The sequence below is a fragment of the Chionomys nivalis genome, chromosome 20 (genome assembly GCF_950005125.1).
Source record: "Chionomys nivalis chromosome 20, mChiNiv1.1, whole genome shotgun sequence".
In the NCBI taxonomy this organism is placed as follows: Eukaryota; Metazoa; Chordata; class Mammalia; order Rodentia; family Cricetidae; genus Chionomys; species Chionomys nivalis.
In genome coordinates this window covers 58,034,761-58,178,939 of record NC_080105.1, presented here as the reverse complement: position 1 = coordinate 58,178,939, position 144,179 = coordinate 58,034,761, and the positions used below count along the sequence as shown (strand labels likewise).

Genomic DNA, 144,179 nt, shown 5'->3' with positions numbered 1-144,179 from the left:
AAATGTCTCTCACAGGACCACAGCTGTTCTTTGTTGAAGGTGTGGGAATTTCAATGGGGCAGATCTACTTAAGGATGTTGCTGGGTTTAAAAGCTGTTCTTCCCTGGTCCTCTCCTTGCTCTACTTTGTCTTCCATGAGATGACAAGCCTCATCTGCAGGCTCCCTTCCACAAGCTCAGAATTAATGCAACCAAGGACTACTAATAGAAATCTCTCAGTTAAATAAATGTTTTGCTCCTCTTAAGCTAGAATGCCAGCTATTTATGTCACAGAGTTAATACTCAGCCATTTCCAAGTCCACTGAGTGCTGGTTTGGGTCAGACTCTGGGTAGAGGGGAAAAACTGGTGCATCTCTACAATGTAATGCAATTTATTCCAATGAGGACAAACTGCTGCCTCCGATGAGAAGAAATTGACTTTCCCTCTGGCCAAGGTATAAGAGTGGAAGCCGAGGATTAGTCTCTGCTATTGGCATATGAAGCACTGTCTTCAGAACAGCTCTGTCACACATGGGATCCATGGGCAGTTCTTTCTGCTACCGTAGATTTTAATTTGGCCAGTTGAGCAAATGCTGGGAAGCTGGAGGTCGAAGCTGGCCAGAGCTCCCAACACTGGCTTAACTGTCTTGAGGTGAAATGCCTCTCTGTGTGCTGTGACTATGTCTTATCACCATTGGTTAATAAAGAAGCTGACTTAGCCAATGGCCAGGCAGAATATGGCTGGGTAGGAAATCCAAACAGATACAGGGAGAAAGAAGGCAGAGTCATGGAGACTCCAGCAGATGTTAAAGAAGCAAATGTGAGGTAACAAGCCACGAGCCTCATGGTGAGATACAGAATAATAAAAATGGGTTAATTTAAGTTCTAAGAGCTAGTTGGGCCTGAGCTAATAGGCCAAACAGTTTAAAATTAATATTAAGCTGCAGAGTGGTTATTTGGGAAGTAACAGGTGGGAGAGAAGCCTCCAGTTACACTGCTCCCTGGGGAACTATTCACCCCACTAATGAAAGCTAGGAAGGGGGTGTCACTGTTTTCAGTTTGGTAGCCATTAATGAGCCCACCAAGCTCCAATCAATTCCACGCCCATGGTCATGTAGATGACCCTGGATAGCCACAGCAGGTCACAAAATAAAATAAAAATAAAAAACAGAAAGTGGGAAATGAAAGTCAGAAGGCAACAGGGGCTGGGGTGGGATAAGGGAGCTGTGGGAGCAAGTGTAATGAGAGGAACATGGACATAACTGTCGGATAATAAATTCCATCAATAAACATCATAACAGACAATGCAGAACAAACAAATGTAGCTAAGTATGTGATGGATTATTTCTAATTTCTTTGAGAGGATGAAGTAGTAGATGCTACCAAAGTCAGATTTTATAGTCAAATGCATGCATTTCTACTCAGCTTAACAGAAAGATTAAATTAACAAAATAAAAAATTTAACTGACCATCTAGAAGACTCATAGACTTTTTTTTTTTTTTTTTGGTTTTTCAAGACAGGGTTTCTCTGTGGTTTTGGAGCCTGTCCTGGAACTAGCTCTGTAGACCAGGCTGGTCTCGAATTCACAGAGATCTGCCTGCCTCTGCCTCCCAAGTGCTGGGATTAAAGGCGTGCGCCACCACCGCCCAGCAAGACTCATAGACTAAATCCCTTAATCTGACAAAATGTTTTAATCTCAGTAAATTTATTTCTGTAATATTCTCTTTAAAAAGTATTTTTAAATGGATACAATGATAGTAAGATATTGAAAAGGCCTTGTGTAGCATGAGTGTTCTTGTAGACAATTTTGTAAGTGCAGTATTGTGAGCACAGAGAGAATTCCCAGTCTAAGTACATTGACTTCTTATTAAGACTTGGTTGAACTTAAATAAACATGCTCACGCATTGCCCTCACACAGGTGCCCTCCCATAAAGCTGGTTTGCGCAGGTTATTAAGCTCATTTGCATGCGTGTGAGGAACTGATATGTTTGCCTATACATTGTTCATGGGAAACGAGCGGACTTAGTTATGAACACTAGACTGAGCCCAAGATACTAGAGAGGGAGACCATGTTAACGAGTGAAGGAAGAAAGACCAGCATTGAATACTTTTTATCCATGCTTGGGGGACTGCCACACAGCAACCAGAAACTCAGCCCTATGCAAGGTGAGCAAGTTACTAAATATAGAATCCAAATATGTCTCTTTGCTTTCATTACATTTCTGGTGTTTGGCCAAATAAGCCTTTCTTGTCCTTTTCCATGAAGAATTTGCAACCAAGCCATCGCTGAGTTTAGAGGTTTTTCACTTATTGGCTTTCACACCCTAGAGTCATTGCAAATTAAAATTCCAGGGGTAAAGCTCATTTGTGAGCCGATGGGTTTTCTGCACCATGAATGGATGGTGCTCACTGGCTTGTGTGCCTGTCACACACACAATATCTGTGGCTTTATCATTTGAGTGCAAAGATCAGCTTTCCAGATGATCCTGCAACGCTGGATGTAAACAGGACGCAAATGACCTTTAAGGGACATCACAGTCTTCAGGTTGTGTTCATACCTCATGGTGGGCAGAGACACATTGAACACTGGGTGCAGGCGTCACTAGTGTAAAGGACAAAGCATAACCAAGTCACCTGCCGTGTGCTTTCCAAAGAACACAGAGCTCTGAGAAAGACAAATATTTACCTCATGGCACACCAGATGGGAGATACAATAGACGCTGAAAAGAACAATGCTGTGGTAGAAATTATGGGCAATGGTGTTTTATCATAAAATAATATCAGCCCGGTATCTGACACCTTAGAAAGTCTTGGGTGTTTAACTCGCTTGAATATGCTAACCTACAGACAAAGAGCTTGAAGGGCTGGTAAGATGACTCAGGGGTCAAGGTGCAACTGCAACCTAGAACACCTGGATTTGAACCCTGGGACTCACAGGCGGAAGGGGAGAACCAACACCCAAAGGTTGTCCTGTGAACTCCACATGTTTACTGCAGCGTGGGCACCAACATATATTCGCAATAAATCAGGGCAGTTTGAAAGCTTTAAATTCTGGAAGTTGGCAGAAGGTAACTGTTTGGTTTGGCAAAAAACACTGAATTTCCTTTTACTTAAAGAATAACCTGGATGTAGAGCAGAAGTGTTAAGACCTAAAAATACTTCTACTAACATTCTTAATGTGAAGGCCAGAGTAAAGAAAATTGCCCCAAAGAGTAAATTTTCAACCAAATTAAATTCTTTTTGCAACAGCAGCAGCAGCGCATCTTAATTGCTGCCAGGAGAACAAGCGTTGATGGCAGCCTTGCGGGAAGTGTTCCAAAGAGCATCAAGTGAGGACCTGACGCTTGGCGCCACCCCTGCCTCAGCTGTGTGTGGAGGGCAGAGGGGAAGGTCACCCATAAGGACTACCAGGCCTCCTCCAGCACGGTTTCCATGGTAAAAACTGAGGAAAATGGCAAGGTTAGAAAGGAATATCTAATTGACTATTAATTACCCATGGACTCACCCCAGGAATTACCGGCGGAGTGAGAGTGCAGAAAGTCTCGCCGTCTGTCACAAATACAGATTTCATTATCTAGTTTTTGTTGGCAAACAAGTAGCAGATTTTCCTACTGCATTTTCATACACGTGTGTAACTGTGCTTTGTTCTTGTTTGTCTCCCTCCCTCTGGCTGCTTTGTTTCCCCTTTATTTTGAGATCATGTGTATTCCAATGACCTCTCTTGTTCCCCCATCTCACCCCCTTTATGTTGTCTCTGTGTGTTGATGTCTTATAAACACGGGCATGTAGATCCCACATACATCACACCTGTCTTCACAGTACGTCTCCTGACCCAATGGTAGTCCATGGTACCTAGTTCTTCAACTTTGTTGTTTCAGAGGTGCCTAGTGAGATTTCTACAAACCAAATGCATGAACATGTTCTTTATGCCCCTCCTTCCCATATTCACCCCTCCTTCCTGTGAGCCTCTTTTCATTCCCAAAGTCCCCTTCTACTTTCAACCTTCCTGTCGTTTTGCCCTGTTTGGGGGAATACCACACGCAACACGAAACATGAAATGCTTGATTTTTTTTTTAGGTTAGTTCAGTTCTATCCCCTTTTTTGCAAGAGACTCAGCCAAATGACCCAGCGGTACTACTTCTGGTGTGCCCTGTGATGGAGCATCAATCATGCTTCGTGTCTCCCTTGATTTGCCATGCTCTTCACGACAGCTCCGGCTTTACTTATTGGACCATTTCTTCTTCTGTGCAATATGTTTTCCTTAATAACTTCAATGAGGTCTTTTGATGATTAAGGTTTTCTTTTTTCTGATTATGCCCTTGTTTGTTATAAATTCTGAAAACTGTTTTATAAGGTATGGAATTCTAAGGTGTCACTGTTTTGTTTTGAACATAAAATTTTACTCTCTGAATATGCTTCCCTTTTTGTTTGGAAGACTCCATGTATCCCTGTGATTCATTCAGATCTCTGCATAGCATGACTCTTATCTTACATTAGGTAGGCCAATTCATAAGCACACCTGTTTCTCAATTCCTGAAAACTGTGAATGTGTCAGGTGACATGAAAAAAGCAAACTCAAGTGTTAGATGAAGATGAGGCTGCTGCCCTGCTGACCCTGCAGTATGGAGGCCATCTGTCTGAATTGTCTGGGCCACAGGTAACCTCAGGTTCTGTATAAGGAAGGGGGATTTCAAGACAATCTTCAGTCAGTATGAAATGTGGCCCACAGAAGTGTGTCCATTTCACCTTGACTGAAGGTCAGAGACGTTAAGCCTTCTCTTGCTCTTCTGAGGTTATTGGCAAGAGATCTGAGTTCAGATGTGACTAAAAACAAGATGTTTTGACTTTGGGTGTGGTTACTTGGTGTTTGGGGTATTGAGACGGCCCACAAAAGTGGATCCGTTCCACCTTGACCAAAGGTCAGAGAACTCAAGCCTATTCCTGCTCCTTCAAGGATATGACAGGAGGTTTGACCCAGAGAATGGCTGTCTACAGGATGCTTGGTCTAAGGTATTGTCACTGAATGTCCCACATAAACAACAGAATACTTAACTCAGGATATAATTGCTTGATGTTTCAGGTAACGAAGCAGTCAATTGCTGTCTTTGTTCTTTGCATCATGGTAAAGCAGTTTTTTGCCTTCATTCCTCCCTTTTGTATTGGGGCCTAAAAACATATGGAAAATAAATGCAGGCAAATTCAGTATTCACTGAGTTGCCCTCCCAGTTCTAATCTGCATCTCTGTTCCTTTTCTTTTGTATCTCTGTTCCTCCTATCTAATATTTCTAATCCACATGCCCTACCCTGGAACCTGTGAATCCTGTTGAGGCTGGAGCCCGACAGTGGAAGATGGGTAGAAGTCCTGGTCATAGGACTATGGGCGGTCCCTAGAAGACAAGAAAGAGAACAGAGTCTTCTCCAGGCCTCCAGGGACCATGCTGTAAGTGCAGTAAACAAGCTGCTCACAGTCCAGGGAAGTCCACTGTGAACTACTGCTGGCAGAGGTCTGACTTCTTCAGCCATGTTGCTCATTGAGTTAATTTAGAATTTGGTTCATTCTGAAGGCATATAACTTTTCTATCATTATATGTTATAGCTCATGTGATTTAATTAACTTTCCGTTATCTATTGTACTCTTTAAAGTTATCACTCAGATTTAAGTTCAATTTTGCATGATAACATTTCAAAGCTTTTAATCATTTGTTTCTTTTCCAAATACATCTGGCTGTTTTCATTTCCTTCCCTTGGTCTCATTGTTGGCAATATATTCTTTAGTCTTCAAGCATGAGAAAAATTTATTCTCAGTCTGTTCAAAAAATCAATTCTTATTCTGTTGTCTCGAAGACTCTTTCTATGGCTTTTTGTTTCACTTGATTTTCCTATGGTTTCCTATTTGACGTTTCTTCTCATCTCCCCTTATACTTTGATTCTTTTAAGCCTCTGATCCTTGAAACTTTGCCCATGTCAGTGCTGTGAAACCCGGGCTTGAATTCAAGAATGACCCACAGGAGCTGTGCTTGCTTCTTTTTCAATATTTATGAGCACAAAATCATCCAGGAAGGTTTCATGGACTTGTCTGCTGGAGAGCCACACAGAATTCTATATTGAACACTTAAATTCCCACATAAGAGGACTTGACTCGTAGAAGGAATTTTTAAGTCTCTGTCTTCTAGGGCAATAATTGAGAACCCAATCTTTCTCCACTGCCTACAAGGGCAGTGTGACACCACTGTCACGATTGGTGATACTGCTGCCTGCCACTCCTGTCAAGGGTCTCCACTCTAGGTGAGATTATCTAGCCAAACTGTCTACTCTGGACTTGGTGAAGATTTTCTCAATAAATGGAGGTTGGGATCATGAGTTTGGAAGATACCAGCTCCTACACTCTTCTGGGGTGAACCCTCAAGTCAGTACCTCCTGGAATCTGCTGGAATTGCCTCCAGGTCAGCATGTGGCAACCTCAGACAAAGCTGTCAATGAGAATTCTTAAAGGAAGCTCACAGTGTTGTCTATGGCCAAGCACATGGCAATGTCTGTGCACCTGGAACATGAAATGCCTGGCTACCTCCTCCTTCTCCAACCCCTTTTGACTCCCACTTGGCTATTTTCTGCTTCCATCCACCCATATCATGGCACTGCCCCCTGCTGTCTTGGGAGGAGCTTTTCTGCTACAGTAGGGGAGATACTTGGGGTGTGCATGACGAGAATGGGGTTTTGACGCCCAAAGATGGAAAGAGGGGCAAAGTGGAGTGGCAGTGGTTCATGGAATGGCTGGGTCTGCACAGCTAATACCCTATGTTGCTGAATGTTCTGTGCGTGAAGAACACGTGTTTGGTATCTGTTCTTCCTATAATATGGTTTTCTCTGTAGGCAAATGAACTGCCTGAGACAACTGATCTCAAAGAGAGGCATGAAGAAGGATTCCAAGGTTGCCATTAGGAGATTGATTTATCATGCTTGCACACATGACTAGACACATTGATTACAGACTGTTGTTTTGCCTTCAAAATTGTCGGAGGAATCCTAGTTCCACAGTCGGAGTGAGGATAGGTTAATATCAGAGAAAGTTCTAGTCTTTTCAAGGATTCCCCAGGAGGTAATAACACAGAATCCTCCTGTGATCACGATCAGCCTCCCAAACTGCCAGGGAATGTGAGTGGCATTTGTGTTTATCTTTACATTTTATTCTTATTTATTAGGCTTAATCTTGTGAAAGACGTTAGAAGATTCTGTAAGGTTTAATCATGGGTGTGATTTGATCTGTAACTTTTCTTGGTAGATCTTTTAGTCTCTTGGCCAATGGGATGAGAGAGAAGAACAGCCATGGTACCTCGCTGATTTCAGTAGATGCATGTTTCCAAGCTTCGTTTTGTATTTTGATGTTTCCTACTTGCCCCTACTTTAGTCTTAAGGGTCTTCTGACTAAAAAAGCTTTTTTTCAGACTGCCTCTGGCACTGTCTACTAAAGATATGAACGTTAGTAACGCATCATGCTCTTAACTGAAGAAATAACCACCGCTCAGAGAGAACTGGTCTAGAAAGTCTTCTTAGCAATAATTCACTCACTAGAATACCCAGTGCTCCCCTTCCTTGGCAAATGGTGCCAAGTCCAATTAAGGGAACGTATATATTTCAAGTAATATAATGAAGGAACATGAAAAATAAGGCAGTCGTATGTTTTGTAAACCAAAATACAAAATGTGTTTAGGCACATGTCCAGAATATCACTTGTGCAAAAATATAATATTAAAAAATTTTAAAGATGCTAACATCTTTGCTAATCCATTGCTGATTCAATCCTACATTCTATTTCTATCGTTGTGCTAAAATAATTTGCATTTTTTAATTTTGAGTTAATGGATTTGGGCATTTATCTCACCTTCCACCATAATAAGCTTCCATTTATAAAATTAACACCTGCTTATTGAAAGATATTTAGAGGCTATGAAAAAGCAATGAAGTTAGAACCTAGAAATTAAGAATGAAGGGAAAAAACACATGAACAGTGAAGTAACCTTGAACTATTATTTTAAACTACAGAGACACAGTATTTATTGAATAATAATATAAAGTCATTCCAAACTGTGCCAACAAAGCAGGAAGGATCTGGGTCATTGAGAAGCACAGTTTTTTCTTATCCTGTGGTGTTTCATACAACAACGTACCAGAAAAATCAAACCACTGCCCTGCGGTCAGTCAATATCATCAATATCATTAATAGGAGATAGCAAGATGAGACTGTGGGTCCCTGAACCGGACTGCACTAGAGCAGTAGGGGTTGTGGGCAACATTAAGTAGCATTGTGCTTACTCAATCCTATGATGTCTGGTGTCTTGACGACCAAAGCTGTTGTTTCAGAAAGTTTCCATTGTTAGAAAACTGAGTGTACACACCTGACTCAAAGGTGAGCATGTCTGAGCTTCAGAGACATCCACATCCAATGTGATTTTCTCTCAAACTTTGATGTTTTTTTTTTTTTATTCCCTTTCAAGTCAAATGCTTATACTGTGGTCATTCTGTGTCCTGTGTGAATGTGTATGTGCATGGGGATGCTGGGAGCAGGCTAACAGTGTCAAGCACCTTCATGTCGCAGCTGCTCCTGTAAGTGGCATATGCCATAAGACTAACCCTCGTGTGGTCTGAGGAGTCAGTGAAGCACAGAACAAAATGTGGGGCCCACTGCACAGCTGTCGCTTGAGTAGCAAGAAGCCACCGAGGATTGAACAGCTTGGCAGTTTTAAGCATTAACAGTTATGTGAGTATCTCATGCCTTGGAACACTGCAGAAGATATGTTGCTGATGAAACGAAAAGTCATAGGGTGTGAAGTTTATGTCATCAGTTTTCTATACAGCTGGACTAAATGAGAGCCCTCAGGTTCATGCCTTCAGAAACAAACACTGGCCACTCAGGTGGGAAGTGGTCACCTCCTCGGGCTCCACAGGGACATGTGGTATCCCCGTCCCTCTATCCTCAGACCCTCTCGTTCCTTGCTGGACCTCAGCCTCACTTCCTCGTTTGTACGTGCTTCCCGCTGACCAGGCTCTTGTCAATCAGAGCACAAAATTATTTAATGGGTTTGGGGGTGATTCAGAAAAGAAAATTCACATGTTTTATCTACATTCAGGACAGATAATTTTCTTTCTTTCCCTAAACGTAAAATTTCCCTTAGGATACTGTAGCGAACTTGACTAAGGGAGATGCCAACAACAATGGCTGACAGATGTGTGGCGTTAAGTACTCATTGACGAACATGGCCAGTTGTCTGTGGAATCTTTAATGTTGCCAAGCATTTCTGTTTTGTTCTTTTGCTTGGTTTTGTTTTTTGAGACAGGGTTTCTCTATGAAACAGCCCTGGCTGTCCTGGAACTCACTATGAAGACCAGGCTGGTCTCGAACTCACAGAGATCTGCCTGCCTCTGCCTTTTGAGTGCTGGGATTAAAGGCGTGCGCCACCACCGCCCGGCTCTAAGCATTTCTTAAACTCTTGTTTTCAAGAGGAACAGTAAATTGTGTTTAACTAAGAATCATTCATTTCCAGTTCAAAGCTTATGTGTTGTGTGCCAGGCAGTACCCACCCACCATTTTTTATAAAACCATTAGAAATAAGGAATCTGGCTCATCAGACAGAGTCATGCCATCCAGGCACATGTCTGGAGTTCAAACTACAACTACAAGCTGATGGCATGGCCAAAAGGGATCCCTCCCAAACTCTGTAGATACTGTACTTTATTCTTCTGATACTGATAAAAAGCTCAGTCCCACCCCCACATTTTGTTTATGCTACAGTTTTTTTCTGTTTTTTAAATACATAAAAATATATTAAAACACTGAGGCTGTAAAATATTGATAGCAGATGAAATAACCTTGCCCCCGTGGAAAAACCGAGCCTTCCAAATTACGTATCAAGCATCAAATGCCGTCAGTCCCGGACTAGGGAGATTTCCTTGGCCTCTTCCTGCCTTGCTGTTTGACCTTCTCAGGAAGCAGCGGCTTATTTCCCTTCAGTCAGAATGGGTGTCTGCATTTGTGAATTAAACATAAGAAGGGCTTTCTGCTCAGGGGAGATAAAAGCCACGCAAAAGGACGTTGCCAGGTTTCAGCGGTAGGACATTCACGGACTCCAGTGAGGAGGGAGATGAATTAGGAAGTTGGCAAAAGGACAGTTTTTCTCCTTTGAAACTTTTTTTTATGATTTTATTTTCTACTCTCTTCCTAATTAAATGAACCAGTAAACCAAAACAAGAACAAAAAGTGTATGCTCGCAGTTTTACATTTATGGAAGACTGAAAACAAAACAGCTGCCAATGGGTGTTTTCACTGAGGAAAATTAATCCATTTCCTGGGTTCTTTTATTTGGTTTGTTTGTTTTTCTTTCTGAAAAGCATTGTTGGGTCATTATTTTCTTCATTAATAAGATACGTGATAACTTTGAGTTTGCTATTATTCTAAAGAATTAGCCAGAAGCTTCACAACCGACTTCCCTGCACGCTGGTGCAGCAAACAGCACGCGCCACGGTGGGATTCCTGTCAGGATGGCAGCTTTCACATTTCACAGTTGTTTTCCACAGCGATTTGGGGGCAGCAGACACTGAGGTCTTTAGAGGCGCTTGGCCTGTCAGGCACTGGCTTCTGTTAACTAAAGAGAGGAAGACTGAGGGCAGAGGGTGGGGATGGGGGATAAATACATAAATGCCCCTTTTGAACCATGGCAGAAGACAGGGAGGTTCACGTGACATACACTGAAGAGCCATCACAGATGTCCACTTTTGCCCTCCACGCCTAGGACAGCAGAGGCCTCTGAAGACAGGAAACGCACAAAAGGAGAACAGTTATCTCCTTGTGTGTTTGTGAGACCTTTCCACAGTGATAAGGCAGGAAGGAGAGAGCAGCAGACACAATAGGTGGAGGAGACGGAATTGAAGCTATGGATGCCAAGGTATAAGGCCTTTATAAAACAAGGAGGGGGAGAGGGGAAGGGAGGGAGGGAGGGAGGGAGGGAGGGAGGGAGGGAGGGAGGGAGGGAGGGAGGGAGGGAGGGAGGGAGGGAGGGAGGGAAAGGACCTGAGAGATCTGTGGTGTTGCTCTAATCCTCAGGTGCGTGTGAGAAACGGACAGGTGAGTGGGGAAACCCTAAGGAATCGGGATGGAGGTGCAACAGCCCTGCAGTTGCACAGGCTGCGGACAGAGCAGTTCAGAAAAGCCATCCTGGACAGCTCATGATGTGTGGAACTGTGGGTTTTGTCTCTGCAGTGAAGAAAGTAGAGGTCATTAGTCAGCCCCTCATGGCTTTGCAGGCCACACTTGGGGCCACCTCTGGAGCTTTCCATCCTACCACATGGAAACTGCATCCTTTGAACGTCCTTCAACCTTCTCCCACATCCATGACCCCACCCTGCAGACCCCACAACTATCCAGGCCCCACCCTGAGGACCCCGGCAACCATCCATGTTCCCACCCTGCAGACCCTGGCTCGCGTGCTCTCTCTCTCTCTCTCTCTCTCTCTCTCTCTCTCTCTCTCTCTCTGTGTGTGTGTGTGTGTGTGTGTGTGTGTCTGTCTGTCTCTCTCTCTCTCTCCTCTCTCACTAATATAACTATCCTAGGTACTTTATATACATGCAGCAATGTATTTATCATTTTAAATATACCTTAGTACTTTAACAAAATGTACATAGTCTTTGAGGGCCATTAGGATTGTGATATTCAAAGGGCTTAACACAAGACTGAAGAGCCTTGCTCAAGTAGGTTGCTGCTGTATGACAGATAAAATCTTTTGATTTTCACAAGTTGCCTTTCTTTAGAATATTTTGTTAACTTTTCCCACAGCACATATGAATGGCAGAGTCAATATTTTTAATTCTTGCTTCCTGGTTTGGGAAATAAAGACCACCGATTGGCATGTCCTGGTTACAAGCCCATTTATTCCATTGGTAAATGTTGGATTTTGTAGTCAAACTCATTTGACTACAGATATTTGCAGGTAGGGAGAGCTTTTTCCATGTCAAGACCAAAGCTGGCAGGGATCTATGTCACTGAAAAGCACACCTTTGTTCTGCCGTGTGGTGTTTCACACAATGACACCCCAGAAATATCAAGCCAGGGGAGATAAACTGGAGACCCTCCTCATCGAACACTTTGGGGAAATCTACTTAGAGAGGCTCTGGCTTGATGAAGACAGAAAATTTCAGTCTTCTGTTCCTTGAAGAACTCTGAGAACCTTTAGACTCAGCCTAGAGCATGTTTCTTGTGTTCTCCATCGACAGCTCCCAACCCTGGTGAGTTCCGGGACCCCTCTAATTAGAGACTCATTGGTATTTGCTAACTTTTTATTGTTGAAAAATCTGGAGAGCATAAAGCAGTATAGCTGTTATGGAAATCAATGCAGAGGTTTCTCTGAAGCTAAAACTGCCATATGACCCAGCTCTCCCATGCCCAGGCCTCTGACCAGAGAACTCTGTATTCTCCCCCAGAGACACTTGCACATCCACGGTCCATTTCCAAGAGCGAGAAAAACCAGCCTTGGTGTCCATCAAGAGATGAGTGAGTAACAAAGATGTGGGACATTCACACAACAAAGTTCCATTCAGACCTGATGAAAAATGAAATCGTGACATTTTCAGGAAAATGGATGGATCTTCAAAGTCTGGGAAACCCAGAAAGACAAATAGCATGTTCTCTCTCCTATGTGGATCCTAGCCTTTAATGTGCACATGTGTGTATTTTGTATGTTTACTATATACAAAATTTTACAGTTTAAAGATCCCACAGCACTCTAATGCAGTAGGCAATGTTGGACTTCTAAAGTTGCAATGATAGTCTTTAGTGTCTTGCAATATACTATATATATATATATGTATGTATGTATGTATACACACACACATATATATATATTCAACTATATAGGGTAGATAGCATCTTTTGATAGAGATGCAGGAGCTCTTTAGCTGTTTTAGAGAATGTCTACTGTATCTAGTTGAAAAACAGTATAAGATCCGAAGCATCTCTCAGACTACGTGATTAATTTTGCTCTGCTCAAAGGCAATTTGTTAGCACTCACTGTTTACCATGACAACGTAAGCACAGCATCCCTGTGAGTTAGCTCGTTCTTTGATGGTAACTGTTTATTTCACACTGTTCACAAATGCCATCCACGTCCTAGGTGCTGTGTGCTCCTTGACATGTGCCCCCGCCCCCGGTTAGCCAGGAGGTGGTTGCTGACACCTGGGTTTGAGCAGATGACAGCACTGGGGTGGCCCCACGCTGTTCCTCTGCTCACCGGAGCACGCTGCTGGAAGTGATTTCCATCCTTTCTTGTAAGGCCCTTTCACCTGCTGCAAGTACACAACACGCTTCATTCTGTACCACTTGTCAAAACTCCAGCAAAGCTTAGAGAAAATAGAGAATTTTAATGTGAAGCCTCAGGCAACCCGCTGTCACGGCTCCCGGACCCCTGGCTGCCTTGCCAGCTAGCTACTCATCAGACTGGCCTCGGCAGAGTGCACATCAAGGCAGCGGGGCCATTGCTCTGGGGAAAGGGGCGGGTGTGTTCTCAGAGACAGTTCAGTGGTGTGCACCACTCAAAAGACAAACAGCATGCCTGATCCCACTGATGCACTAACACTGCCTGTCTGCACGCCCCCACGGCCCTCCTGCAGCATGTGCGGATCCCAGCGATGCACTAACACTGCCTGTTTGCACGCCCACCATAGCCCTTCACTATAGTGACTGCCAGGGCAGCTTACTGTCAGAGTTAGGACCATGTTTTTGTCACTGTGAGATACAAATTTGTGTGCTGGATAGAGAAAAACAAAATCTTACTTTAGACTCACAGCTTGGGTTTGTTACATTTCAACAAAGTAACGAAAACAGAATGAGCTTTTACCACTGACCAGCTTGTGAACTGACGAGCAACAACAGCCCATCCTAGATGTCGTATAAACACAGTATGTTCTGATCATCCTTCTCATGCTGAGCCTGCTGGTTCATTAGGGCTCTTCAAGGTATAGTGCTAAACCAATCACAGCAAAGCCTAGGGTGGGAGACAAACGCTGAGCGAGTGCCTTAGGATACAAAGTAGAAGAAAATGGTAACTTTAACTAGAGGCTATGCACCAAGAAACACTTCATGCTCGCATAATCCCGGGTACGTCTTACATAAGCATTGTGACTAATCTTGAATCTTTGACTTTATGTCAGATAAGCTCCTCTGTGTCCTAGTTAATAGAAATAAAGTCTAGAGCCCCACCAACCACTTTCATGTCAGGATATCTAAAATAACCATTTTTTTTTTCTGGAAAGGTCAAACCCATTTCAAACTCATTTTCATAGGTTTCAAGAACTTAATAATAATTATGCTGCCTACAAGATATATTATTCAGCTTATTAGAGCATGAACAGGTGGGATTTTTCTTATGGTTTGTGTGTGTGTGCATGTGTGTGTGCGTGTGTGTGTGTGTATGTGTGGACAGCCAATAAAACTGGAAATATAAAAACCACATGGTTCTGCTATGAGGTTTTCTGGACTTGAAAATTTGTCTTGAAAAGCATAAATGACCAGGATAGAAACAACAGGAATATTCTCAAGAACCTTGAGGAACCATGACATCCATGTAATCTAGCAACATGGAACCATCCATCTAGCTTTTACAGGAAGGAAGAAAAGTCTGCTGCATGCATCAGACCACACATTGCTAAAGCAAAGGGTCTTGTCTGTTACTAATAGCATGGTGGCCTAGATGCTTACTCAGCTGCATCCTAAGAAGAAAAATGAATTGTCTAAGTTAAAACAATACGCTAGACTTTTTTAATAGCCGTTCTTCCTTCAATGCTCGAGAACTGGTAGAATCAGTAATGTGAAAGGGGCCACCCTGCACATCACCAAAAGTAATTTCCAGATTCAGTGCCATTCCAATAAAAGTCCCCATGATATTCTTCATAAAATAGGTGAAAAAAATCTTACAATTCCTATGAAAACTCAGAAGGCCCCAGATAGGCAAAGCAACCCCGAGAAGAATAATGCTGAAGGAATCACCACACTTGACCTCAAGTTAAACTTCTGAAACATAATAACAAATTAAGAAGAAATCATGGTATTTGCCTGATCCAGATGTGCAGATCAATGGAATAGAATAGAGAACTCAGATCAAGTTGATGTAATTATATCTACCTGGTTTTCTAAATATAGACCGAGAATTAAAAAAAAAAATGGCATCTTCAACAAATGATGCTGAAAAACTGGATGTCTCTGAGTAAAAGAATGACATTTAGACCATTGTCTCTCACCCTGAAAAAAATCAACTCCAAATGGAACAAGACCTCAATATAAAGTCTGGAATTCTGAAACTGTTAGAGGCAAAGGGCAGAGCATGCTACCTCACAGGCACAGGAACAAAAGCTTCTGATAAGTCTTCATTCATTCAGGAGTTAATGCCAACAATTGGCGAATGGCGCTAAAAGGCGGCTTTGATATACAACAAAAGAAATGAGTTCATTCAAAAGAGAAAAATCTTCCACAGCTATATGTCTGATAAAAAATTAGTGTCCAGAGTATACAGAGATGAGATAAAACAAAAACAAAGAATCAAGAAAGCAAATGATGGGGACTCAGCAATTAATAACACTTGCTCTTCCAGAGGACCTAAGCTCATTCCCAGCACCCACATGAAGTGACTTCCAGCTGCCTGTAATGTTAATACCATGGTATCTAATGCTCTCTGGCCTCCTCTGGAAACAGGCAAAACAGGCAAGCACATGATACAAAAAAACTTATACAAACACACACACACACACAGAGAGAGAGAGAGAGAGAGAGAGAGAAACAGTGAAACGGAAAGAGACAGAAGAGACGGGGAAGAGAGAAAACACAGATATTAAAGAAAACAAATGAAGCAATTAAAGTGGGCTACAGGGCGATCACTAAGTATTGGATAACAGAGTGGGTGACTTGCCCCTGAAGATCATTTCTCTTGTTCTCAGCTGCAGTGCATGATGCCTGTCTGTGCTCGATGCGCTACCATACAGTTCGCGAGCTTCAGGCAAGGGGCTGGAGGTTGAAACACACAGACAGAGACACAGAGACACAGACCTCTAGACACTGGTAAGAAGCCCTCTATTCAATAGCCCCATGGAGGCTTATATACCTAACAGTCAGGTGGGCCAGCAGGTGAAAACCTTATCCTCTGATCCTCGAGGCTAAGGCAACACGTGCTCGTGAAGCAGAGCTGGTAAACAACTTTGACACAGCTTTCAGTAACTCAAATCAGAAGGAAAGTAAAGATCTCTAGCAGGGAAGAGCAGCTGGAGGCCAGGACTCCAAATGGTCCCAACACTCAGCATTACCCAGTTGCTGAGAACTCTGTATCTAGGGTTGAGATCTCACACACATTCTCTTCTCCGCACTATACAAACATGAACAAAAAATAAAGTTTTTTTTTTAAAAAAAAGCTAAGTTAACCAATATAGGAAACAGGTTGGTGAACTGAGAGTAGAAATGGATTTGCCCTGAAGACAACTGTCATATTAGAAATCGGTGTGATAAGATACACGGATACTCAGTGTTGTGTGTTCATTCAGGTTAACTCCAGGATCCATAGGGTAGACAGTCTAGTAGAGATTCTTCTCCCATAAGTAGTGTCTACTTCTTCAGATTAACTATCAATAGAAAAGTGGTATTCATAACCTTCCCCAGGAGAACAAGGAGCGTCATTTTAAGGCTATGCAAAAGGATGGCATAGAAACCAAGATGACAGAGCCGCAGTTCTGTGCCTTGGGTTCAGTTCGGATCCAATTTGTGTTCTTCAGGAACTGCCTCTGGCCATCTCATCAAAGAAACTTCATTAAATGCAAATTCAGTACTCTATGCAGTGATATCCTTGTCCCTAGCCTCTACTGCCTGCATCAATAAGATGTCAGAGCAAATATTTGGCTGACACTCAAATATACCTAAATGTAACTAATTTCTTTTCTACAAGAAAAGCCATGTCAATTCATATAGAGAAAATCAAAGAACTCTAATAAGATGTTAGGTTTCTTAGAGATAGATATGCTTGAGGAACAGATGAACAAGTTTGAGAATGAATGGGGAAAGGGACTATTTTAAAAATGATAAGTGGAACCTTTGGACATGTTGAAAATAGACACACTAAATTAAAATATCAATGGACATGCTTAAGGACAATCTGGACACACAGAGGGGACTGACCTAACTGCCTGCCCTGTCACATGCCACTCCAAGCCCTTGCTGAATCTGAGTGCATCCTAACCATCCCAGTGGGTAACAACTGCCACTAAAGAAGGGGGATGGTGGGGAGTAGACAGGAGACTGCAGAGGAGGAAAGAGTGAGGACGAAAAGAACAGATGATGAGAAGGGAAGTGAGCATGGGAGCAGTGGAAACAGGGATGGGAAGGAATCACCCTGCCACAGAGAAGCAGAAGACACCACCAAGCAAAGGATACGCTACAGAAAAAGTTAAAAGAACACACTGATATCTTGTTCTCTGTCTCAGATTCTAAATGTGAGTGAGTGTGTGCGTATGAGACAACACAGAGAGTTGCCCACCAAGAAGTTGTGAGATACAGCGTTTCCAGATTGTGGTGCCAAGGGGAAGAGGGAGTCTACAAACTCATTGGTTCTCCGGTCTGGTATAACAAAGGAGCTCAAAACAATGGCTGTCGTCTGCAGGCCCAGTTGAGGCAGGCAAGCATAAGGAATAGTTCAGCCAACTGGGCCTCCCTTTGGCATGGGCTATGCATGGGGCCACACAGATGGCAGTCTAAGACTCTTAACTGCATGACTTCCCAAACACACCCCCTCTCTACACAAAGCAACCAACCTGTTAGCAACCTATGATCTCCGTTTGCAGAAGGCTGCAGACACACCCATCTCTGAAGAAGTCTCCTGTCGTTAATAACCACCAAACTTAGTCTCTATTCAGTCTTATCCCACCTATGTCCAGGTACAAAGGGACAAGGGTAAGAAGGCTCTTGGAGTACATGTGCAATAAAGGTAACTGTGTCTCAGTGTTTAAGGAGAACCCCCTGTTTACCATCTTGGTAGAAAAGAAGATACCTTGATCTGTCAATCAAGGTAAAGGACCACCTGCAAACAAACTATCACTTGAATACCATAAAATAAAGGCCCAAATAGCACAGCACCCAAGCCCAGGAGTACCTACAGTCATGTGACCCAGTGTCAATCTGACCTTCACTCATGTGCCTGTGGTCTGATAGGGCTCGCCTTTCTATGCTATACTATCAATTTCCTTAGAATAAAATTCCCACGACACTTCACAGATCTGTGTGGATTTTTTTTAGTCTTGAACAAGAAGCCAACAACCTGTCAACACCTGGCTCAAACCTTGACCACTGGGTACCATGGGACCTGAACATCAAGGAGAGAACCCTGCATCTTTTCTGACTCTGATTGTTCATAGAAGTCCTTCGGGGCATCATGATGTGTTTTACCATGGTGTTTGTTTCCCCCTGTCATAAAAGATGCCTGTTACAATGAATTATGACCTAATTTAACAAGACACCCCAGTTCCAAGTAAATTCACATATTGGGTTCCTAAAAATATGAATTTCAAAACATGATTTTGGAGACTCAAAATCTCAGTTTGCTATTTAACCATACTAGAAACTTTGACCAGATTTTAATTAGAGAAATATATAGAAACCTAAAAATAGAAATATAAGCATAATATCGGATTATGATGGTGTGTTGCTCAGACTTTCCCTTGCTGTGACAAAGCTGTCTGGAAACAACTGTAAAGGCAGATAAGCCAGGATAGACTTCAGCTTCAGGGTTCAGTCCTTGGTGAAGTGTGCAGCCGAGTGCAATGGCTCACATCACGATGGTCAGGAGCAAAGCAGGGAGAAGTCTGTGCAATTAAATGTAAATGTAAAATATATATTTAAATGTAAAAAACTATATTTTTAGTTGTTTTACCTATTACTGGGTTAATAATGCTTTTTAACTCAAGTCAAAAGTCAAATGGTTTAAAACATTTTCTGTTTGTATAGAGATGGAGGCTGGCCTTTTCTAGCAAAAATAAAACATTAAAAAAAAAACAAGGTCCCACTGCTGGGATGACAGGTCACTTCATAGACAGCTATGTCTGGGAAAATGGACAGCTGGTCACTGGAAAACAGTGTGTCTCTATGTGTCTGCAAAGGTTCCTCTGGAAAAGCTCCATACTTGAGGGAAATAGCTCTACCTTCCCCAACATGAGTGAACATCACGCATCCACTGAGGCCAGCATAGTTCAAAAGAAGAGTAAATTCACACCCTCTGTCCCCCACCACCAACCCCATCATCTCTCTGTGCCTTGGAGCATCATCGCCTCTCCTTGTCCTCAGTATTTGGAAGCATCTCTCAGGCTCAGTCTCACTCTGAGATTCCTGGAGGCAGGATCGCCATTTCAGACTGAGGTCAAGGGAAGAGCCAGTGCTGGCTGCTTTGCTTTTCGAATCTTCAGGTTGAACCCCAATTTCCCTCTCTGAGTTTTTATTAATCGTGCTTCACCAGCTGAATTATTCTAGCTGATTTCTTGGGTCTCCAGCTTGAATTCAGCCCACCAGTGGCTCATCCTTGCAGTTGTGTGAGCCAATTCCTGCAGTGTCCGCCCATGGACATTCTGAACTGGCCACATTTCTACCATGACACTGATGGGGTCTAAGGGTTTTTTTGTTTTTGTTTTTTTTACATAAGACATATGCAGTAGTAGAAGAAGGTGGTGAGTTTAAGGACGTTTAAACTAGTAAAGGCAAAGGAAGATTTTATCTTAGTGCTGGGGCCCATTGGAAGGTGTGCAACAGTGTTGTTCGACAGTCAACCGGAATTTAAAACAACACAATAAAAAGGTAGAGTTGCCATGCCAGAGAATGCATCTGAGTCTACTGTTGAGAATATAGGAAAAGACTGATGGCATTGGTCAGTGGTGAAGAGCACCTGCTGCTCTTTCAGAGGAAGCCAGGTCCGGTCCCAGCAGCCATACTGAGCAGCTCACACACGCCTGCAGCAGGTCTGGGAGATCTGCTGCCCTCTTCTGGCCTCTGCTGGCACCTGTACTCACGTGCACATATTCCAATACAGACACACACAAGTTCATATTATTAGAAATGAGCAAATAGGATACAAATGAGAAGTCGAATGAGGCACTAAAAATGATTGAAGAGTGGATCAGACAATGAAAAGCAGTCCAATCCATGGAACCGAAGAGGTCACGGGGAAAAGTTGAGATTTTGCACCATGAAGGGAAGAACCCAGAAGAGGTTATTGATGAAAGTGCAGCCCAGTTGAGGCAGAGACCCCAGCGTTTCAGAGATGCCAATGTCATAGGATGAGCACCAAGACCAGCAGCAGCTGTGGAGTGGAGTCAGCTGGAGCCTGGAGGACAAGCTGTGTGTGCTGCAGAGGGCAGAGCCGGAGAAGGAAACCAAGCCTGCTGGAGGAGTCCAGAAGATGATGAATGAATCCCAGATAATTGGACATTGACTATTTTACACTGTTGGAGTTTGGTTTTGCTTTGTTCAGGTTGTCACTGTGCCCTGGCTCTTCCCTCTTGGAGTAAGAAAATGGTTAGCTTAATTTTGACTTTTATAAGAACTCATAGTTGAGAGATATTGAACTTTTAAAAGAGATTTCAGATTTTTAAAGAGACTGGATTTTTTTTAACAGAAACTGGTTTCCTTCAATGATGAATGTCAATGTCAAAGTGTAAGGCAAATAAACCCTCCCCCCCACCCCGCAAGTGACTCGTGGTCACGTTGCTCATTATAGCTATAGTCACCCTGACTAGAACAGACAAGGTCATTATTTTCAGGAATTCAGCTATCACACATAAGGGAGAAACTTTAAGAGTCTCGCATGTCTCTGGCGGGTACTGAGTTAATGCTGATCATGTGTCCTACTCAGTCATGTGGATGCGATGCTCATTATGAAAAGTTAAGCAACTCAAGAAGTGGACACCACTTTGTAACTATCCTGCTGATTTTAATGCTTAAGATGGCATCAGCACCATGGCCCAGTTGCTATGGGATAGAATCGTTTCTATATCCAATCTCCAGTCTTTGCAAATTTTATTATTCCTTAAAAAACAGGAGATGATAGTAATACTTTTTCTCATTGTAAAACTCATTTGCAGGGCTAGGGTAATGGCGCAGTGGGCAAAACACTTGCTAGGTAAGATTACTGGACCTGAGTTCATATTTCTTACACCCACATAAAACACCAGACAGGAAACCAAGTGACTGTAATCTCAATGCTAGGAAGCAAATACAGGAGGATCCGGGGGCTCTCTGGCCCACCAATCTTGTCAATCAATGAGCTCTAGGCCAAAGAAAAGAAGGTCTTTCATTATGTTTGGTCATAATTCATTGCAACGAATGCCTTTAAGTAGAGGGGATGCCATGACACCCAGATAGATGAACACCGGAGAGAAAGCAGCAACATGGGGAAACCATGCCATGTTACCTTCAGGGACCTCAGGCAACATCGGAATCAGAAAGATGCAAGGTTCTCCCGAGTTCAGGTGTGCAGTTCCTGTGGTACCCAACAGTCAGAATCTAGGCCAGGTGCTGCCAGGTTCTTGGCAAATAGTAAGGTGAAGAGTCATAAAGACGTTGTGTTGGTTTGAATAAGAATGACCCCTGTAGACTCCTATGTTTGGGTGCTGGGCCCCAGGGAGCTGTACTGTTTGAGCATTAAGAGGTGTGGCCTTGTTGAAGTAGGTGTGTCTTGTTGGAGGAAGTGTGTCACTGGGGTGGCCTGCAGTCTGCTTTTCTTCTTCTCTCTCTCTTCCTCCCCGTCCCCATTGATAAGAACATAGCTTCTGACTGCTTCTCATCACCATTCCTGCCTGCATGTTGAGGTGATGGCAATGGACTAACTCTGGAACTGGAAGCAAGGCCCCATTAAATGCACTCTCCTGTAAGAGTTGCCTTGGTCATAGGGCTCTTCACAGCAAAAGAGCAGCAACTAAGACATTGCACATTAATCCTTCACACACACTCAGGCCTGCATGTCTGCACGTGGACACACACATGGACGGACACACACACTTTCCTTCATATATTTTATCTCTTTTCCTTCAGTACAACCCTATCCTATCATATACCAATTATTTTTCCAGCTTTAAAACTTTGTCTTCTTATCCTTTTTTCCTGCCCTCCCTTCACAGCTAGCCCACAGATACATCCCTTAAAGAACCAATTCAGAGTCTAATACCCAAGGCTTCTCTTTACAGGGTCCTGCTTGTCTTTGGCTGCCTGTTCCCAGCTCTGCTAACATTTCCCACACAGAATCTCAGTTCTGCATTTGTTCCCATTTAGTGATGAGCATTTCCCTTGCTGAGGACATCAAGAAGCTACGTTGTCTGCAGAAACTCCACTTCAAACACACACATTTTCTGTCTTCTCTTGGCATATGCTCTCACTGCTTTTTGTGGCAATATTTCCCCATATATCCCAGTTGGATTTTCTCTGTTTACTCAACAACACAAAAAGACATCTATTTTGATGGCTCAGTCCCCTCCCCTCTCCCCAGAGCTTCTTTTCGGGCAACACCAGCAAGCTATGGAGAGAAAAGCAGAGCCAAAATGATGCACAAATATTTTGACTTGTTCACAGTGGCCTGCTGGGACCATTCAGCAAGACTGGTGCTCAAAACGATCTTGAAAATTCCCCAAGTTCAACAAAGTCTATGCCTGCTTATCTGCTTCCACACAGACACTTTGTTTCTCCACTAAGGCCGGCATTTCCCTCTGCCCGAACCCTCCATAACCGCACCCCAGTTGTTCCCTTTTTGTGGTTGCAGAACTGTACAAACACTATGGTGTGTTCTCGTCCATCTCATTGTATCATTTTCATGTCTCACAGTGTCTCACTAGGGGAATCTTTTCATACATATCTAATGACTCTGTATTTCTATTTTTACAAAACACAGTACATATTGTAATTGCAAACATATAAGACCAAATGGTGTGTCTCTCACAGACGTTTGTCTTGTTTTGTATTTCAACAAAGTGTATAATATCATGAATACCCCTCAAGGGAGGCTTTGCATGTGGAAGGACTGGAAGCGTGCATATTCGTGGGCCTTTGCAAGTGGATAAAACCTTATGAGATATGAAGGAATCTCTTTGATATAAACTAAATTATTAGTTGAAGAAACTTGAAGGAAAAATTAAATTTGAGAAATATGTTGAAAGAAGTATTAAAATAAAAATTATAATTTTCAATGGAATATGTATTACATGACTGGGCCATCAGAAATATAGGGTTTGCCCTCCTCCACCTGTCTCGGCTTCTCTAGCCAGCCAGCAGGTGAGTTTCCTGCAGGTAGGCTGCTCCAAAAGCCCTGAGACACAGACAGTGACAGTACAGAGCAGACCAGGAACCGTTCCCCAAACACAGACAGCCACTGCAAGGATTGGACCAAGATGCAAAAACACTGCAGCGGCAGAAAGCATTGTATATGTGGCCCATGAGTTTGAACCGAGACAGTCCTCTGGGAGACAGACTTCGGTGAATTAGCTTAACTTTATTCCAGAGTGTAAGGAAAATATAGGATCGGAGAGCCTGGGGACAAACCCGAGTTAGCTTCAAGAGGCATGCTCCTACCACGAGGCTCTGTATACGGCAGTGGAGCCCTATCAAAATGGCGAGAGCACTGCCCAATGACCACGTGGGTCATGAGGAAAAGAGTGTTTGCGGGGAACTGTATCAAGGGTCACCCTTGAGTGAGGTCAGGCATCCTGAGCCTGGTGACATCCTCCAGACAAGGCTGGGTGGAGAGCAGGAAACTCTGCTGGGGAGGGAGGGCGTTTCCATATTGCCGAGCCCAGAGAAAGCCTCCAGGCCATGGTAGTCTGTGACATCTGCCACTGCATCCCCACACCTTCAGTCAATATTCTGGTAGCATCATATCACATGTACATTCTATAAAATGAAGTGATAGTCACATGGTTTAGGCTATTTAGTAAACTATCCCAGTGCCAATAAAATTCATTAACTCCCAGTGTGTGTGTGTGTGTAGAGCTCATTAACTCCAATAATTTTATATACATAATTAATTCACAACGTATATGTTTATGACACACACATATCAATGCATATATATATATAATTCATTAACTCTCAACATTTTATAAACATAAAATTCAATAGCTCCCAATGTTCATGTATATCTTCCATCTTAGATGGAACCCTTTAGATAATTGCAGACCTGCTTGCATTGATAGACAAACTTCTATGCACCAAAACCTACGTGCTTATCTGCACATGCTGGAAACGCTTACACAAAAAGCCTCCACAGGTCCATAGAGGAGGACTAGCTGCAGATGCCGAGCAAAGACACAGAGTTCCCAGAGCGTCTCCTTCCTGTGTGTGAGTCCAGGCCTGAACACAGAAACAGAGAGGGGGAAGCAAAACCCACCAGCACAAATTTAATTTTATATCCCGAGCATGGAACTCTGCACATTTATGAGGGGATTTGGCACAGACGCAGAGAGTTCTGCCCTTGTAATAGTTGCTGTCTGTAAAGCCAAGTATACGACGACTGTTGCACGTCAGAAGACCAAAAGAAAGCAGCATACCAGCACGATACTTTATCTTCCCCATAAGAACTCAGAGGAAGTTTACCATGTCATTCTGCCTGTTTTCTTCGTGGCTGCAAGCAAGTTCTGCAAGACTCTCTGTATGCACTCTGTTTAGATGGAGTGACACCCGGCATTGCGTGTGAGCCTGGTTGTATATCCATCTCCCTTTGGCTTGCACAATTAAAAGACATCTTGCTGTTTTCACAGTAATCAGAACACAAAATGCTACCTGGTGTTCCAAATGCAACCCATGGGGTTGCCTAGCACGTCTCTACCAGACTCTAGGGGGTTCAGCACAAGTGTTGGAGAAACACATGCTGGCAATGTCATTAACAGGGAAAGAAAACAGATGGTTCTCAGGCCTGAATTTATGCAGGCAATTTTATGTGTTCAGGACAAGTTCAATTAAATAACTTTCATTATGGTTGTAGCTAACCAGGAGGTGTTCACCCCTACTCTGTTTCAGAGAAGGTGATTCTGGCTCTCTCCCACTCTCCCTAGGACCCTCTCCAAAGCGAGTCTATTTGACATTTTTATTCTTAGGACAGTAAAACATGAGAGGAGTTGACTGAGTCCTAATGCCCCTCTAGCATGGCACAGAGACAGCCTGACAATTGGAAGTTGATACTCTGGATTCTCCATCACGAGGGAGGACAGAGGTGTACATTCTATAAGCATCCTATGAGGAGCAAGCATTTGGGAAGTCACTGGCATGCTGGTCAGAGAGGAATCAAATGCCCGTTCTCCTCCAGATGAGATGCATGTGTTTGAAGACACAGACATGGGGCATACATGTTGTCGCCGGGCTTAAATAAAGAGACGAGCTTCATGTCAGTATCTCAGTGTCTGCCTGAGTGGTTTTCCACTGTTGCTTGTCTTTAGTCAGAAGCAAACGGCTGCCACGCAGAAGACGACATGGAAGCGGATTACATTTCCTTGTTGATCATGAACCACTTACGGCTTCTCGGCATTCCCTTTGCACACTGGCGCTTAGACACATATGGTGCCCAGTCATAGCATTATATCTAAGAGGGGGAGGAATAGGAAAATTAATAATCAATTTGTTGTGGGCAGGGTGATGTGTCTCTGGGGCTCTGCTTCATCCTCTCTGCTCTGTACTGTCAATGACGATCTCAGAGTGCTTGTTAACTGGTAGAGTTCCTATGACTTGCTTTGAGAAACAGGAACAGCAGCACACATGAGCTGCTGAGCTGCTTCCCTTTTTCATCTGCCAAGGGGATGATGAACTGGAGACTTCCTCCCCAGCTGCCTGTCCTTGCTATGTCCCTAATGACTTCAATTATAAGGATCAAGCATAAGATCTGTATAGTTGTCAAAGGGTGGCTCTCTGTGGGTCTCTCCTGGGTTGGTTTTTCAAAAAAAAAAAAAATCTACATTTTCTGCTGACAAAACAGGACAAGTTCAATACCTTCATATTTTCAATGTCTAACAGCCCGAGAAGGGTTTCAGATGCTGACTGACGTAGAACACATTGGCTGTCCATCAACAGCCGAATCTGTGCAGCACAAGGCCCATGCCCAGAGTCTGATTTAATTCTCTCTGTGCACTTCCTCCTTTCTTGACAGATAATGGCATATATATTCATCATTCGCAGCATGACATTTCCAGGGAGCAACTGCCTAACAAACCACCATCTCACAGGGCCATTTTTCTGTTCTGCATGCACGCTACCCTGCTCGCAGGAACAGCACCATTGTCCCTGGAGCCTCCTGTGCACCTTACTTCTTAGAAGTAGAAATTTATGACCACAGAATCTGGCTTTACTGCATCAAAGTGGGAGTTACATTGGAAGACTTTGCCGAGATTCTTAAGCGTACCTCCGAAACACTCCTGTGCCGATCAGACTCTTGGTTTCACAGACAAGACTCTCTTGTGAGTGTGCTTCCTGGCCTCCTCAGACACTTCCCTGTGTGAGCAGCAGGGCAGAAGAGCATCGTGATGCACTGAAACAAGGCTTAAAAAACTATGTTTGTCTCTTCTTCCCAAACTGGGGGAAGGTGCATATTTCTTATAATTATAATGTCTCTCCGTTTTAAAGTCTGGCAATAAATGAATTTTCAGATGCTGGTCAGTGCTGCAGGATGCAGACAACAGTCACTGCACAAATCATTGCATCCAACTTGTTGGGTTTCCAAGATCCCAATGCTCTCACTCACAATGCAATAGGAAGGCTTTTCTCCTAGGCTTGGGGTGTTGCCTCAATGGTAAAGTACATACCCATGGGTGCATGAGGTCCTGAGTTTGACTCTGACACCTCAAGAAAATTATGTTGTTCAATACATCAATGATCTGTTCTACTTCTGTCTGGACATACAACATTCCGTGAGAGATCTTAAAACTCTCTTATGCTAAAGTATAAGACAGTGTGTCAACAATTTTATTAAATCTTTTACAAAGAAAAAAATAACTAAAAATGTAGTAAACACACACACACCAAGCACACATCATTATATGTCTCCCAATTTCCAGGTACAGAGACATCTGAACAGCTGGTCTTTTCAGGTAAAAATTTCCTAAAATTATTTTTACATTTTTTTACCAGTTTAACATTCTGTGGTCTGCAATGACAATTCTCAAATAAAGAATAATCTTTATGTGAAGGTACACCATTGAGGAATGATGTCCCTTCCAGGTTACCATCTATGGAACTGACAAAGACAGAGCCAACCTCATAAGTCACTTATACTCACAGTCAATTCGCAGCTCTTATTAAATTATTAATGCTTCCATGGAGATTTGGGGATTTCTGATATTCATTTTCATTTGCTCATATTCAAGACAGAAGTACAGAATTAATATAAATATGTTGAAATGTTTACAGAACTTAAACATTACTGATGTCTGCACAGTTAATGAAAATATGTACCATCATTTTAAACTGTTAGAAACAAGGAACTGACAAAAAGATATCCATATCATAATTCTATCTGTTCCATTGAGAGCATTTCAATAGTGCAGATGCTACAGAAGAAAGTAGGATGGGAAAAGGAGACAAAATGGATCCATTTTTAAATATTTCTGCATCCATCTATGGTGTACTGTCTACTCCATTTCCAACTCATAGCCCACACACTTTCCTTCTTCTTTCCATCCCTCCTCCCCTCCATCCCTCCTCCCCTCCATCCCTCCTCCCCCTCCATCCCACTTCCCCCTCATCCCTCCTCCCCCTCCATCCCTTCTCCCCTCCATCCCACTTCCCCCTCCATCCCTCCTCCATCCCTCCTCCCCTCCATCCCTCCTCCCCTCCATCCCTCCTCCCCTCCATCCCTCCTCCCCTCCATCCCTCCTCCCCTCCATCCCTCCTTCTCCTCCATCCCACTTCCCCCTCCATCCCTCCTCCATCCCTCCTCCCCTCCATCCCTCCTCCCCTCCATCCCTCCTCCCCCTCCATGCCACTTCCCCCTCCATCCCTCCTCCATCCCTCCTCCCCCTCCATCCCATCTCCCCCTCCATCCCTCCTCCATCTCCCCCTCCATCCTTCCTCCTCCTCCATCCCTCCTCCCCATTCATCCCTCCTCCACTTCATCCCTCCTCCCCCTCCATCCCTCCTCCATCCTTCCTCCCCCTCCATCTCCTTTTTACATCTTAACTATGACTTTCCACAGTATCCCAACATTCCCCCTCCAGCTACTTCGCTGATGATTTGATGCTAATCCCTGTCCTTAGACTACCTCACTTCCACTCCTAAACTTTGTAGCTAGTGTCTAAGTACACACCATATAATCCTTACTTCTTTTTCCATCAATAGTTATCCATATTAAGGGGTAAAGTGATTTTAATGGCCAGGACTGCACAGGCAGAACAATGAGAGATTCCTGCCTCTACTACCATCCCAAACTATTGTCTGAGTCACACAACCATCATCTCCCGGAAGTCATCTGTGCCTGCTCCTACAGTATCACTCCAGCTGGGCTTCTCAACTGTTGACATTCCCTCTTAGGAGACATGGATCACTATAGGACCCTCACTTGAGTATTAGTCGATCCCTTTTCCCACTCAGATAATCACTAACCATCCCCCATCTCAGACCCTTAGTCACACATATCTACCCCTGCCCTCGAATGATGGAGAAAGGTCATTGGTTAAGTACGCAATCCCGCCGCTCATATTACAACAGAGTGGCACCCAACGTGCTAATGAACTCCACGTAAAACCTGAGAGGGCTTAAAAGGGACACAGAGAGAGAATTTAAGACAGCTTTTTGCTGTTTTTGGGTTGCGTGCCGCAAAGAAATTGTCCTGACTCAGCAACAGGAAAAAACTGGCTGTTTTAAAATGCCGGCTTTCTGGGCTGTGCCGCCATTGCGATCTCTGTCTGGCTCCTGCGGGAGACAGAGCTTTTAAACGGAGCATTTGGAGTAAAGTGCTACGGCTTGCTTGATGGCAATGTGGACTGCTGTGTGCCTGGAACTGTGTGTGGCCAGGGGCACCAAATGGCTCTGAGGCAGGAGGCTCATCTCCACCATGTTGAACTCTGCTGGTCTCAGGCAGGAACTACCGTAATTACCATAATAACAGCGCAGTTAAGGTTTAGACTGGGCAGGACACAGGCAGTACCGTAATACCTCTAAATGGTGCAAGTTAGGTTTTTAAGAAGTGCTTAACATTTTTAAAAATGCTCCTGGATAGTAAAAAAAATTACAGATTCACAATAGAACAGATTTCAGACATAGAAGATCTATAAATGAGTCACACTGTTGGATAATGTACGTAGGCTTGAGAGAGATAAAAAAATATATATAAAGAATAAAGTTAATGTCTTAAAAAAAGGGTAAAGTCTTTAAAGAGACAGAGTACAGATAGTTATAGATTAAAAGAAATAAAGAAAAATAAGCCACGTAAAAATGGAAAATTCACAGAGAGTCTGGATTCTTTGTATTATTGTGTTTTAAAATTTTTGACTGTAAAGGAGCTAAGTGCAGAGAGACATTTCATTATATGGGCTGCCAAGCTAAACCAGAATGGATATAAGGGTATTATGATTTCAGAATATGGGTCTAAGGATATGATGCTTTGGAGAGGGTCTTCTTTTGTTTTCACAGAGGATGAGACTCTGTGGATTGCGTCTATCCCGATATGGTATGATAGACCACGCCCTCCTGAAAGGTTGCTGTGAACACCTTCAAAAAATTACTTCACTCAACTGCCAACTGAGATGACCCTGGCACACAGGTTATACCATGAAAGACCTAATTAACGACGCCCCCATTCAGCAGGAAGCAGTTTGGAGAGAAAAAACTGCGCCCATGTTCCCGAATATTGTTTATAACTGTTCTTTTACATTTAAAGGGGGATATGATATAGATATGAATAATTTGCATTGGTGTGGATTTGAAGGTCAATTTTGTTATATGTATATGCATATTTCTAATCTTGATTAAGGTATTGTGATTGTGTAGTTCATTTAAAAATGTAATGTATAATTAAGAAATATAGATTAATGGATAATCATCAATAGTCAAGCTTGTAGTCATGTTAGTTAGATTTTCTAGATATATAGAGATATATTTCAGCTATATAGGCATTCTTCATATCTTTCAAAGACTGCAGAATATGGCATTTAAATGTTTTAATAACTTAGGGCTTTTCATGACAATGAGACACGTCTGCTTCTGGCAGCACCAGCTACTTCAAGAGGAAGATGGGCATTGAAGAGGCTCCTTATGGAGTTTGATAGCCATTTGAGCAAGAAACTGCTCTTGCCTGGACTGTTGCATAAACTGGACACAGAGAACCCGCAGAAAGAGGACTGCTGAACTTGCCTAAAGGTGAGATGGTTTTTCGGGGTTCCTGACTCATAAAAGAGTCTGCAAGACATTCTGCAGGACACAGCAAAAAGTGACTGAACTGTCTTTGGAATTTCCTGCTTGATGAAAATGTCTGCTGGATACTATGGGCCTGTAGGCTGAAGACAGATGCCCCAACGGTACAGAGAAACTTTGGGTGACTGTACAGGCAGCAAGATGTCTCTGTCATTTCTAGAGTTTTCTTATTTCTTGTTTACTTAGGTAATATTATATCCTTCTGGAGTCTTTGATGGAGTTGAAGAATAAATAGATAGTTATAGTTTTCCTTAGTTATGATAAAAGATAAAGTAGATATAAATATTGTAATTGTAATTCTTGCTTAATAACTGTTTTGTTATATGTAATTTTACTATGTTAAAGTTAAAGCCTTTCTTTTTTGTTTAAACAAAAAAAGGGGAAATGATGGAGAAAGGTCATTGGTTAAGTAATAAAGAAACTGCCTTGGCCCCTTTAATAGGACAGAAAATTAGGTAGGCGGAGTAGACAGAACAGAATGCTGGGAGAAAGAAGCTGAGTGAAGAGTCGCCATGATTCTCCCACTCCAGACAGACGCAGGTTAAGATTCTCCCTGGTAAGCCAGCTCGTGGTACTACACAGAATATTAGAAATGGGTTAGATCAATATGTAAGAGCTAGCCAATAAGAGGCCGGAACTAATGGGCCAGGCAGTGTTTAAAAGAATACAGTTTCCGTGTAATTATTTCGGGGCATAAGCTAGCCATGCGGGCGGCTGGGTGCCGGAGACGGAGCCCCGCCGCTCATATTACAACACTCGAAGGAAACATTCTAGAGGGCAGAAAGAGCCCTTTCTTCACCCATCAAAAAGACATGGCTGATACCCTACAGCAAAGATAGAGTGATAGAAGACAGTCATAACTAATAATTTGTGTGCTACTGGGGTAACCTTCTGAGATGAATCCCTAAACACCCTTGTCAGAGTGCATATCATAAAGAAAACATCAAGAAATGCTGATGAGGTCAATGGGGCAACATTGGTGACAAGGGGGCAGCATTGGTGACCAGGGGGCAGACACTGGTGACCAGGGGGCAGACACTGGTGACCAGGGGGCAGACACTGGTGACCAGGGGGCAGGCATTGGTGACAAGGGGGCAGACACTGGTGACCAGGGGGCAGACACTGGTGACCAGGGGGCAGACATTGGTGACAAGGGGGCAGACACTGGTGACAAGGGGGCAGACACTGGTGACAAGGAGGCAGACACTGGTGACAAGGGGGCAGCATTGGTGACAAGGGGGCAGATATTGGTGACAAGGGGGCAGACATTGGTGACAAGGGGGCAGCACTGGTGACAAGGAGGCAACACTGGTGACAACGGGGCAAACAGCAAGTGCAGGCAAGTGTGCTGGATTCCAGAGCTCACATCAGAGGACCACAGTGGCAAAATTGATAGTTTTGGATATTTCTTCTGATTCAACAAAGCAAGTGGTAATTTCCTTTAACAGTCCTGGTCTCCTGTGTCAGAGATAATAACAAACACAGGTCCATGAAGAGCATATATGACGGGCAGAGTGCTGCCTGCCCCGCACTATACACTGCACTCTACACGTAATGAACTGGCATCCACAGACACAGTACTCTTTCCTAGCCTCTGGCATTCAGCAGAACCCGAGTTCTCAGCTTGCCCTGGCGGACTGCCCCGTGGATTCTCATGACACGTGTTAGAAGCATCTCTCTATGAAACAAATGCTAAAGGTCTAACACTTGTTTCCTTTTGTAAAATGCAGGTGATGGCCTCTAAAAACAGTCATATAAATAATTTGATGAACAGAATATACAATTACAATTTTAAAAAATCAGTTCCAGGTGAGCTTTAAATTGTAGGAAAGTCCTGAAAGAAAACCTATTTCCATTGTTAAATATTTACAAAGTATAAATTTAATTTTCATGTGTCAGAGACATACAGTAGTCCCAAGTCACCAACAGGCCCATGAAGGAGATGCAGACAGCTAGCCACAGGAAACTCTCCCTGCCTTGTGGCAGATACAATGTGACATTGCAGGAGAGTTGAGTCTAACTTCTCCTTTGGCTTCCAAGGACAGGACTGAGATGTCCATCACTACCTACCTAAGGCCTCTCATGATGATGACCGTCTCGGGTCCAGGCCCTGGAGCTGGAACTCTAAGGAAGAACCCAGCACTGTCTCCGTGCCTCCTCCCTGTCCAGTAGACTCCCAAAGAAATACTTGTTAAATGATTTTAATTTTCATCTTAAATGTCCCACCAGCTACTCAGATTCAATTTAGTCTGAACTGAACTGTTTTTCCTTCTCAGGGTTTGTTTTGACACCCACTTTTCCTGTCTTAATCTCATTTTCATCCTCCCAGACACAGAACCAGGGATTTCTACATCAAATCTACTTTTCCTTGCTTTTATTCACTCATAAATAATTCATTAATTCTACAAATATTGCTGCTAAGAACTAAAATTAATGCAGAAGACACGCAGTCAAAGAAAACACCGCCTTTGCATCTAACGTTAATTGTATCTGGGGCTAACGGGGGCGATCGCGATCAACAGGGGCCTTGCAGGACAGCCTGAGGAGCACGGTGGAGGAACAAGGAAGAACTCTGGGACCTTCTGTTGGGAGCAGTGAGACCCCAGATCCTGAATTTCTTGTAAACAACTTGTTTTCCCCTGATCTGAGTGCCTACAGCTGCTCTGAGCACGAGACCTTAAGGGGTTCCTGATGGCAGGAGAGTGGTTTCTGGTGGGCTTGGCTGGGGCATGGCTATCTATATAATCTGCCCCTGAACACAATAAAGGGGGCATTCTTGGGGAATTCAAGGATGACCCATGTCGCTGTCTCTCTGTCTGTGTGTGTCTGTGTATTTTAACCTCCAGCCCCTTGCCCAAAGATCGCCAACTGGGTGCCAGCGCACCGAGAGCAGACACGGGGGCGCGGTGCGGGGCATTAGTCGTTCATTTTCAAGGGATCTCAAGACAGCCTGGGTCCAGACAGATATACAGAAAGTGTGGGACCTCTGCTAGAGTCCTGTCTAGCTATCAGATATCCAGACCAAGAGAGCAGAAAACGCTCGCACCCAGGCTTGCCTGTAAAGCCGTGCATCTGACACGCTTTGAATAAACAGGATGTAAAACGCAGGGATGACCCCGCAGGCAGTGTTTGTTGATAAAAGAAGAAAGGTAAACAGTAGAGGGGACGATAAGAGCCAGGTGCCCAGTGATGCTGGCACCTCCCCTCTGGTTACTCGCCAGCTGAGAAAAGGCGGGGAGGGGCTTGGGAGCAGCTCTCTGTGTCCCACGCACACACCTGCCATTCTGAGCTCATGGCCCAGTTTGCAAAGTTATAAAAATAACTGTCTCACTTTCACTACTCTTGAGTGTCCAGAGTTGTGTTTCCCATGGACTCCCAAGACCTTCCCCTACCAGGACTCCATGACTCCAACGGCTATATCCAGGTGACAAGGACCAAGAAAAGCAGGCTGAAAAGAGACCCTGGGTATGTGATATCTGAAGAGACAGTACACACACACACACACACAGAGAGAGAGAGAGAGAGAGAGAGAGAGAGAGAGAGAGAGAGAGAGAGAGAGAGAGAGAGAGAGCAAACAGAGCTATCATGCCTAGAAGAGGATCTGCTGGCTTATGTTATGCTTATAAAAGCAAACTGGGTCTCAAAATAGGCATAGTCAACAGGAAGGTGGGCTCAGGGATGCACAGCCCTGCCTGCACCTCCATTCCCTTCGGAACAGTAAGGGCAGGTAGTGGGCTTCTCTCCTTTGCCTCCTGAAATTTCCTGAAATTCAAGCACATTGTTCTTAGCACAGATCGAGATGTGCGTTTCTCTGCAGTAGCTGTTATTCTCCCAGGGAAGCCATTGCCTGGGGAGCCAGGGCAGGCCCAGCTCCTGTGCACCGACTGCCCCTCAGTTTTGTCGGAGGCGACTGTATTATTTCATCACCAGCTTAGTTCATACGCCTCTTTCACGCAATAGCTTTGCAACTGCAAGCATTCTCGAATGTCTTCCTGGGTTGCTTTGCTGACTAGTATAGCTTTATCAATGAGCCGGTTCATTATGGGATGAGACAGCGCAGAATCATTGTTCTGCACAGTCCGACCTTTTGGTCTAATGCCACCTGGGGAAATGGGGATTCTTCACTGAGTCTTCTTCCCAGTGCTGCCAGGTCTCCCCGCAGAGGGCCTCTGCAGGGAGCATTGACAACCAGATGCAGCTGGTTTCTGCGGAGCCTATGGCTCCTCTGAGTGCTGTCAACCAGGGAAGGACCCAGTGTGGGGGTGAGATGATGCCCAGAGAGTCCACACAGCTATGTCTTTCCCAGAGCTCGGGGGAGAAGGGGTCAGAGGAGAAGGGGGTCTGACTTGCCCCTTATGACCTTGTCATCACCCACTTGACGTTGCTCCCTGGCTGTGTCGTGTCCTGCTTTGCATCCTCCTCCTCCTCCTCCTCCTTCTACTCTCTCTGCGCATCTGATATCGCAGCGACACCTCCTCTGCAGAGGGCTCGACGGGACACACTACCCTGAGTGAAGCACTTAGTATTCACTAAAGTGCGCTTGCACAAGCACTGCTCTACTTTCTGCAGTGATTAAAGATTACTCGGGTTTGAAGAGCCTGAATCCTCACCTTGAGGCATAGCTCGGCTGTTAGGAGTCCTAGCTAGGGTTTCCTAGGGCCACAGTTAGATTTCCAGCCCCCGTGTCAGGCAACTCACAGCTGCCTGTAAAACTAGTTCCATGGGATCCAGCACCCTTTCCTGGCCTCTGTGAGTACCTGCATGCAACACACACACATACACACACACATACATACACACACACACACACGTAATAAATCTTTATTTAAAAAAGAACCTGAATCTGGGACTTGGTTCTGCTTGGTTCCAAATTCCATACTCTTTCAAAGTTGCTTCCACAGATGAGGTCAGCCCCAACCAAATAAATCAAATGAATCAAGATAACATGTAAAAATTAATCCATTTGGCCGGGCGGTGGTGGCGCACGCCTTTAATCCCAGCACTCGGGAGGCAGAGGCAGGCGGATCTCTGTGAGTTCGAGACCAGCCTGGTCTGCAAGAGCTAGTTCCAGGACAGGCTCCAAAACCACAGAGAAACCCTGTCTCGAAAAAAACCAAAAAAAAAAAAAAAATTAATCCATTTGTATTGTATTTCTAGATCCCAAATGATGCCACATGTCAAGTCTCCTTTGATCAGCTGTGTCGTTTGTCTCAATATCATCTCTGCGCTTAACCTCACTGGACAAACAGAGCAGGGGGAAATCCTGAGCAATTCCACAAAGTAAAAATCCCTGCTATCTAGTCTTTAGAAAGGACATTTAATCCCTTTTTACCAAGACTTGATTTGAAATTCTGTGTAATAATCCCCACATCAAGAACACTAAGATATCTAAATATAGGAGTGAGAAAGAATGACTTTTAATAACAACCCGAAGGCTTGGACTTAAATCCTGAAGCCAAAGTGCTCTGTGATGGAAACGTGCGAGGTGCTACACTGGGGAGCCAGAAACTGGGAGACTCTCAGTGGTGACTTGGGGCGGCATCCATGGTGTCAGCGTGGAGAAAACATTCCATCCTCTAAAATCGGTCAGACTTTCTGAGAGACAGCAGGCTCTGGTACGTGTTTCATGAGTTACTTTATAGGAGAGAGACTGTTCTCTATTTCACATAACACAGTAGATTGCTTATGGTTCATATGTAGCCTGTTTACAGCTAATAACTCAGGGGTTGACAATATTCATTTTGGTAACAAATCATAGGGAGCGAGGAGAGGAGACGGTTCGAATCCTGGTTCTCTTCCGAGGATACGTGTGTACATTTCTGGATCTAACAAGCATTGGGTTCCTTTAAGCACTGCCAGGAGTCTATTAACTCAGTCTCTTAGAGATATTTAGAAAGTGAAACTGTGTGGACCATTAAAAAGGATGCTAATCTCAGCACTAGAAAGAATAATCACCCCAAGAGAGGTAAGTAGATCTCTGTGAGTTTACACCATTGTTTTAGTGGCAGTCACCCATTTTCTGATTGGATTTGAGACACATAAGAAGAAATGGGACCTGGTATTGCAAGCCCAGGAAAGCACCTCTGATCAGGGATTGCCACAAGCCCAAGGGCAGCACCTATCACTGATACTAAGTTAAATAAATAAGCAGTCAACATGTCTGCTAAATATTTATATTTAATATAAACATTTATATTATAAATATGAGTACTTATACCCTTAGACCAGCCTGTTATCTGCCCTGGTCAACATAGCTTCATTTTTCAGATGGTGGCTGATACAGAGGCTAATAAGCAGGTCAAACGCTGAGAATAAATGGAATATTTGTGCCACCCACTCCAAGATGCAGGGCACAGTGCAGAAAAGGGGGAAGGAAGAACATAAGAGCTGGAGGGTGGGAAGGAGTGCTGTGCAGTTCTGCCCTCCAGATGTGACAGGGTTAATGCAGCTGTGTCTACACACAAAATACACACATGCTCATGTGTGCACAGACACATAAACACATGCATGTGCACACACATATGCATGCACACATACTCAAATGAGAACATGCATACACATGAACACACACAAACACACGCGTGTGCACATACAAACATGCACACTTGTGCACGCACACACACACAAACACACATGCATGCACAAGTAACAAACTGGCACAGACGCATACATACATGCATACACATATGCATGTGCACATACACTCACGTGAGAAGACACACGGGCACCCACACACATGAATGCACACATGTGGACACACACATGCACACGCACACAGAGACATGAAAGGAGATGGACGAATTGGGAAGATGATGAAGATCTGTAGAAGGCAGAGAGGATAAGAGGGGGCAACAGGATAAGCATGTTCATAATAACTGTACACTTACAAAACTTTCAGAAAGGTCTCCAGCCAGCGGTCCCCAGTCTAATTCTGCACGTACAGCACCCTGCATGCTGCAGACCCTTCTGCAGGAGGCTGATTATTCAGCGCAAAGAGAGGATGATACACAGGGTATTTGAGTTGTTTCGCTAATTTCCTTATTTTGAGATGAAAGTTAGAAATTCCCTTTCAAAATAGTTACCTGCTAGCAAATACTTTAGTCTATAATGGCTAATCACCAAAATGAGAAAGAGAGCAAGGACTGGCCCTCAGATGTCCCAAGGAACTGGCATTCTGAGGGAAAGATGCTCAACACCGAGGTAAGCCAAAGGAGCTTGGCAAAGTGAGTTTAGCAACACAACTTGCTTTTCCCATGGAGAGAGGTGAGAGGGACTGACAGCTAGAGAATATGATGGCTCAGTAAGTCCAGGGACTCTTATTCCAGTGAGTATGCGCGTGAAGTTGCAAGTACAGACTGAGGATGAGAGGGAGAGCATGCTCATTCTGCAAGGCCAGCACCTCAGACATGCATGTGCACATGCCTATGAGTCCACAAAATACATACCACACATGCGCACGCACTCACAGTATGCATGCACACACTCACACACACATGTATCTTTGTGCACACAAACACTCATACACGTGCATGCACACACACACACACATTGCAATAACTCAGAGATGAATGTGCCCCTCTTCTAATTCTGTGGTTACATATTATAGTTGTAACAATCTATTTTAAGCATGAAAGAAAATTTTATTTTCAGTCTTTCCCACCATTGCCCTTTACATTTCTGAGGTCATTATTCATGTAGACATTGAATCTTTCAATTCAGCCACCCACAGTGTGGGGGTGGGAGAGATGGGTTTGTGTGTAAAAAACATGTAACAGCATAACATGCTGTTACTTAAAAATACATTTTAAAAATATGCTAGCTAGTTATAAGTAGTTAAATAAATGATTCAAACTTATATTTTTATTTGCACTGGTGGAAAAGCCATCTGCATTGGGTGGAATCCACACTTTTTGAATGCAGACCTTTACCTGAGGTTGTGATAAGCGGTATGAGAGCCTCTTGTGCTGCCGGGCAGGAGCTCCCAGTCATCCTCATGATCACCATGGAAACCAGATGGTCTCCAGTGCACTCTGCTGCCAAGCTGGGATGTGCTTTCAATAAGGTGTAATAAACACTTTTTCTGCTTACTCGTTTGCACCTTTCTGATGGGTTTCTCAGGATATAATCCATCATAGCCCAAAGGACATTAGCAAACAGTTATCCTGTTTATCCTATGTCAGCTGTGCCCAGGTGAGGTGTGTATATGTGTGTGCTGTGTGTGTCTGTGTATATGTGCATATATGTGTATACCCATGTATATGTTTCTGTGTGTGTCTATATGTGTGAACATGTGTTTGTGTGTGTCTATGTGTGTATATATTCATGTGTTAATTGTGCTAAAAAAGAAATGGCACAAGCTTTTCCGCCTAATGATTAAATTCTATGCTGATTTTTCACACTTGCACATTTTTCCATTTTTTTTCTGTTAAAAGAAGTTGTAGGTTCCACATGTTTCAAATGAGGTGGAGACACTCACACTGATCCTCACAAGTATCAGAAATAACAAGAATGGACATGGACCCTAAGAACAATGAGACCCCAAGAGCCAGGCACTCTGGCCAAACTTCAACAGTCCTCCTGTTGATACCATGCATCCCAGACAAGGGGACTTGGAAGAAGTTACAAAGACAAAGTTAGATGGGAACTCCTTGGATGGAGATGATAGTCCAGGGTACCCCTCAATGTGTGGGCACATATAACAGTCATGACATTAGCATGCAGAGTAGCCTCTCAGCTAAATTCAGGGTTTCTTATGTATAGAATTTTCATGTGTATAGTTCACACTTACATGGCACACCTGAAGCGATGCCTTGCGAATAGTGACCAGTCACATGTGTAGATCTGAGTGCGGCATACCAAGACAAAAGGGAAAATCAGGAAGGAAGCACCATTGTGCCATTCGCTTGCCAAACTTCCTAAAATCCCTAGTCATCACGGTGTCTAAATAAAGTCCTGAAGGCCTTGCAGCTTCCCCATAAACACCTCATGAAATTAAGTTACAGATTCCACCAACAATGGCCCTGATTAGCAATGGTGACTAGCAATGATTAAGGCCAAGGGCATCGTGATTGATGCACATCTTGTCCCAGCTCATCAGGTGGACTTCCTCAGGCTAAACTGGTTCTGTTTTGTGAATCATTTCATTCAAGGTGTGATTTTGACACTGGCAGGGTCTGGCTTCATGGTCCCACATCTCATAGGGGGCTGGATTATCATCTGTGTGCTGTTGTTTCTAAGATGAGTCAAAGTGAGAAACTGACCAGCACTGCCTTCTGTGGGTATCTGTCTTCCCCTCTACCTTTAAATATATCAAAAATAAAAGAGTCTATTCTCCCTAGTGGCCCTTTCTGCTAAAACCCTGCTGCATTCATTTGCAGGAGGTAAAACTTATCTCTTCCTGCCTTTGTAGCATCCCTGCATGATGTGGGATGTCTCTCTGTAGGCTGTGAACTGTGAATATGTTTTATTACCATTGGTTAATAAAGAAACTTATTTGATCTACAGCCAGGCAGAATAGAGCCAGGTGGGAAATCCAAACAGAGATACAAGGAGAAAAGGGGTAGAGTCAGGGAGGTGCCAGCAGCCACAGGGGAAGCAAGATGTGAGGTAACGAGCCACAAGCCTCATGGTAAAATTTAGACTAACAGAAATGGGTTAATTTAAGTTGCAAGAGCTAATTAATAATAAGCCTGAGCTAATAGGCCAAAGAGTTTGTAATTAATATTAAGCCCCAGGGTGGTTATTTGGGAACTGGCAAGTGGGAGAGAAACATCCAGTCACACCTGTGACTTTGCTAGGGTCTCATGGGATGGTACTTAGATGCCCTCATCATTTTTCCTGCTGATGCTATCAGTGGTGCACTATGCCTTCCTATGCAAAGGGAACAAACACGAATGAAGACAGCAGCATGCCGTGTGTACATGCAAGACACCCGCAAGCACTTTGGTCACCGTATCAGAGTCTCCCTCTGGTATGTGAATTCATTCATTCCTCGATGGCTTAAGCATCCTTAGGAAACATAACACTTCTCATACAGGCTTAGTGATAAAACATGAGGCAGAGCTGGTAGAAATAGCTTATCCAGAAAACAGGAAGCAAAAACTCGTCTTCAAAACTAAAACGAACTACTCAGAGGGTAGGAAGGGCAGGAAGTGTGTGCGTCAATATGAACATCAAGCTGCCGCTATGATTAAGACCGCTGATTTTTTTTATGCCAGAGTTTTCTTAAAGTGACACAAATCTAATACCAAGCAACCAACACGGTGATTCAGACTTACCAGGACATGGCTGAGCAGTCCCCTCTTGGTAGGCTGCCTTCCTGGGGTGGCCATGGTGCAGAGCCTGGCCAGGCCCTGGTGGCACTCACTCCGGTGGAGTGTTCCGTGCCTGTTCTGAAGAGGCGTGGTTTCTCGGGGCTTGCCAGGCTGTCAGAAGAGCTCGCGAGATCTTCCCCAGTGCTCACAAATACCAGAGAACTTCACTAGAGAAGGTCTGGCGTGGTTCTGCCGTCCTTGGGAACAAGGCATCACCTGCAGCTACTTCAAGTTTCTGATTTTTCTGAGTCCCACAGGCACCACAAGGCACTACTGATGCCCGCCCCAGGGACTGCTGGGAAGTTGCTCCCAGGCAGATGGTGACTTAGAAAGTGTGTTCCCCTTCAGAGCCAGGACCCCAGGACTCTGCCGTGAGCAAAACAGTCAAGAGTGTTTCTGAGGACACAGAGGGCATCTGAACTGAGCTCCGCTATCTTTACATCATTACCTACATTCGAGTCAGAAAATTCTGGGATAAAACACAACTCATAAGGCAAGGACTTGTTTTCTGTCCAAATTAGCAGTACAGGTTTAAGTTCAATATTTTGTATACGATCATGATTCAAACAAGGCCTCTATTAGTTTAGTTAATAAACTAATTTAAAACTCCAGACATTTGAAGCCCCCTTAATAGAGAGCAACAACCAAACAGGCTGAGATGCCATGAGGCTCTCAGGAGACAACCGTAGGCAGGATGAATGTACTCAGCTTGATTGACAGACAGCCATCCAGCCTTGACTCAGAGGCCACTGATAGCCCACAATCACTGAAGGTACGGTGTAGGTGTATATCTGCAGGCTGCATCTCAGCTTTGTCACTAGAATTTTCTAAGTGGTTCAGTAGGCATAAAGATGGAAACCTTTTCTGAATCTCCTGGTGCCCATTCCCTGGCAGGCAAGCTGTTGGGAGCTCAACCCTGGGCTTTCTGTACTGAAGCGCAGATAAAGAAAGACACAAGTCTTTCCTATAACCGGCAACATTCTGAAGAGGTCACCCTCTAAAGACTGGTCTCTAATCAGGAAACGCCTGGGGCTGAGCTGACCACCCAGCAGCTTTCGATGCCGTATGACTTCCTGTGATGGTGTCTGGTTGAGGTCATGCTTCTGAGAACCGCCAGAAGGGGAGCTGCCACACTGACGTCCCAACATTCCTGGGAGGAGAGGGAGGTCTGTAACAAGACAGCACTTGACTCTAGCTTCTTCCAAAACCCCATTCTGTTTCCTTCCCCACCTAGTTCTTTGTACTAAACCGGATGCTGGGATCGTATTTAACTTTGGCGAGTGAAGCAAGTTGACCTTACACCCTTGGGATGTGATTGACAGGTGTCAGGATCTGGGCCTGGTAAATCCAGCAGTAGCTGCCTTATTATCACAGAAAACAATTACAGCTCTGTCCTTGTCACCCTCATTCTGACTCCCGGAACCCTGGACAATGGAGGAACAGTGAAGCTTCAACAGAGAGAATGAGTTGGTACAAGATACTACAAATTTCAATTTTCTGTGCCAAAGGGAAGGGAGCCATTAAGAAGGAAATAAAATCCATGTAACAGCTGAAATGACATGTTTAGAATGACTGTCTTATTCTCAAAGCACAACTGTTCTGTAAAGTTTGCCGGAGTATTTAAGAACGTTAAGGGCAGGGTGTACATAACACCCGTCCAGAACCTTGGAACAAGACTTTATCCTAAATAAAGGACTCTAGAGGCATACTTGAAGGAAAGTTCTAGCAATGACTTCAGCCTTACTATCTCTAATAAAGATAGTAAACGAGAGATCCCAGGTGAAGGCTCTAAGAGTAAGGTGTCCCTGAAGCCACCAGCAGGAACAAGAGACTCTGCCCTGGAGCAAGGCGTCCCTGCAACACACAGAGCTCGTGTGACAGAAGTCACTGCTGCCTGGGGACCTTTATCAGAGCAGATTGGAAAGGGAAGGGGTGTCCTTAGGCGGAAGATCCATCTTCAGTGGGACAACCCAGGGGACCTGTAAAGTCATCCCCGCCAACAGCAGATGTTTGTAGGAAACCTGACTAAGATTTACCAGATGCATAATCGTGCAATTCCTTTCTATGGATGGAAAATCTAAGGCACAAAAACAGATAGAATGCACAGATATTTAAACGTGGCTGACTAAAAAAAAAATCATCACTAACAGGGTCACCATGGCTTCTCGTTTATGACTGAAGTGAGCAATGTAGACTCAAGCTGCTGCATAAATTTGGCAAGGAGGGGAAATAGAATGTATGAAATGTGTCGTGTGCTCATTATATGATGGTTAATGATATTAATTTTAAATTAACTATGCATGTTAAAATACCCACGATAAAAAAATACCCATGATAAACATCTAAAATATAACTTCCCTGAAAATATAAACTGTAAAAAAAAAGCAAATAATAAAAGTTCAGATAATTGAAAAGATAAAATGAGGTTAGGGGGTGGGGACAAAAAGCACAAGATGTGAAATGAAGTAAATGAAGGCTTTACACAAACCATTTTTTTGCAGTAGTGTGATGCACGCTTTTAATCCCAGCACTCGGGAGGCAGAGGCAGGAGGATCTCTGTGAGTGCGAGGCCAGCTTGGTCTACAAGAGCTAGTTCCAGGACAGTCAGAGCCGAGAGAAACCCTGTCTCAGGAAAACAAACAAACAAAAAACATCTACTGTGTCATTTCAGCAGACACAACAGGAAACGGAAGCTGCCCATTCTGAGTTCAGTGTTTTAGTTGTCCTGGAGCCAGAAGGACACTCAGAGGTCGGCTGCCTGGGGAGTGCCAGATGGTTCCTGCCCAGATCGGGTGCCCACCTCACCTTGCGGGAGATCTCCTACTGCACTAGTTTAATTACCACCCCCAACTAGCCCCAGATGCTAATTACAGTGTAAGTGCTTCTAAGTCGTGTTCGTCTGAGAAATAAAAGACTCATCTAAGCTATGTAAAGAATATGTTTCCAGGGGACATAATCAAACTTTAGGTTCTGTGTGCATGAAAACAAAGCATAAACTTAAAAAAAAAAATCCTTAGACTTCAGTTTACAGTAAACAAGAGTTTCTCATTCAGCACTTGCCTTTCTTGCATAAAAAGGACTGAGCATCTGAATGCATTGACAGCTTCAGAGAAGAGAGTTCCCTTTCTAAAGATTGGAGACGGTTACCTGAGGGATCCATTTGCAAATTGTCTCCACTTTCCAAATTTCTCTGTGGATTCTCTTGGCTATTCCTGCACAGCCACGGGGACTGAGGCCCACCTATGACCTTGAGTAGGGGCATAGCAAAGCTCCAGTAGAAGAATCCATGGCCCTAGGCTGCACTGCTCAAGCACAAACAAAGGAAGCAAATGTTACCCTGTCAACTGCAGCCACATGAGAGGTAAGTGTGATTGGGGGAAAATGAAATTTTAAATTAAAATGTCAACAGTAGAGAAACTTTTACGTGGTTTACAGTAAATGAGAAGATTCTGTTGGCAAGTAACTCTGGGGAAGAGGAAGAATACAGACGGGACTGAGAGATGGAAAGAGAACAAAATGGAAACGGAGAGATGGATAGATAGATGATAGGTATAGATAGATAGATAGATAGATAGATAGATAGATAGATAGATAATAGGTAGATTAGATAGATAGATAAATAGATGATAGGTAGATAATAGATAGATAGATGATAGGTAGATGATAGATAGATAGATAGATAGATAGATAGATAGATAGATAGATGATAGGTAGATGATAGATAGATAGATAGATAGATAGATAGATAGATAGATAGATGATAGATAGATAGATAGATAGATAGATAGATAGATAGATAGATAGATAATAGGTAGATTAGATAGATAGATAGATAGATAGATAGATAGATAGATGATGGATAGATAATAGGTAGAAGATAGATAGATAGATAGATAGATAGATAGATAGATGATAGAAGATGGATAAACAGATAATAGGGAGGTAGAGAGGTAGAGAGATAATGATAGTGATAGATAGATATTTAGATAGATGACATAGATATATAGCTGATAGATGATAGATGGATGGATGGATGAGTAGATGGATAGGTAGGTAGATGATAGATAGATAGATAGATAGATAGATAGATAGATAGATAGATAGATAGATCATATATGTTTCCAAGTATGTTTGGAATGACCGTAATTACCTACATATCCTTCTTTCTACTACTGAGTACTCTTTAAATGTATCTTTAGATGTCAGGTTATCTTAACAGGGAAATTAGCTTACAATGGTGATACATTGTACATATTCAAGAAAATATTTCTTAAGCCTGAGTTACCTTAAAGCAAGCACCACTAAGGTGAGCTTTGCTGTAACGTAATTCTAGGGTCAAGAGAGACTGAAATCTGATTCTGTTTGGAGACCCAAGGTGAGGCAAAGAGGAAGGCGATTTAGATGCCTGCTCCTCATGGAGGAGTCATGAGCAGCATCTCATGGAGAATCTTCCTTCAATGCTGCGTTCCATGACCTGAAGTAAGGATGAGAAGCCCTTGAGGGGGCAGGACAGTTGGCAGCTTTCATGACAAATGCAAATGCATAATATTGCAGATGATAGGTAACACTCGCTACCCATCTTCATATCTAATATAGAGAATCTAATAAAGCATGTAACTGGTAATTCAGGGTCCTAGGTACTTGGACTTTATATAAAAATATCACTTACAAGTATGTATGGGCTCACAAGAAAAAGATAGGCCATAAAGTCCAACAAACATGACCAACAACACAAGGGAAAATCCAAGAGGCAACAGTCCTATACAAAGACCTACAGTGAACCGAGCAAAGCTAGGAGCAGGGGATGCGGTCCTCCCCAGGGAGCAGGAGAGGCTGTCCTCCCCAGGGAGCAGAGGAGGCTGTCCTCCCCAGGGAGCAGGGGAGGCGGTCCTCCCCAGGGAGTAGCACACCCATTAGTTGTTCAGTGATTTGCTGACTTTTTTTTTTTTATTAAGTATACAATATTCTATCTGAATGTATGCCTGCAGGCCAGAAGAGGGCACCAGACCCCATTACAGATGGTTGTGAGCCACCATGTGGTTGCTGGGAATTGAACTCAGGATCTTTGGAAGAGCAGGCAATGCTCTTAACCTCTGAGCCATCTCTCCAGTCCCAGATTTGCTGACTTTTACAAACGAAATTTAGTTGAGAGTCAATTGTCTCTCAGACATAGCATGAACTTTTTCAAGTCTGGATTTCCTCTTGACTTAATTATAGCAAACTTTCAACAGCTACTAACTTGCTCCCTGCACAGTTTAACATCCGTGGTGGCTGGATGTGTCCCACCACAGGCTCACCCCAGGTTAATTGACAGTGCATCTTTACATAAGGGGCTAAAACATCACAGTATAAATTTTAAATAAAGTCATCTTAGTTTCCACGACAGGGATGCTGTCAAGGTCCTTTGCTTCCGTTACTTCACATAGTTTATAAAGAAATAATAAAAACATAAGTAAGTTTTCAGATTTTATTTCTTCTACTTAGAACTATAAAATTGGGAATATCGGCAGAAGAAACTAAGTATGTAACTGAAATTCAAAACTCTTCCCAGTGTGTTATGATCTTCTAAGAAACCATAACCTATAAAAATAAATAATAAAGCTAATATTCAGCTATTAAGTCTACAACGGATGCGGGCGAAGAGCAGAAAAGCTAAAAATGCTGTCTGCTTCTCCAGACCCTTGTTTCAGCTGTTCGTTTGTCCAGTCTGCTGCCTGGATGCTGGCAGAAGAAAACGCCCTTGCCCTGTTGCCCTCCTGCCTGGGCAGCCCCCGTGCTAATGAGCAGATTCAAAGGGAAAGCAAGACCGAGCCACAGAAACAGAAAGGCAGACGTGAACTACCTTGTTAGCCTGCCTCCTGGCAGAGCAATCCAGCTGTCCTTCTGAAATAACAAGGTAGAATATATTAATCATCGTACATTTGTGCTATTTCCCAAAAGATTAATGTTTGTCAGCATGATGCTCATTCTGTGTAAGAAGAAAATGGTAGGGACAGCATCCTTTCAATTAAAAGCAAGTAAGAATGCTAATGGCCCATGCCTAGAGCCCCACTGGTGGGCCAGGGCCAGAACAGCATGCCTGTGTTCCTTCTGACCGTGGAAAATCTCTTTTAGACCCTAGGAAGAAATTTTAATTGCATGCAAAGATTGTAGACCAGTCACTGTATCATGCAGGGAGGGAAAAAAAAAGAGTCTATCTTTTTAAGAACACCGGGTTACCTGTGTTAAAATGTGAGGTTAGCACTGGCTTACAAAGGCGTGAGTTGGGATCCAACCACAGACTGCTGAGTTTTGAAGGAAACTGACTCATGGACTAGTACCATCTACCCATCCTAACACTGAGCCTGACTGTGAGAACACAGCTCCGTCCATAAGGGTGGGATTTCCTAACAGATTCAGCGCAGGCTAGGATGTCTGTGATGAGATGTAGGATGGGATGAATGTATGGTTGGATGTAGTCATGCACAACCGATGGGTGAAGTTTCTATCAAGAGATATGCTGCTGTGAATCCTATCATTTTCTCAAGATGAAGATGTAAGGGAGTCCCATGCATCCTTGGAGAACCTTCCAGTGCATACAGTCACCAGCATGGCTCGTCTAACATCATGCCCAGCATCCTTCACCATATGTATAGAAGGTGAAGAGGCTCCACCTCCGCCATGTTTATATGAGGGGAAGAGAGGCTTCACCTCCGCCATGTTTATATGAGGGGAAGAGAGGCTTCACCTCCGCCATGTTTATATGAGGGGAAGAGAGGCTTCACCTCCACCATGTTTATATGAGGGGAAGAGAGGCTTCACCTCCACCATGTTTATATGAGGGGAAGAGAGGCTTCACCTCCACCATGTTTATACAAGTTGCAGTGAGGCTCCACTTCAGTGAACAGCAGGTGGGATCCAGTAAGGGACAGAGCCAAGAATGTGGCTCTGCTATTCTGTAACAAAAAATTACCAGGGGCTGGAGAGATAGCTCAGTGGTTAAGAGCATTGCCTGCTCTTCCAAAGGTCCTGAGTTCAATTCCCAGCAACCACATGGTGGCTCACAACCATCTGTAAAGAGGTCTGGCGCCCTCTTCTGGCCTTCAGGCATACACACAGACAGAATATTGTATACATAATAAATAAATAAATAAATATTTAAGCAAAAAAAAATACCATAAATGATTCTATAAGTCAAGGGGACAGGTACTGGGTGAGAGCCGGATTTTGAGACGTGAGCCATAGGTAAAGAATGCATCCAATTCTGTCCAAACCTGGGCACAGCCTGGAGCCTGAATTCTTGTAAAATATCTGAACGTCTAGAACCTTCATTTTAAAAGTGGGGAAGATGTGGTGTGATAAAATCTATGATAAAATCCCGCAGCACACGCAGGAAGAGGTTTATGACAGCCAATAGCTCAAGGGAACAGTGTATTAGGACAGAGAAGTCATGGCAGACACTGCATTTTGAGTCAGGAGGCAGAGAGCTATGAATGCTGATTCCCCGCCCAGGGAAAGGCAATATCTATAGTTAATGTAGGGCTTCGCTTCTCAATTAACCCAACCTGTACCATCCTTCACAGATCACCAGCGTGGCAGAAGGCTGCTCTCCTGGGTGGGTCTCCATCCTGTCGAGCTGACGAGTATCAAGCTTGGCGCTGGAGAAGGAAGGAGACAAGAGTACTTCCTCCTGCTCCATGCTGCACTCACTGCAGACCCATTGTTCTTTGACTAAACCCTCAGCCGCTGGATCTGTCTGCACATCCCACCGCTCAGTGAGATCTAGAGAATGTACGTTTCTGTGCCAGAGAGTACAGAGTATGTTTCTGAAAGAGTTACAGCCTGGAAGAAATCATCCCATCCTCAGTGAGGTTTGACTCCTCCTCGATCCTTAAATTAGACAGAAAATCCATACCAGTTCTGCTCCTGGGGTTCTGACTCTTCTTGTCTTCTTCTTTTTTTTTTTTTTTTTTGGTTTTTCGAGACAGGGTTTCTCTGTGGTTTTGGAGCCTGTCCTGGAACTAGCTCTTGTAGACCAGGCTGGTCTCGAACTCACAGAGATCCACCTGCCTCTGCCTCCCGAGTGCTGGGATTAAAGGCGTGCACCACCACCGCCCGGCTTCTTCTTGTCTTCTGTGAGAAGAGGTTTGGGGTCACCACTCATGATCAGATTTGGGGAAAACTGAGGTTCTCCCACACAGATTGACTCCAGCCTCTCAACCATTTAAGTGATGTTTACTATTCCATTAGCAAATTCTCAGGACTCTAGCTACAGACAGAGAGAAATTCAGTAAAATTGAGTCTGTCTGTGTGGGGGGATATTCTTCCTCGTTTCATGGACGTGAGGAAGGTCTTTGTATACTAGAGTGAACGAGAGTTCTGTGTTCAAATCCTACTGACACGCCATTACATAGTAAATACGAAACACAGAAAACATACTCTGATGTTGTCTAGAAAGGTCTTCTGAGACTAAAAAAAGGTCCAACCCAATTTCTCCTCCCATGGTCCCACAGTGAGTTTTTAAGCAAATTTCCAGTTGCTGCCGTTACTCTTTAGAATGTGCTGACTGCAGAGATGTCTAACGTATACGCATGTTACTCAATGACAAGCAAATTTAGGCTTTTATTTTAAAATCCTTTAAATAGGCCAGGCATGGTCATTTTCACCTCTAATCTCAGCCCTGGGGAGGCAGAAAAACCAAAAATACAATAAAAATCCCTTCAATCTGTCTATCCTATAAAAGTGAAATATTTAAAATTCCCCAAATTAATCTTAACATTTACTATTTACTTTTTCAAATGTAAATTTTGCAATGTCTTTATTTGTTTATATGGACTCTCTTCCCAGCTGAAATCTCTCTCTCTCTCTCTCTCTCTCTCTCTCTCTCTCTCTGTGTGTGTGTGTCTGTCTCTGTTTCTCTCTGTGTGTGTGTCTCTCTCTCTGTATGTCTGTCCTCTGTCTCTCTCTTTGTGTCTGTCTGTCTCTATTTCTCTCTCTCTCTCTCTCTCTCTCTCTCTCTCTCTCTCTCTCTGTGTGTGTGTGTGTCTGTCTGTCCTCTGTCTCTGTGTGTGTGTGTCTGTCTGTCTCTATTTCTGTGTGTGTGTGTCTCTCTCTGTCTGTCTCTCTGTCTGTGTGTCTGTCTGTCTGTCTGCCCATCTGTCTCTGTCTCTCTCACTCTCACTTGCTCGCTCACCTGCTCTCTCCCTTCCACACCCCACCATTCAGCCACGGCTCTTCCTTCTCTGGGCACAGGCTCTCTGCAGCAGTGTCTTTGCATGCACCGCTGGCATCTGTCACAAATGCGCCTTCATTTTCTGTGATACTGGGACAGTCCCTATTCACTGTTTAAAACCTTCCCCACCTCTCTGTTCTGTCCCCAAATGGCTGCAACAGCTGTCTACTAAAGCCCTGACCCATGCACAGTGATAGACATTGTCCCCCATTGTCTGTCTAACCTAACTGGGCCATGAGGCTTCAAAGCCAAGGTGAATTCTTCGTTTTTGTATTCACAGTGATTTAGGTTGAGCCAAGTGGATGGAAAAACGTCAGGGATTTTCTGAACTTCAGAGAACCATTGTAGGTATCTCCTAGCACCAGGAGACATTAAAACGGGAAGTGACTCAAAATCCATCAGAAGTTTTCGTAATAAAATTGTACAGTCATTCTAACCTGACCTTGAAAAAATACCTAGTAGGAGAAGTTTATGCAATAGTACAAACTGTTCTCTCATGAGTTTAGACGACAATGTGCAGGGAAGATGGAAGAATAACAAAAACATAGACAAGAGGGGACCCCAGAGTAAGGTGACTCATTCCGGGACACCGACTGTTCATATCATCTCTCTGTGAGGAAGCAGGACAGGAAGTGACACCATCTTGTCCACCATGGCATCTGTCACTATCCAAGGAAGAGCACTGAAGGGAGCATCAGTCAGGTAACAAGAGCCTCCGCTTTTCATGGCTGTTGGCGGTCTTCAGTAGGTTGAGTTCCAGCTGGCACGGAGAAAGAGGTCAATAAAAGATAGGAACACTGTTGATAGCCGAGTGGCTGGTCATTTCTAGAGTACACTCACCACCATCTGGGATCACCAAGGAAGGGAGTCTGAGGAGTACTTTGCCCCAGTCAGGTGACCCTGTGGGCATGTCTATGAGGGGTCATCATGATTGCCTTGATTTGTCAGAAGGGCTCATTCTAAGTATGAGCGGCAGCATTTCATAGGCTGGGTCCTGAGCTTTGTGAGTGGAGTAATCTAGTTGAGCAGCAGGCCAACGAGCAAGGACACACTCATCCTCTCTGCCTTCTCCAGAACGATAGTGTAACCTGAAATTGGCATCCAAACAAACCCTTTCATCCCCTGATCTGATCTGATCAGGATGTTTGACCACAACATCCATGAAACTGGCACATAAAGCCCCAACAAAACGGAAGTGGGAGCCCTTCTCCAGCCTGGCATGAGAGTGTAGCCAGAGTCCGGGGAACTCAGTTAATAACCTGGAAACTTGCTGAGGGAGGCAGTGAGGACAGGCAGTCATGAGCCAGATGTAGATACATAGAAGTGGAAGACAAGAGAAGAAGTCACCACTGAAACTAGAAGACAGTAAATTCAAACAGGATTGAGGAAGATAGGACATGATCAGAATAGGTCATCATCGTGTCAGCATGGCTACTATGTTGTCGTTTACCCTAACCATCATCAGCGAGAGAAATGAGGGTCAGTGTTTCATCTGAAACAAAATATGGATGGGGAACTTTCACAAGGTCCACCCCCAGGTGAAGAGCTGCAAACAGTCAACAGCCATGAGGGAAGGAGAATCGGTTTTCTCTGGGGACGACACCCCTCCCCCTATACGTTAGCCCATCCCAGTGGTCAGCCCTAAACATATGCACATATGAGCAACACTAAATGGACTCAGCAGGGTGTGTGTGTGTATGTGTGTGTGCATGTGTGTGTATGCATGCATGTGTGCATGTGTGTGTGTGCATGTGTGTGTGTGCGTGCGTGTGTGTGTGCATGTGTGTGTGTGCGTGTGTGTAAAGCAATATTAAAGAAGAGGTCATGAATCTGAGAAGGGGGTCAGGGAAGGAGACACAGGGATAATTAGAAGAAAGGGTAGAAATGAAACTCAAAAAACTAAAACTTTTAATTAAAAAACATACATTTTTTAAAATGTTTAAATCATTTGGTCTTTGCCCTTAGGGGGGAAAGTCTCAACCCGCTTAATAACATCAATTCTTTAGTTATCTGCAGCTCAGTCTGGCTCAATTTGCATTGGCTTCTTGAAACTCAGCCCATGGCAAGGGAATCAGAGAACTGGGAGGTAGCTGGAATCCGGAAGCCGCCTTGTCTGCTGGCTTACCCTGCTGAGAGACTTCTGTGCCCTCTACCCCAGGCTCTTCCAGCTTTTCTTTCATGGGCTTTCTCATCTTGCATCCCAGGGTCCACAGTGACATCATTTCCTCTCTCACTTGTTCTCTAACGAGGTCGAGGGCTGTTACACTTTTCTGTTCCTTCCATCTGGTATTAGCGGGCCGATGACTAAGGACCAACAATCACTGGGCTAAAAATGACTCTCTTCCTCCAAACCACCTTTATTATAGAATTCCACAAGAATACAACTGAACTCTGCCACCCTCTCGTCGAGCTCACAGATATCACCAGATATTCTTAACAGCTGAAACAACTTGTACTTGCAAACAATCCCAAATCATTCAGAGATGAGCGTGAAAACATTACAGCCCCGGAAACAAGAAATCAGTCAAAACTTGCTCCTGTACCTGTCTTTGCCCACAGAGTTCTATCTACATCTCTTCACCGAGGCAGAGACACAGACACAAGGACGCCTGGACTTGAGAAAACTCCAACCAAGGTTGGAAACAGATGCTAAAATGAAAGCCTTAATTGATAATTACGGAATCGGCTACTGTTAATAGTGTGACATGCGCTGCTTGGTAAATTTTAAGAATAAAATGCATAGCACTCTGGAAAAGGAGGGAAAATCATGCTTCAAGTTCATATACCCCTCCCCAAATCCTCTATTGTGAGACAACGCTCCTGTACCCTGTAAAGATTTGTCATGTGTATTGGTTTAACAAAATGCTGATTGGCCATAGCCAGGCAGGAAATTTAGGTGGAGCGACCAGAACAGGAGAATTCTGGGAAGAGGAAAGGCTCAGTCTGCAGTTGTCACCCAGATGCAGAGGATGCAAGATGAAAATGCCTCACTGATAGAAGGTGCCCAGCCATGTGGTGTAGGAGGGAGGCTGCTTGTTGATTCCCGGTTGCCCAGCCCCGAAATAATCACACAGAAACTGTATTAATTAAATCACTGCTTGGCCCATTAGTTCTACTTCTTATTGGTTAACTCTTTAGTATTAATTTAACTCATCTCTAGTCATCTGTGCATCGCCATGAGGCTGTGTGTCAGAAGATCCACCTGTAGCTTCCACTTGCTCTAACCCAGGCCATAAGGCAGTGGTCCTCAACCTTCCTAGTGTTGTGATCATTTAATACAGTTACTCATGTTGTGGTGACCCCCATTCACAAAATTACCTTTGTAGCTACTTCATAACCGTAATTTTGCTACTATTATGATCTGTATTGTATAGATTTTTGGAGATAAAGGTGTGCCAAAGGGGTTGTACTCTATTCCTAAAACCCATGCCAGTGTTATCTGAAGAATAGTATTTACCACTTGGTATCCTTCTCTCTCACTCTGGGTTAGCCTGCCAAATAACTTATCTAGACTACATTGGATTTTCTGTGAAATTCAGAGAAAATCTTTATGAATATTGATTTGTCTAAGTGGGATCAATGTTCTTTATTAAATGCATTCCATTTTCAGACTATAGGAACAGCTTAGTTTTCATCAGTATAGGTTTGGAAGATTTTTAGGTCAGTACCACACACAAAAAAGTTTAAATCCAAAACTCCCAATACCTCAGATGGACTTATTTGTAGACAAGGCTGTAGAGGTAATCAAGGTAACTTGGGCTCTATGAGATGAATCAATTAACCAACATTGTTGATGTCCTTGTAAAAAGGAGGAATGTGGAAAATTATCTAAGGAGTTCCAGAGGGACAACAGTGGTGAGCCCAAGGCCAGGTGAGAGGCCTGGGGCACACCCTCCATCACAGTCTACCCTGGGACAGCTGGCAAGCACATGGTTCAGCTTCGGCAGCTTAAGTAACCCCCACATTCTCTTGTCATATTGTCCGTCCCCTCTATATACAGTCCACCAGCACCCTGGGTACTTCCTGCTTACCCTCCAGAGCATCAAGGAACAAACAGACTCACACACTCCTCTGCGTCCAGTCTGTTCACATGGCTCTGTCCCAGACAGGGGATTAACAGAGAATTCACTATCTGCACCAAAAAGCACAAGGCTCAAATTGTAAGCATGTATGATGAAAGAGAAGAACTTGGATTTCCTGTCTAGAATGGGCACCATGAGACTGCTCACCTGGTACACATCATATACTCCCTAGTGAACGGCTCTCAGGCTCTGGGGCTTCGATAACACAATCCACTTCTGGTTATCCCACTCACAATAAACCTGAAAAGATGGGTGGTGTCAAATTTATACTAGCTGACTAGGGGTTCCATTACCCTTGGTTACTTCTTGCCCTAAACTTCTGTTGAGTTACTTTTCATATCACTGTGATGTCATGCTGTCCAAAACAAAAAACAAAAAAACAAAAAACAAAACCTTAGAAAATGAGGAAGGATTCACCCTGGCTCACGGTTTAGCAGGAATAGTCTGCCATGGTGGAGAGGCACAGTGGCAGGATTGGTGGCTTCTGCTGCAACTGGAGTGTGAGGCAGTCACCTGTTACGCGGCTCTGATGGAGAAGCCAAGAGCTTGAGGAGCAGCGTGAGTCCAGGATAACCCACTTAATCCACCTAGTCCCTAGCTACTAAAGCTTCCACACCTTCTATAACAGCACTACCGGCTGAGAACCAAGTGCTTAAACATCTGAGCCTGTAGACAGAAGTTTCTGTCCCTCCCGGTCCTGCAGCCATTCAGTCCCAAAGAAACACATGGAGGCTTATATTAATCATAAACTGTTTGACCTCTTAGCTCAGGCTTATTATGAATAGCTCTTACAACTTAACCCATAATTCTTATCTATGCTTAGTCATGTGGCCTGGTAACTTTTCTAAGTGCTGCATTCTCATTTTGTTTCCTCTGTATCTGTTTTGCAGCTATGTCTTTGCCTTTCCTCTTCCCAGGATTCTCCTAGTCTGGTCACCCTGCCTATACTTCTTGCCTGGATACTAGCTAATCAATGTTTTATTAAGCCAATATGTACATCTTTACATGTACCCAATCATTATCCCACAGCATGAGTGTGGGGGTTGTGGACCCCCAGACCCTGAATTTCCTGTAAACACTTGTTATGCTTGCAGCTGCTCTGAGCAAAACAACTTGTTTTCCTGTGTTTGCAGCTGCTCTGAGCACGAGACCTTCAGGAGTTCCTGATGGCATGGGAGTGGTTTCTGGTGGGTTTGGCTGGGGCATGGCTATCAGTTAAGGATCCATATATAAGTTGTCCTGGAACACAATAAAGGAGGCATTCTTGGGGAATTCAAGGATGACCCGTGTCCCTGTGTCTGTGTGTGTGTGTGTGTGTGTGTGTGTGTGTGTGTCAATCTCCAGGCCCTTGCCTGAGACTTGTGACTTGTAGTAAAGGTGTGTACCATACAGTAGCACGAAGCAAATAGCATGAAGAGCAGACGTGGTGTTGTGATTTACACATGAGCGTATGGAAGACACTTCATACTCAAATCATAACATTTACTAAATATGAAAATAACAAAAGTACTAGATAACATGGTAATCAGAAAAATCTGTCACAGTGCCAATTAGGGTCGCAACAAACATGGTGGCCTTTTACTGACATCTGTGCATAGAGCCATGATCATCACCACCTCTGCTCATCGTGACCTGTGACAGAGTCAGGTTGTGAGAAATCAGAATTTATGAACCATGGGTAGGCTGTGCATTTTGTCCTTTGATTTTAATTTTGTGTCGGACAGCATCTTGCCTGGTTCCAGTGGACAGTGGACACTTAATATATTAACAGACCTGACATGAGCAATGAGCTGTGTTATAATAGGGTGAAATTATATGAATAATTAAAGCTTCAGTCAAAGTCTATAATAGAGAACAAGGCTTAATTCAACTTAGAAAGGGCACAGAGTCCTTGCTAACGACAAGCTTGAAGGCTTGCTAATACTCTAGGAAAAAGTGTGGTCCTGAACTTGTCTACTTTGCCTCCCAGTGTAGGGCTGTGTCCCCTGGACCTTAACATGTTGGCTCATGAAATTCAAGTCTCTTATTTTGTGTTTGTTTATGAGATATTCATTAGTACTTGTAGCCACAAACTCCTAGTTTAGGATATGCAACAGTAGGGGGCAGCATTCTGTCTCTAAGACCATAGAATCCTAGGGAGAATGAGCATGTCTGAAACAGATGATGTCCGCGCAGGAAGGATGACGGCTGAGGTGAGGACTGACACTTCAGCTCCATTAGAGAGCAGTTATCTAATGGGTGGGGAGAATGTCTCCTAAAAACAAATGTCTAATATAATGATCTTTACGAGAGAGGTCCTAAGACCATAAAACATAATCGATGTGGGAAATGGGTTTGAGTAAGGTCACTGAAGCAGAGCCCTGCGTGTCAACACATTATCCTTGTGCTATCTGCAACTTGACACAAAAGGATGATCTCCGCTCCTATGAGTGAATAAAATATGATTTATAAACCTCAAAATCCACTTATAGAAAATCTATGAGAATGGAGTTCAATCCAGATCACAGAGACAGATTCTTGACAGCCCAGGGGATGTCTTCCCCTCTGACCTCTCACTGCACAATTTCTTCCCATCGTCTTCTCCAAGGAGATGCGTCCCTTAGAGCTGACAGGAGGAAGCCCTGAATCAAACCCACCCGTCAGTCAGATCTCAGAGCACACTGCTCATGTCCAAGGAAAACCAGAGACTTAAGAGTGTAATATCCCCACCCACCCTGGGACATGGATCCCGGGGTAGGTGGAGGAGCTGGCCCTGGGGTCATCAGCTGCAGTGCTAGGAGAATGGCTGCTACACCTCACCTGGGAAACACAGTAGAGTTGGCCCTGATGGTTGGAACTAGAGACTGTTTTTTTTTGTTTTATGGCTGCCCTGACCCAAATAATCACACAGACACTATATTAATCCCAACACTGTTTATCCGATGGCTTAGACGTATTTCTAGCTAGCTCTTACATCTTGAATTATTAACCCGTTTTTATTAATCTATGTATCACCATGAGACCATGGCCTACCGGTAAGGTTCCAGCATCTGTCTCTTTTGGCAGCTACATGGTGTCTCCCTGATTCCACCTACTTTCTCTATATATCTCTACTTGGATTCCCCACTTGGCTGCACTCTGCTAAGCCATTGGCCAAAACAGCTTTATTCATCAACCAATAAAAGCGTCACATATACAGAAGGACCTCCCACATCAGATGGTGTGGGTGGGGGAGGGTCGACGCTGAGGGCATCAAAGCAGGAGAATTGCCCTGCCCCCTCACTCATCGCTGCAAGGGATGAATCAGCTGGTGCGGTGCTGAGAGCGCTCACTTTGGCGATGCGCTGGCAGGCTGGTCAACCCTGCAGGTGCCCAGGCCCAGAACCATGATTATGACACAGCCCTCCCCAATATCTGTGATCTGCTGAAGCACGTGAAGGGACCTGACCGGCAGACCCAAAGCCACAGGATCTCCACAACGCAGGGCAACAACAGGATTTCCAGAATGAATCCTGATGAGGACCCAGCATCCATAGTGTAATAGAAACCAGAGGCCTCGAACCAGACCAGTGACTCTTTGCAATGAACATTTGCAAGTAAAGACACATGGACAAGTAAAGTGTGTGACTCACTGTGTCACACTGCAGCTTCCATGGTGAGACTTTTAATTATTTCCCTTTCTTTCATTCCCTTAAATTTTGTTTTATTTTGAGTGCATTGCAAGGGTCAGAGGGTGGATACGAAGGGACAGGGAGATGAATGGGTCGAGATTCATGATGTGAAAGACACACAATAAATAAAAAGTAAAAAAGAAAGGAATTTAGTGATGGAGGTGGGTCTTGTATTAATCTGTTGTTTTCATTGGTTAATTAATAAAGAAACTGCCTAGGCCCATTTGATAGTCCAACCCTTAGGTGGGTGGAGTAAACAGAACAGAATGCTGGGAGAAAGAAGCTGAGTCAGGCAGTCGCCATGATTCTCCCACTCCAGACTGACGCAGGTTAAGATCTTTTCTGGTAAGCCAGCTCATGGTGTTACACAGAATATTAGAAATGGGTTAGATCAATATGTAAGAGCTAGCCAATAAGAGGCTGGAACTAATGGGCTAGGCAATGTTCAAAAGAATACAGTTTCCGTGTAATTATTTTGGGGCATAAGCCATGCGGGCGGCCGGGTGCTGGGGATGCAGCCCCCCCCCCGCTTTTATTACAACAGAGTGGCGCCCTCTGTAGTAATAAGAGCGGCGGGCTACGTTCCTGGCACCCGGCCGCCCGCACGGCTAGCTTTATACCTGAAATAATTACACAGAAACTGTATTCTTTTGAACACTGCCTAGCCCATTAGTTCCAGCCTCTTATTGGCTAGCTCTTACATATTGATCTAACCCATTTCTAATATTCTGTATAGCACCACGAGCTGGCTTACCAGGAAAGATCTTAACCTGCGTCTGTGTCCGGTGGGTGAATCATGGCGACTGTCTGACTCAGCTTCTTTCTCCCAGCATTCTGTTCTGTTTACTCCACCCACCTAAGGGTTGGCCTATCAAATGGGCCTAGGCAGTTTCTTTATTAATTAACCAATGAAAGCAACAGATAAATACAAGACCCACCTCCATCAATTTAGTCTTAAACTGTAATCACTTTGATTTCCCATCCACAGGGAGGTCTTTCCTGCATGTCCTGTCCTCAGGCATCATCTTACTAGAAACTCTGTGCTTTCAGGAGAATCTTTTATGGGACAATAGCCTTGTAGACGTTCATAACGCAATTAGTGCCTAATTTCTACTTTGAGATAGCAGACATTCTCAAATATCTGGAGTTTCGGGATACTTGCTTAGGATAGTGCGTTGTTTTGAAGTATTATGACAATTCATCATGATTATCTCTGACTTGTCTGTGTGTGGCCTTGAGCTCTGTATCTGAGCCCTTTACCTGAGTTCACTAACAGCTGACAGTCAGGACCCTGGTTAAAAAGTATCAGCATACAAGAATCTGAATGTATCTAGTTGAGACAGAACTCATTGAGAACACACAGAACCAACACACACATAAATAAACTGAACTAGCAAACCATTAGAATTTAAACTAACAGTTCATGTAATCCTCTGGGATAAATAATGGAACTAAATGTTTCTGAGGAATAAACAACTTGGGGGTAACAGAAAAGACAGACATTTCAAGAATACTCCTCCTCTCTTACTTCAGCGTTTGAGAAAGCCAACCCCATAAACACATATTCCCAACAGAATGCTGGCGGCGAAGTCCACATGACAGATCTTCACTCTCGTTTTAGGTAGCCTACAATTGAATTATTCTGATTCAAATGAAACTTTGCTAGATGTGATTATAGTTTCTGAAGGTTTAACTTTCAAATAGAAGGGTTACCTTAGGGAGGGAGAAGCAATGAAGAGAATCCTGTGGGATCCTACAGTGCTGCTGTGTGGGTCTGGAGTGCAGGGGAGAGGAAGAGGGGGGAAGAGAGGGGAGGTGTGTGTGTGTGTGTGTGTGTGAGAGAGAGAGAGAGAGAGAGAGAGAGAGAGAGAGAGAGAGAGAGAGAGAGAGAGAGAGAGAGAGAGTTTAATTCTATGGGAATGGATGTTTTGCCTGTGTGTATGTCTGTGCACCACGTACTTGCCTGATATTCATAGAGGCTAGAAGGGGATACAGAGGATACAGGATTATCTGGAACTGGAGTCACAGGTGGTCGTGAGTTGCCCCATGGATGCTAGAAATTGATCCCTGCTCCTCTGCCAGAGCAACAAGTGCCCCAACCACTGAGCAGTCTCTCCAGCCCCCGACACATATTTTTTAAATCTAAAATTGGAAGGAGAAAGCCCATAGAAGAAAAACAAGTAACATGTGAGCCACATAAAAAGATGTTGTTAATAAACAGATACAAATGGTACAAGATAAGACGGCATTTCCTCTCCACCTGGCAAGCCCTGGGCTTGTGCTCCGGGAAGATGGACAGGGCAGTGAGTGAGCGTCCCCTTGTTGTGGAGTGCAGCTCTGCAGCTTCCTGGTGGATGTGTCAGCATGCTGAGCTCACCACACCTGCTCTCTCACCTCCTCCCACCTGGAGGACTCCATCCTGACAGCCCGCTCACAGATGATTTTAAAATGCCACAGTAGTCAATGCTCATGGCCACACTATACACAAGCAGGGAATATTTTTAATGACCGTGAAAGGAGCAATGACTCTCTGGCATAAAAGCGGTGTGCTCTGTGGCTGTTAGGAGGAACGGAGGTTACAGTTGCTAATATGGAAGTCATTGTGGATAGTCCTCACTGTTGATATTGTTAAAATGTAAGCAATCCCTAACAACAAATTCTCTTTTGTGTGTTTTGTACGGACATGTGAATGAATAGATGCTAGCCACCTCATCACACTCATGCCCTCACCTACCTTCCTGAGCTCGGGTATTACTAGACAGAAATACTGTGAATTTCTTTGAGAAATGTGACATGTTTCAGATACAGAGAGAGCTCTTTCCACATAGAAACTTGATTTTTAAATTTACCATGTAGATACCTGGAGTCTTATTATGAAAATCAAATTGATTTCTTTAATCATTAATAGTAAAAATGAGCATGGCAGGAAAATAGTTGACAAAGGAATAAAACAAGACAAATATCCCCAAGTGCAAATATGTGTTCTATGGGGTTTAGCACAACATAAGGGGAGATAATGAGAATCTTATCACTGTGTTAGACTAAATGGGGCAAGCCCTGAATCCTCAGTCTCCTGTTCACCAAAATAGCTGAGGCCTGGTGAGGTGCTCTCGGGTAAAGAGATGTTGCCAAGCCCAACGACCTGAGCTCAGTCCTCAAAACACAGGCTTTCCTCTTACCTCTAAAAGTGTACCATGGTGTGAGTAAGTATGCACATACACACTACAGAAATACAAAAAAAACTTATTCCAGATGTTACTAAACAAAGGACTGAGCTATTTACTAAGCCATAAGACAATTGGGGAAAAGAGTAAATAAACCTTAAATAAACTAATACATCTTCAAGGAATCCAAAATGAAACGGCAAGGAAAAGTGTCCGTGGTGATGATATTGGCTGAATTAATGTCTGATGTTTGTAGTATCACCCACCTCATCAATGGCAAGGGATCTCGAAGTGCAATTTGTAGGGAATACACACAGTCAGCCTCCTACGTAGACACCCATCTCTTAGGAAACCACTCCACCATGCAATTGAGATAAAGACAGCCAAGCAGCTTTTGCGAAGGAAACAGAGGGTCTGGGAGTCTACAGCCCTGCATGGATTCATTCTGAGGAATGTCCAGTAACCAAGAGCAGGCAAAGAGATGGAAGACGTTTGCTGAAGTCTCCTAGGAAAGAGAAGATACCGAGGCAGATAAAATGGGAGATCTGAAACTTAGGGACACCGAGGAAACGCTACAGCTACACGGGGAGGGGCTGCGGGAGTAGGGCAATGTGGGGAGTAATCATGGGGTGGAGTGAACCAAGCATAGGGTGTGGCGGGAATAAATTAGGCCTTAGATGCATTAGAATCGGTACCTAAAGCTCCCTGAGGCCACATTTTTACTCATAAAACCCAGTAGATTGCCTTGATGTGAGTCTTCTGTAACTTAAAATACAAAATATTCTAAGGAATGCATATGAAAGTGAATATTTTTCTTATTTTTATTTTCCACTTTTTTTTAATATTTTGAAGACTGCTTTAGAGTCATGCACAGATAGTTCAAAATTATGGAAATCCATAATTCTAAAACAGGAAGAAACTCCTCTACTTATAAATAATTCATGACGGGACTCCACAGGATGATAATCTACGCTGGTATGTCTAAAGCGGAAACTGAGTTATGAACCATTTGTATTTTCTTAATGTAAAAGTAACAGCCTTTGACTCTGAGCATCCCAGGGAGCAAAGCTAGTTTACGTGAAATGTGTCCCTCAATCGAGAAGAGAAGATGAGGCTCTGTTGGCTCAGCTCCCGGGACAGTGCTTTCCAGAGGCGCTGCCGTCCATTCTCAGCCAGATGACACTGGTACGGGCCGGTTTTGCTGTCTTCCAGGTTTGAGCCTGTGGCTGCATCCAGGGTACCAGTGCCTACTGCTCACTTGGTACCCCATCTCGTACAATGCAAATCCCACACACTCTGTCTGGCGGCCACAGGTTCTGCAGCCTTGCTTGCCAAGTGAGTTTTTGTCTTCTCGGGAGACAGATTGAGGTTGGAAGTGCCCACACTTACCAAAGCTACAACATTTGGGAGGGAGTTGAAACACTCGGATTCTTTGGTTTAACAGGAGAAAGTGGGAATAAGAAACACCCACACCGCAGATTTCTAAGTGGCAAACGAGGACGTTCTCTGTATTCCTCTAGCCTTCCTCTGACCCCTCGGACCTTGCTTCCCTTCTAGACAAAGTCCTCCGTTCTGCTGGTTTATATGGCAAACCACCTACTTCCCAAGTGGATGCTCTCCCGAGGGCTCCTTAAAGAGCATTATAGCCTGGCCCTCTGATCAGGGTTCTCAGGCCTTCATTTGACCCGGCTTAGACCCTGTCTTACTTCTGGTCTCTTGGTCACTTTTCAATGTCAAATGTACCCATGGGCTACAAGGCACAGATTCTGCCAGAAACAGCCCTATATTTCCTGAGTAGAAGTGAACTTCAGTATCCAGGCCCTATTCTCAGAGTGCTTACTTACATGAGCTACTTCTCTGTCCCCTCTGATTGATGTAAAAGCTATGGATAGGTTTTACAGTTCAGGACTGTCGTTCACAAGGAACCTGGAGTCATTCCTGTGAAACGTAGACACCAGTAGAGCAGTCCTACAGCCTGTCAACACGCCACCGACACTTTCATACAGGTTTACTATAGATCTCCTAAGTGTACTTCAGAAGTAAGACAGAGAAAATTTTAATATAACAGGTGCAGAAACATAAAGAGCAAAAGACAGGAAGTGAAGACCTCATGCATATCAAGTCCGGTATTAGTAACTTCTGTGTTGCCGTGATCGAAACAGCAAAAGAGAACACTTTAGAAAGAGGTAATTCCCACTGTGCTTCACAGAGTTCAGTATGGCAGTTGGACCCATGCATTTGAGCAGAGCATGACGGTGTCAGAAGTGCAAGGAGGAAAAGGTTCTCCACATTGTGGAGGATGGGAGAGTGGAGAAGAAACGATATGCATCATGACGAGCTCTCAAGTCATTTCTCTAAGTCACCTACTTCCTCCAGCTAGGGACCGTACTAGCCAGGGTCCTCTAAGGAAAGAGAATTTATAGAATGAATAAATGATGGACAGATAAATGACAAAGAGAGAGAGAGAGAGAGAGAGAGAGAGAGAGAGAGAATGATAGATTGGTAGATATGAGGTAGATACATAGATGATTGACAGAGAGATAGGTAGATAGATAGATAGATAGATAGATAGATAGATAGATAGATAGATCGGTGTTGTGGGATATTTGTACACTATATGAAGATGTATTTGCTATGGCTGCTGTAATAAAAAGCTGAACTACCAAACGCTAGGCAGGAAGTATATGCAAAATTTTCTAGGAGAGAAAGAAAGAAGAGGAGAATCTAGGCACACAGGAGAAGCCAGGAGACTTGGAGAGGAAACAGGAGGTACAAGATGGAAAAGAAGTAACTCCAGATGATAGAATGTAGAGTAGTAAAAATGGGTTGATTTAACTTATTAGTGCTAGTTAGGAACAAGCCTAAGTTACAAGTCAAGTTTTCATAATTAATAAAAAATCTCTATGTCCTTATTTGGGATCTGGCTGGTAGAACGAATAAAGACTCATTGCAGATAGTTAGATAGGTGATTTATAGCTAGGTAGACAGACAGACAGGCAGGCAGGCAGGCAGATAGATAGATAAATAGATGATAGGATGATGATAGGTGGAAGATAGATAGATAGTGATAGACAGACAGACAGACAGACAGACAGATAGATAGATAGATAGATGATAGACAGGTAGACAGATGGATAAATAGATGACATAAATTAGAGATAGATAGAAAGGGTATTTATTAAATGGCTTATAGGCTGTGGTCTGGCTAGTCCAACATTGGCTGTCTGCCAATGAAAGGTCCAAAAATCCAGGAGTTGTTCAGTCCATGAGGTTGAATGTATCATTAGGTCTTCAGTATATGTTGGCTCTAACATCAGTGAAGGAATGGACTTGCCAGTCAGAGTGAGGGCAAGCAGGCAAAGAAAGAGAACGCTTCCTTCTTCCATGTCCTTTATATAGGTGTCCAGTAGATGGCGTGGTCCAGATTCAAGGTGGATCTTCCTGCCTCAAAAGATCTGGATTAGAGCTATGTTTTCCCACCTCAAAGACTCAGATTAGAAGTGCGTTGTAGAATATCAGTTAAAAATATGTTACATTTGTTTATGTTATGGAATATTTAATGATATAAAGATGTGTTGCATTCTTTTATGCCGTATGTGTTTAACTCTGTAAAGCTGTGATACTTTGCCTGTGTAAAACACCTAATTTGTCTAATAAAGAGCTGAACAGCCAATAACAAGGCAAGAGAAAGGATAGGTAGAGCTGGAAGGCAGAGAGAATAAATAGGGAGAGAAGTCTGGGAAGAAGGGCAATCAAGGAACAAAATAAAACAGGAGGTGGAGAGAAGAGAGAAGGACACAAGAGGCCAGCCACCCAGATACACAGTAGGCCAAGGAGAAAGACGTAAAGAAAGATATATAGAAAAGAGAAAAATAAAAGCCCAGAAGCAAAAGATGAGATGATTTAAATTTAAAAGCTGGCTAGAAACAAGCCAAGCCAAGGCCGGGCATTCACAAGAAAGAATATGCCTCTGTGTGACTTATTTGGGAGCTGGGGACGGACCCCAAAAGAGTAAAGAGTAAAACACACACACACAAAACAACAACAACAGCACTACAGAAATGCATCATCTCCCCATTTCAAATGACTTACTTAATTAAGAAAATTCCCTCGCAGGTATACCCAGCCATTTGGTTTCAGTTAATTCCAGATGTAGTCTAGATGACAACCAAGAAGAGCCATCACAGGGGCCCACCTCCTAGAATTTCCACCACCTCCCAAAACAGTGCCAACGGCAAAAGGCCAGCTGCTCCCATCCATGAGCTGGTATAGGAATTGCTGCCAAGCCATAACCAAAGATCTGTGGGTATGTCACAGTAAAAAATGAATTTATTCAAACCTCACAGGGCTTGCATCTTGGTGGAAACCTCCAGAACTCTGCTAGTACATCACCCAGAAGTCCAACTGCTCACTGTTAGCAAGGTAATGGCTTGTCGGAGTTTATCTTCAGGAGAAAAAAAAGAAAAGAAAGAAAGACACTGGGTTAAACTTCAAGTTTTAAAAAATTCAGAAATGTTTAACAGGAAAATACTTAATTCCAATTTCACCCTTTTTTTTGTAAAAATAGGTAGCATTTTAGATGGTTTGCAAATAAACTCTATCCAACTTCAGAGACATCACGTGTCTATTAGCTGTAACATTAGAAGGCACTGGTTATATGTATTTCAGAATGGGAATAGTTTAAGATTTTCGAAGCCAGCAATAAAAGCGGACAAAGATAAACTGAATTATACCAGATCTCTTTGCATTCTCCTTTTCTCTCTCACTTATACCTTCCTGTCTTCACGGAGTAGGTTTGCTTTTCACTAAATAACACTTTCATGATAAATACAATTTAATTTCTTCCACCAAGGTGGGAAATTGTGTTTTATAACAATGTCAACATGGGTGAGAAACTTAAAGCAGCCATGACTGACTGTACACAGCCATGACTGACTGTACACAGCTCTCATCCCAGCCATGCAAAGGCAGAGAGAAGCAAGATGACTAAAGAGTGCAGGCCACCTGAGTTTCATAGCAAGTCCCAGGACAGCCAGGGCTAAACGCACAGGCTATCACACGTGTGTTAAAATGCTCTTACAAGCCGGGCGGTGATGGCGCACGCCTTTAATCCCAGCACTCGGGAGGCAGAGGCAGGCGGATCTCTGTGAGTTCGAGACCAGCCTGGTCTACAAGAGCTAGTTCCAGGACAGGCTCCAAAACCACAGAGAAACCCTGTCTCGAAAAACAAAAAAACAAAAAACAAAAAACAAAACAAAACAAAAAAACCAAACAAACAAAAAAATGCTCTTACAAACGGTGCCCTCGGGTTCCTCTGAGGCTGCTGCTCTTTCCTGGATTTTCCTCACTTTGTGGGATGCTGACAGGCAATTTAGATAGTCCTCTGCTGGGGTCTGCTGGATGTTTGTTTCCTCTGAGGGTAGCCGTACGTTCAGGAGAGGAATCTCTCAGAGGTGCGTTGTTGTTCTTACTGTCCCTATCACAGGACTCTCTTATCAACACAGGTTATGACTCTATTATGCGGCAATATTTTCTGAAACCCATCGCGGCCAAATGGTATATCAACAGAGAGGTGGGCTCTCAGTAATGAAAGGCTCACAGAAGAACCATCAGAAGGGCTCACAGTAATGAAAAAGCAAGAAGCATAGGCCTGGGCCTCCGTGATGCGCTGTCTCCCCAGTAGAAAGCTATTTCACCCCTTTAATAGACATGCCTGCTGTCCTCACGCTAAAGATGGAGGGCAGCTCACTCACATCGGAAAGTAACCGGCTGTCTGTTGGTGTCGGGTTTTTTTTTTTCTGTTTTGTTTTTTTTTTTTTTCTGAAATTCTTGCCTTTGTGGGATTTCATGCTGCCACCTGGTGGAGAGACAGCGATGTGTGTCTGCTGCCTGAGGTGATCGGCATTAAAACCTCACAAAATAAAGTAAGCCGATACATCGGTCACGGCACTGGGCTCACAGAATGGGCGCCGCTGGGTGTCTTTATTAATAACTACATAAAACGTGAAATCCTTGCTGTGGCTGCAACCTAGTGGACTATAAGTACCAGAACGGCTCTAGTTCCCACTCCCCAGTCTGTGGTTCTTCCCACGGTTTTGGCGACCCGCAGTGAACCACAATCTAAGAATTTGTTAAATGAAAATCTTCAGGTATATAAGGACATTCTGAGTACCATGATGAAATGCTGTACTCCTGTACTGGGCTCCTGACTCAGCACGCGGGCAATCGCACACTCGGGCACTGTACCCAGGCTATACGTGCCGTCTTCCCATTGGTCGTCTGCTCAGCAGCCATCTTGAGAATCAGAGCGACCGTCACAGGCTGCACCGTGTTTGCGTCCCAAGCATCTTTATTCTACTCAGCAACGGTCTTAAAGTACAGGGAGCAGAACCCCAGCGATTTCCCAGTGCATAACGACAGCGTCCAATTTTGCTATATTATTTTGTGTAGGATTTATTGATCTTAACATGGCTGTGCTTTTTCACAAATATATATGCAGAAGAGCGAGCACCAAGTTCCACACCTATACGCTGTGCCTGCCGTCAGGAAACGGAGGGGGGCAAGCGCTGGTGTCGCTACAGTCCATTCCCGTGCCTATAATCCGCAGGAAACGTAATATAGATGCACGTGATATTGGGAAACAGGGTTTTCCTTTAAATTAGAAAAAAAGTTAAATAGTTGATATCATGAAATAGCTTAAAACTTTAAACGTATGAAATAGCAAAACAAAGATTGAAAAGCCAGTAATCTCCCAGAACACTAAGGGAAAATACTAACTATATTTTTAGATTTTTATCAGCTTTTTTGTCAGAATATTGGATTCTATAGTGAGAACCATATTTTTTTTGATATATTCTATTCCTGAGTTTAGATCCCAAGCCAAGGAAAAATTTATATGAAATCCCAGAATATGATATGGCATAATGTCATAAATAAAGCTTAGAAAAAAATAACACTTCAGAATTCCAAAGTACTCACCCCAAATAGAATCTGAGCACACATGGGATCCCTGAAGACAGGAGATCTAAGGACACGAGATCGAGATGTCCGTTGTCAGGGGTGGCCGAAGCCCCACAGTGGGAGCTGCTGAGAGATGCATAGCGGTGACAAGCGCATGTCCTAGAATAACCCCTGGATCCATGACCACTGTCTAGACGGAACATCAATGAGGGCCAAGATGCCCAGGGAAGAAAATGGTTTCCCTTCCTAGTTTACTATGGAAGAGCACATTTCTGCCTCCCAACATCCTTCAAACCCTACACTGTGGTCACTGGACACCACGCTGTCCTTCAAACCCTACACTGTGGTCACTGGACACCACGCTGTCCTTCACACCCTACACTGTGGTCACTGGACACCACGCTGTCCTTCAAACCCTACACTGTGGTCACTGGACACCACGCTGTCCTTCAAACCCTACACTGTGGTCACTGGACACCACGCTGTCCTTCAAACCCTACACTGTGGTCACTGGACACCACGCTGTCCTTCAAACCCTACACTGTGGTCACTGGACACCACGCTGTCCTTCAAACCCTACACTGTGGTCACTGGACACCACGCTGTCCTTCAAACCCTACACTGTGATCAATGGACACCACGCTGTCCTTCAAACCCTACACTGTGATCAATGGACACCACGCTGTCCTTCACAACCCTACACTGTGATCAATGGACACCACGCTGTCCTTCAAACCCTACACTGTGATCAATGGACACCACGCTGTCCTTCAAACCCTACACTGTGGTCACTGGACACCACGCTGTCCTTCAAACCCTACACTGTGGTCACTGGACACCACGCTGTCCTTCAAACCCTACACTGTGGTCACTGGACACCACGCTGTCCTTCACAACCCTACACTGTGATCAATGGACACCACACTGTCCTTCAAACCCTACACTGTGATCACTGGACACCACGCTGTCCTTCAAACCCTACACTGTGGTCACTGGACACCACGCTGTCCTTCACAACCCTACACTGTGATCAATGGACACCACGCTGTCCTTCACAACCCTACACTGTGGTCACTGGACACCACGCTGTCCTTCACAACCCTACACTGTGATCACTGGACACCACGCTGTCCTTCACAACCCTACACTGTGATCAATGGACACCACGCTGTCCTTCAAACCCTACACTGTGATCACTGGACACCACGCTGTCCTTCAAACCCTACACTGTGATCAATGGACACCACGCTGTCCTTCAAACCCTACACTGTGATCAATGGACACCACGCTGTCCTTCAAACCCTACACTGTGGTCACTGGACACCACGCTGTCCTTCAAACCCTACACTGTGGTCACTGGACACCACGCTGTCCTTCAAACCCTACACTGTGGTCACTGGACACCACGCTGTCCTTCACAACCCTACACTGTGGTCACTGGACACCACGCTGTCCGTGAGCTGAATGCGGAGGGACAAACTGACAGTGAGATGCCGTGACTCTCCTAGACCCAGTCTTCACGAATATCTTCCCCAAATTCTGACGAACACACACACTCTCACACAGAAACATGGAGGGACACACACAGAGAAACACACACACAGACACACACCCATATACACAGACAAATACACACACAGAGACATACACACAGAGAGAGGCAGGCGTGCACACACATGCCAAGCCCTTCTGGATCCCTTTATTGGGCCTCTAAGGATAAATTATCTGTACCCTTTTCACAACCAGGAAATCTCTAATACTAAACTCCAGGTGGTAAATATTAAAATGAATTATTGAAAATCTTTAGTCTGTTCAAAGAGACCCATGTCACCACTGACATGCACTGCCTGGTAGTCATAAAATCTATCCATTTGGTGGAAGGGTTGAGGATGAAATATTCAAGAATAACTTTCAGATTTATGTTTTATATACTGCTGGACAGTCTAGTCAGTCCAGGTCTAATCAAGAAGTGGCCTCATTCATGAGTTTCTTTGTAGACTATAATCACTGCAGAATACTACTACTTTAGCAACACCTGGTTTGTGAAGTAACCCTTCAGATTTACAGTTCTCGAGGCCTCCCTGTTTTAATTGTCCGAACACGAACGGCACATTTCTGATCGTCTTTTGTTGGAATGCCTGACTGTGGCTTGTGTGGCCCTGAGATAGGGGTAGAGGGTGCTGCTGACCTGTCTCTCAGGGAGCCCGGAGCTTGTGATCTTTATAAGGCCCCTGGCAACGGCAGCAGCACCGCGATGTCTTAGCTCCTAAGGGCTGCGGAACCCAGCCTTTTGCAAGCAGACTGTAGACAAGAAATGCTTTTTGTGTGACCCCATCAAGTTTGTGTCTTCATAAAGGAATAGAGAATAAGCCTAATAAATAACAACATAGAAATAGGTCAATATACAGAATACATTCTACTATAATAGTACAATATTAGAGTGAAGTGCATTGTCCTGTCAACTTCTATATGAAAATTGGAGACATGAATAAAAGAAAAATAGCATTACCTGTGGTCAACTTCTAGCCATGATGTTAACTGTCATAAAGCTGGGAAAAATTACTTTCTGAAATTCAATTTATATATAAACATGTTGTTTTCTTTGCTGCACTTTCCTCCTCTTTTTAACCCCTAAAATGTCTAAATGTTTCCATTTCAAACTCTCTCTAGGATCACACCCAGAGTTGACATTACAAACACTGCCTTACACGCCGCTGATTCCAAAATTCTTTCTGACCTCTTTTTAGGATCTGGCTAAGCATCTGTAACAGGAATGTGGCCTTCTCCAAAACACCTCAGCTTCCCGAAAGCGCCGTCTCCTCTGCCATTCTCCTGCCAGGTGAAACCGGCTTCCCCTGAGCCCATCAGTACACTTAGTGTACTGACAGTACATAAGGCTGAGGAGCCAAGTGAGAGTTCATGGAGAGGTGCCATTTAAGTACTTCTTAGGAGAAGGTTTGAAATCCTAGGTCTCTGTGGTCTGAGCCATCTCATCTAGACCAGGGTTACTCGTTACTGTCAGCCTCGTCTGTACTCTTGATTTTACTGAGATCCCAGGTGATGTCAGTGAGCATGACTGGCCCAGCACACAGGGAGGAACAGTGTGGAGCTTGCTCAGGAGAGCAGACCCTGTTTCTCTTTGGTTGTAAAATAATGGCTTCTGGGTAAGTAAGGCCTTGCAGTGCTTTGGGGAAGAGGTCACCTGCTGAGATTCCTACTCTCTACAAAGAGAAAGGAAGAGAGTCATGTTAGCAAAAGTTCCACCCATACAGCGGGTTCTTATTTCTTCACAGCCAATCTTTAAGGTAAACTCAAGATGGAGCAGAGGCCAAGCACAAGCTGTCTGTTCTGCCTCTAGCACTGACTTCTCATTCCCAGCACCCCTCCCAGGCCTCTACTCTCCCCCTACTGCAAGCTCACTGAGTTGGCTGAGACCAGGGACCAACAGAACTGGGGAGATCAGTGTGTGCATCTCAGCATCCCCAGGCTTTTCTAGACATGACTTCCCCAGGCCTCAGATTTCCTGAGACACAGTGGTGGCACCTATTTCAAAATTCTGTCAATAACAGCACAGCAGAGCTTGGTGTCTCCACATGGCAGTGCTCGGCAGATGTGCGATGTGTTTCCACTGAAGACCAGAGAAGAGCTACATTCCACTTTCAACTATAAGCAAGTCTGTAAGGGAACGTGATGCCAGAAGGAAAGAGGCATGTGGATTAAAGGCAGCTTAGATGGTATGCCTAGGCTTCGGTCCCCCAAATGAATCACAAGAAGACAGCAAACCTGGAGGTAGCAGAGAGAACACTGTTCTCATCAAGACAGCCAGAGTGGGGAGGTTTGCCCCCCATCGGGGTTCACATCTGTTACATGGCATCCTGAGATGGTCTGTGCATCCCCTTCTCACGGGGAGTGATTTGATGCAGGCTCCCTTCTCATAGTTTTGGCAGAGACCCGCCTGCCCACGGGAATTAGCCCCCACCAGAGTCCGTGCAAGAGACTGCACCATTTCCAGAACTATCCAAGAGGATTGCCGCTGCTGAAGTGTTGGGAAAGAAAAGTAAAACCAGCACAAACACAAGGAGACAGCTAATTCTTCACCGCAAGGGGGAAGCAAACACAAGGAGACAGCTAATGCTTCACCACAAGGGGGAAGCAGCGGCACACTGTGAGGAGAGCCGCCCCCCGGAGGCTGGGCGCTTGGGGAAGCAACTCACTGCCTTGCCCGAGGAGTGAGGAGTTTCTCTTTGGTGCTGATAAATCCCATTTCACTGGTCTCCACGTCGTCATTCAGCACCGAAACAAAACTGGTTTAATAATTGTCATAACCAATATTTGCATTGAATATGTATTCTATTTACCCCAATATTAAAAGGTATGTTTCCAAAGAACTGGTGAAATTGATTTATAGATTTTACTTGTCTAATTAGCCTGTGATTTCAACGCATGCATGGCACATGTCCAAGCTGGAACGCACACTTTCCTCTTGTGGCATATTTGTGGTTCAAAACAGTCTGTCTATGCAACAACTAAAGTTATTCCAACAAAGTTTATTAATCCTGAACAAGGAAGAGGGGGCTGAGTGCTGACAACGCTCTCTCGAGATTTAACCACAGACCATATAGTGCAGAAGAAAAAAAAAATAAACAGCAATAATGTGAAGACTTCCTGCCCACATTTATCGTGAAAAACCCACACCTACTCTGTCCCTCAAATGTGTCCTGCTCTGGTGAACCACCAGGGCCTAATTACACCGTGGCAGCTGTATGCATCCTCCTTTCTACCCAGCTCCTAGGGTGCTGAGACTAGGCCACAGGTCACGATGCCCACTCTAGAACATTAAAGACGAAGGTAACCTGTGCCTTTGAGTTACTAGGGTCGGGTGGTCACTGATTTAATCTTAAAGGTACAGTAACTTACTATTTGTTAAAAAAAAAAAAGCATCATTTCCAGAAACCCAATCTACATCTCTTCCTAAGGATAGTTTTTCAACAGCCTACAGAATGGGAAAAGACCTTCACCAACCTCACATCAGACAAAGGTCTAATCTCCAAAATATACAAAGAACTCAAGAAATTGGTCATCAAAAGAACAAATAACCCAATTTTAAAAATGGAGTACAGACCTAAACAGAGAACTCTCAACAGAGGAATCTAAAATGGCTGAAAGACACTTAAGGAAATGCTCAACATCCTTAGTCATCAGAGAAATGCAAATCAAAACTCTGAGGTCCTATCTTACACCTTTTATGTTTTATTTTATGGTTATTTTATATTTTTATATTTCCTCTTAAGGTTTAGCTAGAATGTCAAAGTATTACAGCATCAGCAAATGACACCTCTCCTATCTCTGGCCTACTCCAGAATCAGATGCCGATAAATCCGTGATGGCCCAAAGACCAGGGATAAAGGGAAACATGGAAAGTTTACATTATCATCAAGAACCATCAACAAGGAAGGCGTGGGTTGCAAATGAGGATCAAACAAGCTAAGAGGCGAGGGAAGACAGATCGCTTGTATGTAGAAGGAAATGGGAGAGGATGAGAGGTGTGGAACTGGAAGCCACCAAAGGGCAGAGGTGCCAGCACCTCGGAGGATGTGCAGAGGCCAGTGAGGCCTACAGCAGCAGGTGTAAGACCTACAGCCTTGCTGGGTTTCTGCAGAGTGAAGCCACGATCCGTGCTTTGTAAAGTGTGTGACTGGTTCACAACCAAGAGGAGTCCCGAATGAATGTGATTTCCTGTGCAGTGTGCCAAGTGGTTGATTGAGCTACTTTTCTAATTACTGAAACAAAATACCAGCCGGAAGCCACTTAATGGCAGGTTTGCTTGGCTAAGGTTTCAGAGGATGGAGTCCATCCTGATAAGGAGGTATGGAAGCTGGGATGGCTGCGTCATGGTAGCAGGGTCTGAGGCCACAGCTCCTTCCATCTTGGGGGATCGGGAAGCCATGTCCAGATCACCTTTGACCCTCCTTTGCCTGTGAGGGTCCATCTCTAGTTTCACATACTCTCGACACAGACGGCTTCTTTATGTTCCGTCCATTACTGCCAGCTAGGACCACCCATCCCAAAGTTTCTACAACCTCCCCCAAACAGCAGCACCAACTAGGACTCGGTATTCAAACACACAAGTTGTGGGGACGTTTCTTGTGTCACAACATCTGCTAAGGACTGAACTAAGGTGCTTCAGCAGCCCCAACCCCAGAGCTAGGCAAAGGTGCTTAAAAGATAGGATGAGGTCTCGGACTCCCACACACTGAAGTCTTGATTGCACTTCATATCAGTTATGGTCATTGAGTAGACTTTGGAAAGAAAATCATTACAGTCTTTATATTTGTTTTAGATTTACAGAAAATAGGCAGTTTTATGTTTTTCAGCAATGGCACCTAGTCTCCCATAGTGTTGGTATCTTATAGTCACGTGGTAGCTGTCTTAGTCACTTTCCTCTTGCTGGATTAAACACCTTGACCAAGGCCACTTCCGAAAGGAAGAGCTAACCAGGCTTGTGGTTCCAGAATGCTACAATCCACAATGGTGGGGTCAAGGCAGGGTGAAGACATAGTAACAAGGATGGTTGAGAGAGCTCACGTTTTGAGCCACAAGCAAGAGGCAAAGAGCACAATGGGAAATGGCCCTAGACTTCTCAACCCTCAGATCGAGCACCCAGAGATACAGATTTTCCTTCCTAAACACCCCAACAGTTCAACAGCAAGAATTTATTAAAAAAAAAAAAGTATAAATCATAGCTGAGGAAGAGGGGTCATACACAGGTAAGCAGGAGGCTAACATTCCCTGACAGAACCATTGAGATTGTTTAGTTAAAACAGAGGAACATTAAATATCAAATCACGACTCAGGCCCCGGACACAGGAAGAGCTCAGGGAAGGGAACAATTAGATTGGGGTGTGTGGAGAAAGGGGAACCAGGAATGGACACCCCCTGGTGTCGGTAATCCTGGTCCCACTCTGTCAACACAGGCAGGGGATTAAGTATTAACGCACATGTGTCTGCTGTTTTTTCCTGTATAAATGAGAGCATAAGCAAGCTAGAAGCTCGTGAATGGAAAAGAGACCTCACACTGAGAGACTGGAGCACACCCTGAGCCTTGAAGGGAGGCGGTGGTCCATTCGGATCGTCCTGAACTTACACTCCTCACGGGCATCAGGGTGGGTATCCTGCACCTCAAGACGTGATCTACTTTATGACATCGGGGAGCCTCCTGGTTTTTTCACTATGACAGAAATCACTGGTAAATATCATAGCATATGCTTCTTTTTATAGGGAATTTCCTTTCCAAGAGCGGCGCTGCCTGGGGAGACCATGAACACCGGAACATCCCATTCTCGCAGCATTTGGGAAGGTGAATTTGATTAAAATCTACATGTCGTCTCCACCTCTCTCGTCAGGCATTTGATGGTAAGCGAAACTAGCAATTGCCTATGCTGTGATCTCATTTGTACTGATTGACAGAGACAGGTAAGACTGAAACACACTGTCCTGTCCAGGGAATCTTGAGTCTGGCAGCTGTTAGGACCAAGGCCGGCATTCGTGCATGGCTCTGAATGCATTGTCTGGATAGGTGTTTGGCTGATTCCCTCTGACGAGTGATATAATAAAGGCCATGCCGCTAAATTTCTCTGGTGACAAGAACTTAAACTGACTTCAAATCAGGGTTTCCCACACTGAAGAAACTTTTTGAATGAATAAATTCATGTAAGTGGAGACAAGGACACCATAGGTAACATCTGTCTTAGGCCCTGTGGAGTAGAGGTATCCTATGTACCTTATGTGTTCTGGCGACACGGGGCAGAGAACAGGGATACTGAGGATACAACAGTGCTCTGTTGTGCCCCATCTCACCGTTCATGCAGACCAGCGCCTGCGTTAGACACAGCAGAACTCACCTTTTAATTTATATTGAGAGCAGGAGGCGGATAGTGGGGTATTCAGTCCTGTTTGGTGTCCCTACAACAATACAAAGGAGAAAGCTTGTGCAGGCGGCGTCTTGGGAGCTAGGGCTGTCTTCGTATCATCTGGAGTCGTACCATATGCAAGGTTGCCTTTGGCGGCTGCTCAAACAAGGCAGTAGAGGTTTGTTAACTTTTAGATATTTATCTTTTCTTTTAAAAGGAACAGTAAGTTTGAAGAGTCTATCAGCCAGTGACCTCTAGAGCAGCAGAACTGAAGGACGAATACGGTGAAGAGGATTTATGGGGTTGACTTATCTGGTATGGTCTGGGGAGCCCACCAATGGTTCTTTATTCTCCAAGACTGAAGACCAGGTAACTGCTATCGAGACGTGGGGTCTCCGAGGCCTCAGGATGGCACAGGAGGCCAGGAGTGCTCACAGAGCCACTGGTCCTCATGCTGCCTTGGAAGGATGAGAAAGCAGGTTCTGGTGTCGGGAAAGATGGAGGAGGAGGTGGTGGTGGCGGTGGTGGAGGAGGTGGTGGTGGCGGTGGTGGAGGAGGAGGTGGTGGTGGTGGTGGCAGTGGGTAGCAGCCATCAAGTATTTTACCAAGAAGCGAAGGAAAGAAAGCACAGAGCAAGCACTTTTCCCTCAGAGCCCCTCATAGCAGGGGCTGCCATATCTAGGGTGGATCTTCTGACTTCTAATTAACGAATCAAGGAAATCTCTCACAGGCATGCCCAGAAGCTAGGCTAATCTACACAGCCCCCAACAGTGTTTCCTAGAAGTGTGCCTCAAGATGATTCTAGATCCTGTCAAGTTGGCTATCTATGAGCATCACAGGAGGCCTGTCAGACTTCACACTGAGGGGTTGTATGACAAACTGGAGCTGTTGTGATACTTAAAAGTCAGGGTACAGAGTACCCTGAGTCAATAAAATCAGAGTAGGCCTGGCTGGGAGCAACCAAGCAGCAAACACTGAGACTTGGTCAAGAGGAACCAAAGAAAGCATTTCACTAAGGGTTTTTCAACACTCTGCAAGTCACTGACAAAAAAGTGTGACTGGAGCCAGTTCTAGGACTCAGGGGACCAGTTAGTGTGACAGGGAGCTAGCTCTAGGACTCAGGGCACAGTTAGAGTGACTCAGAGCCAGCTCTAGGACTCAGGGCACCAGTTAGGGTTCTCCAAGGAACAAAACAGATGAGAAAAACCCCACGTATTGAAAAGAGATTTACTGGATTGAAGTACAGGACATTTTTCAGGTCGACAAACGATAGCCACCTCGTACAGGAGGCTGCAAATCTGGAAGCCATTTGGTCCCTAAAGCTGGATGTCACAGCAGTTCCTGTTTGGCCCTGGGAACCTGGAGGATTACTGGAATGCTGGTCTTCAGCCTCCTTGAGGATCCTGAAGAAGCAGGTTCCAACACAGGCAAGGGCTAGATGAAGCCAGTGAGGGAAGAGCTGTCTCCACCTTCCATGTCCTTTCATCTGACTGCCACTAGGTGTCACCCACACTCAGGGGGAGTCTGTTTTGAAAACCCTTCACACCCCTCACAGGAGTGCCCAGCAGCCTGTGTTTTAGTTGCTTCCAGAGGCAGTCAAACTGACAACCAAGCTTAGAGCTATCACACAAGCACGCCAACCTCGTAACAGATCCACCGCATGGCTTGATGGGATAAGGAAAGGCGGACGGAATGTGAGGAGCTAACTCAACGCTGGCCCAGGTTAAGAAGGTCCATGTGGTGTGTCCAGGGCAGTGTGTCCTGCAGTGAAGCGGTGAGGCAACTTTTATGGCCTGCAAATATTCTCACAACTTACTAAGGAAATAAATAAGTGTAGTAAGTTTCAGCATTGCTACCTGAACAGTGGCTTCATGGCTCCCTTACCATGGACACCATAAACAAACGTTACCTTTGGTAGGAAATTATAAACCTTCAACTATACTTGCCCTTTGGAATATGCCTCTATAAACACGAAGAAGTACACTATTAAATTGTCAAAGTTCATTTGGTATGTGAAACCCAATGATTCCAGAAGGAACAGGACGAAGCTAGTCTGAAAGTATACAGACAGAGCCATGGCTCGCGTCTATAATTTCAATACTTGGCAGCTTACAGTCACATAACTGTAAGTGCAAGATCACCTGACACCCACCTCACAAAGACACAAAGTATAAAACTATAAAGTCTGAATAAAAGAACTATGACGAATTACTTTAAAATAAATGAACATTAAGTATTTTGGTATTAAATATTTAATAATTTTATTTAAATTACAAAAACCACAAACATTTATTCGATTGCTTCAAAAAGAAGTCTAATTGCTTCAGATAACTAATACCCATTGCCTCAGGTCGCACACTTCTCCATTTCAGGGCTGCCATGGAAGTACATTTCTGGGTACAGATATAATACACAAGATTGTGACTTCAATTAACTATAAAAGTCATCTCTAAAAGTCAAAGCTTTCTCTATTGACATCACAGCTTGCTCTCTGTATGGGCAGCTCCTCAGAGGGTCACCAACAGGAGATAAGCTCTGTGAACTCTGTTAATGCTGGAGTGTACATTCATAAAAAGCATTTCTCTATGAAACATGTCCCACTTCAGAAAGATTAAATCTAAGATAACTTAAAACTGAAAAGGTTTTTATTTTGTAATCAAGTCAATTAACTTTCATGTCCGGTGTTTAGGTGATTCTTTTAACTTCCCTCACATTATCAAAAAAATCTTGTTAATTCATTTGACCATAACTATAAAAAACTGTTTATTAAAATAGTTCATGCTTCCAGGAGGCATTTGAGCTCTTGAATAAAAACATTTACTTTTATAAGTCTAACTGTAGTAACTCTGATTTTTTTAATAATTCTTTTACTAGCTAAAAACAATTACAATTTTTAACTCTGGAAAATTCTGTTTAGAAAGCTAAAGCTGTGATGGTTCTAAAAGCTCCCAAATATACTTTACTAATATCGAATCAAATTCTAGCCTCTGCATGGATGCCGCACAAGCGCCTCTTGAAACTGCCATTGTGCATCATGGTTACCAGCCAAGTTAGAAACTTTGTTTTTAGCAGTGGCCCTTTTCTTTCATCTTTTCTACCTAAAAATTACTGTCGTCGGGTAACGAATGCTTTTGAAGTATTTAAGAGATAAAATGAACATCGCTAGCTGTTTCACCGTGAGTGCCGCTGTTGCCTGACACAGCCAATGCTCTCCCTGGAGAGCTAGCTCTAGAGCAAATTCTGATGCAGCCCACGGGGAGAGCTAGCTCTAGAGCAAATGCTGACGCAGCCAATGCTCTCCCTAGAGAGCTAGCTCTAGAGCAAATACTGACACAGCCCACGCTCTTCCTGGAGAGCTAGCTCTAGAGCAAATACAGATGCAACCCACGCTCTCCCTGGAGAGTTATCTCTAGAGCAAATATAGATGCAGCCCACGCTCTCCCTGGAGAGCTAGCTCTAGAGCAAATACTGACTTTCATCCTGAAGCTCGCACTTGTCTACTGAATCGGTCACCCAACGTTCTTGCAGGATTTTAAACTTTTTCTTAAGAGTCCTTCTGAAAGCTTTGAAGTCTGCAAGTCGGCTCGGATCTTCCCCAACGATCACATGAGACACTCCTTTAGATAAGCAGGACACTACCCTGGCTCCATGAAACCGCAGCTCGAGCGCTGTCATACCTAATCTCGTTGCTTCGATTTTGGAGCTCAAGTCGTTGACAACAGCATACAAGTCCAGATACACGGTACAGTGCCGAAACATACTGAGAGGAGAGCGATCCCAGGAATAGCGGTATTCTAGGTCGGCGATCACGGGGGCCATTTCTTCAGGAGTCTGCTGCTCCCTGGGTTTAATTCCTGAAAACACTTCTTTCAGTTGATCCAAATCTGTATCAACAAAATAGCTGTCTCCATAGCAATCATATTCGCGGGCAAAGTGCTGCTTTGTTGACGGGCACATGTGAACCATGAAGCGAGGCTGCCATGGCACACACATTTTTGTTTTAAAACACTCCAGCAGCCACTCGGGCTTGACGACATCGTGTTCATCGGAGGAGATAATGTTCCTCACTCTGATGTTTCTGCACCCTGCGATCACACAGTACGTTTCTGGGCCTGGATTCTGCACGACGCAGCCACCAAGTTCCGCAATTCTGTTCTCCAGGTCAGGCTTGGGATAACCCTCCATCCCAGTCATGACACAAAACTCAACGTCCTCAAATACGTTAGAAACCTTGCTTACGTTAGAGAGGTTAGGTGCTTTCAAGTGTTCGATAATTCCGATGGTTTTCTTCATTTTGGAGACGGGTTTCCGCCTCTTTTCTCTAGGTTCGTCATCGTCGCCCACGTGAAGGTGCTTTGTAGCAAGCTTCCCGGATGCTCTCCCCCTCAGCTCTTCCAGGGCACCCAGGGTCATACACTCATGCCACTCCTTGTCATCTCTGATCTTCTCGATGCGTGGGAAGCGCAGCGTGGTCCCAGTCTTGTACATGTCACTGGGGACGATCTCTGCCGCCTTGATCTGGACAATCACGGAGTGATGAGGCTCGATGTACACTTCCGGCTTCTCTGTGCCGCATAAAATGCTACTCGGTGGAGATTTCTTATGGTAAGGCTTCCAATGTTTGGCCAATTTCAGGCCAAGATCATAGAGCTCCTTCATGGTGTATCCTGACCCAACACGGCACAGAGTATGGAACACAGAGGGCTTTTCACCATGAGGCGGTGCCTCTGCCACCGCACACAAAAAGTGAGACATCATGCCGCCTCGAGAACCTTTACCCCAGTAGCCCCCCACAATTAAGAGGTCTAATTCATCCATTAACCCAGTGACATATTCTGGTTTAATTTTCAACCACCCTTCACCTCTCTTGTCCGGTTTGTAAATTGACAGAGGGTGTTTAACCATGATGCCCTCCTCTCTGTTATCAATGGCTTCATTTAAGGCGTCCACCACCTCATTCTTCGTGTGAGCTAGCTTTTTCTGAACGATCTCTATTCGACCCTGGATGGGTGTCAAAGTATTACTAAGGATCTCATATCTCTTCCTCAGGGTCTCACGCCCTAGCTTCTTATTATTAACCATCAACACGTCGAAGACACAGTAACACGTCTGCAGTTCGGAATCCTCCACCATCCTTTTGATGTCAAACTTGACCCCCTTCTGCATGAACGTCTGCGTGGTCGGGTTGTAGGCCATCATCTCGCCGTCAAGGATGCAGTCCTGCACATCTGTCCGGAAGGCGTCGTGGATGAAGGGGGTGAGGGAGCCTTCCTGGGGGGATGCGCCAAACTGATCGGTATAGTTATAGCCGTTCCTGGAGAAGTACTGATACACCTCCCCGTCTTTGTGCATCTGCATGCGCTCGCCGTCCAGCTTGGTCTCGATGTAGAAACTCTGCTGTTTCATGTCCTTTTCCACGCGCTCCACATCGGCTACCGCGGCTAGCATTGGCTTAAAGGCAGAAAAGAGGCTGATAGAGATATCACTGAGCCCTACGGAGGGGTCATGGAGTTGCTGGCAGACCTTCTGCAGATCCGTGGTGACGTTGTGCAACTCAACTGCGTCGTTATGAAAAACGTTCAGTATCGTTTGCTGACTGACGCCCAGCTTTAAGTCTTTAATGATCATGCGGATCAGCCACTTTTGCTCCAGGGCTGAACTCTGCGATATCAACTGGAGAAGGCTCTTCTTTACTAGGTCTTTTCTTTTGCCAGAATTGTTGCTGGCGACTAAGTCCAAGAGTTCATTCACCTGCTGTATGGTTAAGCTTCCTTTCTGTAAGCACCGCGGCTTCAACACGAAGTACGCAATCATCGCAAAGTCCCCAGCATCCATGCGAGTGCCACTCGGTGTTCGATAATTCAGGAGCTTCAGGGCATCCTTGCCTTCCCTTGGTAAGTTCAGTAATTCGATGTAAAGCTTGGCAAGCATGGTTTCTTTGATACCATATGCCATCCTCTCTCTCTCTAACTGAGGGAGAATAAGTCTCATGGCTGGGTAAAAGGAGTCCGGAACGTCCTTCTTGTTCTTATGAAGGGCATCGTGAAATTTCCTCCAAGAATCTAAAAATTCCTTGAAGTGCCTGATCTTCTCTGCACGGTCTTTACTTTTATGTATCCGCTCCAATGTGGAACATAAATCTGCAAAGGGGACATGAGCTGCAACAGTTTGTGAAGACTGTGAGGTAGCCATAGAAGGGGCAGCAAGTCCTCTGATTTGAACTGATAAAGCAAAGAGAGAGTAACTTTAAGTGGCAGTTGCAGTCTATAACTATCTAAAACAATGAGCTTAGAGGGGCCATTTGGATCCCAATAACTATTCATAGTTGACTCAAGGAAAGTAGGTCAATGAAGTAAATGAGGAACCCACATGCAGTGGCGTTTCTTGCTTCCCTGACCGGCATTCCCCATCCGGTCTCAACAGCTTCAAGTCCTGTAACTGAGCCCCATTTATCTTACATGTTAACATCACTGGCATTCTATCGCCTAAGTATTTAGCACAGAACACAAAAATACTCTTTCTAATAATGAAAAGTCGAGCGAGATGAGGTAAACTTAAAATCCCAGTCTCTGAGGAAAGTGTGTTATGCTTCGTCTTTCTTGGACAATCATACAGCACTCAAAACAAACGACTTGCTGCCAATGTTTTTAAGGAATCACTTGACATTGAACCGGAACCTGATTTCTCAGGCATTCTGAAATCCACATCATTGCTGACAAAGCAAACCAATGTCTGCATCCATCTTCATTCCTTCACTGACGGCTAAGACAGATCCTCTGCCACTCAAAACCAGCTGAAGTCCTGTCCCCATAACAGCCTCATTTTTACCTGTTTCTATCACAGTTACACAAATATCAATTCATTAATATAGATCTTTTTGATTCTATCTTTGTGCTTGCTATTTCTCAAATGTTTGGTGATGACATACAAGCCAGACAGTATGCTATGGCCAATACAATTCTGCTTTGTGATAGCATATGTTCTATAAGGAATAAAGGGTACAACGAGAGAAAGATGCTAACACACTGAATGCTTAACCAAAAAGAAAATTAAAACCCTAACAATCACCGCCCTTTCACCAAAGACATCTAAAATCAAGGAAGTAACTGAGTAGGGTCTAGAATGATTCCTAACATGGTTACACACGTATGGAATTTGTCTGACATTTTAAATATCCCCGAAAGTTCTCTAGGGATCTATGTAAGTCACTTTAACATACTTTTTTAGTTTTACCTTGGGGCCTGTCCTGGAACTAGCTTTGTAGACCAGGCTGGCCTCAAACTTACAGAGATCCGCCTGCCTCTACCTCCCAAGTGCTGGATTAAAGGCGTGTGCCAGCACCGCCTGGCTCTAACACGATTTATATTGCATAACAGTCTAGCAAGTTTTCTAAAAGTGATTTCAAGCAAAAGGTATGTTCCAGGAATCACAATCATGCCTCATCACGTGACTTCAGACAAGAGCATCTGGGTGAGCAGTGGTGATTATGAAAGTTCCCACCCCCCACAAAGAAAAGCCTTGCACCAAGTGCTAATTTGTGCTACTCATGAGTATAATGCAGATTTGCTTGCAAAACTAATTACTAAATGCTTACAAGCGATTTGTGGGAAAGCACACGGGGCGGGGACTGGGCTGGTTAAACACCGACACCAGCACAACCGGCTGCCAGTTTGGTTCTGCCCACACCGGCAATAATTCACAGCTAGTACTTGTGGCCCATGGGGGAAAACAACAACCCTCCCTTCTCAGTCTTATGTTTCACAGAGAAAACCCAGTTATCCAGTAGGTGAGATCAAGAGAAGCCCACCTGGGGCTGTAGCTCCTGACGTTTCTAACTGCATTTTTGTTGACTGCATCCCCTGCTGCAGCTGGCTCGCATAACTGACTGCACCACCTGCTTCTATCAAAGGGGAACACGATGGTGCACAATCCCAGACGCCATTCTAAGTCTAACTTCTGCACAACGCACGTAAAACGAAGCATATTAAGAAATACGGTCCGAATGCTCAAGTATAGGCACATTGTCTATAGGTCTATCTGTAGAATGCATGTCGTCTCAAACGTTTCCTCAACAAACCGGAGCAAGCGATTCAGGTGAATTTATACTCACGGTGTGCTGCAGGAAACGGTGAATACATGCGCATCTTAAAATAACTATACTCGCAGATAACAGGTTGCAAATTGCTCTAAGAACACAAAACTTTTGCTCAATACAACTGCAAGGGAAGTTATATATCTGAATCTCTGCTTTTATCCGATCTCCAATTTTATTTTACTTTTTTTTTTTTTTGCATCCTGAGGTTTGAGATAATGCTTTCCATTTGCAATAAAAAAAATTATGATCGTTGTAGATAGGCTTCAGGCGCTGAAGTTCAAACGCACTCTTACGCTTTCCAACACTCGATAAAGTCGACTACCACAAGCTCTTAAATGTGCAGTCAAGCCGCTGCCGGGCTTCAGAAAGACTGACACTTGTTACTTCAACGTCTGCTACCCTAAGCAACCTGGGCGGCTGGGGCGGGGCGGGACGGGGGAGTTGTGTGCAGAGGAGAGGATCACCGCCACTGTCAGAAGGGATGTAAGCAATTAGAACGAACAGGATGCCATCCCAAGGTGGCTGCCAAGTGCAGGAAGGATGCCAGCCTCACCAGGACCTCGCACGCCCACTCTCTCCCAGCCAGCCATACCTCCAGCCTCGCAGCGTCCCCTCAGTACGCCGAGCTTCGCTCCGACCGGAAGCGGCTCTCCCCGCAAGCCGGTTCTGCGTTTCCGCCAGCTGCTTGACGCGCAGGCGCAGTTGGGGCAGAGCGCATGTCACTGCTTTAGGCCGCGGGCGAGTGGGGTGCGCAGACGCAGTAATGAACAGGCCGGCGGGCGCGGCAACTCAGAGAGCCTGCGCAGCAGACCCTCCCCGGCCTCGGGCTGTAGCCGAACAAGTTCCTTTCCACGCCGCTGGGTGTCGACGTTGAGCCGAACTTGAGCAAGGGGGTTGCTGCCGGGACATGCTCAGTTTGCAGCCTTCTAGGGGACGAGAGCATCCTCCCTCCCAAAGCGTCCAGGGCTGCGGAAAAAGACTTGCAAAATTATCTCAGGTTCTCTTTGTAGCGTTTTCACTTTGCAGAAATGACACACAACTGATATTCATAGTTTATAGCACAGAAACATATCTTCACGGACCACAGGCTTCCTAAATGTGGTCGGTGACTGGAAATAAAGTTAGCCGATAGTTTTGTTGAACTCCCACTTTACTCAATAACTACTAGATTCTCAAAATAGACGGGAATATAGACTCAGTGCCCTACATCCAAGGAACTCTTGCCTTCCACTGGAAATGTGGCTGTGACCTAATCTGTTCCTCCAATCAGAATTTAGAAATTACGGGCAAAAGGTGAGAACGCCTGGGATCATTGCCTTTGAAAGTGAAGCTTTGCTGCACGGGTGAAACGCTAGAGGGTTACGGGTGGTCTAAGTGCAGAAACCGAATTAGACACAACAACAGTTCAGGGCTAGTCCAAAGTGGGATAGGTCCTAAGGTTCCTTGTGGTCAGTTATTTTCTGTTTAGTTCGCCCTGATCTCCAGCCTGTTCCCGGGGATGTAAAGCCACAGGTAGGAGGCCCCACTTGCTGGTCCGGGGAGACAGCTCTTTTGCCTGATTCAACTTCCTGAGCTCCGACGTCAGACACATGCAGAACTCGGCACGACGAGGAAAACTGGAAATCGACTCAAAGCCCTGGCGGTGATGTACTGTTTTAGCCACACGGTTCATGGAGAAAACCAAATTTGTTTTCTTTTGTTTTCACTCATAGAATAAAAAAAAAAAGAAAAAGAAATTTAAAAAAAGGACAGGAGCGCTCCTGGGTATGGTGGAAAAGTAAGTGTATTGTAGATAAAAGGGAGGGCAAAACCAGAGGCAGAGATGTCTGGGAAAGTTCGGAGAGACTGTAAGAGTAAGACGTCATCTGTCTTGACAGGTCCGCTTTAGTGACGGTAAAAAATAAAATAAAATAAAATAATAAAATAAAATAAACAGGGCAGCGTTTGGCCTCGGGAATTCGAGTCCTGGCTTCCTGCAGCGGGTGCAGACGGCGCGAACTGCAAACGCCTAGCAGTTACCTTTGCCCCTGGCCGGCCACCGTAGCGCGAGGGCGGAGCCTGGCGCCCTGCGCATGCCCAGAAGAGAAGCCCGGCTTCCGACTCCGGGGAGGAAGCCGGAGAGCAGGTTATGTGGGGGCCGGCGGGGGCATTTGCCAGCGACACCGCGCGCGAGCCGGAAGTGCGGGAGCCCCGGGCTAGACGGTGGCGACGGCGGCCCCTCGGCGGGAGGAGGACGATGAGGAGCGGCGGGGGCGGCGCGGGGCCTCGCTGCTGCGCGGAGCCGGGTTCCGAGCCCGCGGCCGACTGCGCAGTCCGCCCGCGAGCCTGAGTGAGTGCGGCGGGGACGGGCGGGCGGGCGGGATGTCGGGCGGCCTCCCCGACCTTCGCACCCCGGCGCCTCGGAGCCCGAGTCCGTGTCGCCCTCGGTCCCCTCCCCTCCTCCCGGAGCAGTCGGTCCCCAAAGCCCCGGCTTGGGATTCTCTGTAACAGGTGCAGACCTGCGAACCCCGCGGCTGCAAGCCACGGGGCCTTCAGATCAAGAGTTCCGTACGCTTGAAGTCACTTGGCCAGGGCTAGACTTGTGCCACCATCGATGTGAAGCCAGAAGGCGTCAGGGAGTGTGCTTGGCTGAGCTGTCAACCTTAAATTGACCCCCCTTCATCTGTTTTGCACTTTTTACTAGACAGAGTGGCCCACTGGCTTCAAGTTTGACGTTTGGTTTTGTGGGGGTTTTGTTTGTTTGTTTGTCGATCCACCTTATCTTCTGGCTTGAGTTAGTACGTACGTACGTGTGTGTTTGTGTTTAGACGTGTTCTTTTCTAAAGCACTGTTCTATCTCCCTGAGAATTAGTGACGGTCCATGTAGAGTTAATGCTGTAAGTGTACTGCCTGAGACGTCACCCAGCTGAGCTGTGATTGAGTTGGACTTACTCGCTGCACACCTTGGGTCTTGCTTGCTGTGCATTGAAAGTGTACAGTGGAGTAGCATAAGGTCACTGCCATCCAGGAACTCCCAGCCTGGGTCAGCAGGCCTGTCACCACATAGGTAAATAAATACCGGCACCGAAGTTGGCATAGACTACAGCATGGAACTGGTGGCAGGAGAGGACGGTCCAAGGGAAGCGTTCCGGAGGCTCTGTAGTCTGAGCTGGGTTCCCACAGAAAAATGAAGCCTTACCCCAGTAACTTTACCACATGCAAATGTCGTAACTACCAGTGAGTCATTGCTGGGATTTAGCTGGGATTCAACCTGCTTGCTGAGACTTCCTTGGCTGTGGCGTGTAATAAAACGCTGGAGGGGCAGCGCTTATCCCCACATCTTAGCCACGTTTCGAGTAAATGCTTCACCCGGCCGTTGTATATTAAGAAATAGTCAAAAAGACCAAGCAAGTTGATGACAGGCTACGCCTACAGGTAGTGCTTGGCTTGCTGCCTTTCCCCAGAACCCTGGTGGCAGCTTATCTTCTGAATGATTTCCTGGTCAGACTCTGCTGGACCGACTGCGGTACATAGTGCAGAACCCAGGTGCTACTGGGCTCTGCTACCTCAGGAGAATTGTTTATGTTCTCTGGGTGGTTCATCCTGTGAGCTCCTGATACCTTTCTAATGGCTTTTGCTCTGCCTCAGGAAAACCTCAGGCTCTTGAACACCCACTTTCGAATATAATAGAACTAGGCCAAGCCCGGTTCTTGTAATTACTATGTTTGGCAAGTGGCAAAGCTTCCGAACACCTTATTACATTTTATGCCACTGAATCTCATAAGTCTTAGATCCCAAAGCAGTGCATCCTGCTAAGTTTACTTGCCAGGGGTGCAGATTTTCCACAGTTTGGAGTGACCCTGGGAGCCTAGAGCCTAGGTACTTCTATGAAGTCTGCTTCATATAAGAAAATAAATGTCAGCTTAATATCTAAAATTTGGCCTGTTTACAATAGCTTACCATTCAACAGTGTAGCGTCAGTATTTACATTTTAGACTTGAGAGTTTCTTTTTGTCGTTTACCATTTTCTTACTTGCAGATAAATCTCAGAACAAGTTGTTACTGGCTTTCATCATGACAATAATGTATCATCCAAGTTTTTTCTATGATTGCTTTTGCTCATCCTTGGGGTTTTCGGGGGGAAAAGCACAGAGATGATCCTAAATTCCTACCTGGTGTGATTTGGAGGCATCTGCTTCTTCAAGTTTGAATGCTCCCAGTACCCGACAGTCCCTCCAGCGTCTCTGTAGGCAGATCTGCTCATCTGTCCCTAGGACTGTTAGAACACACGTTCTCATTATTGATGGCATGTGGGCAACCGTCAGGGACACAGCTAGCTCGTGCCATGGCATCTTCAGCACACCGAGAGTAGCGATTTGTGTTTGCGCGTCAGCTGTGAGGCTGGCACAGTGTCAGAACTTCCCGGCGCTCACTAGCAGACAAGAAACCTTGATGCGAGAATGGAGTTCTGTGTTCCTTGAAAGGTGACTGGGATCTGTGAATTCCCCCGGAGTACTAATGAATATCTTGAGGTTTTTCCCAGGTGATGCAGTTATCAGCAGGGACCTGTGCTCATCGCTCTTGACGGTTTATAGCCAGCTAAACATTGTAATTCACAGAGGTGTTTTTCAAAGATCTCTTGATGTCGGTAGCATCAGTTAACAAATATAAACTACGCTCTTTTCCACTTAAAAATAATTAAAGTAGAGAAAGATTGTATCTGTGAGGTAGTTTTGACCTTTATTAAGAAAATATACTTGTCTCTGATAAAGAAATAGATTTGACCAGTTTACTGTCTAATTTATTACCATACCGACAACTAAAACACTTCTCTTCCTATAGCTGCGTTTCAATTATTCTTACACTTGTTAGTCTTTCAGGTGTGATGTTACTGGGTAAAGAACCTATTGCTTGAAAGATTTAAATAGTATTCTGCTCTTAATCTCAGGACTCATGGGGAAGGCCATAGAGTTACTTGTCTTAAAGAGTGGCGCTCAGACTTTGGTTTCAGGACCGTGTTATTTTTTAAAAATTGGTTTTTATTTTTTAACACACATGCACTCTCGTGTTTGTATGTGTGTGTACACATTGAGTTTGTACATGTACAGCTGAGGCAGTGCCCTCACAGTTCAGAGGAGAGTGTTGGATCTCCTGGAGCTGTGGAGAGGTGTCCAGGTGTCCAGCCTGGGTGTCAAGAGCTGAACTCAGGTTCTCTGTAAGAGTAGTGTTTCCTCTTAACCACAGAACCACCTCTCCAACCTTCAGGGCCTCTTTATGTTTTGAGTAATTTTTGAGGACTCAAGAGAAATTTAGGTTGTATAGTATTTTATTGTGTTAGAAATTAAAAGTGAGAGTTTGTGAATTAGTAATAAATCCATGACAAAATAGCAAGCGACATTTCTTGTAGACCTCCTGTACTTGCAGAAATAGGGCTATGGTACTGTTTAACATTTTCAGCTTCACTTTAGTCTCTGCTTAGTGAGGCTTCTGCATCCGAGCTCCTGCAGGTACAGCATGCAGAAGTCGACCTGCATCCGAGCTCCTGTAGGTACAGCATGCAGAAGTCGACCTGCATCCGAGCTCCTGCAGGTACAGCATGCAGAAGTCGACCTGCATCCGAGCTCCTGCAGGTACAGCATGCAGAAATCGACCTGCATCCGAGCTCCTGCAGGTACAGCATGCAGAAGTCGACCTGCATCCGAGCTCCTGCAGGTACAGCATGCAGAAGTCGACCCACACACAGTTGTGGCTGTAGGTGGGGGAAAAGGTGTTCTTTGCTGCTGCTGCTGCTGCTGCTGCTGCACATTTAGGGGCAGTTTACTTAAAGGTCACTTACACTGTGGTGTTGGGAACCTGTGAAGGAAGTCTTGATGATCAGGCAGTGAGGCCCACTGGATCTGTCTTAGGTCTGAAATGAGTGTGTTACGTTAACTCTCCTGTCAACCTAAACTCCTGCATAGTGTCTGGCCACTTAGAGTGTGTTCATTGAATTCAGCATTTCCTGCAGATGGTAACACATCTAATCACTTGCCAGAAATCACACTTGCTGGTACCACCACCACGCAGAGTTGTCAGTCTTCAAGTATTAGAAATTTGAGCTTCATTCATTTCCCCCCCAAAAGGCCTTGTAAACACATATGTCTGCATAAATGTAATACTGACCATGGTTTGTCAGTTGCCTATTAAAGTAAAACTGTCACTGTGAGACAGCAGCCAGTGTAACCTGCACTTCATGTGTGTCCATGCTTAGCACAAGAGCTTCATGTGCGTTTCTGATACCATGCATCCCATGCAAGCCTTAAAGGTGTTAGCATACAGACGACAGTTTTTACTGCGTCTTCAGTGCTGTTACATGACTCCTGCCTGTCCCCTTCCTCCCTGAGCTCACGGTTGGGGATGGGAGGAAAGTCTTGCCTGTTAGCTCTGTACTTGTACAGGCACAAGTCTCAGCCATCATTGCATCCACACAGCAGATGTCAAACACTGGAAAGGTAGGCAGCACCATGGTGTTGCTGATCTTGTGGGCCCTGCACAGGCTCTGGAGCAGCTCCAGAAGTCGGCCATCTTTCCAGAACTTGGGGCATAAAACCATCCCTCTCAGCTGGGGCCTCAGCTCACAGCTCCTAGCTGCTCTAATTTCCTCTCTGCTGTCCTTGCCAAGTATGTATTTAGATTATTTTGAATCCTTTGTGTTTCCATGAATAATTGTGCTAAGTGATTAAAAATAAGTGGCACCAACAGCTGCTTAATGGAAAGGAAAGAATCCTAGCTCTGCAAATGTGCTCTGTCCTGCTCTTAAAAGATGCTCGAGTTTTCCCCTTTGTGATGACAGCTGTGAAGGTTGACGCCTGCTTTAGTCTCCTCTGTAACTGCATGAACGTGAGTGAGGCAGGTACAGTCATGAATGTATCTGCCACGTGAGCAGCTCAGAGGCTGTTTTAAGAAGACTCAACAGATCATAGGCCACACAACATCAAAGCTGGCATATTGATCATATTCAAAAGTGCAGAATTTAAGCAGCAGGGGTCAGAGTGGCATCTTTGTCTGTGACTTGCCCTCGAGCGTTAAGTGGTATCACATAGTAAGATGCGTTAGCGCTGCTTAATGAGGCCACTGGCAAGCGCGAGTATTCAGATGGCTTTGACAGCCGGCAGTGTTCTAGGGGCAGTGCAACTTTGCTTCTGAACTCCATTTTTCAAACACAAGTTTATAAGGTGGTTAAATGTTCTATCTCTTATTTTATATGCATGTGTGAGCCTGTGTGAGATCGTTTACATTGTGTGTGCAGGAACCTGTGAGGCCAGAAGAGGATAGAGTTTCAGGTGGTTGTGAGCTGCCCTGTGGGTGTTGGGAATCGAATGAGCAGTAAGCACTCTTAACCTCGAACCATCTCTCCAGCCCTTAGGTTGTTTTCTTAGAAGTGAAACCATTGCATGGCTGAGGTCAGGTGCATATGGACAGTATGCTCAGTACTTTAAGTAGTTTTTCATCTCAGCCTCCAATTGGTTGGTATCACATAGGAGTTAGTTTTCCTTGTGCCTCACTGAAGCCCTGTAAAGAAGAGGCAGAAATTGCATGGCAGCCCTGATGGAGGGGCAGGCTATAGCACCTTTAGATGGCACTCTCCGGGAAGCAAAGACTTCTGGTGCCAGAAGTGGAGCTGGGCTATAACTCTCAGGTCTGAAGGCTCCTCCCTTCCTAAAACAGTGCCAGGAGCTGGGGGTAAGTGCTGATCCTGCACATTTAAATCCTAGCTGCATGTCCCCACCAGAGACTTAGACAGGAAGCATTAAAGCACTAGAGAAATTGAAGAGATGTAATTGGGATGCAGGAGCTTGCCAAGTGACTACCGTACTTATAAAGTGCATCTCGGTCACAATTCTGATGCGGTCTAAGATGTAACCAATACTTCACATTTGTGTTTCAGGAGCAGCTCTCTTACAGGCTGGCTTTGCCTGCTAAACAGATCCTCGTGTTTCGTTCCTGAGACGTGCTTACTAGCAGCAGTGTGATACCCCAGAGCATGCCGCTCAGAAAGCATGCTAACTGTCTTCTCATTCATACATAAGTCAGGCAGATTGATTCTGTCGTGCATGGTTGGTGGCATTGACACTATAATGCATAAGTTCTTGCACACCATACTTTTTTTGAGTATAGTTAACATAAGGAATTAGTGGATAGAGGTGTGTGTTTAGCTTGGGGAAATTTAAGCTGTCAATGACGCATCAGGAGTTAGAGAACAGGGAGATGGAAATATAGGTGAAGAACAGACATGCTAATAAGGACTAATTCGTACGAGAATGTGCTGAGAGCTTTGAGAATGAAATCACTAAAGGAAAACAGTGCTTGCTTCCATTCCTGCAGAACAGTTTTTCTGAGAAAATTATAGTTAAAAGGCAGAGATGTTCACTGTGCTCCTTGCTTTGTGTGTGTACAGGGCAGTGCATAGTGGCAGGGTATGATTGATAGAGAAAAATCCCCCCCTTAGTGTCCTAACTAGTAGGCCATGCTTCCTGCAGCTCCATGTCTTCTGAGGGTTGCTGGGGACAGCCACATCTGGACTGTCCCAGCAGTGAGCAGACATTGGACAGAGCCTGCTGAGGAGTCCACTGGAGAGGAGAGGGTCTGATGGTGATGGGAGTTGTTGGCAGTGGTTGCCACCATCAGGTGGAGATGGTGGCCGGTGAGCTTTTCCTCATGTCATTCTAGGAGTTTCCTGGCAGTGGGTGAGCCCATAGTGATAACATGGTAAGGACGGGATTGAGAATCATGACATCAGGTATTCTCCTTGACACAGGTTGAAACCACACAGCAATGATACGGAAGAATGGTGTGGAAGAGGTTAATGCTTAGTGAATCTATATTCTTTATAAGCTAATCTGCTTCTTACTGCACAACCCATTATTGGGAAAAGTCTCCGCTTTGAGTAATTGTGATGCTAAGATGTCAGTATAAAATGCATTCTGGCATGCAAAATCATTTGACAAATATTTATTCTTTTCTGGTGATAACTCATAAATATTTTGCCATTGGTACATACTTTGAGGTACAGTTGATTACCTGAGCCATGGTACATGACCAGGTCTTGGAGTGAGCTGGACATTTCAGACTCGGAAGACCTAAGTATTGCACAAGGCACCAGCCAAGCTCTGCACTATTCATGGTGACTTCTTGAGAGCCATGTTGGCATCAAGTATATCTTTCCCATTGGTAGCTCAGGTACAGTGGGAAGACAGCACAAGAGGGGAAGTAGGTCCCACACAGTGCAGCTGTTCCCTGCTTCTCACAACCCTGTCTTGTTAACAGTCCATGGGCGTAGACTCCAACACCCAGCAGAGGACACGCTGTTCCATATGGCATCTAGCTCAGAGGCGCCCTCGCTGAAACTTGCCTGTAGCCCTTCACTGTTCTCAGCCATGATGGAGCTCGCCAACAGCTCACAGTGCTGCACAGAAGCTCAGTTGTCCAGGGAAATAGGCCTGAAGCCTAAATGCTGGTTACTTTTATATGCCAAAGGAGGAGCTCTTATGAACCCTTTATCTGATTAGCAGACTAGAACCAGAGCCCTTATCGGTGCTAGCTCTGTGCGGCTGACTCCTTTTCTTTGTCAGAACGTCTGGCCTGTATGTAGTTGATAGTGCATCTCGGTGGATAGCTCAGGGTGAGTGGTTTGCTGACTGTTCGACTGAATTAGCAGACTCAAGGTCCTTGAAATTACGTTCGCATGTTGCCATTCCCCTTAGAGTATCCTTGAGGTGGATGGTGGAATGAGGCAGACAGACTGGGTTATGTGGTTTCATTCTGAACCATAGTCTGTCAGTACGAAGGAAACATACATGTTTATTAATCTATTCTAAAAACTCAGGTTCAATTGGTATTCTTCAAAATGAGCTCATAATTATTCTTGCATTGTCATGGAATCACCCATTGTAAATTATGTTTATCATTGTCAAAATTTTATTATCCTTTAAGGTGGCTTTGAGGAGCATTTTTTTTGAAACTCCAAAGTATATTACTTATTGCCAATCAGTTACACATTCAGACAAATAGCTTAAGTACCCTCTGCTCAGAATATCCTGTTTTAGCAAGCTGATCATTTTCTTAGACACTTCGGTCCTGAGTGCATAGCTTTAAGGGATACGGTACTTAGACGAGAAAAGGGGCTGGGGCTGTAGTAATGAGGATTGTAGCTGTAGAGTAGTCTAAGCAGACCTAAATGTGGGCTTGAATTCAGAATGTGCTTCCTCTGTGTGTGTTGGGCTTTCTAGTTCCCCTTATACTTTCTCTTTTTTCTTTTATTTGAAAACTAAGTTACTTTGTTGCTACTTACCCAATTACAGGCACACTTTCCATAGTCACCGGTTTCTAGTGGGGTTTCAGCTGGCTTTTTCCTGTTGAGTTAGAGTGGAGTTAGATGATAGATTGGGAGCCGTGGAACCGAGGCGTAAGGGCAGTGGGGTTTCCGTGTGATTTTGTCTAGCGAGTCACTAAAATGAGCCTTGAGTTCCTTATTGTTGGCCGCTCATCATTGACAGCTCTGTCAGATAACTAAGTGGGCTATGAAAAGAACAATAAGGATTTTGACTTGCTTCTTAAATGAAATCTTAAATGGTATCTTACCATATTTTGCAATACTCCAATGTTTATGCAGACTCAATGTATGTGTATTATTCCAAACCTTTTAAATCTGTTTTTGGGTCATAATTAAAATCATTGTCATTGTTCCTGTTATTTTGCAGAGCTGGGGATGAAATCCCAGGCTTGACACGTGCTAGCAGATGTTCTCTCATTGACCTGTATATGCTGCCTCCACAGCCTTTTGTATTTTATATCAAGTTGGAGCCACTTTCTTTCAGTTTTCCTTAATTCAATTCAAAAATACGTCCAAGCTTTACATGGGAAGCTTGCATGCCATGCGCCATCAGGGTCTGTGGCCCCAAGGGATAAAGCAGCCCTGTGTGGACTATTGACAGGCGACAGGGAGCATGCGGTAAGCAAGCAGCGACTGCAGTGCTCTGTTGAGTGTGCCTTGACTGCATCCTGCAGTTCTGTTTTAGCCACATTTAATACCTTCAGTGCTTGGGTATTTTTTTCTTTAAGTTGTGTTTTTATTTGACCTTCATTGTTTCTTTTCCTATAACAAAGCTTGCTAAATGGATGGCATTGTTTACTTCAGAAATTAAAGATAAAAGGGTTATGCTATTATTTATGTTCAACATGAATGCTTTGAATAAAAATCCAAGCAAGAAGACAGGGCCATGGTTTCAATCGCCTGTCTTGCTGGAGCCCCTGCTTTAGCTTCCAGCACCATATAAAACTGAACATAATGGTGTAATGCTGTAATCCTAACACTGGAGATGCGGAGGCAGGAGGATCAGAAGTTGTTCAAAGTTGTCTGTATATAGAATTGACTGTATATAGACTCTTTAAAGAAAAAAAGCTGAGTGTAGCAACAAAGGAAGCAGTAGTAAAAACTCCCTTATGAGTAACAGACTCTCGACCAGTGTATAAGTGTTGACAGAAGTGAGGGAGAGAGGTGCTCTAAGAAGCGTGCTACCTCATGAGTTATTGTAGAGTGAGGACAGCAGCCAGATCAAGTCTCCATCTCCTCGTGAATAAAAATGGGAATGGTCTTAAATTTTTTTTTAATCAAATCATTGAAAACACACGACTGGTACCTGGAAGCAGAGAAGCGCCTTTTCACGGTGTGGCTGCGGGTTGAGAAGACAGTATGGAGCTAGGAAGGAATTGTGAGGATGTAGTCCTAGAGTGCTGAGTACTTTTCATGAAGTACCTCTGAAGTCAAGATGCTGCTGAGTCACTGGTTCTCTCTGTGTCTCCTAGGATACCTACGTGGAGCTACCATGGAAAAATCCTGGATGCTGTGGAACTTTATTGAAAGATGGCTACTAGCCTTGGCATCCTGGTCTTGGGCTCTCTGCCGCATCTCGCTTTTGCCTTTGATAGTGACTTTTCATCTGTACGGAGGCATCACCTTACTTCTGCTAATATTCGTGTCCATCGCAGGTATCTTGTATAAATCCCAGGATGTCTTGCTCTACTTTCCAGAACAGCCGTCCTCCTCCCGCCTCTATGTTCCCATGCCCACGGGGATTCCACATGAGAATATTTTCATCAGAACCAAAGATGGAGTGCGCCTGAATCTGATCTTGGTGAGATACACTGGAGACAATTCCCCCTACTCCCCAACTATAATTTATTTTCATGGGAACGCGGGCAACATAGGCCACAGATTACCAAATGCACTGCTTATGCTGGTGAACCTCAAAGTGAATCTCGTGCTGGTCGACTATCGGGGGTATGGGAAGAGCGAAGGAGAAGCCAGCGAAGAAGGACTGTATTTGGATTCTGAAGCTGTGCTAGACTATGTGATGACTAGACCTGACCTCGATAAAACAAAGGTTTTCCTTTTTGGCCGCTCCCTGGGAGGAGCGGTGGCCGTTCACTTGGCTTCTGAGAATTCTCACAGGATTTCAGCCATCATGGTGGAGAACACATTCCTGAGCATCCCACACATGGCCAGCACACTATTTTCCTTCTTCCCAATGCGGTATCTTCCTCTATGGTGCTATAAAAATAAGTTTCTGTCCTACAGGAAGATCTCCCAGTGCAGGATGCCTTCTCTCTTCATCTCTGGCCTCTCTGACCAGTTGATTCCGCCCGTGATGATGAAGCAGCTCTACGAGCTGTCCCCATCCCGGACTAAGAGACTAGCCATTTTCCCAGACGGGACACACAACGACACATGGCAGTGCCAAGGCTACTTCACTGCGCTCGAACAGTTCATCAAGGAAGTGATCAAGAGCCACTCTCCCGAGGAGATGACGAAAACATCATCCAACGTCACCATCATCTAATGCCACCCTCTTGATGGATGCCCTGCGTTTTGGCTTGTGTAGAGTGACGTCCTCTCTGGGTTTGTGTTCACGGGGTCTGCACAGTGGCTGAGCGTTGACGGGCCTCAGCACTCCGTCCTGATGATCCTCTAACTCTCCGTGTTTTCAGAACTGGTCTTCTTGAGATTCTTTCATAGTCCCACCAGAACTTCTAGCCTGGTTAACACCCCTGTCTTTAGTTTAAGATGCCGGTGTGCTAGAGCTCATCCAAAAGTTTCCTGTTGGTTAAGTGGTAAAATCTATGTTGTAATCAGATGGAGACGCAAACAAGAAACCTTCAGGTGTCATCCCTTTAGTAAATATTGGGACAATCACGGTAAGCAAGCCCAGTGCTACTGCGTTGTCACCTTAAACATTAAGATGAAGTGCATGGTGGTGTTTTATTCTTGACTTATGCAATGCGATATTTTTAATGTAAATAACTCTGGTCACATGCCAATGTATATGGTTTCCTGGGTTATATCTATTTTTATGTAAACTCTATTTTGTTTGTGGTGAGGAATGAGTGTGAGGCCTGTGAGCAGATTCTATGCTCTGCTGCTGAGATCCGGCTTTTTCCTAATAATAAACAGGACCATTTTCCAATGTAGATGTACTGTGTTTCTGTTAGGTACTGTCTGCATCATGGCTCGTGGGCTAGGAAGTTAGCATTTTACTGTAGCTTTCTTTGCACATTGAACTTTGTAACATTTGTGATTTTTAGTTAAACAGAATTTTAGCCTCTGCCAGTTTATGAATCTCTAGCTAAAACAGTAACAGCCGCAGCAAGGGCTAGAACTAGCCGATAGTTGAGGTAGACTGTCTCAACCAATGTGTGCGGATGTGCCTGACCTGACAGAGACGAGCATCATTTATTGTACTTTCTGCAAGTCAATTACATCATGAAAGAAAACCACAAAAGCAAATAACCAAGTATAACTTAATATCTCAGTCTGTGTAACGGGGCTCTATACAAAGTGACAGTCTAGACAGTCTCAGTTTCCCCAGCTGGGTCTGAAGAGCCCCAAAGCTTTGGCCAGCCTGTCACACAGGTAGCATTGAGGAGTTGTGGGCGGGAGGTTGTGCTTGACCAAGTAGCAAGCCTCTGAGGACTGCAAACATGTGCTAGCATGCAGCCATGGGGCGGGGCCTGCCGAGTCCTTCCCCACAGTCCTCACCAGATAGAAATGCTTGAGCCCTGCACAGTAGGTCAGCTCCGACACGACTGCAGATCACTTAGCTATAGTTATTGACCTTCCACAAGCAGCTAGAGCAGAGTAATAATCAGTCAATCTTGACCTTAATTTAAAACTTTCCATGAACATAGGGCTAGAAATACTTTTGCCAAGTAGCATTCTTAGCCTTCATTTTATGCCAATGTTTAGAAAATAATAATGTATAGCAAATATAATTTCTAAAGAATAATGATTTTCTATAAATTATTAATTGTAAAGAGTCTTGTTTTTTAAAGAGTTGGTACTCATCATGGAGGGTGTATTTTGTATGTGAAAATTCACTACACAATTAAAGGCTGCTTTTCATCCTGTCAGTCTTTGCTATGTAGAATGACTGTCCCGAATGCTCATCTACTGGAAGGACCAAAAGAGTAACAGGCGGAATGTAGTTTCTGCAGAAACCAGCTCTCATGCATACTTGGTCACTTCTGACACTTACAGAGTGCTGCATCTGTGGTTGTACATGTTCTCCTGATGAAATAGGACAGCAACCCCTCTGCTTCCCGTTCCCCTTCCCCTTCCCGGCTGTTTTCCCTGCTGCTCCTTCTGTTCAGATTCGCAGGCTGGGACTTGAGGGGTGGAAGATCATTCTACCACACCTACCGCCTTTGCTCTACTCGAGGAACCGTCTCTTAGGCAGCAAAGACAGCTGTGTTTAGAGTTGTAGGGCATCTCCTGTTACCAGCTTTGTGTTTGATGCAGTTCCTTTGATGAGTAGGGATAGAAAACAAACCCATACATTCATGGGCCGTGACACCCCAGCATCAGTTTTAAAGCTTTCTCACTTGGCCTCAGTGAACCATGACTACACCTGAGTCAGTCATCACTGGGGGGGGGTGGTCATGGTCTTTCTGTCGATTTCTAGAATTGTTCAATAGCAGTGAGAGAAGTGGATAAAGAATCTTAAGAATCTTAAATTATTCAGCTACTATGAATTTATAAACACTAAAATTATCCTAAGCATGACAAATCGGTTTACTTGGAAAAAAAATCTAAAATTCCTTGTTTTAAAGAATAATAGAGAAAACCAGTTTTTTTTTTCTTTTTTTCTTTTTTTAAAGAGGATCCTACAGAGAATACTGCAAGCTAAGGAAAGAAAGTATTTGTTACAGACAAAAGGGTGTCACTTGACAGTAGTTGGTGACTCTGCTCTTAAGCAAAGAGGCAGGGATACTTAATTGCTGAGATGAATAGAGAGAACTGTAGAATGCCATTTTCAATCAAAGTCCTAATACAACATGGCCCTGTGCCTGACGTAACTAAGTGTTTTACAACATTTATTTGACCATGATGACACCCATTAAATGCTGCAATAAAATGGGTCAATCACACAACAAGCTTAAATCACAGGTGTGCTACAGACACTTGAAATGAGACAGGTCATGGCTCTGCTGACATCACAGGTGATGGCATGTGTGTAGCTGAGGGTTCCTGCCTGCTTGGTTTGAGTGGGAACAGGTCTGGTAGAGATGATTAAATAGTATGTAAACTATCGTGGAAGCTGCTCTTCGTAGTGGTTTGTGTTAACGTGTCTTCCCTCCTTAGGATCAGGAGTTAGTAAGGCGATCCATTGAAAGAGGTCACCTTTTCATCTAGGCCAGTGGTTCCCAACCGTGGGTCGCAACCCCTTTGGATCGAATGACGCTTTCAGAGGGGTCGCCTAAAACCATCAGAAGACACTGATAATTATATTATGATTCGTAACAGTAGCAAATTACAGTTACGAAGTAACCACGAAAATAATATGGTTGAGGATCACCACAACATGAGGGACTGTGTTAAAGGGTCACAGCGTTAGGAAGGTTGAAAACCACGAATCGAGGCCATCATTGCCATATTTGAGTCCTTTGGTCATCCCCTGAGCTTTTTTCCCATCATGTTTGATAATTATATATTTTTTAAAAACTGAAAGGAAAAGAATTAGTCGTAAGTACCTCCTTTGGATAGTTGACTTGAGCTTTGGTATCTTCATGTGACTCAGGTAGAGTTGGAGTTGACAGTTGGAGCACTTGCTCAGCTTGCTGGATAGGAAACGCAAGGCTCTTGGTGTTCCCACCGCACATGCACCTCCTCTCCCCAATCAGAAGCACTGCTCGCTCGCGTGGCAGAGCCCGTCAGTCATCCTATGCCAGTCAGCGTTGGCCAAGGGCACAGATATACCTCCATTTATATTTTGTATTAAAAAGTATAGATTAAAGACAGGACTGTATAACCCATACTTTTTGACATAAAGTGCAATATATACGTATATCATGGGTGTGTGTGCAGCATAATTTATAACAGTTTCTGTCAGTACAGCGTATGCTGAAGTGTCAGCTTCCATAGCGAGGTGCATTCAGTATGAAGTAAGTTAGTCCAGTTTCATAATCTGAGCCATAATTTTGTTATTGCCATATTTCCTTTGAAATAGTAATAAAGTTTTATAGCTCACATTTGAATGTCCTCATACCTGTGCACTAACCATGGCAAGGAAAGTGAGTTGTATTTTTTAATTTGGTTTTGTTTTTTGTTTTTACATTTAAGGTATACTTTTTATTTTTCTGTACTGACATGCAATAAATTGATACATGAACAATTTGATTAATGTTAGATAGTTTGTATTCAGTCTTTTTAAAAATTCTATTCATGTATTGTAGAACATTAAGGTAACTAATTGTTCAATAAACCTGTTTCACTGAAAGCAATGAATCTTACTCTAATGGTGTGGAAGAACATGCTTGCATTTCCTTCTCCCAAGAACATGACAGTCATTCTGTGTGCATTTAATTTCGGCTGATGTCAGCAATATTTCCTACATATGAACTACTGTTGAGTGCCTAAGCCCCAGACATCTCTTCAGTCTCGTGGATGCTGTCAACTGTTTGCCATTGTCTCCTTATCCTCAGATTTCATAAAGTACCTTTCTAAGTAGTCTTTTTTTTTTTTTTTTTTTTTGGTTTTTCGAGACAGGTTTTCTCTGTAGCTTTGGTGCCCAACCCGGAACTAGCTCTGTAGACCAGGCTGGCCTCGAACTCCCAGAGATCCACCTGCCTCTGCCTCCCGAGTGCTGGGATTAAAGGCGTGCTCCACCACCGCCCGGCTTCTAAGTAGTCTTCATGGTTTCTCCCCCCCCCCATTTGTGTTTACTTATGACTCCAGCTGATTAAAGTGGTCTTATAGTTGGTCTTTATGGGTCTGTAACTTGCTTTCCCTAAAAAGACACTCTGTATTGAGTAGTGCCCACCCAAGGAGGATGATGGAAGTGCGGGGCTTGCCTTAAAGCATCCTGAAGAAGCCTCCCGGCCAGTCACTGTTGCAGACTGTCTGCTGTGAGAAGATGTGCTGGGAAGCAGGCACTCAGGTGCTGTCGAAGACCCCCAGCCTGGATTCGAACTGGAGACAACTTCAACTCTTCCTTAACTTCCCGCAACGTTCTAGAAAGTAATGAAGTTTGACCTGATAGAACTGATTTACTGAGGGATGGGCATGGAGGAGGTGGTGTTTGGGTACTTAGAAGCAGGGCCTGGGGCTTAATGGGTTTGTCACACTAAGTCACCAAGTCTCCATCTCAGAATTCTGTAACAGGTGAGTAATGTGGCCAAAAGATGCCCCTCCTCCATCTCTCAGTCTGAGTCTAGAAGACATTTTCTAATTTTAGTCAGTGAAAGAGCTTGAAAAATCATGTCCATCTTGGAATAGATTAGAATTGCTGCTATTGGAATCCAAAGTAGACTCACTGGGGATCACTCCCAAGGAACTGCCAAGAACTGGAACTTAGAAGTGTATGACAAACTGTATGTACTTGTAAATAGTTACGAGGTTGTGGTCTTGCAGAGGCTCAGCACACTTGGTTAACCTCCTGCTCTCCTAAGCCTCTCAGCTGGAGGACTGCCTGGGAGGTGCTAAGGTAGGTCCTAGTAACTGGAAAGCAACTTGCTGCTCCCTGCTCCTCACAGTGCTGCTGTTCCCGTGCTGAAATCACGACAGTCAACAATATTTATTGAGACCTTATGATCAGTATTTCTCTACATTTTTGGGTATTTTACCTGTGTCTGTGGGGCCTTGTGTGTGTAGTGTCTTCAGAGGCCAGAAGAGGGCATATGATCCCTTGGAACTAGAGTTACAGATGTTTGTGAGCTTCCATGTGGATGCTGGGAGTCAAATCTGGGTCCTCCAGATGAGCCATAAGTGTCCCTACCCGTGATTTGTCATTCTTATAACTAAAGGGTCTACCAATCCTATCTTAACCTTGAAGGTTGCCCCCATCCCCCACAGTGGGAGTTGAGTAGCTGCCTATCAGGTTTCTATTGCATACTCCTGTTTTCCTTTCCTCCTGCAACAGCAAGGCCTGGCGGAATTGTTTTCTGTTGCATGGCTTTTAATGGGGTCCGAGACACCTTGTCCTCATGAGTTACTAAACCCACCCCCAGGGAAGGAAGCACAGAGAAGCAGTTAGTATAAAAATGAGTTTCATAGGGGTTGAACCTAGAACCACAACTAACAGATCTAGAACTTAAATACATGTCTTAAATTAGAAATGCTGGGAATAACTCGTGGTTAAATTTTCAGGAGATCCTGAGAGATCCAGCACAACGCCGAGGAGAGGAAAAGGCAAAAGTGGAGTGTCAAGAAGAAAGCAGGGTCTGAGGAAAGGACACTGGTCAGTGCGTGTCAGTAAGGCGGTGGCAGGGTCACAAAGAGGGAACACATGAGAAGATTGTATAAGGAAAAGCTGGAAAGCTGGTGGGCTGGACTGTACGCCTAATATATAATACTGATCAACAGATCAGAAGTGGCCCACCAGGATAAGACGATAGAAAATTTTTTCTTTCTCTTTTGGAGGGATTGGCGGGGGCAAGGTGGTAGTCCCATCTTTGGTTTTTTTTTTTCCCCACACACTGTCTCTTAAAATTACCACCATTAGTCTTAAAACACAAGTAAATGTCACTGGCATTTTCCTGAGGTAATAGCATTAAAAATGAGAAGAACAAGCAGCAGACTGCACCAGAAAGTACGGGGACAGGGCTTTGCAATCTCCTGTCTATTGACAACTCAGTTTCCAGTAGTTGCTGTTGGGGAGGGGCTTTAGGAGGTAGTCAGCCATGGAGGAGAGCCACAGCCAGCTTGGCATGCAAGGAAAGAGAACTGGCTAGACAGCGTTCTGCCTTCTGAAAACTTGAAAAGGATGGCCAGCTGTCTCCAAGCTCTACAGAGCACCCGTAGTAGATGAGCTGCTGGTGCCTTGGTCTCAGCTTTCCAGGCTTCCAGAATGGTGAGAAATAGAATGTTCTTCCCTCAGCCTCCAGGTTTGTGGGATTCTACTCCTGCAGCCTAAATGGAATAAGTAAACAATTGGAATTCCTGAGCCGACCTAGAGATGAGAACTGACTTCCCAGTGAAGTCTCTGTCTGTTTCAACCCTCTCTATCATGACTTCACATTTGGATACCCTGTGACTTAGTCACTAGCCTCTTGAGTTACAGACATCAACTGTATATATATTTGGTTCAGAAAAACCTATAAAGTTTATGAATTAGGAAACAATTCTCTTTCCTCAAATATGTAACTAGATTTCCGTAAACAATGAATGAAAAGCCCCTCATATGTGGGCAGTGCCCCCACTGCATGGATCAGCCATAAGAGATGTGAATACGTGTATCTCCCAGTCACATTCTCTCCAGGGGCAAAGTTCTCGAACTCAGAGTGGTGTTTGAGTCACCATCTTGTGTCAAAGCTCATGAATGCTATAGTATGCAGGTCAGAGCTAATCAGGGTATTAGAGTTAAGATGATCATAAAGATCACAGCCTAGTGTAAATGATAATTATTCTCATTAAAGCAGAGTCATTCAAATAAACATGCTTTTAAATAAGAATCACTAGTGCTGGTTTACATAACGATTTTACTAGAATACAAGATGAGTAGTAGCTACTGTGCTCCGTACTTTGAATGGAAAAGCCTAAATGAGATTCAGACTTTCTTTGCCAACTTACCCATGTGCGTAAATTGCATGTATTATGTGTTTTGTCTTCTAAGGGAAGTAGATAAAGCCATTTCTGTTGTGATAGCATCGTTTTTCCCTTCTTAGTATGATTGTTATTGTATCTTCAAACTTGAGAAAATAGGTCACTGGGCAACTTAGTGCGTCTTGTCCTGTGACAGAGACTGAAAGGGGAGACTGGAAACCTACCCAGTACTGTTGAGAACCCATCTACCAGGTTCATAACAAGCCCATGTTAGCAAACAAAGTATGTTCTACTGAAAGGCAAACGAGAGCCAGGAAATACAATGTTGAATGTGAGGCTGTCATGTGGAGCTTTGTGCATTTCCCTTCCTGCTTGAGCCTTAGGTCTTCTGCTGTGTGGGGAGTTCATAGGTCCTGTCTCCTTATACTTCTTATTCTCTACAACACTGATTACTCCCTTCCCTTTTCCCTTCCTTTCTTCCTTCCTTCTTTTTTTTTGGGGGGGGGGTGTAGGGTGGGGGAAGCATGAACTTAGAGAAAAGCAGCATGTGTTAATTTTTATCTCCTTGACAAAGTGGAGAGAAACCATTTTAAGAGTGAATAGTTTTCTTTGCTTGTGTTTGAGAGGTCTCTGCCCATGGTTACCCACCTTACAGCCCTGGCAAACAGCTTTAAAGTGTTCTGGGACAAGAATGACCCTAAACATGTGCCTCTGCTAGGCCTTGCCCCCTAATGGCCGTTTCACCTCTGAGATGAGTGAGTTACCCATTTCTTAGGTCTTCGCCCTCAGTCTATCACCTCTCAACAGTACCAACAAGCCTCCCACAGATGGTCCTTTCTGCAAAACACTGCAAACCACAAGAAACAATAAAAGTAACTTCTCCTAAATCATGTCTAAGCTGTGAAGCTAGTATTTGGTCACCTGTGAGTGGTGCATATCTACCAAACATCCTCTCAATACAGCCTTTTTACTAAACACTCGATGCAGCCTTTGAGGTCAAGAAATACAAAAATGCATAGTTGCCAATGAATCTCTTCCAAGTCTCCTCTGTTACCTGAGTAATATCTTTTACAGAATAGGAATTTACAATACATCTAATTGACAGGAGAGCCTTGGTTTTTTTCAGTTAGGTGAATAATGAGCCCAAAACCAGAAGTTTCCAATCCTGGCAATCCTCACAGTATCTAACTTGTAAGGACAGGTCATGGCAGATAAGATTAAAAAGTGTGACTTGGGAGGATTGTTCTGGACTGTCTGGATAAACCCTGATTCTGAAGGTGCTCCAAAAGAAGAAAGAGACTTAGCATACCAGCAAAGTAGGATAATGTGGGGATGGAGATGAGAACTAATGACCAGACCACAAGCCAAGACAGCCAAGTGACAGCAGCCACTGGAAGCCAGATGCAAGCGGAGACTCAGCGTGGGCTGTGGTCCCACTGATGCTTAAACCAAGGTCACAGAGATGGAATTCTGTTCCTCTCCAGCAGAGAACCTCATTTGGTTCAAGGAAGGAGGAGTTTACTCCCTGGAATTCTTTTTTTTTTTTTTTTTTTTGGTTTTTCAAGACAGGGTTTCTCTGTGGCTTTGGAGCCTGTCCTGGAACTAGCTCTGTAGATCAGGCTGGTCTCGAACTCACAGAGATCTGCCTGCCTCTGCCTCCAGAGTGCTAGGATTAAAGAAGTACGCCACCACCGCCCGGCTCCTCCCTGGAATTCTTACATATGCAAGTGTAATTGTGGTATTGGACCATAGATAGAGGAAAGTTTAGAGTCCTACTATAGAAAGCTGAGATTTCTTTGATGAGACTTGGTAGACACATCTTCATGAGGTATTATTTTTAATTATGTGTATGTATCTCTGTGGGTAGATGCACATGAGACATCACGATGCCTTAGCACTGTATGTGTACAGGAAACTGAGCTCAGTTCATTTCATCCTGCTCTCCCATCCCAAAGGAAATTATATAAAGGTTTCTGTTCATCTATAAGAGTTGTTAATGTAGTGATTAAGTTCAAAATACTGAAGACAAAATACTGGAAATCTTTTGCCACAAGTATGGCACATTTTTGTCAAATGTTTGTTTCCTATGGAAAAATGTTTAACTCAGTCACCTGAACAACCATATTGGCAAACTATTGAAAGTTTGTTTTTATAATTCAAAAGTTTTCATAACTTGTAAATAGTATTTTACTATTCATTTTCTCCTTTACAAAATGAGTATTTGGCTCTATTGGGCCTACTGGTCTCATCCAGCTAGAATCTTCTGTGTCTCTAAATGTATCCCACACTAAGGCCACTGTAGAGTCTTCAAATGTCAGTCAGAAGCAGGAGCTTTAACATGCACTGTGAACAAAAGACCAGAGTGAAGTTTATGGTCTTTGTGGATAAATGCAAGTTCAGCTTTTCTTCTCAGTGTTCTCTATTCATTCGGTGGGGAGAATGCAATTTGTCAGCATTATTTATATTTTATATTGATTAACTATTATGGCCCTCACTTTTAAGCATAACTATAAAATCTCCTACTTTTACATGGTAATTATTTAAGCTTGCAGCTGATTTTTGCACTGCCCACAGCATCAGATAGGTTTTATCAAACATGTTGCATCTGGTTTGGAGTTAGAGGTCAAACATTACAAACACTGCTGTTCTGGGTGCTGATGTAGATGGCATACATGGGTCTGCTTACAGCCAGGAGGGAAAGTGAGCCAGTGACCCACTGACCCTTGCCTGAACATCGTTCTAGTTGCTTTTCTTTTTGCTACAGAACAACACCTGACTGGTGACTTAGGGAGATTTTCATTTGGTTCAGGATGTGAGAGTAGTGTGCATCCCAGTGGAAACCCACTACGGCGGAGGCATGAGGCCGCTGGTCACACTGCAGTGCAGTCAGAGGCAGAGGGAGGCTGCAGCTGGTCACACTGCAGTAAGGTCAGAGGCAGAGGGAGGTGGCAGCTGGTCACACTGCAGTGCGGTCAGAGGCAGAGGGGCAGATGCTGATGCTCACCATTTTTCTCCTCTAGTCCAGGCACTCAGCCCCTCGGGTGGGGTCCTCTGTCCCAGCTGCCCCTCTGGAAATCCTCTTATAACACACCGTGAGATGGGCCTATTGGTTTTAAGCTGACAACTGAAAATATTCATAACTGTCAAAAACATAGGCTGTAAAATACAAGAATGATTTCATAAGTACATTTCTTACTCAATCTTTATATTTGTTGCCAAATAAAGGGATGAGCACATAACTTTTTAAGAAAATGTCAATATTTACACTGCTTCGGCTGAAATGTCTAGCATCTGTTTTCAGTATTACTGAGCAAACCTCCTGTGGATTTGTGCAGAAATCAGATTCTGCAGCCCATAAACACCTACACGGTGGATAACACCATGGATAGTTTCCTGTAAACAAACAAAACCCAGTCTTTTCTCCTCAAATAGAAAACCACAAAAATGGCAGGGATTGGTTAATAAGTCGGATAGAAATTCTAGCGTGGAAATATCTAACATAAACCTGCAGCGCAGTCTGAAACACACAGAGAAGGAAGAACGTGAATAGAGATTCAGAGCTGTTGGCATCTAAGCAGAATGGAAGTGCCCGGGAAAAAAGTGGGAATGAAAATATATCCAAAAGGACCGGGTGGTGGTGGCGCACGCCTTTAATCCCAGCACTCAGGAGGCAGAGGCAGGCGGATCTCTGGGAATTCGAGGCCAGCCTGGTCTACAAGAGCTAGTTCCGGGACAGGCACCAAAGCTACAGAGAAACCCTGTCTCAAAACTCCCCCCCACCTCAAAAAAAAGAAAAGAAAATATATCCAAAGAAGAAGCAATGGCTGAAAACTTCAATGGCAAACACCAATATCCATATTTAAGATGAAAGAACCCCAAACAGGGTGAACACACAGAGACCAGCACACAGAAACATTTAGTAGAAACCCTGAGAGGAGAAGAGAGCATCAGAAGAAACCAGCCAGTTATGTCATGGAATCTCCAGTGAGACAGAGAGCACACTGATCATCGGGACCTTGGAGCACAGGAGGGGAGGGACTGCAGGTTCACATGCTGGGGACAGCTGCCATTGGGGACGCGTGTAATTGTGGACACTCAGAAATGAAAAGGGAGAGCCGGGAATGTCGCTGTTGGACCCACTTCTCAGGAAATACAGGATGTTGTCTGCACTGGCAGGAAGTAATGTACAATGATTCAAATCAGACTGATGCATGATGAACACAGAGCATTGGTATTAAGAACCGTAGTTAGTAAAAGGTATCGGCCATCTCCTGTCTTCACTTAAATCACACAGAAAGGCACTGAAGAGAACATCAACATGAGACTAGAACACATTTACACAAAGTATTAGACAATCAGACACAGAGATCATGGGTGTGAGCTAACCTGCACTGGAATTATGAGATCACAGAAAATAGTTACTTTGTCCTTGGAAGCAAAACAAGAAAAAGGATGTGAAATGGCGAGATTAATACTACAAAGTACTTCTTTTCGTACTGTCAGAACATGTCTCTACACGTCTGTCTTCTGCCACTATCACACCTGTCCAAAGCAAGCTTTTGGGGGACACAGTCAGGTTCCAGTAGATAATGACAGCTTCTGCAGCCTTTTTTTATGTTATTACAACAGAATTCCAAGGCTATATGGTTTTACAGCTTGTGAAAGAATGAAGTCTACTTTGCCTCAACACAGCAATTAAAAGAGGCATACTAACTCACTGCATTAAAGCAAGACCTAACTATTCAGAGACATGCCTTATATGAGAGACACACAGAAACCGTCTAAGGATAGAAGATACCCTGTCAAGTGAGCAGATACACTAGTGCTGTGAGTTAGTCAAGACATAAGAATGCAGTACTTATTTAGTAAAGTTCTGATTAAATCATCATCCGACCACTTCCTCTGCAGGAAACAGACCTTTGAGTTACACAGAGAGAACTTTGTCTTGTTCATCTCTTAAGAAATTCATAAATGTAACAGTCTTTACAGCTGTCTTTGTGTGAACTCTGTGGAGGTGGTACAAACAGTAGTGCCTGCTCGCCAGATGCTCCCTGGTAACCTATGTTGGAAGAAGTAGCAGCCACTGAAGCAAGATGACACCGCTCCATGAGCCAACATTGGGTACTTATTCTAAAATGACCTGGACTCAGATTGTCCTGGGCTTTGTCTTGAGAGCTTGGCTATGACGTTCTTTGCCCAGCGAGAGAATCTTCTCTGGATGATTATGCAGAAGGACATGGAGAAAGGAGCCGTCTCTGCCTCTTGCACTCCTCCGCATCCTTCAATTTCTGTATGCAGCTAGGTAATGCTAGCACATGATTGACATACATGCTTGATTTTGAAACAGTGTTTTACTATGAAGCCAAGGCTAACCTTGAACCCACAATCATCCTGTCTTCCTATCGTGAGATGGAATTACAATCCTATCACTAAGTCTCAAGATTGAATCGTAATCTCTTGCCGTGTGGAGGTCTTTAGAAAAGTCACACTTTATGCCGGGGTCGTTACCCACAATGCTTTGCTCAGTGACCAAGAACATGGTAACACAAGCATTATTTGATGCCAGAACTGAAAACAGTTCACACCCATACTCAATATTCTACTTCCGCCTGGGAGATTAGAGAAGAGCTCATGTGGGAGTAACAAGGGCAGCAACTGGTGTAAGGTTCTTTAGAACTCGCAGAAGTGAACGGAAGAAAAGATCCCACCCACAATGAGAAAGACCCATAGCATCTCTTGGGAGTGAGACAGGACATGACTACTCAATGGGGAAGTGGGGAAGATGTGTCTCTTGGTGGGGAAGCCCCTGAAGATATTATTCCTACAAAAATATCAGTTTCAGAACTGACTATAAATTTTGTAAACAGAGACTTCTCATTCATTTCCCGGCCACCCTGACCCAAATAATCACACAGAAGCTATATTAATTATAGCATGATTAGGCCGATGTCTCAGGCATATTTCTAGCTAGCTCTTATATCTTACATTAACCAACCCATTTCTATTATTTATATTTTACCATGAGGCTCATGGTTTGTTACCTCTTGCTTCTTGGGCAGCCACATGGCGTCTCTTTGACTCTGCCTACTCTCTCTCTCTCTATCTCTCTGTTCAGATTTCCTGCCTGGCTATATTCTGCCCTGCCATAGGCTGAAGCAGCTTCATTATTAACCAATGGTAATAAAGCATATTCAGGACATACAGAGGGAAACCCTACATCATCTGTTCTTTGAAAAGAATGAATACAAAATGGAAGTATGGTGAATGTGATCACTTTTTACCCTCTACCCTTTAGCTGCCCCAGGGATCTGCACTGTCCTCACTCAGGGAGCATGAGACTCAGTGGTCAGGTTGAGGTGAATGGTGGTGACTGTGTGGTTAAGTAAGCGCCCAGTGGCCTATGCTGCAAGATGAACTGACATTGAGGTACTGGGTCCTCAACCAACCAACCCAGACCAGTGACTGCATGTCACCAAGTCCAGCCGTGGAACCAGGACATTCTGTGTCCACACTTGCGGAACTAGTACCACCAGTGTGGAGATTGCGCATCAGCTCCTAGGCACTGCTTATGGGGGAAACTGAGGCTAGTGGCTCTCAAACACTGAGCCTCAGAAGGCAAAAGGGGAGCCACGCTTCCCTGTAATCCACCCTGCATTTAAAGAGCCCCCAGTGTGGCCTTAAATAGATTACTCGCAGGCTCTTTATTGCACTGTCAATAGAGCAGAGAAGAGCAGAGAAGTTGGAGTGGAGTTCAGTGTGCTCTACCGCACTTCATTTCCTCTCCCGCTGGGGAGCTGTTAACGTCGTTGTCCTGCAGCCAAGTGCAGTTCCCTGCTCAAGCACCGAGCTTATCTGACTTGCACATTAATTATCTTTTATTACACCAGTGGGCCTTTGGTGTCCTTTTCCCCTTCCCTAGAACCATGCAGCCCAAGCAGACAGAGTTCTCAAGAATATGCAGATGGGAAAGCACCTTCAATAGCCTCTTGTTAAAAGTTCTGTCTGGAGTGAGCCAGTCTGAACCCCAAGTTCCCCCCACCCAGCCGTGTCAGAGGCCCCACATCACCCGCAGCAGGAGGTGGCATGAAAAATCTTACAAAAACTGAAAGTGAAATCAGGAAGGCAGATTGAGCAATCCATGGAAGGACAGAGCCAGAGAACCTACTTCAGGATAGCAAAAGATGGAGAACAGAGAAAGTCAGGAGAGCGCTCCTAGGGGAGCCTCCACAGACACAGATGACAGGAAATGACCCACCCCTGTGGTCACTTACTCCAAAGGCACAGACCTTCAAAGTGCTCGTCGTGGAATGGATAAGTCTGCTGAGACCCAGCCACCGCGCCCTTCGTTTTGCCCTGAGAAAGGAGAAGAAATGAAAGTAGGGGGTGTTTCCATCACTCCGCAGAAGGAGTGCGCCTGGGTTGGGATCTGCAGGGATGGAAGGCTGCTGACTGCAACTCTCCTGCTGGCCCTGTTGTCCAGCAGCCTCACGGTGATGTCCTTGTACCGGTTTGCTGCCCTGCAAGCCGACCTGATGAGCCTGCGCGCGGAACTGCAGCGCTACCGGGCTGCAGCAGCACCGGCCGCCCCAGGGGCTCCAGGGGCCCCCGCAGGAGCCAAAGTGAGTTCACCCCTCCTCTGCTGGGCAGGGAGCCCCAGGCGCGCTGCTGCTCTCTCCTGCACGTCCAATAACCTGGTGGGTGTCTCTCTTCTTAGCTCCTGGCACCAGCAGCTGCGCGAGCCCACAACTCCAGCTTCGGCCACAGGAACAGACGCGCTTTCGAGAGTCCGGAGGAAACAGGTACGGCTGGGGTGTAGCAATTAGGAGCTGGGGCTGTGCACACCTGCAGCCGCTGCATGGAGTGCCTACCTGGTCCTCCAATGAGCAGGGTGTGAGGACAGCAGGACGTCTGTGCCCTGTGGGAGATGATGGAGGACGAGGGTGCACGGATAGATACTGTGCTCAGCAGCAGCGGAAGAGCTCTTCCTGTCCCTGCAGAGTGACGTGTATACCTGCATCCCAGTCAAGAGCTGGCCTGGGTCTGAAAAAGCATGGGATAAAACCGGACTCGCTGAACATTGCGGACAATGAGGACTACTGAGAACTCAAGAACAATGGCAATGGGTTTTTGATCCTATTGCACGTACTGGCTTTGTGGGAGCCTAGGCAGTTCGGATGCTCACCTTACTAGACCTGGATGGAGGTGGGTGGTCCTTGGACTTCCCACAGGGCAGGGAACCCTGATTGCTCTTAGGGCTGACGAAGGAGGGGGACTTGATTCGGGGGAGGGGGAGGGAAATGTGAGGCGGTGGCGGGGAGGAGGCAGAAATCTTTAATAAATTAAAAAAAAAAAAGAAGAAGAAGAAGCCTTTCCCAGGGGAGTGCACAGCACAGAGACAGCAAAGATCTAACGCACAGTATAATTTCCGTGCAATCACTCCCTAGTGACCTCAGTGATTCTCCGACCACTCCCTAGCATTTCGAGTTGGGAGTTTACTAAAAAGACCTATTCTCATTGCTTCAGAAGGGAAACTACAGCAATCCGTGTTCGTTAACAGCACAGTTAAATGCACCCTTGCTGTTATCACCTTTTATTCAGATGAAAACATTTTACCTGATAGTCGGAGTTAAACATAACTAAAGTCATATAAACAACAATAATTACTGAACTGCTAAGTAACATGCCAGCCAAAGAGTATGTGAATATTACATCACATTCAAAAATCTTCCACAAATTTGAATTTTACTGTATGTAGCGCGAGCTACCTCATTTTTTTTTGCTGAAATAATCACAACATATATACTGCAGTGTGTATAATAGTAACACATATGCCACGGTACATGTAAGTTCAGTACATAGACCACAAGGCATAGGATAACAGCAGGTAATTACAGAGCATGTGATAGCGTCCCATATATCACGTCTCATATATCATACATGATATTACATATCATGTATGCAATAATCTCACATCATCAGCAGTGCTTGTACTATGGTGAAGCAGAAGCAAGATGTACACTCTTCTGTGTTTTGTTTATTTTAGATGATCTCACCAATTTTAATTATTACTGTGATACTTGATGCATAATTTTTGTGTATCTCATGTTTCTGTTGAATTATACATCTGATAGAATCATACATTCATCGTTCAGGGTACTCTGAAGTCTTTGGGATGCAGGTTTCTGCACATCTTCATCTTTACACCTTCATCTTGATATTTTCATGGCTTCAAATAGCTTCTCACATTTATTTGGATACAGACCCTGTTTACTAATTACAAATATTTTCCATGTTTTTGTTTTATCTTCTTTATTTTCAGTTTTATATTTGCTAATTTTTATCAATTGGTTATCCTAATTTTTTACAATTTTGGCACTGATGTAAAAAATTTTATGGAATCTCATGTTTCCTTCAAATCTGTACAGAAATGTTGCATATATATCAACAAGATTTTCGTTTCCTCTGGTTTATCAGATTAAAGTACATTTGCCCAGGCTCCGTCAGTAGCCAGTGGTTTTTGTCAGGATTCCAGGTCCTTTGCAGTTAACTCATCAGCCCTTGACTTCTGTTGTATAAATTCCTCTCGTGCTCTATCACTTCCTCCTTTCTTCATGCCCTCCAGACTATTGTCACAGGCAAACGTTTGTAACGATCCTCATTTTAGTGGACATCAATGTGTACTCAGGTCAGGATGCCACAGTGGTCTCTCTGCCGTCCTTTCTGGCTTCTAAAGACTGGCTTTGAAAACAAACCACAACGCCACCATTCTAAAGAGGACATAGACTCATCTCAAGAGCTTTAAGGATAAAAGAATAGCAGAGAATTGTGATACATGTTTTCAATCCCAACACTTGGGAGTAAAGGCAGGCAGATATTTGTGAGTTCAAGACCAGCCTGATCTATTTAGAGAGTTCCAGAGGAACAAAGGATAAAAAGGAAAAAGAGAGAGAGAGAGAGAGAGAGAGAGAGAGAGAGAGAGAGAGAGAGACTAGGGTTCTGTAATGCTGTATTTTTTTAAATCCTCCTGTTTGCACATTTTACATATGTGTCATTTTATGCATCCAAATATTTCAGATTGATACAATTGGGGGAGGGCAATAAATTAAAATTTGTACAATTGAGAGAATAATATATTGTCAATGTATTTTATAAACACACATGTACATAAATCTATCATATTTTGTTCACATATATTTTTCTTACATTCATAAATCCAAGGTTGCATATATGAGTCTCAGGAGGGAAATGCCAGTGTTCCCTGACAACTAAAGTATCAACTTTGTTTTGTATTATCCTTTTGAAGAGGGAAACTTTGTTTTGTTATCAGTTACCAGGATGGTTGCCCACACATACATGAAGGCTATCTGAAACACAGGATTTCAACTGGTATTTAGTAGAGTTCCTTTTTTTTTATTGAGAAAATTCTATGCATTTTTATAAATTTTTGTTACACATTCTTCTGATTTGTTTTCTGTAAGGCTTAATAATCTTGGGGTGCTCCTTTTGCTTTCAAAGTGTCTATCAAGGCTCTTACATGTGAACTGCTGTGCCTGTTTCTGAGCCACTGGTATCTGCAGCCTGATCTCCCAACAGAGAAGGGAAGGGCAGCCCTGACCTTCAGTCGGATTGCCAACCCCCCGAGTCCTCCGGGGGCAAATATTACATTGACTTAAACTTAAAATTTAGTGTATTGGGATGAATTTTGTTTTTAATCAGTTATGTTGAATCTCAATTTTATTAATCTTAATGTATTTTATAAGGTCATTTTTTTATTAAAGTATAACAAACAGAAATGTGGGGAAATCCAGGATTAAAAAATTGCCAAATACTTTATCATAGACGACAGTTCGCTTTTAATCCCTTAAATGTGTTTGGAAAGACTCTGAATTTTAGAAAAAAATCTAAGGCGATATGATTGGAAAACGTTACATAATCCGTTTTCTTATTCATGTTCCACAGTGATCTGGGCTTTGAGCCCTCACGGTCTGTGATTTCTATCCATTCCACAATCTAAACAAAATCATTTTTAGCGCCTAAGGAAGGTGAATTCTTTCAAACAGCTTGCTGCCAAACAAAACACTTGGTGAGCAGGGCTTGTGCCATGGGGCTGACCTCCTAGCTACTCTGGAGCCAAGGGAGGAGGATCAGAAATTCCAGGCTGGCTTGGGCTGCCCAGTGAGTTCTGTCCCCACATTCAGCAGCATAGTGAACCTGAGGGGGTGGCGGTTCCTTGGCACAGCACAGCACCCCAGGTTTAATTCCCTGTGGGGAGATAATCTGTTTTAGATTCTAGAAAGACAAAATTCTTTCCAAGTTACTGCATTGATTATTGTGTGGGTAACACTTATCAAACCTGCTTCAATGGCAGAGGCAAAGTAGTGGTGGAAACACGAACATCTCAGAGACGTAAACCAGGGTGCACGCACCTCAAGGCTCTAAAGATCATGAGTGCAAGCAAACACCGCAGCGGCTCAGCATTCACAACCGTGTCTCCAAATAATTACTGGGCAACTTGGGCCCATCTACTTTGTTTTGTTTTATTTTCTAATCATTTTTATACAGATTTCTCAGTTTCGAATTGCTTCTGAATTATATAGGTTTATTCAGAGCCTTGGGGATACCTCTAAGCAGCTCCCCTTGATTGTGTGGCACCAGATCCCTAGAAGAAACCCAGGCTAGTACTCCTCTGGGAATTCACCAGAAGTGACTTGGGAGTTGAGGGTCCATCCAGCATGCTGCCCTGCATTTAACAACCCTAAAATTTAGAAATTTGAGGACAACACAAACGTAACACCCAATATTGTAACATGAGAGTTTCCTCATGTTTATATTAAAAAATAAAACATGCCGAAACTCTTTTTGGGTGGCCTTTCTCGATCTCCATAATCCCATCCAGTGAAGGAAAGTTGTAATATCTGCTACATTGGAAATGTCCGGTGTTGGCTGATCCTTTCTGGCGTAGCTGTGACCTGCAGGCTGCACCGTGTCTGTGAAGGAATGCAGTGTAGAACCTCCACCAGTTAGGTGAACTTGAGCCTCCTACCAGGCAAGGGCGGGCTCCTTCCTAGAACAGCTGGCTGCTGCTAGGTGATCTTTGACCCAGTCTTCTCTTAATTTTTTCCTCCTCTCGTCTGCTTCATGGCTAAGACTCCCCTTACCACCCCCCACCCTGTGAGAGGATGTTGCAAGAGCTGGAATCTGTTCAATTTCCAAAACTCTCTTTAAAATTAGGATTACAGATCTGATAACCAAATCTCTGAACCCTGTTCTGATTGAACCCAAAGTTTTGGGAAATAAGAGCCAAGAAGCCAGGGCAGTCAGCGCAGCCAAATGCAGCATTGCGTGTGTTCTCCAGAGTCATTCATGGTGGTGAAATATACAGAGAAAATGAATGACTCATACATTTGATCTGTTGTCATAATACTGGAAATGGTCAGTATGTTGAAAACTAGATAAGAGAACTTCCTGAGTCTCAGATCCATGCGGGAGGCTAGAGGAAGGCTTCCTGCCTCCCTTGAACAAGCAATATCTCCTCAGGGTTTTAGCTTTTGTAATTTTCAGGTGTGAATAATTGCTTTCAAATTTCAACAATTGCTTTCATAATTTCAAATGGTATGTTGTTTGTATTAATAACTCTAGATGGCTGACACGTAGGTTAGTTGTGACGGTCAGATTGATGTGACCTGGAGTCACGTGAGAAGAGAGACTCTGAGGAACGGGCCAAGGCGGGCTGGCCTGTGGGCCGGTCTCTGTGTGGGACTGTCCTGGGAGAGGGTCTTGGCTGTCCATTTATGTAGGAGATCCAGACTACTCTGAGTGGCACCATCGCTCGCGGGGGGGGGGGGGGGGCATTTTGAACTGGGGAGAATGAAGAAAGCTGGCACCACAAGCAGACATGTGTGTTGTGTCTCCCCAGAAAACATTTTGCCATGCAACACTGTGTGGGTTCCTTCCTCTCTCCAAATAACCCCCCATTTCCTTTTGTGTGATGTGTGTTTGTGTGACTGTATGTTATATGTCATATGTGTGTTATACACATCATGCCATATGTAAAAGTGTAGATTCCAAATCTGTGAGCAAACACATATACCTATCTTCCTGATACATCATACTTCATTCATTTTCCTGAAAATGACACGATTTGCTTTATGCCTGAAGAAAACTTCATTGTATATATACATTACCACATCTTTAATGTTCATTTTTGGATGAACAGGCAGGCTGAATTCTACAGCTTAGCTGTGTAATAAACACAAATATGTACACTTCTGTGCAGTCTGCTACAGTAGATTTCTTTATGAATATTTCCAGGAGAGATAATACATTTTAAAAGAGTCAAGTAAAGCCCAGAATCGGCTTGAGGAACTGAACAGAGTTAGCACAAAGTCTAAAATAATAAGTTAGCAATCAAATAAGTGAGCTCCTTACATTTACTACAAACGACCTGCAAGTTTCAAAATAATTTGGTTTTGATAACTAACACTACAAGATGTATGTTAGGTCAGTGATAGAAGGAGTGTCTGAATTCCTTATCTACTTGTTGTATGTTCAGCTTTTCCAGTTATAGAAGCTATGTGATCTCCACAATTGACAGTGTGCTATGATTCTACCACGTGATGTCTGTCTCCTTGGCAATAACAAAAACAACAAGACCAGTTAGTTATTTGAGGAATCAGTAATTATTTTCAAATATAGACTTTTACTTCATAAGCAGGAAGAGACAGCTTCTGCAATTGTCCCAACCATGGCCAAGAATAGTTCAGTCGGGATTGAGGATTGTATAGACTTGGAAAAATGTACTCAACAGTCTAACCTAAGGGAACTATGTGAAATAGGATGCAGAAAAATGTCCTGAGTTGTTTGTGTTTATAGGCAGGAAGAAGTGCCGAGTTATGTGGGTGTTCATCTGTCACTGTGTGTTTTTTCCCCTTCAAGTCTGGTTTTCCTCTGTGCTTCTTGTGATTGCCAAAGTATTGTCAGGACACACTGGAAGATTTATGTTGCAGGACAAAAGCTCTACGTGTGACATTTTTCACGAGAACCAACCATTACCATCCACAATGACATTACTTACTTTGCTCATATTAGACTTAGCATTGTTGAAGTAACCGACAGCCAACCAGATTCAGCTCGAAGGGGTTTGATTCTGACATGGAAAACAGCAGCAGGCGTTAGTGACTTCCTTCATTTTTCAAATCATGAGTTTCAAATCTCTCAACTAAAAAGCGTGTAGATGTTATATTGCCAATGGGAGGTTTTATCCATAGAGACAGGCTTTCCCTATGAGGCCTGTTGCAGAGTCCCGACTTGAAGAGTGTCAGCTCTCTTGCACCGATACTAAGTGGGGGCAGTTGTGTTCATCCTTTGGGAATTTTGTTTGTAAATTATTTTCTTCACTAGTGCGCTTTGTCTTTTAGAAAGATTATGAGTAAGTACTCTTGAGATCTAAATTGTAATCTGAGGGTCAGTTAACCTGGTTTTGTTTATCGTTATGACATAATTTCCAGAAGTAGACCATGAGAAATATCTTCTTGTGGCTCAGAGAGATTTTACTGAGTAGCATCAGGTTAGCTGAGAAGGAAGCCAGGTTAAGTTTCTTATATAATTTCGGTTGTACGGGAGGAGAAGGTATTTGTTAAATCCACGAAGTGCTGAGACCGTGAAGAACATAGTACAGCACTGTGGATGACTTTCAGTTGTCACCAGAATCTGTTTCTTTCACTAGACGTGTGTCTTTAAAATGCTGTGGCTCGGTATCTACACTGCTGGGAAACACTACAGTCATCTGAGCTTGGTTCACTGTGCAGCAAATCTTTTGCTGCACAACTATAGATATTATAAAATAGGAGCAATATTGGATGACTCTCATAAAAGAATTGGAAAAATGTAATGATAGATTTCAAATCTCTTACAAGAAAACTAATGTATTCAAAGGGCCCGAAGACTTTCTCTAGATGAAGCACTGTTGACGAATCCACGTGCTTGGGTGGATGCAGCTGAGGAGCTGTTACTGAATTGCCAGCTTGGGAGCCGATTTTCTTCTCCAAGGAGCAGTTCTTGAAATAAATTTTTCCTTCTAAAAACATTTTCTTCTAAAAGGGTTAGATTTTTCATGCTACTCAATAAACTTTTTTTTTCAATGTGTAGGCTATAGCTGAGTTGTATCTAGGTTTGGCTAGAATTAAATGATGATCTCTTCCTACCAGGTTGGTGGTAGGTTTCAACAGATATACTAGGCAGGACACAAACACTAGAGACAGTCAGGGAAGAGGGATTGCAGTAGGAAGTTGACGCATCCGGCCTTCCTTAGCTTCAGTAATTAGGTCATGCTCTACCAGTGTCTTTCTAGCATGTTCCGGGTTGTCTGAGTGGATTCTGCTAAGATCAACAGTGCTCACACTGCTGACAGTGTTGCTCTGCGGATGCTCTACGAAGGGTAGAAATGTAAAGATTTCATCAGCATTGCTTTGTTCAGGTGTCTTGCACACACACACACACACACACATACACACACACACACACACACACACACTCAGCACTACCACAACAACGGAAAGCTTAGAAATCCGGCAATTTGCCTTTACTTTTGTTTAACACCCCCCTTTCCAGTGTGAGGCAAGGATGAGAGCCATGTATGCTCCCTTGGCATGAGCGCTGCCTCTGTAACCCGTGGTAACCCCTTATGAACAGCAACCACCTAAGAACCTACGAACAGCCTGTGAGAAAACTAACAACAAATTCAAATGTTTTGTGCAGCTTGCCTGAATTGTCTGTAGTTTGGCTCCAGGGCTGTAGACACTGTTCTTCCTTTCTTCCCAGCTGCCCTTATTCATCGCTACTCAGTCTGCTGCCGAGTGTCTCCACGTTTTCAGCTGTGCACTGGAGCGAACCTTCTCCCGTCACCCCCTCCAGCACAGGCCTGGTTACCTTTATTTCCAGGAGAGGAAAAAGACTGAAACAAACAATTCTTTGCAGCAGTTCTAGTGTGTGGATGCTACTCCCTAAGCCCCTTGCCTTCCAGTGGCTTTGCTATCCCTGGGGCAATCAGAGTGGCCCAAGAACAGAAATAGAAGTTAGAGCTGGGAAGTTCTGACCTTTAATCCGCACTCAGGAAGCAGAGGCAGGAGGATCTCTGAGTTCGAGGCCAGCCTGGTCTACAGAGGGAGTTTCAGGACAGCCGGTGCTACACAGAGAAACCCTGTGTTGAAACACACACACACACACACACACACACACACACACACACACGCTTTGTAGTTATAAGGAAATTGTATTTTAATGTTGTATTTCCACTTTTAAATACCAAAGGAAGATTTCTTAATATACTTTCCTATATGATTGCCCTTTAACAATTTGTGCTTGACAGCCCAAGATTAGTTCATTATTACTTTGATCAAGTTTCAAATGTAAGAACATTTTCGATTCAACACTGAGAGGTGGCAAGCGTTCCCTACCATGACCAGTTCCTAACACGACCAACACGTTCATCAAGAAGACGGGGGCATCGAGTACTGTTGCGATCAGACTAAAGGCCCCCTCTATAGCAGAATTCCAAACTACACTTTCCTTATGCTCAGATGTATACAGGGGAGTTTTATTCAGCCATGAAGAACAAAATAGTGTCATATGCAAGAGGCAGAAATAAAGATCATCGTGCTGAGAAAATCAAGCCAGACCCCCGCAAAGATGAATGCCATATTTTCTTTTGTGTGTGGAACATACAATGTTAATGCACCACATAACACACACACCACAGCATATGTGCATAAGCAGAATGGGGGCTAATTGGGAAGAGGAGATGGGCTCACAGGAGGGCATAGGAGAGGGTGATGAAGGCTGAATATTGTCAGAGTACATCATACATTGAAGAAAACATTACTTTATGGAAGTCAATGTACAATGAATATATTTGAATAACAGGTTTTATCATTAGCTTTATTTGAAAGGGTAGGCCTCACTATGCAGCCTGAACTGACATGGAATGCATAGAAATCACACAGCTTCTGTCTCCCAATACTTTTTTTTTTTTAATGCATGCTTACCTTTAGGATTTGCACTTGCACAGAACTTTACAGTTTCTCACTGTTCTCCTTACACATCAAGAGAAAGGCCATGCTTCTGTTTTGGGCCATTTTGTTATTTAGCGGTGTTATTTGCTCCTTGGACATGCGTGGTTGGACCTATGATTCCAGGGAATCTCACTGACTGTGTGTGCAGCCTTACAAAACTCTTATTTTGTATTTTTAAGGTGCTTTTTTTTTTTCCCTTCTATCCAAAATATTCTGCCAAAAAACTTGACTTTGGCTATAGAATTAGACAGACTCTAAACTCTGGTCCCATCCCCAGCATCCCTAAGGCTCTGAACCAGCTGTCCACACTCTCTAATGCTAGCCTTCCAGTACAACAAGGCTTGGGATGGCATTTACTACCTCAATCACTCAGTAAACTCTGACAGTTATTTCTCTATCAGTCATGGCAAAAGTCATATTTCTGGGAGCAGTTCTCCATTCAATGTTAGAATCTTTAATGAGAATTATCTTAGAAATCCTCACAAATCTAACTTTTCAAGTATACAAAATGTACGAAAAACAAAGAATCGGAACAGGTCTGCACCAGGTCCTCAGCGTCACAGCATCCAGGTTGGTGTTTTAGGGATTCCTGAGTGTGCGAGCAAGGGGGTCTGTGATTCTTGTGCCTTCTCTTGGCCTCTTTTCCTTTTGTTGGTTTGTCCTGTCTAACTTAAATTAGATAGCTGTTGTTTTATCATATAATATTTTATTTTGTTATATTTTTAAAAAATGAATGAATGAATGAATACATAGCCACAAAGGCAAAACAACAATGAACTGTCACTTATCCCTGCTGCGTGAGGGAAGATCTGTTTTTTTCAACCAAGTGACACAGGGTTTATCAACCACTGGAGCAGACCTCATGCTCGGGAGTGGTTGCCAACAGATAATGGTCTCCACAGGGTTTTGTGTGTGTGTGTGTGTGTGTGTGTTCTTTTATTTGGTTAAAGTTGGTGTGCTTTTTGTTTGTTTTGTAGTTGTTGTTCTTTGTTTGGGTGTTGTTTTAGTTTGTTTTCTTCATTTTTTTTTTTTTTTTTTTTTTTTTTTTTGGTTTTTCGAGACAGGGTTTCTCTGTGGTTTTGGAGCCTATCCTGGAACTAGCTCTTGTAGACCAGGCTGGTCTCGAACTCACAGAGATCCGCCTGCCTCTGCCTCCCAAGTGTTTTCTTCATTTTTGAGGGATCTTCTTGTATTAAGTTTATGTGTGTGTTGTTCTGTTTTTTTGAGAAAAAAATTAAAGTTTGGTGAGTAGGAAGGGGAAGAAGATCTGGAAGGAATTGGGAGAGGAGATGATGATCAAAATATATTTAAATTTAGAAGTTGTTTTTAAATATTAAAATATAATAAAAAGAAAACACCAAAATGAATAAATCTGCCTTAGAAATATTCCAAAGGAGCTCAAATGGGAGGGTACAGATGGCTGTTCACTGCATTCCTAAAACACGGAAGAATCACCTTGGGTGTCAATAACTCTGGGTGTTTAGATTCCGGCAAGTGGGCAGATTTCACCAGGACTCTTAAGGGTGCCATTCCGTAAGCTGAGAGAAACTTAGTGCTTCTGGGGAGGCAGGCTGAGCATCCCCATCTCCTTTGTGGCCTTGCTGTTTCTGCCAATGACTAAAACGTTGTGTTTTTGCTTTTCAGTCACTCAAGACTGTCTGCAGCTGATTGCAGACAGTGCCACGCCGACCATACGAAAAGGTAATGACCGGCCTGTTCTGTGTCTGCTTAGGATTCAGTCCAGTATGGCTTACGCTTGTAAGGCTCAAGTCTAACGCAGTGCTTCAGCTGCAGCTGCCGTCAGCACCCTCCAGGCTTCCTGTAACATGAGCCTTTTCAAAGTGATTAGGGAATAAACACACGGACTGGTGTAGCAACACAGTGAACCTACGGCCTCAGAGACGCTACTATTAAACTTTAGATAAGTAGAGAAAACTGAGTTTTGCTTTTATTGTCCGGGGCAGTGTTGGCTTCTGCAGTGACACATGACTGTCTTCAGGTGTCCGTCTGTGATCCTTGGCTGGGGATTTCCTTAGGAGATGGAAATGAGGCTACCATGTCCTAAAAGCTGTAGTTTTATCCATTTTCCATGTCCACCAAGTACTTGATGATGGATTAGTTACTCTTAAGAGTGGCATGCTTTCAATTTGATTTTTGCTTCCTTGAAGTTTTGTTAGTTTTAATTTTAGAAAAAAAAAACTATTTTCTCTAATAGTGGTCAGACACAAGAATCCACTTTTCACCCCATTTCCCAAATGGCTCCACCCACGATTTTGACTCAGAGGAAGGTCTTGACATAAGGGCTCTGTTAATAAACCCCTTGGAAGCAGCTTGCTGCTCCTTCCAGTATTTTGCAGACTCTTTATCACATCGCTGCTCCAGCAAAATCTTTAGTCCCATTTCTCACAGAGTCATGTGACCATGCCACTCTTGCATGCGGCAGCAGCCTGAAAAGTAAAATATTTGGGGAACATTGATATGTCACAGCTTTTGAGAATGCAAAATAATCGGTGAGCAAAAATGTTCAAGAAAGGAATGATCCATCTGGTCTGCATGTCTTATCTTCAGTTAACCTTTCCAGGGCACCTTTTCAGTTCCCTCCATGTTGACTTTGACACACGTGTGTCATGTGTACCATTGTCCTTTGCTGTCACTCCCCCATTCCTGCCTTACTCCCCCATCTTGCTTGATCTCTCTCCTCCCTTTAACTTTCTTGCCACCTGTGTCTCTACTTGTCTTCCTCTCCCTTTCTATAGACCTCTTCCTCACTTGGAGTCTCATATATTTGGCACGCATGCATACTCACATGCATGTGAACACATGCACCTATGCACACGTGACTGCATATACATGCCACACACGCACACCAGAATCATGCATCTTTTGCCTTTCTGGGTCTGTGTTTTACTTAAGGCAATGACCTCTGGTTCCATCCATTTTCCTGTGAATGTAAAGATTTCATTTAACTTACTGCTGAAGAAAAATTCCATTACATGTACCACGCTGTCCACTTATCTGCTGATCAAGTTGTTCATTCTGCATGTACTGACTAAGAACATACAATGACTGGACCTCTGAGGATATCAGAATGCCTGTATTGAAGAAAACACACATGCGTTTAATTTTGATGATGTTTGACTACTAATGGGGAGAAAAGAAAAAAGAGGGAAACCCCATAAATTAATAGGTAAAGAATGTTAGTGGGTGGCTGGGAGGCAGGGCGTGGGGATTTCTGAGTCCTGGGCCACAGTTGGAGTTTGAGACCACACTTGATGACCAGGATGGAGAAACAAACCAGGGCCAATGAGTACAGGTTGACCTTTGTGGTAAGTCTTGGTGCTGTTTGGCATTTATACTTTTCTACATAATTTTAATGGTGTTAAATGCCAAACAAATACCAGACCATCTGAAAAGCTATCATTATTTATAGCTTTCTGTTTCATGTTTGCAGAACTCAGAAATCAGCAACTGATTCCCTAAGAGTAGAACTGAAGCCAGAATAGTCTCAGAACTGAAGTTGTTAAAACAGTGCTTGGGAAAGAATTGCTGTTCACATTTGTCAGAGGGAAAAAACCCAAACCCACATAAAACACTGTCTATTCTGTGCCTTTGTGCTATAGACACGGGGATGCAGGCCTGGGCTACTGCCAGAACATCGTGGCCTTTTGCCTACATGGGCTGGTCTTAGCAGGCCATCTGAGAACAGAAACAAATACACGAGAAGGGTATCTAACTGTGGCATGCACTGGCATCTTAGTAAGGAGTCAGGCAGACCAACGTGAGAGGAAAGGACATGCCACAAGCTACTGCCCCTTGCAAGGGGCAAGCGAGTCTTTCCCAAACAGATAACATATTTTCATCTCATTGCTTAGTGTATCACTGGGGTCTTAGGTGAAGTCTCGTTCATGCTGGAGGGCCCAGAGAGATGAATGATTTTCATCTGATTTGCTCACTGTCGGCTATGACTATGATCTGCTCATGCAAAGCCGCTCAAAAGGAATTCACATTTATTCTTATTCCATATTTGAATGATGATGGACCAGGAGCCCAGATTCAGGTTGCCCTGAGAAATGCTCCAATATAGAAAGCTTTATGACATTTCTATAGCTACAGAGCAGAGGAAAGCCACAAGTCAAAGCATTTTTCAAATGCATCAATGCAAGTATCAGGTAGGCGGTGGCGAAGAGGGAAGAGTTACCTGTAGACATTGACTTTTGGGTTGATGTAAAGTCATATTTTAACATGTTCTACAGGTTTTTCCTGATAACCACAAGGATATGGTTTAAACACAGACGTGGGGAATGAATGAGTAGAAGGAGGCTAACCAAAATGTGATTTATTTGTTGTTGCTTTCCTATGAAAGGCCTCATTTTAGTACTGACTTACATCTCCTTTTTGAGTTCTGATCTTAGGCATCACTCCAAATTCTTACTGAATTTTTGGGTATCTTTCTTTAAAAAGAATATCTATTCAAAATCCTTGAATACTCTACACTTTTTAATTGAATTGTTTTTCTTTTTATCCTGTTGAGATATGAAACTGTATTGTAGATGACAAACCCTTTAAAAGTGCTTGATTTCCAAATATTTTCCCTTACTTTGAGGATTATCTGTTTTTTATTCTTTTATTTTATTGAGACAGTGCCTAGTCATGAAGTCGGAGATATCTCCTGAGTGCTGGAATTATAGCCATTGGGTTATTACATTGGTCAGAAATATCAAATTGATAAAATCCAATTTTTTTTATTGGTTTCTCTTTTGTTTCTCATGCTTTGGACATTACTGTTGCTGAATATGTCAACAAACTCAGGAGTATGGTTGACTCCCTTGCTTCCTTCTCATGACCATACATGTTTACATTCAGGTCACTTATTTCTACTCTGAAGTCACTGGATTATTTTCATCAGTCTTGCCTATGTTCTGGACAGTGGCACAACATCACCCATAATATTTAGATATCCAGTTACTCTAGCATCATTTGTTGGAGAGGGCTGCACAGGCTTGGACCCTTGGAGAACTCCAGTTGGGACTAGAAGCATGGCTTTATTTCTGCACTCAATATTCTGTTGAGCTATAGGCCTACATTTGTGACAGAACATGACAGTATTTTGCCTACTGTTGCTTCTTGTTAAATTTTAAAGTTTCGAGAGTTAGCTCTTCGACATGGCGTGCCCTTTTAAAGACTGTTGCAGAGACTCAGGTGGTGTAAGAGTTCCTTCTGTTTGTGTTGCTTTCATTGGTTAATAAAGAACTGCTTTGGCCTAGTTGATAGGGCTAAACTTAGGTAGGTGGGGAAGACAAAACTAAAAACTTAAAAAAAAAGACACCATGGAGCTGCCAAAGAAAGACATGCCAAATCTTTCTTGGTAAGCCACTGCTATGTGACAATATGCAGATTAATAAAAATGGGTTAAATTAATTTTAAAAGTTAGCCAATAAAAAGTTAGAGCAAATGGGCCACACAGTGTTTTAATTAATACAGGTTTTGTGTGCTTCTTTTGGTTCTGGGTGGCCGGGACGAATAAGCAGCCCTTGCCCTGCAGCACTCAAGTGTCGTTGCCAATAATAAGTGGACTTCAGGTGGACGCTTCCAATTAGAGAAAAAGAGCCGCTGCATTTGTCAAGAAGCTGTGCTGATTCTCTGGAGAGCATCGCCATAATATTGCCATGTTAGTGACACTAAAGGATTATCCTCCGTGGGCGTGCGGCATCTCCTCATTTATTATGCCTCCTGTGTTTAGCAATGATTTATAACTTTTATCATACATATTAATATATTGAGTGAATTTATTCTTAGGCATTTTATTTATTTGAATTCAGTATTAGTTCAGGTAGATATAGTAAATAACCGTAGACTGGACTGTTTACACAACAGTTTGTTTTCTTACAACACTGGGGACTAGAAAAGTCTAAAGCCAGTTGCCAGGAGATCTGTTAAACATAGAATTATTTTCTGTGGTGTTTGTCTTTTTCTTTATTTTCTTTTTTCTAATTCTTCTCTCATACAATATATCCCAACTGAAGTTTCCCCTCCCTCCAGTTCTCTCATCCCCCACGTCCCCCCTCCCCAGACTCACTCCTCCTCCATTTCCCTTTAATTGTGACCTTGCACAATGGAGGAAGAGCCAAGAGTAACTCACACCAGGATCATTGGTGAGGATTGAACCTTTGTGGTGTAATAACCCATGGAGGCTCTGCCTCCCTCCCAACAGCATCTCTGGGATGTAGGACATAGCATATGGGTTTGGGGAAGACATGAACTCAGTGTATAACAAATGATTGTAAAGATGGAATTGTATTCTTCAATTCCACATTTTTCCCTCTTGGAGAAAGAGACTCTATGGAGCAACTAAGTTAAATTCATTAGTTAGTTCTGGTGGGTTCGATATCAGTTCCATAGATCCCTGTTTTGTGTGAATATAAATGGTTATACTTTACTCCTTCCAATTAGATGCCTTTTCTTTTGTTCACTTTGTCTCCTTGCTGCTTGATCTAGAATTCCAGGGCAGTGCTGGGCAGCAGTAACAAGAGCTCTGCCAGTGATCTTAGCATCGTGCCAAGGAGTGTTGTGCCTACACTCATGATTAGTGCGTGGTATGGAGTTCCTTGTGGTTTCTGGCTTCGGTACCAGGGTGATTCCACATCATGAGTTAGTGACTATTCTGTCTTTTTTTTTTAGAAGAATTTGAGGAAGTCTTTGGAAGTTTGTTTATATGTCACCATCCCAGTTCCCTTCGGTTGCATAAACATGTCCAATAGTTCCGTGTCTGACCTTTTCCAGGGATGGTTTTTGTTAAGGTTTTTCTCTCTTGTGGTTGGTTCATGATTTCCTTATATATTTGTATGTCTTTTGACATATTCTTGAAAATTAGACAGTTTGGAAATCCTAATATGATGATTCTGAAAATGACGTGCCCCGCCCACCGCAGACTCTTCTGTGGTTTATTGTGACATTGTCGGCATAATTGTTTATTAGTTCAGTTGCTTTTCATCCACCCATCCATCTATCTATCCACCCATCCACCCACCCATCCATTCGTACATCCACCCACCCATCCATCCGTACATACATCCACCATCCATCTATCCATCCATCCATCCATCCATCCATCCATCCACCCATCCATCCATACACCCACCCATCGGTACATCCGTACATCCATCTATCCATCCGTACATCTACCCATCCACCCATCCATCCATCCATCCATCCATCCGTACATACATACATACATACATTCATCCATCCACACATCCACCCATCCATCCGTACATCCACCCATCCATCCATCCGTACATACACCATCCATCCATCCATCCACCCATCCACCCATCCATCCATACATACATCATCCATCCATCCATCCACCCATCCATCCACCCATCCATCCATACATACATACATCTACCCATCCATCTGTTCATCTATCCATCCGTACGTCTTCCCACCCATTTATCCAACCATCTACTCACCCATCCATCCACAGCCACCCATACACACACCCATCCATCCACAGCCACCCATACACACACCCATCCACCCACCCATTTATCCACCCATCTACCCATCCATCTATCCATCCATCCATCCATCCATCCATCCATCCATCCATCCATCCACTCATCCATCCACCCATCCATCCATACATACATCTTCCCACCCATTTGTCCAACCATCTACCCACCCATCCACACATCCATCCATGCATCCATCTATCCATCCATCTATCCATCCATGCATCCATCCACTCATCCATCCATCCACCCATCCATCCGTACATACATCTTCCCACCCATTTATCCAACCATCTACTCACCCATCCTCCACAGCCACCCATCCATCCATACACCCATCCACCCACCCATTTATCCACCCATCTACCCACCCATCCACACATCCATCCATGCATCCATCTACCCATCCATCTGTCTATCCATGCATCCATCTATCCATCCATCTATCCACCCATCCACCCATCCATCCATCCATCCATCCATCCACCCATTTATCCACCTATTCATCCATCCACCCATCCACCTTTCTATCCATCCATCCATCCATCCATCCATCCATCCATCCATCCACTCATCCACCCACCCATTTATCCACCCATCCACCCACCATCTATCTCTACATCTATACACACACCACATTGATGAAGTCTGTCCTGCTGTCTCTGCTGTCAGTCTGACAAATGCTTTCCGTCATCCTAGTCTTCATAGTTATTTATCATAAACACTAGAAACCTGAAGTAAAATGCAGCTGTTCCCCCTGACCTTTACAAATGGGCTTTCTGCTTCAGCATTCGCCTCCCCCTAATAATCTGACCTCTACTGCCATCTCCTGCTGGCACAGAGCCCAAAGGGTAGGGTGATTAGCTTTAATTGTCAACTAGAAACACCCAGAAGTACGTGGGAAGAGAGTATCAGTGAGGGACTGTCTACATGATGTGGAAAGATGCAGCTCCACGCGTGCAGCATCATTTCCTGAACTGAATAAGAATGAAGAAATTTAAACATTCCGTTGAGGATGCAAAAACCATGCATGCATTCATTGTTCCCTTCTCTTGCTGTGTACATGATGTGGCTGGTCTCAAGCTCCTGCCACTGTGACGTTCCTACGGTGATGGACTGTAACCTGGAATTTTAAATAATTCGTGAAAGTAACCCACTTCAACATAATCAGTTTTTGTATTCTGTAGCAACAATTTTGTTTGTTTGTTTGTTTGTTTGTTTGAGACAGAGACTCTCTATATAACCCTGACTGTCCTGGAACATGCTATGATAGACCAGGCTGTCCTTGAACTCTCAGTCTGGGGACTGAGAGATGTACGCCCAATGCCCATCTAGTAACAATCTGTATATTAACTCTTCCTTAGGTTCCTCAGCATGGAGTGTTTAAGAACACTGTGAATACATCATGTCATTTTAAGAAAATGAAAACTGACTCATTACAGACTTTTCACTGGGATTATGTTGCATGTAAATAGTAAAGTGGACTGGCCTGTAGCACGGTTAATAAAAGCCCAGAGACAGATATTGGGGTTCAACCTGAAGATCAGAAAAGCAAAACAGTCAGCCACTGTCTCTTACCTCTACCTCAGTCCGAAATGGTGATCCTGCCTCCAGGAATCTCAGAATGAGACTCTGTGTGAGAGCTGTCTCCTCCCATCTTGTATGCCTCTCTAGGGCTGAGATTAAAGGCATGCACCACTACCACCTGGTTTCTATAGCAACTAGTGTGGTTACAGGGATTAAAGGTGTGTGTCACCACTGCCTGGTCTGTAAGGCTGATCAGTGCAGCAGTTTTACTCTATGAACTTCAGGCCAGCTTTATTTATTAAAATACAAATGAGATATCACTGCTCTTGCCTTTACTATTTACAATGGATAGGACCTCTATTTCTTGAATCTGTTACCTTCATTAGCATGGAGGGATTTCCCTTTAAGAAAATGCTTGAAATTCTCTCTTGAGAAGAAAGTGTGGTGATCAGTCCTCAGGGGCGCACTGCTCTTGGGAGCAACAGAAGTAACCCCAAGGAGTAGTGCACCCAGACAGGCTGAAGACAAGGAGGACCCAGGATGCTGCTGTACCTATCTGCTCACCTCCAGCACCCTCACCTCCCTGCCCATGTCCCCCAGCCACCCCAGCATCTTTTCTCCACCCCATCTGTCTATAGTGATGCTGACTTAGCGCTTGTTAATCATATTCATGATGGCCTGAATTCACAAGGGCATCTGCCTTGTTTTAGTACTGATGTTTTGGTTTTAACTTTTTTTTTTCTTTTTTTGATTTTTTTCGAGACAGGGTTTCTCGGTAGCTTTTTTTGGTTCCTGTCCTGGAACTAGCTCTTGTAGTCCAGTCTGGCCTCGAACTCACAGAGATCTGCCTTCCTCTGTCTCCCAAGTGCTGGGATTAAAGGCATGCACCACCACCGCCCGGCCGGTTTTTTAACTTCTTTAGAATTTTCAGAAAATATGTGATTCTTTTTAGTCTTTTTTCTGATAAGAGCCTTATTTTAATTGTGAATATAAATTCGTACAGTCATTGTAGAAAAAAAATGTGGAGGCCCCAGAATAATTAAAAGTAGGACTACAGTATGATTTAGCAATCAATCCCACTTCTGGGTTTATAGATAAAGAAAACTAAATCAATATGCTAAAGAGACACCTGTTCTCCCAAGTTCATGGCAGCTCCCATCACAGCAGCCAAGAAAGCAACTTGATGTCCATCAGCAGAGGGATGGGTAATGGTGATATGGGCCATGAGCAATGGATACCATGTGGCTGTAGAAAAAAGGGTACCCTGTCCTTTGTCGCAGGGTGGCTGAACCTGGGAGACAGACACAGGGATATAAATGTGAATACAGTGTTTCTTTGGGACTCATTTGATTGGCCTTTGACTCCCCCACCCCCCACTGTTGTTTTTGTTTTTTGTTTTTTTTTCTCACAGAGGTGAGGTTTTAAGACTGACTCACTATTTCCCACTGTGCAAGAATGTTCTGGCATTTTTAGGTTCACAGCACGGCATTGCTTACTATTCTGTCCTCACTATGCTGTCCTCCTGATTCTGCCCATTGCTTCCCTTCATTTAATTTCTATCTCTTCTCCTTATCTAGCGTGGGGGTCCAGCCTAATGCCTCTGTCTGCCTGCTTCTGCTGTGCACGCTCTTGCATGAGTAAGCTTTTCCTAGGAAATGGTGCTGGTGCTCCCTCCCTGGGTGTGAGGTCTAGGAAGCACCCTGCTCCATTCCAGTGGCTTGGTTCGCTTGCCGGCTGCTCTGTTTACCTTCAGGACAGCCGCGAGCACACTGTCTTCCTGTCTCTCTGGATAGGATTAAAGAAATGTCCCTGCACTGAACAGAACTCCCTCCAGCGGGTTTGTTGGGCTCTGGGGACCCTCCCAGAATGGGGTACATCTCAGTGGGTGTCTGCCTTCCCTAGTTGTGTTCTATTGCCAGGTCAGGGGTAGAGTTACTTCCTCCAGACACATTTTGTTACATTTTTTACTGCTTGGAAGATGGAAGGGGACGCTCCTCTCCGTGTGCTGTGCAGAGGACCGTCCATTCTCTCCTCCTGGCCTCCCCACCCAAATCGGCCTTTATAAGGAAATAGTGAGTATACAAAACAAGGAATGAAAGGCCAGACGTTCCTGTGGAGTGAGGTCTGCTAGGCACCTGCATCCAAGGTTGCCCATGCTAAAATATGTGGTGGCAGATAGCCCAAGGGAGAATAGTTCTTTTTCTTCTTCCATTTTTTTTTTTTTTTTTTTAAGAATTGGTGGTATGCTGTTTCAAATTTGGTGGAAGGGAAAAAGGGAAAACTGCTTTTCTTGGTTTGCTTTCTTTTTGTTTGTTTGGTTTTGGTTTTTTTGAGACAAGTTTTCTCTGTAGTTTTAGAGCCTGTCCTGGAACCCAGTCTGTAGACGAGGCTGGCCTTGAACTCACAGAGATCCGCCTGTCTCTGCCTTCCGAGTGCTGGGATGAAAGGCGCACGCCACCCCCGCCCGGCTGCCCGGCTCAGCTTGCTTTCTTACGGGGAACTCTCTCTACTGCAGGGTCTTACACATTTGTTCCATGGCTTCTCAGCTTTAAAAGAGGAAGCGCCCTGGAGGAGAGAGAGAACAAGATCGTGGTGAAGCAAACGGGTTACTTCTTCATCTACAGTCAGGTAGGGCCAGTCCTTCCCTCCGCCTTCCTGGTCCGGCGTTTTCACAGGCTTGCACATCTGATGACGTCCTGGCTTGTTCCTCAGGTTCTATACACAGATACCATCTTTGCCATGGGACACCTCATCCAGAGGAAAAAAGTGCACGTCTTTGGGGATGAGCTGAGCCTGGTGACCCTGTTCCGATGTATTCAGAATATGCCAAGAACACTACCCAACAATTCCTGCTACTCAGCTGGTAGGTAGCTGTCTTAAGTGTTGTTTACAGAATAATGTAGATGGTGCTAGGGGAATCTGGTCTCCAAATAGTGGTGCTTTGTGATCTTAATGGAAAGACCTTCTGTTGTAGACTGTGGTGTTTATTTTGCAATAGTCTGTGTTAATTGAGAAAATATCATCACTATGGTCAAACCATTTTTATAAAAATTAAGAAGGTATCAGGGTTGAAGAAAGAACTCAGCAGAGAAGAGCATTTGCTACTTTTCCAGAGGACCCAGGCTTGATTCTCAGCACCCATATGGCAGCTCACAACTGCCTGGAATTCCATTTTTAGGGGTCCTGACACCCTCTTCTGGTCTCCTTGGGCATTGTCCATGCATAGTACACATATATTCACACAGGAAAAATACCAATACACATGAAAAGTAATTAAATGAAATAAATGTGTTTTAAAGAATTAAGAAGGAATGTCACAGAGTTTTACATTCAAGCAATTCTTATTTTTCTTCTCTTGTGTGAGAATTTGTGCATGTCTTTAATGATTTTAGTCCTTTTTTTAATCACTGTTGCAATTCCTTAGCCACCTTCCCCTTCGATGCCCCTTCTTCTTCTAAACAAGCCTCTCTTGCTTTCCTGTCTCCTTCTGGGCTAGCCCACTGAGGTTAATTAATCACAGTTGCATCATGAGTGTGGGAGGGAGGTCAGGATCCTGGGCAGCTTTGTAGTAGTTACACCACTGAAGAAAATGATGCCCCTTCTCCAGAAGCTGTAGATAGTCTCTCAGGGAGAGGTGTGGCTTCATGACAGCAAAGGCTGGTTGTTCCTCTGCTGCCCAGACCTGAAATAATCACACAGAAACTATATTAATTAAAACACTGCTTGGCTTATTAGCTCAGGCTTCTTATTAACTAACTCTTATATCTTAAATTAACCTATTCCTATTTTTTTATATTTTACCATGAGACTCATGGTCCAGTAAATTTCCAGGGCATCTGTCTCCATTGGCAGCTACGTGGCGTCTCCTCAACTCCACCTACTCCCTCTCTCTACATCTCTATTCAGATTTTCTGCCTGACTTCACTCTTTTAAGCTATTGGCCAAAAGCAGCTTCTTTATTAACCAATGGCAATAAAACTATTCACAGCATACAGAGGGGAACCCCCCCCATCAGCTTCATGAGCCCCTCCCTAGTCCATGAAGCAAAGCTGAGGGTTCCAGTCTTATTCTGGTCCTGTGCAAGCCACCACAGCTGCAGAGGGACGATTCTAAGGTGGCTTTTCTTCCATTGTGTATAAGACCAGCAACAGAAACAATGTCCACACACTGTCAGAGACACCTCTGGGCCTCCTTTTCCTGCTCAGTTCTCTGGCTGCTTCACCACGTGTCAGTCAGGCTTCCTAACTCTTGTAACCTTCTCATCAGGGAAAATCCTATCCGCAGGAGTAGCACAGCTGCTCCTAAGTGCCTCGGCCTCCAGCTACAGCAACGTCTGGCCCCACAGTGTAGCGTGTGGAGGAAATAATGACTCTGGTCAGTCCTGAGTGCAAGGAAGGGTGCATTGCAGAATGGCTGGGTTCGTTCTCATGGTTAAACAGGTGGCCTTGGGTGCATGGCTAGTTGTGAAGACAAAATCGCAGTAGCAGCCTTGCGTTGAGCTCAGGGAAACACGGGGGCAGGTAGGAAGGTAGACTATCAGTTCAGCCTGTCCACACTGACACTGCCAGCATCTTCTTCATTTCATTTCGAATTCATTGACGCTGGCTTTAGAAAACTGTTTTCCTCTTATGCGCGTGTATTTCTCTCTACTGGTCTTGACAAATCTACTCAGAACCCAAAGAATGTCTTTAGTCTCGGACGGTTACAAGCAAACAGCCACGTGAAACCCAGGATTGTGAAATGCCTCTAAAGTATTTCAAAGGCCTTTACAAACAAATGCCCAATAAATCAGCTGGAAGCAGAAGAGAACACAGCTCCGTCCCAGAGGCCGTGCCATACCAGATCTGCAGCCTCCAGTGATGTCAGTGGTCAGGAGGAAGTCTGTCGTGTTGGAAGTCCCTCATTTTCATAGGCGTCTGTGCCCACTGCTGACGAGCATTTCGATATTGCAAAAATATTTATGAATAAAAAAGCCTCTTTACTCTGTTGCTCCCACTTGCTATAAAATGTCTCGGCTAACACTCCCCAAACATTCCAAATTGTTTAATTTCCTCACAGCTCCTTCCCCTGGGTGGATTCTGATGAACTCCCCAGGCCCCTTACTTTTTAAAGGTTAACTCTTTTGATCTTGAAGATACATATCAGCATCAGCAGGTCAGCGCTGTGCATGAGAACCAAGAAGTTTCAGGCTTGTTACTTTAATGCTGAGTTTGTCATATGACCCCACATGAACCTGCCCAACCTCAAGTGGTGAGCTTGAGACACCCAGCATGGTATCGAGGAACCCTTGTATATACAAGGATGAGTAATTCATATGTTGATAAGTTGAATAGGCTCCTCATAGGGAAGAATGTCACAGCTGATTTTACAGCCTAGAAGAACTAAGGTAGCTGATAACTCAGGGTTGGGATTTGAGATAGGAGCCTATAGCCCATTTACACCCATTTCTAGAGCTTGCAGTGTTTGCCATAGCCCTGGCCACACTAGTACATCATGCCTGGTATCCAGGGCAGCCACAGATCTGCGCCACACACACGCTCTGATCTCTTTTCACATCTTGTACACTCATAAGGTAACTAATCTGTTCATGCTTTGTCAGTTTTGAAACACATAAGCACCGTGTGCAGCATGTCTGTGGAGCCTTGTTGGTGTTGGTTACCTGACAAAACACACAGGCACCATGTATCATGTCTGTGGAGCCCTGTTGGTCTGTGTTGGTTACCTGACAAAACACACAGGCACCATGTACAGCATGTCTGTGGAGCCCTGTTGGTCTGTGTTGGTTACCTGATAGACAGATTGAGGTTCCTGTGCAGGATTTCACACTTCCAAGTCACAGAATACATTGTTATAAACTAGGCACAAACAGGCATCTCTATCATCAAGGAGTTTATTACTTTCTTTTGATCATAAAGATAACCATGGTCATTTAAGGAAATCCAAAGTATAGACGGTGGGAAGGAACTGTCAAACCAGAAACCTGGGTTCAGAGAAAAACTATTAAACAGTATAGATTGAAATTAAATAAGGGTTTTACTTTCTAGATATTTGTTTATTTTTGGCTTTTTGAGACAGAGTCTCACTCTGTGACCTGGGCTGAATTTTAACTCAGTGTGTAGCAGATTTAAACTTATGATCAGGAGTGAGATGACTCAGTCCTTTGCCATGCAAGCATGGCAATCTGAGTTTGATCCCAGATTCTGTGGAAAGGTGGAAAGGGAAAAAAACAACTCCACAAAATTGTCCTCTGACCTTCATATGCGTGCTGTGACCTGTGTTCATACATATCACATTTTCACCTGATAATAACTAATAAAATTAATAAAAAGGGGCTCCCATAATGCTAGGCTTCTTTCAAGCTACAAAAGGGTGTAGTTAGGACTGTCTGTCTGTCTATCATCTATTTATCTATCTATTTATATCACACACGTGCATATGCATAATTTCATATTTTTAATATTACTAAAAGTTTTCTTTAGTAGCAAAATTAAACCACTGCCACCCATGGCGATTTGATTGTCTCTCAAAGAACAAAGTTTGACCTGCGTGACCTTGACGTTTGCCACCGGAATTCCTGTCTGCACACAGTGGACACACATCTACTGGAATCTGTTGTTTCTTCTCTTAATTTTCTCATTTTACTTCATTTGAAAGCTAACAGAATTATGAGCAATCCATAATCCATATGAGAGGTCCATTTTGGGGGAAGCATGAATGCTCACGTTGACTTTATACGACAGCTTCCTGTAATGTGCCCGGTTAAGTGGCAACCACTGAGAACTCTTGTCAACTCCCTCTCTCCTAGGCATAGCCAGACTGGAAGAAGGGGACGAGATTCAGCTCGCGATACCTCGAGAGAATGCGCAGATCTCCAGAGACGGAGATGGCACCTTCTTTGGGGCCCTAAAACTGCTGTGACCCCCACTTCCTGGACTGCGACCCCTTCCCTCCTTTCTCCTGGACCTCCACAAGAAAAATGAACAGCTGGAAATATCAAAAGACGGGGAAGTCAGCTCCCAAACTTTCCTTGGGAGCCGTTTAGTTTGGTTCACTGAATCGGGTCCAAAACAGGAGATTTAACGGACAACCACGATTAAAACCTATCATGTGGGTTATGCAGCCCGTAGTCCCGTAGTTGTAAAGACAGTCTGTGTCAACACGGCCAATGCCCTTGCTTCTCATCTTGGGAAACACACAGTTCAGAAAACAGGAAGATTTCCTCAGAAGAGGACTTTCGGACTTCGCAGTGAGAAGAGGGTTCGTTTATATCTGTAGTCACTGAAGCATTCCTGCAAAGTCTCAGGATTTATCTTTCTTTTCACATCAAATAGACTCTTCTTTTTTCCAATTAATACTAAGGAAATTTTTGCTTGTTTGTTTTTTAAATCTAGGTGTCTTGAACTAGTCATAGACAAAAATACTTAGAGGTTCAACTTTGATCATTTTAAAATAAACTTAATTTAAAATGTTTAAGCATCAAATAATTGGATAGAAAAGAGCTGACTATTGAAGTTTTCCTGGTTTAGGTCAAGTGTGCTATTGTTTCTAAAACCTTATCAAAGTCTTTTTCACGGGAGGAAGGCATCCCCTCATTTTGGATCACATGTGTATTTTGTAATAACTCTCAGTTGCTTTGTAAAACGTTATTGCAGACACCATCTGATGAGCACACAGAACCCATAATGCAAAACTGTGGTCACTCTCACCAAACCCCACGTTGAGGACGCCTAATGTGAAACTGTGGTCACGCCCACCAAACCCCACGTCGAGGCCGCATCTGTAGCAGAGGAATGAATGCATTGTGCCCGTGTCCAGTCCCATTGCCTGCTGCTGCTGCTGCTGCAGTTCTTGCGATACAGCCCCGCAGGAAGATCTGCCTTATTTGCTCTGTAACAGTTGAGATTTAAGCAGAGTTCATAGCATCTGGCTTCATACAAGGCACATACATGCTCCCATGATAACTGTGCCTCAGGGGGGTTCCTCACAGAGAACTGCACTTCACAGAGCTGCAATGCATCTCTCGTGGCATCTGCTTCCTGTGTGTTAGGCCTTGTGTGTCATTAGCTGCTCCCACTGGATGCTTCGCTTCACTAAAGAGGAAATGGAAGAAGAGACATCTATTTCCCCATCGACCTTAAAATAGTGTAAAGATGACCTTGCCACAACACAGGAAACAATTCGAATCTGCATCACAAATCTAATGTTGCTTAACTCTCCGTTTTCTGTATCTTTTGTTTTGGGGTTTCAAGTGAGATGAACTTGGAAGTTTATTTTGTTTTATAAAACAGTAATTAGAAAGCAGAAGTGGTCGGTAGAGAAGGGCATTGACTCAGAGGAATGGCTAGCGATTTCCATGACGTTGCTGCTAAGGCTGATTGCCAAATAAAACCACTGTGCCTTCTGCCCCATCGCCTGTGTGATTTGTCTGCCGACTCCCACCCTTGAGATGTCTCTGTTCAACTGTAACCTTGAAAAATGAGGTGAGATGCACTCCTGGCCTGCGCTGTAAATAACATGTCAGGGCAGTAAAGATCAAGTCTGGACATTTCACACCTCTCCAGGGGATCTTCTCATGTCTACATATTATCACTATTTTTAGAGAATAAACTTCAACAAAAATGCACGGTTTGAATAGGGGTGTTTTAGGGAAACTCCCAGGCCGGTCAGAAGAGGACCCATTTTTAGCTTTCTCTAAAGTGACCCTCACGCTGATTTCCATAGTTTCCAGTCTAGTTTCCATCCCCAGTGCTGAGTTTCCATTTGTCCACATCCCCGCCAGCACTTGTTACCCGACTTTTTTGACCAGGGTGAAATGGGGTCTCATTGTGAGTGACTTTTATTTGGATTTCCCTGGTGGCCAGTGATGTTGAATATTGTTCCATATGTTTACTGGCTGTGGTTGCTTCATCACTGAGATGCTCCTGCTCATTTCATTAGCACGTTTATTTGTTTCATTGTTTGGTTTATTTACACATGTCCATTGGTCTTGTTGAATTCTTATATTGTATCCTGACTCTGGAGTCTTTAACATGAGGGATCTAGATATCTGAGTTTCCATATATTCTACAGAAAAAACCTCTGTCAGGTATATAGCTAGCAAAATTTTCTCCTATTCTGTAGATTGTTCATTCGCTAGAAATGTTGCTTTCATTGCCACAAAAAAGTCTTTCAATTTCAAAAAGTCTCAGTTTTCAACTGATGTGCTCTTTCCTGAGACCCAGGTGCTTGCCTTTGAGGTGCTTCCACCAATTTTCCTCTGTCAGCTTGCATTTTAGGATTCAACATAGTAACAAACCTACAGGTAACATTGGGCTAAATGGGAAGAAAACATAAAACAAAACCAACTAAAACATTTCCACAAAAATCAGAGCAAAGAAAAGTATGCCCACTTTCTCCGCACCTATTTAATATCATATTTGAACAGTTAACCAGAAGTTGAAGAATAGGTGAACTGTCTGGTTTTACGTTAGCGAAACATCTGAAAGTAAAATTTGAAGAGGTTTTTATGGTTTGGATGTAAGCTATTCCCACCCAGCCTCCTGTGCCAAACACTTGGTTCTCAGCTGGTCATACAATTTGGTGGATTTGTGAGACCCGCATAGAGGAGTTGCATAGCAGGAAGTAGGTCACTGGGGTTGGTCCTATGCTGATTCTGGCCTGAACCTCTTCTTTGCTCAGAATTGAGGCTCTGTAGCTACACACTTTAGCTTCCATGAACTCGTCCATACCTCTGTGATGAACTGTACTCATTTAGACATGAGCCCAAATGTGTCCTTTCTTCCTCTCCTGATTTTTCAGTCAAGAATTCAGGTATCAGAAAAGTAAGCCATCTAAGAGTGAGGCACCTTGGGTAAGAAAGGGGTGGGGGAAGGGAGGGATTAATGAGGGAAAGAATGGGGAGGGTTCCAAACAGATATCTTCATCTTCACAGAAGACTCACCTGAGGTGAGTCTAATAGATTACCTTATAATGGGCCAGATGTGGCAAGGACTCCAGCGTGGAGGCCAAAGGTTGCTTGGCATTTAATTTAATAAAAGAGAAAGACAACCAGGATTTTGGCACCAAGTAACAGTAACAGGAAAACAACAGATGGGAGATGGATGAGGAAGAGCCATGCAGGCAAAGGGTCTGGTGACTAGGGACCGTCCATATTGGCCACCCTGTAGTGTAGGACCAGGACATGGAAGGTGGACAGGCCTGCAATGCCTGCGCTCACCCCAACATGCCCCTCCGCAGTGTTTTCCCCAGATAAGAGGAATCCCCCAAGTCTTCCCACAAACTCTCTCAAGGGAGGGAGTGTATGTTGGGGCACAGATCACCAATGGAGGAGCAGACACACTCCGTGTGAACGGCACAGTCGGGAGGGTGGGAAAGAACGCCCCTCTGCATTAGCTTCTCATTTCCAATAAGTTATTGCACAATATGTTCAGTGGGACTCTTGGAAATTAAAGAGAAGTAGTTTATTTCTTCCCAAGTAGGAGCCATGACATTAAAAGCGCTTCCAGCCCCTCTTCCAAATGTCACGGCAAAAATAAACAAAGCATTTCTAAAACAACGTAGCATCGAGCAAGGAATTCCCTTGGCCAGTCGCAGAAGGTTGCCATCAGGGATTGGAACGGAGACCTGCAGAAGTCATGTGTTCATGAAGAGTATGAAATCCTTATTGCCTGGGCAAACAGGGACCTGGTGGCATCTTTGGGGTTTCATCTTACCTCATCCCAGGTGCTGCTGTGTCTTCATATCCTCCTTATAATTAATTATACAGTGTGAGTGTATGTGTGTGCACATGCGTGTACATGTGTGTGCGTGTTTGTGTATACAGGGGAAGTCACAGACATCTGGCACTTAGGACAGGGCAAGATTTATGGAGAAATCTCAAAATGTGTAACTCTTGTCTTGATGATTGACAAGCTGCACGCTGACCCCCATTCCTTCTGAGGTGTGTGGTCCAGCCAGAGGGACAGTGACTCTGGGGCCAAAGCTGAGACAAGCAGGGTGAGAGGCAACAAAGCCGTGATACGGCTGCTGCAGGTCCAGTCCAGGCTCTCCCTCGTGTTGACGGAGTGTTCTGCTGCTGAGCAGTCCCAAGCACAGATGCTAACCATACTGAAATGTGAGTTTGACACAGACACTAGACATCTTGAAATCACATAACAAATAGATGTTTGGGTTTTGTGTCCAAGGTTGAAGGTCAACCCACTCTATCAGATTTCTATTTCTGGCATTCCTTATCAAGAGGCAGCAGTAACTTTCCTTCTCCTCTGAAACCTGGAGGACACAGAGCTTCAAGCACTCAGACGTGTCTAAGAGATAACAGCATGATGGTGAAAGACATGGAATCTGTCCAGGCACAGAGCAGAGGGTCCCTGGAAGCCAGTGTGTGAAGAGAAACAAGGACGTTTGTAGCAACCCTTGTGATGGCTATTGTTTTTGTGGTGCTGTGGCAGGTTTGTTCTGGGGACAGCTTCAGAGAGCTCTTGTTCCACTGTGGCAAGGCAGACGTGGTGGCAGGAACACGACGGGGTGTGTTCCTTCACAGTGTGTGCAAGCAGAGACCTTAACTTGCTTTGGGCTCTTGGTTTCAGAGGGGATTTATGTTGATTGTGGTAGGCAGGGCATGGTGGCTCCATTGTGTTGTTGCGTGGCTCAGCAGGAGCAGAGAACTGGTTTGCACCAGAAGAGACAAGAACCCTCAAAGGCTCTAGTGGCTACTTCTGCCGGTCCTAAAGGTGTCACCACTCAAAGGTTGCTTGACCTTCAAAACGGCACTGGAAGCTGGGAATTGAGCATTCAAAATAGGAGCTGGTAGAGGGCACCTTTCAGATTCAAATCATAATCTTCTGTCCATTGTAGCTATAGGCTCCTGATTGTCTAATAGTGGGAAGTTCAACTAGTCCCAGTTTGAGAGTCTTCATAGTAACAGCTCTGATTCCTTCAAATCTCCAAAGTTCAGTCATTTCTGAGTCTCAAGGCAATGTGTAAGGTGTGCAAAATAATATTGCAGTCTAAAGTACTAACCTGATATCATTCTCAAAGGGTAGAATTGGAGGTAGGAGGACCAATATCAAATCTTGTAGCCCAGGCTGGGTGTCTGTGGCTCATGTTACCACATTGCGATCCCTAGTGGGCCTGAGTAGCCCTGCTTCTGTAGGGCGCTTGCTTCATGCAGCAAGCACACTCAACTCCCTTGGCCTAGCTCCACACAGCTTCTATAGCTTACCCTGGCAAATATTTCACTTCTGTAGTATCCCTGGGTCTATGTGGCAACCTAGATTGTGTGTGCGAAGCTTCATGAGTGTGCTGACCCTTGATAGAGGGATCTCACTTCTGCTGCACAATGTCTGGGATTGTGGCTTGTTTTCCTGACCTCTGTGATTCTGTGACTGTATTCAGCATGTCTGAAAAGCCAGCACCACACAGAGAACATGCCAACTTCAGCTGCCATCCAGAGATATAGCTGGTTCCCTCGGACCATGGCTGCGCTGGCCTCTGGGCGCTTGTCCGCCTTCAGTTTAGTGGTACGGATCTCTGTCAGTTAAAGCCCTTTGATCTGCCCTTGATCTGCCCACATTAGCTCATCCTCCTTGCCTTGCCAAACGGCACGCTTTTCAGATCCTGTTATGATCTTTGGTGCTGAATCTCAGTGTCAGTCTGGCTTAAAGCAACAAGAAGGAGCAATGCTGCAGCCTACATCCTATGCTGCATCAAAATTCCTATATACAATCCTATATAAAATATATAAATCAATTAATTTATTACTTTTGAGTTCATATTCACTCTCCTTCAAGGACACAGGGTTGATGGAGGAAGGTCATTGGCTAATAAAGAAACTGCCTTGGTCCATTTGATAGGACAGCCTTTATGTGGGTGGAGTAAACAGAACAGAATGCTGGGAAGAAGGGAAGTGAGCTCAGACACCATGCCTCTGCTCTCTGGGGCAGATGCGATGAAGCTCGGACCCAGGATGGACGTAGGCTAGAATCTTCCTGGTAAGCGCACCTCGTGGTGCTACACACATTAATAGAAATGGGCCAAGCAATGTTTATATGAATACAGTTTGTGTGTCGTTATTTTGGGGCATAAGCTAGCCAGGGGACCGGGAGCTGGGCAGCAGGAATGCAGCCCGCAGCTCCTTCAACACAGGGTTCTTTGCACAAATGTGGCATGGCATGGTCTATAGTCCAGTCTCCCAGAAGGTTCTGTTCCCTCCTGAGCCTCATGAGTGCTGTCCTTGTGGGTCCACCTTTCTCCAGGCAGTCTGAGAGTCCGGCCTCCCAGCAGCATCCCCATTAAGTGGGGCCCAGTTTATCCCAGGACACTTGTAGCCCACAGCTCCAGTCTCTCCCAGGTTCCTCCTGAAAATTATTTCCAAAGGTCTAGCCATCTCACGGGCAGGCTTATTTTTGCAATATTGAAATTAATTTTCTGTGCTAGTTAGCTGTCCCCATGGCTACTATACTAGTTAGCTGTCCCCATGGTGACTGCACTAGTTAGCTGTCACCATGGCGACTGCACTAGTTAGCTGTCACCATGGCGACTGCACTAGTTAAGCTGTCACCATGGCAACTGTACTAGTTAGTTGTCACCATGGCAACTAAATAAAGGACAGAAACTATTTAGAGTGGAATAGTTTATTTTGACTCCTGGTCGAAGAGAGGCTTCAGTTCTTCATGCTAAAGGTGTGGCGGGGAGACCTGAGTGAGGGGGCTGGTGTGGGGAGAGCCTGAGTGAGGGGGCTGGTGCGGGGAGACCTGAGTGAGGGGGCAGGTGCTCACACAGCACAGGCCAGCAAGCAGAAACCGTGCCGACACCCATGGCATATGGCCTGTAAAGACCCGGTCCTAGTGACCTATTTCTGTCTCTCACGTCTTCAGAAAGGCCCCATGACGTTCAACAAAGTATCCCAAGCTATGGGCAGCATTCAAACCACGGGACTGAAGACACTTTACTGTCACACTGTGATGCCCAAACAAAGAAAAGGGAAAGAGAATAAGGAGCGGGGAGGAGAGGAAGGCAAGGCATTTTCAGTATTTAAAGACCGAAATAGGATCAAATGTACAATTAACAGAGGACAGAATCTCCAGACTTTTTAAGAAAATTACTTGGGATGCTGTAGCAGGCTTTTCCTTTTGGGCCACCAACCCGCTCTCAAGCCATGACACGGAGACTTACTTGTTTTGAACGCTGGCCTTAGCTTAGATCTTTACTGGCTAGC

General features: G+C 44.2%; 3 protein-coding genes across 3 annotated transcripts; 2 read left to right on the top strand and 1 right to left on the bottom strand.

The window, feature by feature from the left end:
• Positions 1-77,967: 77,967 nt before the first annotated feature.
• Lig4 (DNA ligase 4) lies at positions 77,968-84,443 on the bottom strand. The gene is made up of 2 exons (XM_057753085.1): positions 84,394-84,443; positions 77,968-81,927 (listed from the first exon to the last, which is right to left on the bottom strand). Exon 2 carries the CDS (start codon positions 81,896-81,898, stop codon positions 79,163-79,165), a length of 2,736 nt encoding a protein of 911 aa, XP_057609068.1. The 5' UTR covers positions 81,899-81,927; positions 84,394-84,443; the 3' UTR covers positions 77,968-79,162.
• A 1,464-nt stretch (positions 84,444-85,907) lies between these two features.
• Abhd13 (abhydrolase domain containing 13) lies at positions 85,908-100,585 on the top strand. Its single transcript, XM_057752603.1, has 2 exons — positions 85,908-86,130; positions 95,625-100,585. Exon 2 carries the CDS (start codon positions 95,645-95,647, stop codon positions 96,656-96,658), a length of 1,014 nt encoding a protein of 337 aa, XP_057608586.1. The 5' UTR covers positions 85,908-86,130; positions 95,625-95,644; the 3' UTR covers positions 96,659-100,585.
• A 10,396-nt stretch (positions 100,586-110,981) lies between these two features.
• Tnfsf13b (TNF superfamily member 13b) lies at positions 110,982-138,301 on the top strand. Its single transcript, XM_057752604.1, has 6 exons — positions 110,982-111,473; positions 111,569-111,653; positions 122,568-122,624; positions 132,480-132,592; positions 132,677-132,827; positions 136,770-138,301. Exons 1-6 carry the CDS (start codon positions 111,162-111,164, stop codon positions 136,880-136,882), a joined length of 831 nt encoding a protein of 276 aa, XP_057608587.1. The 5' UTR covers positions 110,982-111,161; the 3' UTR covers positions 136,883-138,301.
• Positions 138,302-144,179: the final 5,878 nt, after the last annotated feature.

Excerpts from the sequence above, each read along its gene's own strand:
- Tnfsf13b (XM_057752604.1), top strand. The coding sequence starts at position 111,162 with ATGGATAAGTCTGCTGAGACCCAGCCACCGCGCCCTTCGTTTTGCCCT. Across the intron at positions 122,625-132,479 it reads CACGCCGACCATACGAAAAG|GGTCTTACACATTTGTTCCA; the intron begins GTAATGACCGGC and ends TCTCTACTGCAG. Across the intron at positions 132,593-132,676 it reads ACTTCTTCATCTACAGTCAG|GTTCTATACACAGATACCAT; the intron begins GTAGGGCCAGTC and ends CTTGTTCCTCAG.
- Abhd13 (XM_057752603.1), top strand. The coding sequence starts at position 95,645 with ATGGAAAAATCCTGGATGCTGTGGAACTTTATTGAAAGATGGCTACTA.
- Lig4 (XM_057753085.1), bottom strand. The coding sequence starts at position 81,898 with ATGGCTACCTCACAGTCTTCACAAACTGTTGCAGCTCATGTCCCCTTT.